This window comes from Fringilla coelebs, assembly GCF_963513975.1.
Source record: "Fringilla coelebs genome assembly, chromosome: Z".
Classification (NCBI taxonomy): Eukaryota; Metazoa; Chordata; class Aves; order Passeriformes; family Fringillidae; genus Fringilla; species Fringilla coelebs.
Genome location: NC_140031.1, coordinates 4,696,076 through 4,840,254, shown reverse-complemented (window position 1 = coordinate 4,840,254; position 144,179 = coordinate 4,696,076). Strand labels below are relative to the sequence as shown.

Here is a 144,179-nt window from a genome sequence, read left to right as displayed (position 1 = left end):
GTGAAAGTCATTTTGGGGTGGATATGAAGTGTAGGAATATCCTTCAACAGTGAAAAATAGAAGGAGGAGTGTTATGAGACAAGAAGAATGAATGCAACAGAACAGCTGCTAAATGTCTGAGCTAGGGGTGTACATACTGGAATTCATCTCATCTCATCTCTTTTCTATTTGATGGAGAGACCATGACCAGAGGGCTACCTGGTATCTCCACTATTGGTAGCCAAAATACTCATGGCATGTACCAGCATTTGTCATCAACTTTAGCAAAACCTTGATAGTTGCTGGGTGGCTTACTTTTTGTCAGCTTAAATGACATGAGATAGATTCTGCACCAGATATTTCCTGTGGAGGAAAATTCTATTTATTTAAATGTTGAGTTGAGAACACGACACAGTCCTCCAAAAATTCTTCTGAGCTAATGGCTCAGGAAGTCTAAAGCCTGGAAAAAGAATATTAGCTCACCTAGTATAACCACTTGGATATCATCAGCTATTTACTGCCACACAACTATAACTGCACTAAACCCAGTCAATGCTTTTGCTTAAACTTAATCTGTACTTGGCTGCATTTACTATCAGGCTTGGACTGAAGACATCAAAAGCAAGAGAATTTCCCTCATCTCTGTAGTTTGTTCTGAGAGTTAATTCCCTTCTCCACTATAAATGTGCACCTTTTTTCCCCATTTGAATTTGCCTGGCTTCCAGCCACAGACTCTTGTTAAGACTTTATCTTGAAGATTCAAGATCCTTTTACAACCCAGCATATTTCCCTTAGGAGGCAACTTACACATGGTCACAGAGGAAATATATAACAGAGCAAGGAACCAAACCTTACACTCTGAAGTCTCAGGATAATGCCGAGATCATCATCTCATCCATGCTGCTGACAGCACTTTGGAGAATGGGGATGGATAATGGTTATTAATGCAGCATGCAGAAAGGGTTTTTACAAGTGAGACTGTGAGAAAGGACAGTGTTACCTCTGTCTTGTCCAGTAATACACACTGCATGTGGCAGCTGGGACACCACAGAAGAGACCTGGTTATACAGGACACAAAGGTCTCAGGAAGTCAGCAATGTATGGCTCTGGCCTCTCATGAGACAGACTGTTTCCCACATTTCTGCTTCAACCTGTTTCTCACCTAATAACAAATGTCTGCCTTGACTGTACTCTGACTTTCATGAACCAGACAATGCTCTCTGCAACACTGCAAGTAGCAGGTGCCCCTGAGCCTGACATCCCTCATCCTCTTCCTCCAGCTTCCCCTCCTGGCAACCTGAGGTTATTGTGGCCAAGACACATGAAAGGACACATGAAGAGTTTTATGGGAATTGGCAAAATTCATATATGAGAAAGCACCTTCTCCCTGCCTGGAGCTTCACCTTGATGTTGTGAACTGAAGCTCTGCTCACTGTCTGCTCCAGCCCCATATAAAAAGAAAATTGTTTCTCATAAATTACTTCAGAAATGCGCATTGCATGTTAATTGTAAAATAAACAGTTTAAATTCATTTCATTGAGCACAACATCAGAAGGAAAATGAGCCAACTGCAGTAGATTATTTTTGTTGGATAGGTTTCAATCATCTTTACTGATGCCCTTCATTCTTCTCCTGATTACCATCACTAAAAACCCCCATAGCAAATTTCATCTGAGTATCTAAAAATAGAGATATTTATAACTTAGCTGTTTTTGTGTCACAGTTCTCCTCCTCCTTTCCTCCTTGCATTTCTGATCAGACTTATTTCAGAAATATGTAAAACATCCGTGCAACAACTATGTACGGAGAGGAATCTGGAAACATCAGCACTTTCTTTTTTATCTGTACCATAGCTGGCCAAAGCGGTAGGTTCAGTTTATTCCCATTTGCTCTGCCCAGTGTTGTCCCTTGAGAATTTTTTCTTTCAGCTGCTTATATGAACAGTGCCTATTGACATTTAGATCCAGCCAGGTTAGCAAAGAGTTCCTAATTAGACTGGTTAAACAAACCTAGTTTGCTTTTCACAAAAAAAAAAAAAAAAAAAAAAAAAAAAAAAAAAAAAAAAAAAAAAAAAAAAAAAAAGAGTGAAGCAGACAACACAAATAGAACACAAATAGTCCATTCCTCAGGCCAGCAAAGAGAATAGCTATCTTCCTCAGCGAGTTGCAGTAGATGAGTGATCAAGGCAATAGTGCAAATTCCCATTCGGAATGAAAGAGCCAAAGCCCTACTTAGTTCACACCAAGGAGAAGTCAGCTGATAAGCTGGATGCTAAACCAGCAAGTTCCACAAGTCTCAGAGATGGGTGTATGCCACCCCTCTGTGTTTGATCTTTTGTTTGACATCTCAAAAATTAAGCAATTCATATTGAAGTCAGAAGTCTACATGCTGAGCCTACATGATCACTCTGTAGGTTGCAAGTCATACCTTAAGGCACAAGATAACTTGAAACTTAGCCCAGCCTTGTTTAAAATTCAGCTCAGGTTCACAGAACTACAAACCTCAGTTAACCCTGTGAACTTGGCTCAGTTTTAGGGTTTGAACAGTCTAGGTCTAAATACATTTAAAATACTTTTTCTTTTTTTCAAAAGCAGCCTGGGCAACAACTGAAAGCCTTGGGAAAAGTTCCTGTGCATAGGAAAATAGCTAATGCATCAAGTTATGGTTTCTTAATGGCATTCAATTAACACATCACCGTTGTTAGTTGATTAAAAATTAACTGTGAATACACATTTAACATTTAGTACTTACAAATGTTCCTTGATTTATTAAAATTGTCAGGAGTTAAGGAGTCTTGGGATAAGCAGAGAATATTTTCTTTGCCTATTTTGGTAACTCTGTAATGAAGCAAGCAGCTTTTAATAGAGAATTCAGACTTGTTGAAAACTTTTCTGTAAAGCACCTTATAAATCATTCTTCGGTTATTAAACAGTCACTTTGCTCAATTCATGCTGTTTGTGTAAGTGTGTATTGACTAGCTGCTGTTGCACTGGAAGAAACCCTCTACTTTAGAATTGCAAAAGAAGGGGCTGTTTTTGGGAAAAGTGCAGATGAGTTTCCTCTCATCTTGTGTCTGCCCATGAGAAATCTCCATGATCACTTTTTGGGTTGTAGTATGGGAACAAATGCCACTGTATCCCAGTGCCGCTGCTACATCAACAAGGCAAGAGGTGACATTCCCAGCCAGGAATGGTGGTTAGGAGCAAGCAGATGGAAAGCCCTGCTCAGAAGAAGCACAGCCAACGCTGGACATGATGTGCATCCTCCACACAGAGGGTTTCCAGCAACTGCCAATCCCACCCCACCTCTGATGTGACTTACAGGACCACTTCTGGCAGACCAATGATGCAGCCAGCCTGTGTTCCCTGTCACCTCACACCAGTGTAGCTCCTCCTATGTGGGATCTCCCTAAATTTGGACATGTCAATACTGATAATGTATACTGGGCTGGCTCTGACTGCATGTGCAGTTACTGCAATCACATGTTCAAATAGATGTTTAAGCCTCTGAAGAAATATTTGTACTCTCAGATGTGTCTAATGTGTTTATTGAACCAAGTCCAGGCAATGACAGGCATGAGGACACTGCGGAAATAGAAACAGTCCAACCAAAAAGCAGCAACAGTAGTGCAAAGAGCTCAAAATTTCTGCTAAAAAAATCAGGGAAAAGAGGGCTTTCCTCCTACCTGAGCACTGACATTTCAGGTCTGCCTGCTTTAGTCCATGACCATGCCACTCTGATAAAGTGACATATGGATGCAGATCATGAAAACAAGACCCCTACAATGTCAGCATTTGGTAACCCTGCTAGTGAGATGCTAACAAAAATCTCTTAAACACAGAAGCTTACTTCAAGCACTAATTTTCTGTCTTTGCTCTTCCACATTGATGTACTCCCAGTATAAAACAAATGAGGGGAAAAAAAAAAAGAAAATAAAGAAACAGAAAAAAAATGAAAAAAGCAAGCTTTGCAGCACTTTTTATCACATTCCCCTCTGACTTGCTCCCGGGGAACACAGCAGTGTTTTTCCCTAGTTCTGAACCTAATGAAACTCTGTCATGACGCAGGGATTAATCTGATTATTTATTATTTGCATTAGGATGATACCATCTGCCCTTTCTTACTCTCTCTTCTCTTCCTCCCAGAATGATTAGGGATCTGTGGTGTTGAGCAAGATGGGCATTGTGTGAAGAAAAGGCAGTTAAGCCTGTTTCAAGGAAGGGAAGTGAGGTGGGGAGAATTTAGTGATTTAACTGGGGTTTGCTGAAGCGAAGTCAAAAGCATCCTATCCATTTCTGTGGGCTGTGTATCAGGCCCTAAGCACAAGCCTGCTCTGCACAGAACATCACTGTGAGACAGAGATTTAAATTGGCTCCAAAATAGTCGAATGTCTGCACTGCAGCGTCACCACCTGAGGAGAGGCTAGTTCTGGCTGCTCAAGAAGACTGGTCATCCATCCCAGCTTGGTGCTGGTAAACTGAGGTCCTGCAGCCTCCTCACTCAGAGCTGACTCAATGTACAACACTCCAGGCTGTATCAAACACAACACTAGCACAGGAAGCAGTAATATGAGAAAATAATGTTTGCAATCATATTAAGTACTTTACCACCATCTTGTATCAAAGTGTATCTGCCATGCTGACAAAGCAGGGTTCAGGATGAATGGTAAATAGGAACATTGTTTTCAGACTTTTCTGCTCTCAAGTATTCTGCTATACTTATTGAATCACTTACCAGGTCTAAAATTCTAGTTTATGAGAGACACTTGAGAGGGGACCTCATCAATGCCTTTCAGTGTCTGGAGGGAGGTGTCAGAGGATGGACCAGGCTTTGCTCAGTGGAGTTCAGTCTCAGGACAAGGAACAATGGGGACAAACTGATGCACAAGTAGTTACACTTTAACATAAGGAAGATCTTTAATATAAGCATACTTGAAAACATGTGTCTTGTGTGCACTTAAAAATGAAGTGTCTGTGCATATCTGACACCCTTAACTGTTGAAGTTACTTCTTGGGGTATTACTTATAGATATTGATGCTCCAGGAAAAATCTAGCACTAATAACAACTCTTTTTGCCCAGTGGGGTTGCTGACTTTCACATGGAATGAACATAGAAATGCATGAGACTAGTCTCCACAGACACACCCTACTCTACTTAGTAGACTGGTCTTGTTTTGCCACTTGCTTACATGAACCACATTCTGCTATTACCAGCATTTACTGCTTGAGCCTGACATTCTTCAAGGAAATAAAGGGAAAGGGCTTACTCACCCCAATGCTCTTCATGTAACAAGTATGACAGCACTTATATGCCTCAAAGACAAAGAAGGATCTACCCAGGCAACAAGAAAATTCTGTCAGAAAGCAGGTATTTGTCAGCCTGTGAAAAAAAAGGCTAATCTCCACACACACAGAGAAGCCCAGAGCATAATAATGGTGAAGGAAGGGCACCCAAACAGCTTCAGGGAAGAAATGAGCCTCTGTCATGTCCATAAGGAGCATCACCCCACCCTGGTGAATCACAGGAGCTGCTCTTTGGAGCACCTCAGGGACAGAGAAAGGTCAGTACCCAAAGCACATTATGAGGTGCACCAAAAGAGGGTTTTGGAAAAGGATGGAGTTCATTGAAAATTTGGGAGAAGTAAAAAAAATAAAAACACGGGATATGGGAGATCAAAGTGGTTTGAGACAGCCAAATATGGGGAAACTGAAGGAAAAGGGAATAATCCAGTCAGCTGTGTGTAAATAGTTATGCAGCATAACTACAGCTAGTGCTCTTGTCTGGATGCTCTGGGGGGCCAGGGGTGTTTGTGATGGTTTGTGCAAGGTCTGTATCACCCTGGCCTGCAGCCTCCTATGTCCAGGTACCAGACACATGAGGGAGATTGGGATTCACAGGTAGCTATTGGTCAGACTGGGTGTCTGAGCCCAGCTACTGGTGGATCCACATTATATCCATGTGTGTATATTTTGCACAGACTTTCACCCTGACCAGCCAGAGAATGACAGAATTTGGCTGCTGACTGTGTGTGCGCAGAGGGTCTTTGAGGAATGTGGGTCTGGATGCATCTCTATATAAATACATCCATGTTTGCATGCCTGTGTGTCTGCAGGGAATACACACTGTCTCCATACTCATTGGGACCTCTGGTGTGGATCTGTAGCAGTCTCAGCTCTCCCAGGCTGCTCCATTTGGTGTTTCCCTAGCAATATTTTAAGCCACTAGAAATGTAGATGTGCCCTATGCAACAAATTCAGCTATCTCAGTATTCGGAGTCAGACTTTGGGGGCTTGGAGAGGCTACTATATCGTAATGCTCTGTTTGATAAGCTTTGCCAGCCAGATCTGAGGAAAGAAAGGAGAAAAGGAGGTACCTTTGGATAGTCCTGCCAGGCAGATGGACAGGGGAGCTTTTCTTTTCAGCTGAATGATCCCAAGCACAATTGCAGGGAACAGTTTATGGTGCAAAAGGAAAGATAATAAGAATATAATGTGGAGGAAATTTTCAGATTAACAACTGTCTTCTCACTCTCTCCACAGGCTGATATTGCTTGGTGCTTTCATTTTCTGTTACACTTTACATCCAAGCAGACTGTGATCTCTCTTGATGAAGGCACTGAGACAAAGAGCAGTTGGGTGCCTAAATATCTCTGAATATCTCTATGGACATAGCTCTGAAGACCCTGAGCATTCAAAATTCAAAATGGGGTTAGATTCCTCCAGCTGCAGAACAATAACTTTTATAGCCCTTTTCCCCAGACAGTCTCAAAGCCTAGAGTTTGAGACTATAATGAGAAGTTTAGAGCAATTGAAGTCTCTTATTTCATATTCATCTGAATGAGGACAGCCTGGAACCTAGGATATCTCACTTTTTCGTTTAAATAGCTAGACCTTTTTTATCTATGAAAGGGGCCTTGAGTAAAGTAAGGCCTTGTGCTGAACTTGAAGACATCAGGGATGGCTCAAGTTATACCTATCAGATTCAGAGCCTTAACTTTGCCTAATTCCTGGATCTCACTGGGGTTTTGGTAGGAGTTAGCCAGCCCACTGCTCAAATTTAGGGTGCCCAGGGTATGTTTCCAGGGTAAAAGCATAGAGACCAAGAGACTTATTATTCCCATGCATTAAACAGCTGAAAGGTGGTATGGTTTAGATGATAATTTGAGTACATCTTTGGCATCAAATTCCTTGTTTAAGAATATTCCTGAAATGAATTTATGAGCAACAAAGCAATGGGCTTTGCAGCCAATGTTTGCAATTGGAAAATGTTTCATCTCACCTAGCTTTTCCCATCCCATCAGGTAGTACTGAACCGGGGGTCCTCCCAGTGACATAGGTAAGCAGAAGGGACTCCGTCTTCTGCAAGGTATGCAGCATGAATTAGCTTCTTCATGGATCTGTCTCTCCCTTTCTTGTACAATAAGGAAATTGGGTATTCATTTTAAAATAAGAAGAGGAAAGAAAAGATGGACCTTTCCTGGGATCACACTCTTTCTTCCCAAAGCTCTGTCCTAACTGTCACTGAGTCCAAATCATAGAAAACTCTGGGAAATGACCAGTCATTCCAAAATCTTAGTCAATAATTGGAAGATGTTCACTAACATGATGCAGCTTGTTAATTATGAAGCATTAAACATACCAGGCCAGATTTTGACATCTTGACAATTACGGCAATCTTGTATACAAATAGTCCTGCTGTAATAAATTGGACCATTTGTGTAATGGGATCTACCCAAGGCTACAAGTGACTCTGTGAATCCAAACCTGACACCTAATATTTATAACAGGGGGTTAGATGACTCAGGGCTTCGTAACAAAACAGAGTTTTTCAGCCTCCGGCTACCTGCTTTAATCTCACCGCTGTCAACCGTGACAAAAAGTCAGCACCACATGACAGCTGTTCAGAGACATCCTAATGAGCGGGTGATGTTGGAGGTCCCGGCGGACATCACCCCGGGAAGCAGAGCTGCGCCCCGGCCCCAGCGCTGGCAGCTGCAGCGGAGGAGCGCCAGCCTCTGGGTCAGGGTCGGAGCATGTCGGGTGGCACAAAGAAACTGGCGCTGCCGCCATCCTGCAGCATCTGCTCCAGGAGAAAGGCATGTCTCGGAACTCCAGGCAGGGTGAGGACGCAGCACCCCATCAGCATGCAGACCAAAAATAATCCCTCCCCCGCCCCCCCCGACAACTTTGGCTCACCAGTGAGGCCTAAACCATGTATTCTTCAGGGAGTGCAGCAAACCCGGAGACCATAATTAAAATATGTTAATCTACACTGGGCACTTACCCATGGATAAACACTTCCATTTGGCACAGTTTCCTGCAATCTTCTGAGATTTGTGACTGATCTCAGAACCCCACTCCTTTCCTTCTTGGCATTTTTTGTCTCACTTTTGAGCCAGAATTAAAGAAATAAATAAAAATAAATAAAATTTGAAGTGAAAGCGAGGTGGGGGGGGGAAATGACACTTTTTTCCTCATAAGCTTTGTAATTCCAGTTTGTTTTTACTGGGGGTGGGGGAATGCTGTCACTAAGCTATGTGTTCATTACAGCCAGGGGAAAAAATGAGGTTGGCTCCCAGTTTTGCTTATGTTGTTAAAAAGAGCCTCTGAAGCTGCAGTTCTGGAACAGGTCTCCTCTTTCTTTGAAAGCATGCTGTTTGATAGACTGTCATTTGTCCCCTCCTTTCAGAAGAGCCAGCTGGCAGCTAAGTGCTAAAGCCAGTGACTTGCATGTGTTTTTCTGACATTTAACAAATGGGAACAGCTTGCAAATCTGCATTAACTCACTCTGTCTCACAAATAATCATCGGCTACGCGGCGTAGACATTCGAACATTAGCACAAACACAAAAGGGAGCAGGAGTCTGTGGGAAAAACAAGTTGGCAAATAAAAGATGTTGCACTAAGGGACAGAAAAAGCTTTTTGGTTCAGATGGAGGGTTTGGGTATAGTTCCTGAAGATGGGGGGTGGGTGGAGGTATGAGAAGAGCGTGGTGAAGGGAACTAATCCTCTCCCTAGATCCACAGGGTTAGTTATCGGATTTGCACCTGGAATTATAGTGCCTTTCCCCACCATTCATAAGTGTTTAACACTGGAGCATTTTCATTCTGCAGTCTGAGGAAAATACAGAAAGTGTACCCAAAGCCAAGTTGTTTCCTCATCAGTGTTTCTGTGTGGGAGCTTATGGATGCCCCCAGTTGTTTCTCTTTGTAAATTAACATAAGAGTCTGCTACTAGCATAAGAAATGTTATTGGATTGTTCATGTAACACAGGTACTGGATTGTTCATGTAACAGAGGATAAACTCAAAACATGATCAGTTCTGAGGCTAAAATATAACAAGCAAAACATTTACTTTCCAGGCTTATGTCAGAGATTTGGACTTTTCACTTGAAAAAGAAATACATATGGGTAATTCCTATTGCCTCTCTGAAAACTATAGCCTCAGCTTTCAGGGAGTGAAAGACAAATCCAAGTGTTACTTCATCTTAACCTCTCTTTATTTCCCCCTTCTGAAGGCTGAATAGGCTTCATGCCCAAGTAACAAAGTGGGCATTTTCCACTGGTGTAAGAATACCCTTTCTCTTTGTTGGTAAACACTCTTACAGAGCAAGAGTGGGGACAAATGAAGCTCATGAGTATTTATGGGAGAACCTCACATACAGACCATATGAGTTTGTGGTGATCATCTTCCTTTGAAATAACACTCAAGCCAGGACTCCAGCATTTAGACCAAAACGCCTCTCTTACTTAATCTAAGTCCTGTTCCTGCGAGTCATCACAGAACCGTGGCACCTGCAGGTACATGTCTCAAGGCTGTGAGTAGTGAGTTGCACTGCAGAATTGATTCCCTTCTTGGGTAAAAGAAAATCCCCACAGCAATGGCTCAGTTATGATTCCCAGAAACTACCTGATATTTTTTAATACAATTATAAATTGTTTTCACAGTGGAGTCAAAATAATTTGCATTACTGGTAGCTGGGAAGGAAACATGCCTTGGATGCCTCATCTTAAAAAGGGTGACTGCACCTGTATTTCTGAAATAATTTAACCAAGATGATATAAACTATATACTGTACTACTTTTTCCCTGAATTCTCCTACCTCACCCTAGCTGCAATTTAAAATATAGTTTATAGACAAATCTTTTACTAATCTAAATAATGCCAAGAAAAAGAAGCCCAGGATCAAATGTTGTGCCAGCTTTTCCACTAGGCAAAAGTCAGGCCTGTGAGACCCTGTGAGGACACAGCCCTTCTGGAACCTGCCTCGTCTGTAGGTAAAGCCTTAGTGTACTCAGGACATTGTAGACAACTGAACCCCTCTTCCACTGGGAGCAAAAGCAGCTCCACACTTTTCTGGGTGTGCAAAGCCTCTTCCAGAAAGAGCAGGTTCTGAGTCAAAGGTTCTGGATGGCTGTATCTCCTCCCACCTGAACATGTGCAGGCAAGTTTTCTGGCGAGTTAAAGATTCAGGTTTCATTAAATCAGCAACCAGATCTAGTGGGTAGCATCCTTGTTTATGACAGGGAATTGAGACTAGACACTCTCTGAGGTCCTTTCCAACCCAAATCATTCTATGAGTCTAGGCAAATAAAGAGTCATTATTTAGCTATGTTCCTCCTTTTCCCCCCATCCCCCACAAATATATGGTCTACTAGTAAGAAATCATCTGGTCATTACAATCAGCTACAGGAAGTCAAGACTGTGACTGATAAATTATATGCACCATCTCTAATTATTCTGTCATCTGTTTTCTCTCAAGAACTGGGCAATTTCACTGAAGCCTTAAGTAGGGAAATCAAGTCATACTTCCTTGTCACAGATGCAATGTATTTTGTTTGCCTCTCTGAAATATAACCACTGCTATTTTTCCTGTAGCATCCATATTTCTTTTCACTACTTCCCTCTACATCCTTCTTTCTCTTGTTCCTTCTTTCTCTCACAACACTTGGCAAGTTTATTGCTGAAAAAATGTCCATCTGTAAAAAATAAGCAGAACAATAACACCTTGTAGGCATGATGTAAGTGTTGCTTGGGTTTTATTTTTATACTGATATTACATATTTAATTAAAGACAGTCCTGGCAGCTTTGTAATTGCTTAAGAGTATTCTAACAAAAGCTTAACTGCTGAAGTGAGCAGAATTACATATTCCTTCATTTTTCTTGCTCTCCTTTAGTGCCTTCTGTGCAGTGCAGCAGTGAGTTTATGATTTACTATTGTCCTAGAACAATCTCTGCAAAACCTTACTTCTGATTCCCCTCCCAGCTTCTGCCTGTTCATACACACATCTACACATTTTCTCTCTGGAGTGGTCCCAAGGGAAGATCTGATTCACCTTGTACAACTACATGAAGTCAGTGAAGTTTCACCATCACGGATGAGTTTGGCCCCTTCAAGCAAAGCTCTGTAGTGGTTGCAAAATATATATGAAACAATCCAAAAGGTATTCTCTTCCAGATTATGAAGCAGCAGATCAGGCAGACAGATGGAGCAGGCAGACAGGAACAGATAGTATTTTTTCTCAGAAAAAGAAATGGCAAATACTTCCATGGCTGAGCTCAGAGCAGTGTAGCTTTCGAACAAATATTTGAAAGGAATTTCAGGGGCTTGGAAGCAAGTTGCAACTACAAAAAACAGATGTTGCCAACTGCAAGAAATAGGAAAAGTGTTCTTAGGGATTCTTGTGCCAGGTTCAGCTCCTTGACCCTTTTGATGCTATAGGGCACAACTAGCCAAGAGATACAACCACTGTGTGACTTCTAAAGATGCTGGGGTATATCTTTATAAAACACCACAGAACAAAATAAAAACTAACCAGAAGTTTACCTCTGAGCAACCTTCATCCTAGAAAATAATAGGATGGACAAAATCAGGAATTGTAGAGTAAAGCTCACATTTTACACATGGTCTCATTACCAAAGTCAAACCTTTCAAAGCTATTATGAAAGAGCAAATCTCAGTGATGAGATCAATTCTAGAGTTGCTCCGTAAACTCTGTTTTAGCGAAGAATGCTCCTGCTCACAGAAGCTGCTATGAAACTAATGAATGGACTTTGTCCTCCAGGAGAACTTTTCCTGTGCTCAAGGTGTTTTAGATCAGGCTCAAAGCTGTTGGTTTTCTGTGATGAAGCTTGCCATGGAAAAGCAAAGAAATATGAAGCAGCAGAGACTGACCTTTCCTATAGAAAAGTTAGGCCTAGGTAACAAAGTCATTTTGTACTAACTCTCTGGATCATTTAACACTTTATAACATTTTTAGATGTACATTTCCAACCTTAATGTCATTCATAGTTGTTTGTATAAAGATATCACAGGAGTGCTTGGGTTTGCTTTTGTTGTTGTTGAGATGCGGGTTTTTTTGTTTGTTTGGTATGGTTTTTGTTTTTGTTGTTGTATAATCAGAGACACCAAACAAATATTTGGAGGGTTTAGAGCTCAATGACACAGAATACCTTAGAAACAAATAATTTTAGTTACTTTTAAAAGAAACCTAGTAGCATCTTTTTTTTTTTTTTAGAGAATAAGAATCAGCCTAACCTTTTCATGTACATTGAGCAACAGTATTGATCCACAAACCTCCAGGGACAGCTTATAGGCAGAAGAGGTCAGGAAGAAATGCTCCCTGTTGCACAGCAGGGTGTTCATCGGGAGGAACCACCGAGAGACATTTGTTATTCACAATTTCCTGGAAAATCTCACTGACCTCTCCTGTGCTACTCTTTGCTGTAAAAAATTTATGTGGGGAATGAAGCCAAACCAAAGCAGCAGATTAAACTACTGAGCCTGGGTCCAAATGGGAGAGGTTACTCAAAACAAATAGAACAACGGGTTTGAGTTGATGCTAAAAAGCCAGACTGAAAGTCCAAAATCTGCAACCAAGTGCATCCTTAAATTTCCAGGTAGCCCCTGCAATATCATTCTTATAATTGGAAATTCCTCTAGCTGTTACTTTTGGAAATAGACTGCTGTTTCTGGAAACTAGAATGGGGAAAAGAGAGCGGCTGCAATTGAGCTGTCGCTTCCTTAGAACTGCTCCCTATCTCTTCCAGCCTTTCCTCCAGAAAACAGAAAAATTGCGGGGGAAAAAAAAAGAAAAATCAAAAAGTAACATGCAGACATTTATGGCTGTGCAGGCATGTGTTTGCATGTATGTGAAAGAGACAGATGGGGAGAGGATTCCTGACCCAGAAGTGTGATTAAATCCAAAGCAGGTTGATAAAGGATCTACTGTAGTAGGGTGTATTAAAAAAGAGAGTTATTGTATCTTCTGAACTGATCAAGGTGATAAAGTAACTGATCACAGAGAAGAACTGCTGGAACTGCACCCAATTCTACTCTATGAGTAAACAGAGTCCTGTGGCTCATTCAAGAGGCTATAAATTTAAGCTTAGTATTTCAGGTCTATATCTAAAGAGTGACAGAACCTCATATCTCCTGATTCATCCAGAAAGAATGCATCATCTTTTTGTACCAATCTAATCAGAAACACTTTTGCCACGTCCATTTTTCTTTTTTAAGTCAAAAAAAGCACAGAAGAGATTTAGTTTTGGGTTTTCTTCCCCCCAGACCCCCCCCTCCCCTTCCTCCTGGATATGGAAAAAATAAAACCAACCTCGACTTTGCTAAGCCTCAGACACACATACCCTGACTACAATCTCACAACAGAGCAACTCATTCCAATCCTGTGCTTCAAGTACCATCTAGTGGTTACAAACATATTTGCATTTCTGTTGTTGAAGGGTCTTTGGATTCAGATTTCCGCATCTTTTAAGGGATTAACTAGCCTTATCATTTTCTGAAATAAAATAAAAAGAAACACTCTTCTATTTATTATTTCCCTTTTTTGAAAGAAAATCTTCATGTCTTTTTACTCACATCATTTCAGTTTCACTGCAATATTTAGCAACTTTGGAGAAAAGAGGGCTCAAGAAAAATGTAAATGTAGGTTTTTTTCTTTTACAGAGAGAAAATAAATGTCAACACATGATCCTGCATTATCTTTTTTTTTTAATGATTTTTCCATTAAGAGTTCAACACATATGTCTCTGAATATGCATTTGAGAACTGGTCTTCAATTTGAGCCATTTATTATTTTTGAAAGTACTGCTCCATCTATCTGCCTATCTTATATTAATATCTCTCTTTTTGTGCTCTCCTTTCCATATTGCCTGCCATCTGTTACATGATCATTGAGAGATAAGCCTGGTTCGCTTGTTTGATTAGTTATCTTGCTTTCTATGTCAGTGGACATTGGTAAAATGTACCCATTGTGTTGCTCTCCTGATATCAGCAAAGTTACACTGTAAACAGGGAGAGGTGACCTCTTCTTTTTTACCAAATCTACGTGATTCTCTTCTAGCACAAGGCTCCAAATGTCAGTTAAGTAATCACATTCAGTCCCCTTTAAACAATGGTTTGAAAGAAATTAGATTTTGTCTAATTCCAAAATAGACATTTATGACAGATTAAATGAAAATGTTTAAGACACCTGTCTTCCTCCTGATTACAAAGGCTGCTTATGGATACAGGTCAGGTTCTTTGCTGTTGACCTCTAGTGATAGTCAAGCTTCTCAAAACAGAGCCTTCAGGAGTCTCCTCTGCCCGACTGGCAGTCCAGGGCAGAAGGGTGCCACAGCAGCTCAAAAGGCCTGAAATCAGGAAGGATGAGCTGAGTCCACACATGCTTCATCTCTGCTGATGTGCTGTGGGAGCCATCAGTCAGTGCAGCTCATTCAGTGAGGGGATGATGCTGTTCCAGACTCCAGCACTGCTCCAACTGCTTCCCAGGAGCCACAGGTAGTACTGTAAGAGCAGCCTAAACACCAGCCTGGGCATAAACATCTATAGGTGTCTAAATTCAAGTGTTTTATTTACAGACAATATCCCACTCAATACTTCCGTCAGCTAAAATTTGGCAAGAAAACTCCACCACAGAAGGTTACTAATTTCACCTTGTAAGTCTAACTGGCAAGTGATGTGAGAAAAATAAAGATGATAAAACATTTATCATTCTCACACTGCCTCAGCACGGGTTATTACCCTCTCTGAGTTTGTCCCCACAAACATTCAATTTGGTGTTTGTCACAAGTGATGGAGCAGGATCCCATAAAGAAGGTCCTGCTGCTGATGGAAAATGTTTCTGTCCCTGGTTCTCAGTCCCAGTGGCTTATACCCTCTTCCCCACAACGTAGATTTCCAGGCATATTTGCATATAGCCATAGTTTAACTGGATCTACCTAGAATATGTGCACAGGGACAATTCTTATATGATAGTTTAAAAAGTCAGTTAAGTTCCTAACTGAGAAAAGCACCATTTAACTACTTTCCATTTGACAAAATTTAGAGATCCCCCCTTTTCCTGATAGAATACTGCTCATGCTGCTTGTATCATACATCATAAATTGCTGCCTAATGTTGAGCTGTGAATTTTCATCCTAGAAGTTCTGCTGGAGACATTTTGACATGAGCACAAGATTTATTCCTGGGCATCCAGTAGATCTGACATCTGTGATGACAGATATTCTTTTTTCAAATGAGTATAATGACACCGGAAAGAACAGGATCAAACTTAATGTCCCTGTAGTACTTTTCTGTGAGTTGCAGATTTCTGAGGAATCCCCATAAGAAACAGGAGCATCATGTAGGGTTATGGGAGAAAGAAGAATGTGCACGTTTGTTTCATCAGACAAATGCATTTTGCCTGCAGGGGTGGGGAGGGCAGGAGGATGGAATGTGTAGACCTGGACTGCAGCTAGTGGAGAAATCCTGCTTTTACAGGGGAAGATATGGCACATCTGTGGGCTACAGCACATTTCTGTTACATTATCCAGAGCGAATAGTTTATTACGTATCATTACCTCCGAACAACAGATAATCAATTTGGATGTGTCCTTATTTACCTGGACAAACACTGAAAGGCTTTGCAATTTAATGGCCTAACTGTTTGTTAGAACAAATAGACCTATTCAATTCTGAGATCACAGTCAATCTGACGGTTTATAGCTGGTTGGTTTCTGCTTTTGAACTGTGAAACCCTGATTTGTTTTCAAGGTGTAAAATTAGCAGTAACATTTTCACATGCTAACGGATAAGTCCCTTATTGAAACATATGACTGCACTTGCTCGCTGCAGAGTGAAAATAACCTTGCTCAAACACCCAGCACAAAGCCTGTGGCCTGCCTGTATTTCACACAAGCCCTGGAGTGATACCAGGTGTGAACCAGCCCAGACATCAGCTGTCTGCTCAAGAGTAAATTTCAACTATTAATTTACAGGTTGGAGCAGGAGGTTTCCCACTCATTATTAAATTATATTATTTGTATATGGTATTGTAGAGTAGCAGTGGAGTGCTTGAAGCAAGAAGGGGCATTTAAAACAGTGATTCTCTGAAAATATTAGCCTTGGTAAACACCCTGAAAAGGGATGTTAAATCATCTTCCATTGGTTTAGTAATACATTCCACCTTGTAATCACACTAGTGTAAATAAGTACAAGGTTAAAAAATTAAGGAACACGTGAATTCTAACATCTGCCTGGAGATCTTTGAAGCCAAAGAAGTGAGAACAGCATACAAGGAAAGTAAAAGCAGCAAGAGGCGAAAATGCATTTTACCATCTTAAAGCATCAGTTATTTCCTTCTGTTTAGTTGGGTAGGCCAAACTAAATTCTCCAAATCAGAGAGCCAATATAAATTTTGATAATACCAAATCAGACTTCAGTGAGAGAGCTGAAGATGGAGAAAGAAAAACTCTGGCAAATTAAACATCCTGTAAATCTGGCAAGTGTGGAATGAGTTGCTGTTTCCAGTACAAACACCATGTTATCCAGCAATATCTCAGCATTAATCTACTTGAGAGACCTGCTGGAGTTCAGACTTAAAAAACAGACATCTATTAGGATGCACTGAAAAATATACACAGAGTGTATGAGATAAAGTAGACCCTGTAAATACACAGTGATGCTCAAAGAGGATGCTTCAAAGTGGAAAGTGGGTGCTCCCAGCACTCTGTCCAGAGGACAACTGCACACAGATATACAACTTATCTGCACCTATCTGCATTTTTCATTGTTTTTCTTTGACTGGAATACCATTTGTTCCCCTTAGGAAAGGTAATTATACAGTATTAATATTACTCCCCCGTCTTGTTCTTGCCCCTTTTATTTTGAAGTCCAGTCTATTTTTAAAGTCTGCATAAAAAATAGGTTCTATATTCCCCTGTTAATTCTAATACTCCTTCTCTGTAACCATTCCATCTAGGATTTGTCTTTTTGTAACTATTAGTGTCTGTAAGTTCCTGTTGTAGTTTTTTTGGTACTTGCCTTTCCTCTAGTTGCATCACTGAAATGATTCAGAGACATCACACAACTTCTATGAATAATAACTGATTAGCTCTCTTTCTAAATCAGAAATGGCTAAGTTACAATGCCTCCTAAGCTCACAGATGATAGCACTGGTATCAACTGGTTCAAAAAGAATCCTACCAGCAACCTGAAGGAAAGTCCACATCAGATATGTTTTTATGAAGTCCATTTACATTTTGGCTATCTCACCCTTGGCCATGCTGAGATGGATTATTTTTTATTTAATAAATAGTCCCTTACATCCCATTTAAATCCTAGAAATTGCATATAACAATCTTCTGAATTGTGTGCTACTTCATCACCAACTTAAAAAGAGCAGATGCCTTATTAGATATACCACAAGCACCTCAAGGAGGTGAGGTCTGTGAAAAGTGAAACGATGCACAACACACAGAACACAGCTGCCCCAGTAGCTCTAACTCATAGGGGCTATCCACGGACACAGAGTGCTTCACTGCCATATTCAATTCTCAGTGATACCATTAACATCTATGTTTAAAAACTAGATCACCTAATAGTAAAGCTAACACAACCATCAGGTTTTCCCATCAAAGAGCTTCTAAAGCTTACATTTTTTTTGTTTCCAACTCTTCACATAAGTGGCATTTTTCCATATTTTACTGCATTGACAATTGAAGGTTCTCATTAAATGGAAGGAAAAAAAGACACCATGAATCCTTTTTCTTATTACCATTAACTCTAATATTATCATTGTTATTATCTTACACAAAAGTGAGTTCTTTAGCTTTTTACTAAGGCTTCTTGCCTCTGTATGTCTGTGAATGCCATAGGACAGGCTTTTACTGGACGTCTCGAATAAACTTAGAGAAACAATTTTGGACCAGGGTGCTAGGAGCATATATTCAGTGCTTTCTAGGAATCCATCCTTAAATTAACCGTGCCTTTACAGTACTAAAATTCTGCTTTTTCATTACTGACATTGCTTAATTGCTTTACAATCAGGGGAAAAAATTAGAAATAAGAAGAAGAAAGAAAAAAGAAAAGCAGAAAATACCTGCCTGACTTAACCACATTAAGCAGCATGGTGCAGAATATAACTTAACAGTCCAGTGAACTGTCAGTGGCAGAAGTAATTGGAAATTGGTGGGATAGTTCTCTATGTGATGGGGATACGAGTTTTTCATGCCTGTTTTTAATGGGCAAATAGCTCTCAGGGCAGCTTCATATTCTGTCATTAATTTGTAAAGATCCTTTATAACGTAGAAAAGTTAAGATAGCAAAAAAAAAAAAAAATCCAATTACATGTTTAATGACTTGGCATTTGTGGTAATGCTATCTAGCACTAATTCACCTGTTAGAAAACAGTCTATCTTTTAGTCCCTGGGGTAAATAGAGTGCAAAAGCCTAGTCTTATCTGAGGGGGTAGAAAAGTGAATAATTTTTTCCTACCAATAAGAAAGAAAGGCAACGACAAAATTGACTATGAATTTTCAACTTGCTTTTTTGAGCTTAGCACTTCTATTTATTATTAAATACTTTTAAAAAGAAAATAACAGGTTTCTAATTGCTGGTGTCTGTCTGACTGTTCCCCAGGATTTTTCAGAAGCACGTGGGACTTTTTTTCCCTTTATAGCCAACATGAGCAACCACTGGACTAAGGCTTATACCCATATCGTATCACAGGGCTGCAGAGGCGATGCTGCAGAGCCTGCCCTTGAGATCAAGGCCTGTTTCACTTCCACATAGAAATGGGATCCATAATAAATATGGTTTGATCATTCAATAGATGGGCAGAAGGATTTATCCTGGCCTCAGCTGCATGCTCATTACTACACTGAAATCAGCAGCGGATGCTTAAATGGGACTAAGAGCAGAACTTGTTCCACAGCAGAAAAGAAATACAGCTTATGCAAACATACATATTCATTTTCATGTCTCCCTTTATCCGTCACTGCTTTATTTGCATCTCACCCTGAATAAAAGGTTAGAGAAGGCATTTGTAATGAATGTTCCCATTTTAAAACATTTAAATAGTCTGCAGTATAAATTGAATATTCTAACTGACTGCTCTGGTGTGAATTTCTGAGTTCACTGAAAGGAAGAGAGGCAGCATTTTCTGTGTTTATGCAACAACTTCTTTGCTTAATACCAGATTTGTCTGTGTCACAGCTAAACCAGGATTAGCAGCAGAAATGCTAAATTATATTAGAATTCATACACTTTGTCTAGCCCATGTAAAACATGAAAATACTGTCATGTCAAACAAACAAACAAACAAACAAAAACCCCAATTGTCATTAGTCCAGTGTCTAAAACTAGTTTAAAGACAATTTCTGTCTAATGCTGGAACACAAGCCCTGAAATCAAAACTTATCACCCCTGTTCCTATCTCAGCTTGTGGTTCATCTGGCTGGAGATCACTAATGAAGGCTGAATACTGAGCATCCAGACTAATGAAATCCAGTGAATTCTGTAATGTGGGGTTTTCTGAGCAGGGATCCCCACAATTTATACCTGAACACATTAGGATCAATTATGGTTTTGTTCTTAATGTTGATTGGAGAAGAAAACCTTGAGCTTCATATTCCCAGCTCCTGAGCACCTTTCCTCTGCGGCACAGAAGATACAAAATCCAACACACCCTGCAAAATTTGCACAATGTCTGGTGCTTGGAGAATTAACACTTCCAGTGTGTCCTTTAGTGATGTGGAAGTTACAGAGAAAATACATAAACCTCAGCTAAAGGAAGGGATTCACCCCGTTTAATATTAGCTTATAAATACTGGGTTTAATACAAGTAGGTCATCTAGGCTCTCTTTACAAGCTCTCTGAGAAAAACAGGACTGCAAATAGTGGAACATCCTGACCTCACACAATTATTGAAGGTGAGCATGACTGTACTGCTCTTGAATATTATTGTCTCCTTCCTTGACTCTAATCCAAAGGGAGACTAGCCCAGACTAGGGAAAGCTATGTATCCCAACATAACAATTTAATTTTAAAGAAATAATAATCTTTTTTTTATGGCCTGAATCCTTATTTGGATTAGGATGCTATGAAAATGGGAGTCTTCTGCAACTGGATGCATGGATAGATGGATGGACTTAATTTTTCTTCACTGTGTGGTCAAAACCCATATTTGTGGGATTCTATGCTTGTTATTTTTTTAAGTTGTTATTATTGTTGCTTCTTATTTGGAACAACCTAAAAGAGATGTTCAGCTACTTTGGGGAAGCATGGGGTGCAGAGTCAAACTTGTTTTCCTTAAGTTAGTTGAAAGTGATGTGCTCTCATTCCCATGGCAAAGAACATTTCCTTTAGCAGCTGACAAGTTTTTCAAGGTGTTTCTGCACATCCTGTAGGGAAAGCAAATTGTCATCAAAATTGAAAATTCAGAATATGTTTGGTTTTTTTTTTTCCCTGAAGGTCCTTAGGGCTCTTGAAATGCTAAGTAGAAAACTGAGCTCAATGCATATGGAGGAGATTTTCATATTTTAAAAGTCAGACAGAGTGTCAGCCGGCAGATGCAGCAACTCCAAGAATCTTCAAAAAGGCAGAAGCAGAAAAGTTTACTGGTTGGTCGACGGACACATTATTTCAGCCTGTGTTCTGCAGATTGAGAGGCAGATTGCCTAGGGTCAGAGGGTGACCCTGCCCTGCAGCATGAGTATTATTCCTTCTTTTTTTTTTTTTTTTTTAAGTGCAAATATTTGTCTGCAACCTGCCTCCTTAATGATGGATCAGCCTTTTGTGCAGGTATAAGCTCTGATTGATGGGGCACGGGGATAGGAGAGGAGAAAACAAGTTTATAAATTTGACATAAGATTTGAATCGCAGCAGGAACTCTGCCAGTCTTCTTAGGCATAAAATTGGACTTGCTGGAGATATGTACTGCATGTGTGATGTTTCAGCACTTATTGCTTTCATTATATCTTTACTTACCCAGTTAACAGACTACTGAACTTGCAAAATCTAGCAGACTGGAGATTTTTTTGTATATAAATTTTATGATGGGGGTAGGGGAGAAAGAACTGAAAACCCTAAAATTATGTAACTACATGACAGGACTTGATCTGAGGTAACTGAATACAATTTACTTGATTTCACTGAACTTACCTTACACTGATTTTCTCTAGCTGATGACCTGACACAGTATTGTGGTTTGGGTTTAGCTTTTTTTTTCCCTCCTTCTGAATTGGCAGTGTTGACATTCCATGTTTCCTATTATTATTATTATTCCTTCCTCTTCCTTGTTTTGGGAATTAAATGGCTTATTGACTAAACAGCATTAGAAAACTAAAGTTAATAGGCCAAACTCTTCCCTAACGCAACTTAATATACTGAGTTTAAGTTGTATAGATATGAATGAGTTCAGGGACTCCTCCAAAGAGAGTTATTTCAGAGGCTTATTCTATAACAAAAGGGAAGTCCAGAGCTTTGCTGTCATTTCAATGGAAATTAAACATTTAAAGAAGTCCAGTGCTTCATATTCAGCTGATGTGATGAAACCTGAGGGTACTGAGAACAAAAAAGGTAAAATCATACCTTATTTTAATCAATTATAACAAATCAATTAAAATTCATCAAATGAATTCATCAAATGAATTATTAAATGAATCAAAAATTCATTTAATAATACTCTAGTTTATGTCTACCTATTTCCTGGAGAACTCAAATTGTAAGTGTAACTCACATGCCCATCTTCTCCATCATTTCATCATTTGTGGAGATATTTTAAAAGACATGGAGATGTGGTACATGGGGACATAAGTTAGGAGAAAGTTTGGCAGTGCTGGGTTCATGGTTGGACTTGATGATCTCAAAGGTCTTTTCCAGTCTGAATGATTCTGTGATTTTTAAATTCCATCAATGGCAACTGAGGACAGGGCTGACTTACCAGAATGACAAAAGTCTCGGGAGCAAGGTAAGACTGTGAGGATTGGGCTCCTAAAATTACCTAGAATGCACTAATCTGGATTGGGCTCAGAGAAAACAAACCCCTATGGCTGTGTCAAAATTAAAAAGGTTGTTTCTTACCTGGAACTAGCACACCCATCTTATGATCTTAGTGGAGCTTGTAAAGTGGAGCTAACTGAGACAGACTGAACAGCTGGTGCTGGTAACAGGAAAGGATGGGACTGAGTGGGTGAAGAGATAAAAGATGCTGGCCAGTCCTGGATTCATTTGAGCACAATAAATGATTTTGGACAGAAGGCTGGGGAAACAAGAGAATTTGTTTACTCATTGGGTCACTTAATGAGAATAGGCTGGGCATATTACTAGATAGTACTACTTAGCCATGGAATAATAGAAAAATATAAAATCAGGTGGAAAGTGAAACTTACTAGGTAAAATTTCACAAATGAAGGGAAGGCAAGGGGTGCTCTTTTCTAAAACTCCATTCTTTTCCATTTTTAAAGGAAATACAATGTGCTAACCACTCCTCCACTGTGGTTCTGAAAACCTGATCACCGCTGTGGTATCTGAATAGCAGAAACTCTCTCTGCTGTACAACCAGCATGTAAAGTCTTTCTCAGGATATTACTAGAGGGGAAGAAGGCAGCTGCCAAGTCAGTTTTGTTCCAGTTCATTAGTGAGCAAAAGTGATTATCATCTGACAGATGCACTAAGGGTTATGAATAGTTCCTAGAAGTCTCAGACCGGTTTTTAGCGGACAGATGTCCACATTCAGGAAAGATAAAACAAGTCTGACAACATAGCTACTTGCAACAACTTTGCTGAAAATCTTTACAAGCAATGTGGGGCATGGTTGGACATCTGATCAGTCCTCTTCCATATCATGGTAGTCCCACCAGCAGAAAATAGATGCTGTATGAGGAATCAGTGCTGTCCTCTGGAAGATGGCATATATTTCTTGCTGGGATTGAAAGGTTACGTATTTCTCTGTGGCTATCAGTCGAATGTGAACTGCAAGTGACACTTCTGCTTCAAAACAAGAAAAATAGCTCCATTCCCTCCAAAGAGAATTGTGTCAGCAGCAGACCTCTCTATTGCTCTCACTGTTTTCTCAATGTTTCACCTCATCAGACTTCTGGGAACTGACAAACTATCAGACTGAAAACCAGAACAGGGGTAGGGGAGATTCTAATGCATGAGCAGAGCAATGAAGAGCGTCAATCACATGCTTCTATATTTTTTCCAATGACAAGGATGGCATATCAGCAAGAAACTAAATCTAGGCCTAGCTAGCCACTTACTTAAAGTTTTCATGAGACAAAAATAGATTCCTCTTGGTGTACTTTTTTCTAAAGAAATTTTAAACACTTATATATGCTGAGTTAAATTGGTGTTTCAAGACCAAACATTCAAGTATATGTTAGAGCACTACAAGAATATGTTTCTGGGGTGTCCCGGGAAAGAAAGCCAGGGGCTTTCCCACTGCATCCACCAGAAAGAAGGAAAGACTTGCAGTGCTGCCAGAGCAGGTCCAGACTGCAGCATCAGGCATCTCTGTGGGGATGGGACATTAGTCTAAGAGTGGGAATTGGCTCAGTGAAGTCCATGGCTGGGTCAAGCAGGGCTGTGGTAGAGCAGGGGACTGATTTCTATGGCATTGCTTGGACACAGAACTCCCTGAAATGGGGTTGTGGGACATAAGCAGGAGGGACTGGCCACCAGTAACTCCCAACAGTCCCTCGTGTCATTCTCAACTTCACCCCAGGATCCTTTTTCTGTTGGTACAATGAAGGTCAGACTTTGCTTCACAATGCACTTGGAGCATCAGGAATCTTAACACTGGTTTGCTTCCAGAATGTGTTCCTGCTATCAACATATATGTAGTTGCATACTAGTTCACTCCTGAGCTCTGTTATGGCATATATTTATTAGTCTCCTTAAGGAAAAAAACCCAAGAAGAGTTGCCAGGAGAGTTTGCTTATGGGTGTGCTGCAGATCAGCAAGAGGAGAAAAGATGTGCTTCATTTGAAATGCAACACTTGGAATAATCCTGCCCTACTTCAGGAGGCCAAAACCAGAAACATGCAACCACCACAAAGTGCTCTCATGATGTGCCCTAGGTGTCACACCACAAAACCTTCTCACAGGCAATCCTTGAATCATAGAACCACAGAATGGTTTGGATTGGAGGGGATCTTGAGGATCCTGTAGCTCCAACCTCCTCCTCTGCCATGGGCACGGACACCTTCCACCACACCAGGTTGCTTCAAGCTCCATCCAACCTCACCTTGAATATTTCCAGGGATAGGGCAACCAAGACTTCTCTGGGAAACCTGAGCCAGCACAGTCTGCTACTAAATCCAGCACTTAGAGCTGGAAAACACACACATAAGGAATTGTACCTTTTGGCCATGGGAGTGGTCACTGAAGCTTAGAAAATAGCAGAGATCGACCACTTGGGACATGGATAGATCACTCTGCAGGGGCCAGATCAAGAGAGAGTAGCTGTGAGTCATATGAACTACCTGACTTGGGGCAAGAGCCCATGGGGGATGCTTTTATCATTTAGCACAAATGTTGCCACAAATGGCAAGTGAAGGACACACAGAAGTGGCAGCAGAGAGTAAAACAGGAAAATGTCCTTTTCCAGCTCTGTGTCTGCTCCACAGGGAAAGGCCCCATTCAGCTTTACTGGCTGCAGGTGTGTTGCAGTACAGATGCCGATCACCTCCAGCCAGAACTGCATCAGAACACAAGCAATGGCCCTGGATGTTCATCACTGCCTCTTCCAAGTGCTTCAGGACCCTTCAAGGTGAAAAATACTCTTCCTATCTGCTCTGTGGCAGTATATGAGAACCTAGAAATGTAAGGTTATTAATATAAGAAAGTGGTATAAAGTGACATTTCTGATTGAAATAGCATCTTTCTTCAATTTTATTGTCAAAAATGTCTCTCCTAAACATTTTTCTCTTCTTTTGCCTCACCTAATTTAGCTATCTAGTTAGACATACTGGAACCTGAAAAAAAACTTTTATTAATGCCTTTTTCAGAGGCCTTCTGTAATTTTTTCCTTTAGCTTTTTCCTCTTCTTTTTTCTCTTTAAACAAATCATCAATAACTATCTTAAAATGCCTATAGTGGTGCAATAGAGTATGAGATTATTAAACCGATACCACTAATTTCATTAATTGAAAAATAATCTGATTTTTCCTGACAAAAAAATCATACCAAAACAGCTACACACATATGAATGTACTTATTGCTTGTGCACAGAGACATGCATTGCTTAGCTTTGAAACAGTGAGACTTATTTGTCTTTTAATTTTTTTGCAGGTTTATGTTTTATTTTTCTTCACACTCAAGAAGAAAAATATGTTTGTTTATTCCTGTTACGGAAAGCAGAGATTTTACATTAAAAAACAGGAATGAAACCAAAGTAACAAACAAACAGAAGTCATCAAAAATTATGAGGCAGGCAACAAATGAATAGCAGCTGCCAGGACTGCTGAAACCATAAATGCGACCAGAAAGTGAAGAATTAAGATAGAAAAAAAAGATTAAAAAATCATCTTTACTGTGCAGAGAAATTTGGTATTTTAATTATACTTATGTTTTGCACTCATGATACATGTCAGTGTGGTAGTAGTGGAAAGCAAAGACTTCATTTTAGTGATACAGGTTCTGGGCTATGGACTTCTCTAGTTTCCTATTTGTTTTAGAGAAACAGGAATGAAAGACCTTCTGGTCACAGCACCCGAGGGAAGAAAAAATATGTTGAGGTGAAAAAGTCCTTCACTTAAAAGAAGGATTGCTCCTCTGCTTTGGTCTCTTCCCTCATAGCTGCTGACTTGCAGAAGAGGACTAGCTGAGACGTCTTTCTACATCCACCTGTAAACCCTGTCCTGCTGTGAAAATGGAAAACACTGTTTCCAGCTGACAATCATATTTATTTTTTTTTTTAGTCTGAGCTGTGCTGTGAGAGAGCACCTCTCAGGATTCTTCCTCAGGACCGAAAGTGTTTTAAGTACAGTGAGATAGAGCAAAACAGCACTTTTTATACTTTTGTTCAGCAGTCCTGAGAAGTTCAGCAGTTGTGGTGTATCATAAAACAAAAAACTTCCATTTGCCAGTGCTGGCTGCTTTGCCTACATAGAGAGAATAAGTGTAGGATAATAATGACTATATGCATAGTATCTGTATTTGTCACTTAAAGGTGCTCAGAATCTGTATTAATTCTCAAAACATGGGGGTTTTTTTAATCATACATCCATTTATCATATTTTAGTTGTAGTTTCTGTAGTTTTTTGTAGATTGCTTCTGGCTGCCTGTGCCAGATGCAGAATCCTTGTGTGACGCCAGCCCTGGTGAAGACCCTTTCCTTGAGCTGAGATTAAACTTGTATGAAAACTACTCAATTAATCATAATAGAGGGGCTTTACTGGAAAAGTTATTTACTCTGAACTCCTATGTATAAATAATGGCATAGTTGAGTGGAGCTCTGAGCTCCGGAGGGAGCCCTGGTCTAGAGGAAAGAGGCCCTGGTCTAGAGGAAGGCGTCCCCGCCCATGGCAGGAGGTTGGAAATAAAGGAGCTTTAAGTTCCCTTCCAAGCCAAACTATTCTATAAGGGTCAAAAGGAGGCCAGGAGGGTGGTGAAAGGTCTGGAATTGAAGCCTTAAAGAGCTCACTCGGTTTGTTAGACCTGGAGGAGACAGAGGGGACACCTCGTTGTGGTTTTCGAGATCCTCCTGAGGGGAAGAGGAGGGGCGGATACCGATCTCTTCATTCTTGCCACAGCAATGGGATCTGAAGGAACGGCCTGACGCTGTCAGGGAAGTTTAGGTTGGATTTCAGGAAAAGGTTTTTCTCCCAGAGGGTGGCTGGGCACTGGAACAGGCTGCCCAGGGATGTGGTCACAACACCAAGCCTGAGTTTAGGAAGCATTTGGGCACTGCTCTCAGACACATGGCGCCTACCATGTAGTTGGGGCATTCTGTGCGGGGCTAGGAGCTAGACTCGATGATCCTTCTGGGTCCCTTCAAACTCAGGACACTCCGTGATGCTGTTGCGAGGCTCCATCCCTCTCCGCCCTCAGGCGGCACAGGAGCCACCCCGCAGGCGGCCGGGCCCGCAGCCATCTCGCCGCGGCGCCCTGCCGCCGCCATGTCGCGCGGCGCGCACCCAGGCGCTGGAGGGAGGCGGGGGAGGGGGAGCGGGGGGCGGCCGCGGGCCGGCGGCCATTTTGGTCAAGGGCCGGCACCGCTCCTTCCTCCCTTACTCAAGATGGCGGCGTCGGCGCATGCTCGGAGCGCGGCCGGAGAGGCCGGCGCTGCTGCCCGCGGGCGCTGAGGGGGCGGGCAGGGAGCAGCGGCGGCGGCGGCCATGGGTGAGACCGAGAGGCTTTATTATGTGTACAGCTGCGACCTGGACATCAACGTGCAGCTGAAGATGTGAGTGAGCGGCGTCGGGGCTCAGAGGGGAGCGGTCGCTGCCGCCCTGGGAGGGGGTACCGGGCCGGCCGCCCCTCGGCGGGGTGCGCTGGTGCCGCAGCCCGGCGGTGCCCGGAGACAGGCGGTGCTGGCTCAGCTCCGGTGCCGCGGCCCGGCCCGCGGGGAGGCAGCGGGGGCCGGGCTGGAGCTGTGCTGCGAACGCACGTCAGGTGTGCCGTGTCCTCAGGGGCTCCAAGGCGGCGATTGTCAGGGCAGGCTCCCATAGCCTCTCACCTGTCACAGAGTCACAGATTGGTTTGCGTTACAAAGACCTTTAAAGCCCATCCTGTTACACCCCCTGCCGCAGACAGGGACACGTTCCACTATCCCAGGCTGGTCCCAGCTCCGTCCAGCCTGGCCTCTCAGGGATGGGGCAGCCTCTGCTTCCTGAGCAGCCTGTGCCAGGGCATCACCACCCTCACAGTAAAGAATTCTTTCCTAATTAATCTAAACCTACTCTGAAGCCATCCCCCCCTCCCCTGTCACTACATGTTTCTGTAAATAGTCTCTCCTGTTCTTTCCTGTAAGTTCCCTTCAGGAATTGGAGGGCCGCTACTGTGTCACAGCTCACTCCTGAGTGTTAAGGGAAGGAGATAAACTGGTGACACTCTTCATGCTTGTTTCCACGCTCCTGTGAAAGCCTGGTGGTCTTAGTGGGGTGTTTTACTGTAGCAAGATCCAGGTGCTGCAGCCTGTAAATATATTCCTAAGCATGTGGAAGCAGTTTTGTGGGAGCTGGAGTTACCCTACAATGATGTAATTTTTGGTTTGTTTTTTAAGTTACTTTACTTCATCACAGCAATGAGAAGTTTGAGAAGTAGGAGGGATGTGGCTGACTCTGTAATGTCGTGTACCCACCAAATGATGGTACATTAAGTATCTTGCACTTTTCTGGCAAACAAACTTGGAGAAGCTTGTTAAGGGTTGTTTAATTTCTTAACAGGTGATGGTGGTGGAAGGTGGTCCCGCTTATGACAAGGGTTAGAACTGGATATTCTTTAAGGTCCCTGCCAGCCCACACTGTTCTGTGCCATCAGGAGTCAGATTCATGTGACCTCTTTGACAGTTCATTCCACCAAACAAAATTAAAACTATTTTGTTGTTGTTGTTGTTTTAGCACATAGAAGTGTATGTAATCCTTCGAGTGTATCGTGTTAGTTCCGTGCAAGTAACTTGTTAATTTACTCTGAAATGGTTTTGTGGAAACAAATAGATTTTTGTTTGGTGGAGGATTATCTTACATATTTTCTCATCACCATTGCCTCAATTTTTTTTTGTGTGTGTGTTCTTTTTGTGTGTTTATTTTTTGTTGTTGTTTTTTTTTGTTTGTTTTGACTTGATCATCCACAGACAGGTATCTAATGTGCGTGTCTCTTTTCATTGTGGTATACCTGAAGCCTGAGAAATTCCTTCAATTTCTCTTAACAGTAACATTGTGCAAAGTGCTGCAAGGCTTTAACCAAATTTTATTTGAACAATCTGCTTAAGTGAACTTTGTTTTGTTGTGGATTTGAGAGATGGTTGACTTCCAAAACCAGTCATACATTGCATAGATCTTAAAAATTTACTTAGAATAGTAGTTTTGGGTTTTTTTTTTTTCCAAATAGTATTTGGAGCACTGTAATCTGATGTTTGTTTTGTCTATTTTAATAAGAGCAGCCTATGTCTTCTCATTTATTGTTGCCCTACTTGAGGTCTGTCTGAGAAGCCACAGGTTGTTCTAGAAAAAGTTACCTTCATTTAAAAGACAAACAAATAATTCTTGCCTCCCCTTCTCTTCCCCTCACCCCCGCCTAAATCAGTACAGCAATACATTCCATGTTTGCTCGGCATTTCACATCCTGAGTTCCTCTCTGGTGTTTGGATTTCGTTACAAGCAGTAGTGCAAAGTGAGAATAGCCTGAGTTCTGGGTACTCTAAGTATAAGCTATGGAAATGCAGTAGGATTTCTACTATGGATAGAATAAATTCTGGCTTACTTATGTTTTCTTCTCTTCCTCCTCCCCTGCCCTCTCCCCCATAGAGGAAGTCTGGAAGGGAAAAGAGAACAGAAAAGCTACAAAGCTCTCTTAGAAGATCCGATGCTGAAGTTCTCAGGACTGTACCAAGAGACTTGCTCTGACTTGTATGTAACTTGTCAGGTGTTTGCAGAGGGGAAGCCGCTTGCTCTTCCAGTTAGAACTTCCTACAAGGCTTTTAGCACCAGATGGAAGTAAGTGGCTTGCCTTTTATTTCTTATTCCTCATAGTTAGTGGAGCACCAAGTATTTGTTTCTGTCAGAAAGATTTGTTTTCTGTTGTCTTCTATAAAATGGCTTATGCTTCTTCAAGTGTCCGTATTGTTAGTGTTATCCAGCCAGCACAAAACCAATCTTTTTGTGTAAAGGGTAAGTGACAAGATTTGCTACTTGTGTGCTTGGGCGAGTTGTGCTCCTTTAAGTAACTTCTGGGGCCAGAGGTGATACATTTTCATGCTGTTCACTGACAGCCTGATCTTTGCTACTCAGTCATCAAGCCAGAATATTTTTCTTTTTGTGTGTAGCCTTTAGTCATGATGTTTGAATGGTTAAAGCCCACAGGAAAATAGTTCATTTGCCCTAAGAAATTTTTATTCTGAGGAGAATCTGTGTTCTATAAACTAACTTGAATTGCAAAGCTTTGTTACTAATAAATAGTGTTTCTCTGCAGCTGGAACGAATGGCTGAAACTGCCTGTGAAGTATCCAGACTTGCCTCGAAATGCTCAGGTGGCTCTGACCATCTGGGATGTGTATGGACCTGGTAAAGCTGTTCCTGTGGGAGGAACAACGGTCTCACTCTTTGGAAAATATGGGTATACTGCTTTTTCTTCTCTGGTGCACATTTAAAGCTCATCTGTGAATAGTAATGGAGCATGGGTTATGAGACATAAGTTTTTTAATATTTTCTAAATTAGGTTAACAGCTCCATGTTTGAAAAAATCAGATTCATAGGTGATTTGCTCCTGATTATTCTTGAGTGTAATTTCACACTTGCTGAAATGTTGTATAAAAGAAGTAGTCTGTTTTCTCTTTTTTTTTTTGGTGATCTACAAGCTTGGAGTTTAAGATGGAGAGTCCTGAAGTCACTTCACATCTACAACCTTGTGCTGCATAGATGCCAGTACTGATTACTTTTAAAAAACTGTTTAATTAATTGCAATTAGGCTGTGAATGCACTATTATTTATAGGGGGTGAAATGTCACTCAGTAAATCAGTACTTTTCAAAGTTAATATGCTATGATCCAATAGAGGGTGTGTTCAGTAAATCTGTGGATGATAATACTAAGGTGGAAAGGATTACAGTAATAATCTGTGAGGTGAACAATACCTTGAAAGAACCTTAGCTAAGTTGCAAAGGAGACTGAAAAAACAGGTTGTGGTCTAAGGAAGATTGAAAGACACAGGTACTTTTTTGCAGTTGATTGTTATCATATATAGAGTGGGGAGCAGCTGCCCAGGAAAAGAGAGGAGCAGACTTGCAGTTTAGAGTGAATCTTAAATTTTGTGTGGTTCAGCATCATGGTACTCTTGTAAAATGTGCGAACAACATTGACTATGTGAATGGTTTACAAGTGTGTGCATCAGAGACACTTCCTGTATGCTTTTCTTTTCCTATTCTTTCCTTCTCCACTTAGCTTGGGTGTATTCTGTTCTTTCTAACCAACTTCAGTCCAATTTCAGACTACTAGGAGTCTGTATCATTGAATGTCTAGCAAGTAGGTGTGATGGAGGAAGTGTTATGCCTAGTCAGGGTGAAAAAAAAATGTAGGAACATTTTTCTAGTATTTATATACTGCTGGAAAATGGGGAGAAATAGCCTGTTTTGTCTTGCCAGTAGATGAGACGTAATAAGGTTAAACTGAAGTACAGGAAAAGTTTAGATTATCATTAGGAAAGCTATTCTAGTGATGCTTGAATGGAAAAAGTGACTGTAGAGAAAGGTTATATCTCTCTCATTGAGGATACTGCTTGAATAAAAAAGGATGACATTGCCTTAAGGCAAAAAATTGAACCTGATCAATTGGACTATGCCCCAAAGACTGCTGGTAGCTGTTAAAGCATTAAAACACAGTACCTGGAAAAAGATAAAAATAAACTTCATTCATAAGTCATACTTCCAGCATGTGGAACTTGGATGAAGTAGATGGAGAAAAACCAACAAAAATTTTGGAATTTTTTAGTTTTTAGAAGAAAACCCTTGTAGTAATACTGTATGAAGTGATGTATAAATTAAAGGTCAGATGGTCTTTCTAATTTTATTTCTCATTTTTAATGGTTCGCTTTTTAAAATGTTCCTGTCAGTTGTATTTACTTGAAGTTTTTAGAGTCACATGATCAGCTCTTATTGGCAAAGGTAATGAATGCACTTGATTTCTTGGGGCATCTTTTATGGGTGAATCAGCATAAATGTGCAAGGTAAGCAGGGTTTTGCAGCGATAAGATGTGGTCAGTTACCCTGCAAAGTTCTGTTCACTGCACACTTTCAATTATCAATTCAATTTCAAGCATTGGTGGAGAAAGCGGTGTGTGGAGAGTTTTGGCTTTTTTTTTTCTTGTTATGGTTTTATATTATTATTATTTGGCAGCTCACAAGGCTGTTTTATGGCTGTTGACCTTCAGATGCAACTTAGGTAGCTTTTTAGTTGATTTTTTTCGTATTGGCAGAGCTAGGGTTACTGTTACAATTTGCAAGTCAAGAGGAATACTTTCTGCTTCTTTACAAATAATAAAACTATGAAGGTCGAGCTGTCTCCTCAGTTTGTGTTTGTACCACCCCACTGGCTTTGGGAATTATCCATTTTTCTTCTACTTGCCGAATAAGTTATCTCTGACCTCTCACAATTTTCTTCTAAACTCCATGTGCCAGTAAAGTAAAGGTTGTAGAGAACACAAGGTGCAAGGCACTTAGGCAGTAGAGTTCAATTATGCAATTTTGTAGTTTTGACAAAGGAAGCAACTTCATTTTCTTGCGGACGCTGCTCGACTTTGATTCCTGACAGCTATATTATTTTGAGTTTACTGAAGTGATTCTGCATTTTCCCCTGCAGTATGTTTCGACAAGGAATGCATGACTTGAAAGTCTGGCCCAATGTAGAAGCTGATGGCTCCGAGCCCACCAAAACTCCTGGGAGAACCAGCAGTACAGTCTCTGAAGATCAAATGAGCCGCTTGGCAAAGGTAATGGAATAGCAAGTAACCTTTAAAATGTATGTGACAAGCATGTACTTCACTGGAGAGAAATGAAGACATCTTCCAGTGCTGTTTTCTCATGTGATAGCTCTCTTTCTTAGGTTATTTAAGTGTTTCACAGGATTTATACTGAGGAGTAAAGCAGATCATATTTATTTGTTTCTGAAGTGGTTTTAAAAAAAGCTTTCTATTGCACGTAGCAGTTTGTTGGAACAACTTAAGATCTAAATTCTTTGTAAAGAATTAAAACATGAATATGCCTTGAAGATGGCTTAATTCCATTAGATTTAATAAGAACTTCTGACAGTGACTTGTGAGGACAGTTGAGTTTCTTTCAGAGACCATCCATTGTCTTTCAGACTGTGTGGCATAGTGTTCAGAAGTGGTGTCATACTGTATATTAGAAAGAACTTGAGTAGAACTGCAAAAATTAACCCAAGTTTCATTCATTTAAGCTCATGAATATGTATATTAGTATTTTTGCCTCCAAGCTTTTGTGGGCAGAGTATATTCTTGCCATCAAAACTACTGAAATTGGTCTGAGTGTGTTAGTTACTGGGCTGTTTTACTAGCTGATCTCTGATTATTCAGGTAAGCTTACCCTAAGCTTTCCAAACTGCTGTCTGCCTATTCAGTGAGCTTTCTTCTTAATCTTGGTCTCCCAGATTTTATGCTGACCTTTTTGGGATTCCCAAGGAAAGATAGAACCATTTTCTCATCTAGAGATTTATGACAGGGATAAACTAACTTTCATTTAAGGGTCTCTGTTTTATTAGTGTAGTTTACGCTGAATTTATAATGGAAGGCTCATTAAAGCCAGTGGTGCCCCATTTCTTGATCATGGTAGAATAAATGCCCTCTGGCCTAAGGAGTCCTTGTAAAAAGACACTAAGTATCAAGTCTCATTTCCACTTCATCACATGGTTATGTGATGGATGCTGTGGATTTCTGAGAAAGGCTTTGGAAGTGTAGGCCCTGCCTTTCATGTTAGTTCTGTTACTCTGTCACTACCACTCACTCTCTCTAGCTCAAAAAGCACAGATAAAATAGAGTCCTTCAATCTTAAAATAGCTCATTCTGTTTTAGCTTGTTTTGGCATTTGGAAGATGATGGCCCAAGGCCTCTGAGGAATAGGAGGGAATTTTTTCACATCCTATTTGAGAGTTGTAGTTAATGGCTAATAGAAAGCTAATAACATCACTGCCCCCATTCTTTTCTTCTGAAAGCTGTTTTGGGAGATGCTAATTTCTGAAAGAGGGGTGTTTTCACTGATATTTTGTTGTGGTCCTTTTTATAAAACCATTTTACCATGCTAGGGAAATTAGGGTTTCTGGATAGTGTGTCTATGGGAGCTTTCATTTGCACAGCTGTTTACATAGCAGAGGAGGTTCTTGAGATGTGTCACTCCTAAATAGCCATTGTTTGAACACAATCAGCTTCAGTTCTTCTGTGACTTATTTATTATTCTGAATGCCTTCTCATGCTGCTCTGTGTGAAGGTATATTTAAATATAGGTAAAAGGACTAGGATTTAGGTACATACATGGGAAGTTTGTGTGGGCTTTGTTGTTCTTGGTTTGTTTTTTTTTTCTCTTTATTGAACAGACCTGTCCAGTTGTTCTATTGATTGATTGTTCTGTTGATATTCTAGTTGTGCTATTGATTGATATCGGTACCAGAGCCCAAACTAGAGTCTTCCAGATAATGGCTAACTTTGGAGGAGAGCTTGGGAAGTATATTTTCTCCATGTGAGAGACAACTCCTTTTTTGACATGCTTCTGAGTTTATGTCTGTATGTGTTTTTTATTTTTACATGGAATTTGTATAAAACCAGTGAGTAGATGATCAAAGAGTTTTACCTTACCTTAAATAATTGATACTGTGGCAAGTCTCCCCTTTCATGTTGAGGTGCCATATTGTGCTCTCACAAAACACATGAATGTTGCTAGTAAAACTGCTACTGATGAAAAAACCATGGCTTTGCATTCTGGAGGTGCTGTGAATGCAGATTTTTTGTGTACTAAGGAATATTAATGGGAAGAGTATTTTAGCATTCTCAAACATGAATGACATTAGGAGGTTTCTCCCATGAGTGGTGTGTTAATTTATTCTACTTAAACTGAAAGCATTCTTAAATTCTTTTTGATCCATTCATTTCCGTCATACCTTCTGCTGGCTGAATTAAATTAGGTAATAATAATTTTGAGATACTATCTAAACGGATGCATCTTACTTAGTAGCAAATGATGAATGCTTCTTTCCCTGAAAGGCATACTAGCTTCTCTCTTATTTTTAAACTGTAAATATTAATTCAAGACAACAGTTCTTCATGTGTATCTATATGCTCATAGATCTTTCAGTTCTTGTATGAAGACCTAATTAATTGCTGTATTACAACTTTTTTCCTCTATAAGGGAGGTTTAAAGGTTTAAAATATTAATAATTTTCTTCTGAAACACACAAAATAAATTTCATTTTCTTTATTCTCTAGTGCAGTGAAAAAGAAAATGAACTAAGAATTTGTGACCAAGTTTTTTTCTCCAAGACTTTGATTACACAAACTTTAGCCCAACATACTGTTAAGACAGCAGTTTAGTGAGGATTTGAGAGCGAATAATGAAAAAGTAAAATTGGTGCAAACTCTTCAATTTCCTATCTTCATAATGACTTTTATTTTTAGTATGCCTCTATAGTGTTGAGCTATGGAAGGTCTAGTGCACTTATCTGACAGATTGTGCAATCTGGACATCTCCCAGTGTATCCCAAGTCTTAAATCTTCTGTGTTGTTTTTTTATACTAATACCATCTCCAGTTCTATGTGGAAGCAGCAGGCTGGCATTGTGTTCTCCTGCATCCAGAACCTTCATTCCTGCTGTCCTGGGTCTCTGTGTTGCCTGTTCCTTAGCTGGGCAAGAAGTGGTGGTCAGTGTGGCCTGTTCACATTCAGATGCTCATGGGTGGGCAGGCTGATCACAGAAAAAAGTTAATGAAATAATGGTTGTAACCTTTCCCCTAATAAGAATAATTTTGAGGGGTCTCTTTTCTAGCCATTTTCTAGACAGATACTAATTTCTCTGAGAGATGAAGGAACTCCATGCTTCTAGTCCCTCTGCATCTCTTGCATACTACAATAATTACTGATTTTTTTTTGAAGAATACCTGTCATTTCTTAGCAGCCAAAAAGGCGATCTTCATATTTGTGTGGTCTTCTGCTGGATAAAAAATTATCATTAAAAATTTCATTAAAAATTCTGTTAGTGTATCTGAAGCTACAAGTAGTATGCTCTCATCTTGTCTTCCATTCTTAATGAGTCCTTTAAACAACTTTCTTGCTATTGCTACAGCAATTTGTAAGCATAGGAATAAAACTTGGGCTACTAATCAGATGACTAAAGGAGAAAGCAAGCTGTCTATGACTCGGTCTAAGATCTTCAGTTGGCCCAGTTACAGTCCCAGTCTGGAAACAACCTTTCCTGTTTAGGAAAGGCTGACACAGGCAGAAATATTCAGTATAGATAGTTTATGAAATACTTCATTTTTGTTTGGCTTGGTGAGTTTTACTATATGAAACATAGTAATACAAAAATGGGATGTCTTTTTTTACGTGACTTTAGTTAAGAAAATGGTTTTGCTATGTTAAAAATGCACAGGTGATGTGCATGGATAATTATTATGGTCTTTGCTGGGATTGGTATTTTAGATGTAGACTTATTTTTATGGCATGGTTTGGCTGTTTATAAGGTGTGTACTTTGTCACTATGTGTCTGCTATGCAAGGTGAGTACAGTTTTTTCAGTTCCTTTATTTTTTTGTCTGATTTCATATTAGTATCTCTGTTATAACTTTGGTGCTCTTTTTCTTGCTCTGAGCAATTAAAATGTTATCATTATGGTTTTTTTTCATGCAGCTCACCAAGTCTCATCGGCAAGGTCACATGGTGAAAGTGGATTGGCTGGACAGACTCACCTTTAGAGAAATAGAAATGATCAATGAGGTAAGTCATTGTAGGGTCAGGTTTGGAATTTTGGGGGCTTTTATCATGCTAATATGAACCTTCACTTCTTTAGGAGACTTAACTCTTGGTTAAGTCTTAACTGCTTGGTTTTATTTCCTTCAACTGCCACCACAAATGGTGAAGGAAAAAGTCATTCTTTGGAAGCTTAAAATTGATTTTACTTTAGTAATAATGAGAATCACAGAATAGATTGGTTTGGAAGGGACCTTTAAAGGCCATCTAGTCCAACCCCTCTGCAATGAGCAGGGACATCTCCAGTTGGATCAGGATACTCTGGGCCCTGACCAGGCTGTCCTTGAATGTTTTTAGGGATGAGGTTTCTACCATCTCTCTGGACAACCTGTTCCAGGGCCTCAGCCCTCTCACTCCATGCCCTTGTCTAAAATGCCTCTCCAGCTCTTCTGCAGGTCACCTGTAGGCCCTGGAGCCTCCTCTTCTCCAGGCTGAACAACCCCAGTTCTCCCAGCTTGTCTCAAAAGCAAAGGTACTCCAGCCCTTGGGGTATCTTAGTGGCCTCCTGCACTCCTTCCGTCAGGTCCACATCTTTTTTGTGTTGAGGTCCCAGAGGTGGATGCAGCTCTGCAGGTGGGCTCTCACTGTGACCTGCTGCCCACCCTGCTGAGGAGCAGCTCAGCGTAGCTGGTTTTGGGGCAGCCAGTGCACATGGCCGTCTTATGTCCAGCATTTCATCCACCGTGTACACAGCTGTCTTAGCTGTTTTCAGCTTCAAGTGAACTTGATCATGGAACATAGACTTTATTAATAATTTGGAACAGCTTGGAGCAAACAGTGTTATTATCTCTAGTATTTTAGGTTATGTTGGGGAGCTTTTTAGTCATTTGACCTGTTCCTTGGCTTCAGAACTGTTCAACTTTATTTTTTTAACTTTGGGTGCAGAGAAAAGACATACGTAGTTTTGAACAAATATTTTTTTTAAATAAAATTATCTAGTAGTTTAATTCCTAAATGAGGTTTTAATCCTCATTGATCAAAATCAGCTCAAACTGTTTAATTTCTTATACTCATCTTGCACCAGAGAATTCTGGTTTTTCCTGTGCAATGAGATCTTTGTTGTCTTATTGATAACTGGAGGTTCAGAAGTCGGATTCTTTTTTTAACTAAAATCTGTGGTTTTATGAGCCTCTATAAATATTTTGATGTTTTTTAGAAAGTAGCCTATCATATTTTTTATGCCATTTTTTTCCTTTAGCTTTCTCTTCTTCAGTGACAGTAAAAATACAGGAAATAAAATTTTTAGACCTGTGCTTTAAACAGACAGCCACTTTGTCCATGGTGGAAAGTCAAGTCATTGTGAATGCACTTAATGAAGTGAAATTACATTACTCATTGTTAAACTTCCTACTTGTTTCTCACCCAGATTTTAAAGTTCTAGGCAGTTTTTCTAGGTGGAGCATTTAAAAAAATTCATATGAATAAATCTTTCTCTGAAGATGAATAGCTGCAAATCTAATCTTGTAGTCCAAGTTTATTCTGTCTCTTTTATGATGTTCATTTAAAAAAATGATTTTTTTTTTCTATATCTTCTGGTTTTTACTTTGATGTGCATAATTATAGGTAATAATTTAGACAAAAAAAGCAAACACCAATTACCCACTGGTCATCTGATTATTCTGCATTGCATTTTTTTTTATACCTTTAGCCCACAGCTGGAAGTTGCTGATGAAAACAGGTTTTCATCTGTTAAGTGTGAATATGTATCAGGAAGTGGGAATGTGAAGTAGTAAGAATGTCAGGAAGGAGGTGATATGGTCTCAAGTAGTTCTATGAAATTATTAACTAAATAATTGCTGCAGCAGCTGATAGCCTAATTAATCAGTTACAGCACAAAGGAAGTAGGGTAATTGCTGTACTGAGAATGCTGAAGACTGATGCCCTGCAAAAAATGATACACATCTGTTGTGGCTCTTTCCTCAGAGGGAAAAACGAAGCTCCAATTTTATGTACCTGATGATTGAATTCCGTTGTGTCAAGTGCGATGATAAAGAATATGGAATAGTTTACTACGAAAAGGTATGTGCCCTGCAGGTTTTATGGTTGTCTTTAAAAAGCAGCATATGCACCTAAAATGAATGGGTTTTTCTGCTGAGATGAAATATTCTGCTGCAGTAGAGCAGCAGACAGCTGTCAGTGGCAACTGTTTATGTACATACAAATCAGATAGTATAGATGCAACATGATTGCAGATGTCAGTCATTTGTGTAATGGAGTTCAAGATTACAGGATTTAACAAGTGTGAGTGATTAAAAACTTTCTGATTTATAGTTCCTTCAGTCACCCAGCAGTACTTTACAAGTAGCTGTATGTAAAATTATGACTTAGATCTGGAGGATATGTACCTGTGTTGAGTGGCAACTTTATAGAAGATGAATTATTAAAACTTTGCACAGGAGCTCTGCTGGTGAACATTTTCTGTAAAATTAACAAATATAGAAGTTTAGTCTTTTGTACTGAAAATGCTGTGGAGTAATTAAGTAAAGACTTCTAGGTTGGAATGTCTCACATCTTTCCTTGCTGTTTATGAAACAGATCTGCAAAGCACCACCTTCAGTAATTTTCTAAAGTTAAAATTTAATGGGATGAAGGATTGACAGTCAGCTTAACAGACATCAGTATGGTATAGGAAGGCATTATCACTCTATGTTTTGTGGAAAGACCCACTGAGATGGAAAAAGCAGTGTATCTATAATCTGGTTTCAAATAAAATTGTTTCTTAGATATTTCAGCATGTTTAGATTCATAAGAAGTCAAAAAGTTACTGACTAATACAGCTTTATCGGAAAGACATAGAAGGTAGGAAAAGAAACTGGAATGCTCTTGAGACCAGAGGCACTAACTTTAAGCAGCATTTATTCTGAGATTTTTAAAAAGCTTAATTCGTTACACAAAATGTTAACATAATGCAAAATGGATTATGAGTATTTCTGTGTATATGGCTATTACTGGTTGGCCTGGCCCAAAAGAGCTGTGATCTAACTCAAAATTTTTGAAGAAGGCAGTGAAAAATACAGTAATAGCAAAAAGCAGGATTAAAATAATAAAAAATGGGTCAGAATCTGCTTCAACTATTTGATATATTGCAAGACTTGGAGGCTTTTGTCTTTCAGGAGTGTTTTCTGAGGTCAGGTTTGGTTAGAGCTTTTTGGTCAGTTTTGTGAGGGGGACAGTTGATTTTTTTTTTTTTTTTTTGTGACTTTGTTTTTCTTTTAATTTAGTTTCTTGGTGAATTTTGGTAATATGGATGAAAGTGGGTCTTATGCAGCTGTCTAGGTTAGCTGTTTAGGATTTCTTTTTGGGGATTGTAGTTGACAGTGAGACCTCTCCACACATTTCAGATTTTTTTGCCTTTAGAATGGCTTTTTTTGCTGTGCATCTGTACACTTATCCTAGAACTAGCAATTATAGAGGACTGCTGTTGCAAAACTATCTTGTGTTACAAATCACAACAAAACCTACAATGTGTCAGATTTCCCCATGAACAAAATAATATTATTTACTTCTGTGGAAATAAAGGAAATACTTGTCTGGAGAGCATAACAGAATATGATGAAAATATTGAAACTTTTTACTAACAGCTAGCTCTTTACATGAGAACATGCTATACCTTGCACAGGTGCAAACATAAGTGGCTTTGTGTCCTCTTGGCTCTTTTTTTTTTTATTAATGAACATGGCATTCCTAAAAATGACTTCTCTCCATTGCCTCCAGCAACCTGCCATTATAGATGAATTATTCCTAATTTACACATATGACTTCTTTTTCTTCCATCATTGTGGTTGTATAGATGTGTATGATACAGGGAAGAAGATTCAGACTCCAAGCATGCATCTTTCTTTTAACAGATGTTTCTGAAGCATATTAAAAGTGCATGGAGCAGAATAACTATGAATTGGCTGCTCTTGCAGAAATGAAGTAATTGAAAGTGTAATAGTACATGTTAGAGCTGTAACTAACTGCAGTTTGAAGGATTTGTTGTTATGAAGTAGCTTTCCAGCAAGTTCTTGACCCTTTTCTGACAGCAGTAGGAAATGGTACATAAATTAGTGCCTGTTTTCTCAGTTTTGTCATGCTTCCAATTACAGTCTGCAGTCTATGTATTCGGCCATCGCCAATCCAGTGCACTGAGCATAATGAAAGAAGATTCCTTTGTCACCTGCTTGTGACCGATAGTCAAAGTGGAGATTGCTTGTCACAGTTTTGTTGATATATTTGTTTTCAAGTGTTTAGGAAGAACTAGCCTGTTAAACAGCAACTGATAGGATTTGGGGCTCTGACTCGACATTCAATTTCAATGAAGTGAGGTGGCAGTGTCTCTTTCCATGTTCTGTGTTAACTTCATTTAAATACAGTGTTCAAGGTGTGAGGGATAGGGTCTGCTAGTAATGACAGCATCACTTTTGATTCTCCGTTTAAGCAGAAATTCTATGTGACTTAGCAAGTACAAATAACACCAGCATTTATCACTAATGTATTTTTGTGCAGGTTCAAATGAAACATGTCTTTGTGTAAATAATTACACTGCTGCATCCAGTTCATTAAAAAAGATAAATAAATTAGATTATCAGAGATCTTTCATGGATTTAAAGGTAGAAGTATTGTCTACAACAGTGGTTGTCTGCCCTTTTTTTTTGTGGGGGAGATGTTGGTTTGCAGTGGTGTTACTTTAAATGGTGTTTTGGTTAAAAAATTAGATAAATAGAACCTCCTTATTTATTTGTGCTCTGAAACTGATTTTCAGGCAAGTACAGAGGAATGTTGCTGGTTTGGAAAGTTCTGCAAATTTTGTGGGCTGTCTTAAATGAACTCTGATATTTGTATAAAGTCACCCACACTGACCTTATTGTAGCGAAATATCTGCAGAGCACTGTAACGCAGCAGTTTAAAGCAAGTTAGTGCTGTTTAGTATTGATGTTGCATTTGTTTCCTGGTGGCAGAATAGCAGGTAATCTCAGGTCATCTCTGCCTGTGCTAGGAAGTGTTGCAGCCAAGAGGAGCAGATTCACTGAGGGAAGAGGCTGCTGAAGGCCCAGTGTCTGCACCATGTTCTTGTGCTCTGGTCTGTCTTTCATCACATCCCATGGGGTTGTTGGCAGTTAGAGGATGTCAGGGATTTCTGAGATTTCCATGACGTGAGCTAAAGCTGTCTATATGGGCATGATCAGGAAAGACACTTCAAAAGTATGCACTTGGCCAAATTCAAGTGCTAATTTAGGCACTGGTTTGGTTTAGTAAGTTTGTATGGTCAGGGTTGTGGTGCCGCACATGTTGCTCTCAAGGTATAATGGAGAATTACAGAAGGGTAGTTAAACAGCTGACATCCTTCACAGGACAGCTAATGTCATTCTGCCTTCTTGAGTATTTCATTAAGCAGTCTGTTTCAAAATATTTGCTCCTGACAGTGTAACTCGTCCCATGAATGCTTGGAGAAACTTGATTTCATGGCAAGTTTTGGTTGAGCTTAAGGCTTTGTTCTGTCATCCAGTGAAACAACTGGGAGTGGTTTTCCTGGTGCTTGAACTGAATAGCTACAACTTGTCAGCTTCACTCTACAGCATGATCTGTCTACATTCAAAGAGTTTAAAATAAACAGTCATTATCATGATTCTTTCGAAAGGTTCAAAAAGGAGTTGCCAGCAATGTGTACAAATAATTCTTTTATAATTGGTCTTGGGGAAAAAACTCCTTAACCTTCATTGTTTAAACATTTTGACATGACACACTGGAAGGCTTATGTTATTGCTGTTGTTGTTTGGTAAGTAAGCAAAATTTAGACAATAGTGCTATTTTCATTCTCATCCTGGGGAGTTTTGAATTTTTAGTGTCTGCCAGAGACTTCTAATTGTGGGGTAAATGGTCCACTTTACCAGTCTGAAACCTTTCATTTTTCAGTTAATATATCTGATTTTATCGTTTTTTCACTGAGGGAAAAATACAGCAATGGGTGTTACTACTGCTTATCCCTAGAGAATCATCATGGTACCTGGATACTCTGAAGAGTTTGAATGCTTGTTAGTAGCAGGTTAGTAGCTTGTTGCTACTGAATCCTCTCCAGTGTCAAGTTTTTCATACAGGGTTTTTGTGTGAAGGTTCTAAAGAGAGTGGAGACTTGTCACTGGGAGATTGGAATCTTGTGTTTCTATAAAGGCAAAGTCAGATTGCAGCCTTAGAGTTTGGAATTGGAAGATAAGGTATTGGTATATAGAAATCAGTCTGTCATCAAATGTGTTTATGAGAAGGATTCCTCCCACCTGCAACAATTTCATTGTTTTTTATACAATTTGACTTTATAAAACTACTGTGACATGGTCTGAGCATTCTGCCTGGTGAGATGGCAGAGGCCTAGTTCAGTGTGAATGCTGATCTGTCACTGTGACTCCAGCCAGTTCAGTTTACTGTTTGTGATGCAGCATATTTTATTATGGAAATACTTTGATGCTGTTGTTTCTAACAGAGCTAAGTTCATTATTTAGGCAATATGCTTTTAGAGCAGAGATACTGTAAGCAAATGTCATCTTTGACTCTTCAGTGTTTGTGTGCATGCTTTTTTTAAAAAAGACTAATGAGAAAAGCAACCTGCTCGTATTCTGGACCATCATCAGCTACAGGAAGACTGTGCGTTCCCTTAACTACCAAGGATATGTGTATTCTTATTTTGACTTTTGTCAAAGTTTTTACTTCAGAAAGGCATAGGACACTAGTAAATGCAAGTAAAAGTGTCTTTCTATAGAAGCATTTTAATAATAAGAGATATTTTACTGTAGCCAGCAACACAAAATGTATGTAGTAGAAAAAAAAAATGTTTCTCCTGGGTGGTTAATGGCAATTTTAAATTCATGTATCTTGTTAGTGACAAATTATTCTCCCCCTTGAAACAACCTCTCCTTTGAAAGTTACCTCTGAAAAGTATAAAAGTAAAGCTATCCCAAAGGGCATATGTGATTGGAAAAGTAGGGAAAAAAAGAGGATGGGGGCAGAAAGAAACCTGAGCAAGTTACCTCAAAACTTAGTTACTGTGGGAAATGTTGGTATGCCAAAAATTTTTATTCTGATCTCAAATTTACAGCAAAATAAATGAAAACAGACTCAGTATAAATATGGCAGAGCACATGTTATGAGTTTCTTTTGTTCTGAGTTTTACTGTTTTGTTCTGTATTTTAAATGAAATGTCTTTTCATAGCTTTTATTAATGTTAGTTACCCTCCAGAAACCCTTCTATTATGAAGTACAAAACCACATTTGCTGTGTGTCTGGAAGATAGAGTTGCTACTCTTGTAATGCAGTGGCAGGCTTTTAATTTTTTTCTTTGTGTCTGGATCAAACAGGAATCTTGTAGCTTCACCCTTCCTTATTTAGACAGCGTACATTAGACTCTAAGCATGTGGAACCCCTGATAGATAAGGTTACATACATCTTTCTGTTGAACTTTTAAAGTGTTGAACTTTTAGGAGATACTTTCTGCAACGCAGTGTTTTTTTCTAGAAAACTGTGTGGGTTTGGTGGAAGTTCAGAGCCTGGTTTTGTTTCTCTTCATGCTTCCAGAGGACACGTGACAATGGTGGCAAATTTCTCCACTCACCTGTGTGGCATTATAGTAGTGAGCTGTCAAGCTGTGTCTCCTCTGGTAAACTTCATCTTGTCATCTGGGAAAAAGACAAGAAAAATAATCTGGTTATTATTTAATTTTTCCCTTAAAGCTGTCAGCAGTTGAATCATTCTTGTACTGTAGTAGAGTTCACAATGCATTAATATGATACATTTTCTCCCTAAAACTTGAAATGTTTAATATGCCTTCAACTTTTTGTCATTCAGGATGGTGATGAGTCATCTCCAATTTTAACAAGTCCCGAAATTGTTAAGATTCCAGATCCCCAGATGTCTGTGGTAAGCATGCTACATGTGGTGCCATCTGTATTACAGAGTTACTGTTGAGCTTTTCATAAATGTACATGGAAGCGGGCCATCTTAAATATTTTAAAATTCCAGTGGCAAGATATATTTAACCAGTTGAGAAATATCAGTGGGTTTGAATTTTGTATTTTTTTTCTATTTCTGCTGCTGCTAGATTAAAATACAAGGATTGATTTAATGCTTATGTTCACCTCGTTTCCATGCATAATGTGCTTGCTTCTGAGGTGTAAGAAAGCAGAGAAGAGGTATTGTTGTCAAAAGAGGTTAGAGGGTGGGAAGATAAGAGGGAGCTGAAGAAGAGGAATGTAGAATTTAGAGACTGGTGCAATAACTCTTGGTCACTTCCTCTGTTAAAATATTTTCTCCCTACACTCTCTTGTATGTTGTCTTTCATGTAGACAGTGCCTAAGTACAGTTCTAGAAAAGATTTCCATTATTGTGGATGCCAATTCAGTGGGACTGGTATTGGCAGCTTTGGGAACCTTAATGTAAGTGGGCTTGTACTGGCAACACTGTTTGAGCACCGTGTAATCTAACACTGCAATAGCAAGTCTGACAATGCTGGAAACTGCCTTGGCTGCTGAAAACTCGTTGGCACTGTGGCTCCTATTGTGGCTCCTACTGTTGCTAACATGGTATTAACAGTGGGACAAGTTTTTGAGATGGTTTTTCTTGCATACAAAGCTTTATGCTGCAAACATCATCCTAAAGAAAATGTTTATGAAGTGTTCAGCACGTTTGAGTGCTGTCAATCAAGGATGTATTGACTGAAATGCTTACATTTTGCAGCAATTCACCAAAAGGCAAGGTGGGGTTTGTTAATGCTAAGTCAGAAACTGAAACAGACTCTCAAAACTCCCAACAACCCTCCAGGTATTATTAAAGGAGTTTTTATGTAAAACAAACAAACAAAAAAAGCCAGAAGATGCTGTACTTTCAGGTTTGAATTTTCATTTTCATTCATTTTTCAAGAGACTGGTGAGTCTTCTCTAGATGGTTTTGCTTCAATAGTAATTTTCTCTGAAATTTAGTATTTATAAATATTGACTTACCCTCTGCGTTTAGGAGAACTTAGTAGAAAGCAAACATCACAAACTTGCTCGAAGTTTAAGAAGTGGACCTTCTGATCATGACCTGAAGCCTAATGCAACTACACGAGACCAGCTTAATGTAAGTCAGTCATATGATGGCTAAGTTCAATTTTATTAGGTAGGTTGGTAATAATATATAGTGACAGTTTAAGGAAAATACAGTTAATTTCAGTTCACAGAAAATCATGAGTGAAATGTTTCAGAGTGCTTAGATAGAAGAGTCCAACTCAGAAAGGAACACAAGGTGCTTGTTCATTTTTTTTTAAACCACTTAGGGGGGCTGAGAATGTGTATTTTGTGCATGTCGTGTAGGTGTGAGTGGTACACTTAAAGCAACTGTTTGCCTGCACTGTCAATTCAATCAGCCATGTAACTGAGAAGCATCACCAGGGTACCATAGCTTTGTGTTGTTGGAAAGCTCTTTTTTTTTCCCTAGCTATCTTTGTCTTGTCAGTGTTGTGCTTTCTCACAGTATACTTTGTTAACTTGTTGATTTTGCCTCTTCGCGTTTTTAAACTCACTTTCTGACTGTGTATCAAATAGATCATAGTGAGTTATCCACCAACAAAGCAACTAACGTATGAGGAACAGGATTTGGTGTGGAAATTCAGATATTACCTTACTCATCAGGAGAAGGTAAGTTGAGTTGTTAAATGGTTTGGGCTGGAAGGGACCTTGTCCCTTATCAGTAAGCTTTTCCAGGTCTGTGCTTATGTAAATATAATCTGAATCTAGTTCTACCTTTGTGTGAGACATTAGTTTTTGAAATAATTTCCTCTGGCTAGCTTTCTACTGATGAATTGTCCACTCTCCTGTTTAGGCCTTGACAAAGTTCCTGAAATGTGTCAACTGGGATCTGCCACAAGAGGCAAAGCAAGCACTGGAGCTGCTGGGCAAGTGGAAGCCCATGGATGTGGAAGACTCTCTGGAGCTTCTGTCATCTCACTTCACCAACCCAACGGTGCGGCGCTATGCTGTCGCCAGGCTTCAGCAGGCTGATGATGAGGTATTCGCTGTCTGTTGGTACATGGAAAAGTCAGCTGGTCTCAGGATTTTTGATCTCATTCAGTCCTTGAAATGTTTGCTACTTTTCACAACATTTTCATGAATATTGGTAAAGGAAAACAAAAGATGATTCACTGTGTTGCTATTTACTGTAACGTTTTTGGGGAGCAGTCTTTACATAATTAAGTGTCACATATTGATAGTTGTCTTAGCACGAACTACCAAGTAGTAGCTAGTTTTGTTAAACAAGGTAAAACAGCTCTCCCCAAAAACCAGTGATAAATTTTGGGTGTTAACCTGCGGAAGTGCTCTGAACTTAAATAGTAAATGGAAGGATTTTCAGTAGATCCATCTGGTGAATTCAGTATATCATCACACTCTTTTGCTAAAGAAAATGAGTAGAAGATTATCTGTGGAAATGAGGTCTTTCTAATTGTATACTGATTAGAATGTGATGAGCTGTGATTATGAATAGAGCCCACTTAATAGAATCTAATATGTTAAATATCAATGATTAATATATTTTATTTTGACACTTAAAAAAACAAGCAAACCCAGGTTTGAATGTATTACCATAACTCTTGAATCTTTGGCAATCAATGGAGTTTAAAATAGGGAGCATAAATATATCATAATTTTTCAAGCCTTCTTCAATAGCCTAGGTCATAGTGCTGTGGCATTAAAAATGTACCTTTTACTAAGTACTGAAAGGTAGGTAAACAGAAGAAGTTGAACAATAAAGGCAGCAAGCTGATTTTAGACAGCAAGTGGTTAAAAATCTTTTCTTTAATCTAAAACAGATTAGATATGTGTTTTTTCTTTTAGATTCCCAGCTACACAAAGGATAAAAAATAGTCCATAAGAGAAGAGAGAAGTTCCAATCTTGATACCATAGTCCAATTTATGCTTGAATTTTCAGTTTTCTTCTTTTGAGACACCAATTGAAAGCTTTATTCTGTGGATGCTGGAAGCAATTAAGGCAGCTTAACTAAAGAGAATTTTAACATAGTAATTGCACCTGAATATTCACTAAATTAGTACTTACTGTCTTTGAGTAACAAAGAATAATAGAATGATAATGCAGTATCTTTTGGGAGTCAGACTGCATCCAGCACCAGTGTTGCTATGGTACATTGCTTGTTTAGGGAGACTTCCATTTCTGTGTTAGTAGAGGTCACTAAATCCTGACTTAAGTTTATCTGTAAATTATAATTTTGTAAACAGAAGGAGTTCTTGTTTTCTTTGACTGACACCCTTATTTTACTTGAATTTTTTTCTTCCCTAAGGATTTGCTGATGTACCTGCTGCAGTTAGTCCAAGCATTGAAATATGAAAATTTTGATGACATAAAGAATGGCCTGGAGCCTAGCAAGAGGGACAGTCAAGGTTCCATGGCAGAAACTATGACAACATCTGGATCTAATGCTTCAGAAATAGATAGGTAAGAAGCTTAGACTTCCAGCAGAAAGGCAGAAACATGTAATATTCTAAGACATCAAATTGTTTCTTCTTTTTAGGGGGGCTTTTATATTCAACACGTTATTTTGTAATCTGAACATGTATAAAAACCCAAGAATAAAATCAAACCTAACAAATCCTGAACATTCATGAAATGTGTTTCCTGATTATACCTAGTTTACTGAACAAACAGTGTTAAAGTTGTGGCCTTTGCTCTTACTACACAAAAGGAAGAAAATTTCTGTAGAGCAGGAAAACCACTGCTCTTGCTTCCTTCTGTATTTGCAAAATTTAAGATGTCTTCACTGAAGTTATATGAGGTTCCACTCCCCGCATTCATCACAGAATGTGGATGGGGTTTAGGAGGGGTAGGTCATGTCTAACCAACCTGATCACCTTTTATGACCAGGTAACCCGCCTAGTGGATGCAGGTAAGGCTGTAGATGTTGTTTATTTGGATTTCAGCAAGGCTTTGGCAGTCTCCCACAGCATACTCCTAGATAAGCTGGCAGCCCGTGGCTTGGACAGGAGCACTCTGTGCTGGGTCAGGAACTGGCTGCATGGCCGGCCCAGAGAGTGGTAGTAAATGGTGCTGCATCCAGCTGGCAGCCAGTCGCCAGTGGTGTCCCTCAGGGGTCTGTGCTGGGGCCAGTTCTGTTTATTATTTTTATTGATGACATGGATGAGGGTTTAGAGTCTTTCATTAGTAAATTTGCAGATAACACTAAGTCCAAGTGCTGAGTCCTGCACTTTGGCCACAGTAACCCCCTGCAACGTTATAGGCTGGGGACGGTGTGGCTGGACAGTGCTCAGGTGGAAAGGGACCTGGGGGTGCTAGTTGACAGACGGCTGAACATGAGCCAGCAGTGTGCCCAGGTGGCCAAGAAGGCCAATGGCATCCTGGCCAGTATCAGGAATGGTGTGGCCAGCAGGAGCAGGGAGGTCATTCTTCCCCTGTACTCGGCGCTGGTGAGGCCACACCTTGAGTATTGTGTCCAGTTGTGGGCCCCTCAGTTTAAGAGGGACGTTGAGATGCTTGAGCATGTCCAAAGGAGAGCAACGAGGTTGATGAGGGGCTTGGAACACAAGCCATATGAGGAACGACTGAGAGAGCTGGGGCTGTTTAGCCTGGGGAAAAGGAGACTCAGAGGTGACCTTATCACTCTCTTCAACTTCCTGATGGGTGGCTGTGGTGAGCTGGGGGTCAGTCTCTTTCTCCGGGCAACAACAGATAGAACAAGGGGACACAGTCTCAAGCTGCGCCAAGGGAGATACAGGCTAGAATTAAGGAGGAAGTTTTTCACAGAAAGAGTGGTCAAATACTGGAATCAACTGCCCAGGGAGGTGGTGGATTCACCATCTCTGGATGTGTTTAAAAAAAGACTGGATGTGGCACTTGGTGCCATGATCTAGTTGAGGTGTTAGAACATGGGTTGGACTTGATGATCTTAAAGGTCTCTTCCAACCTAAAAATTCTGTGATTCTGTGAAATTCTGTGGATCTAAAAGTCCAATCAATTTGAAGTGAAAAGAAATTTCATTCTGCTTCTGCAAAAGAAGTTGTAGGGGAAGACTTGTAGAAGTGTACTTCTTATACTTGCAGGAATCCAAAAGAAAGACTGAGGTAGCTAATCAAGTATTAAGCAAAGTGCAAATAAACTCGGTAACCAAAGTCTTCTGTGAATATTTGTTACAGATTTTTAGGATTTTCAGTCTTAAGCTTCTAATGACTTGTAACATGAGGGTGTATTTTTTGTGTTACGGTTCTACAGCTTTTCATTGATCATTCTGCAAAACCGTAAAAGTGGGTGTTGTAGAAAGGGTGGTGTATTTTGAGGCTCAAATGATACTTAGATCTTAGGAGAGCTATTTAATTACTTCTTTTCAGGTAAATTTACCATGTGAAAACTTTGCCTTGCAAATAAGCATTTGTCTGCTCTGTGTAGTTTCATTCCAAAGACTAGTGCTTGCAGGTGTTGTGTATTAGCAGTTTCATCTTAGAACATTTGAGAAAGCTCCTGAAAATGCAGATTTGTTGAATTCCTATCTATGTCTGCTTATTTTGAATGGAAGTAATAAAATGCGAAGTTTGTTGAAGTGAATGTCCTTCACAGGCATAAACTGTATAGCTCTCCAGATTTTTGCTGTTTTCAGGAACTGCAGCTGTCAAAGTTGCTGTTCATGCAGGTTGTTCTGAAACAGCACTGGGATGCTACCTTCAAAGAAAGGTAGCAAAGAAACTCTTCCAGTTTTCTGAATTTATTATGCTGTGGAAGTGAAATTCATTGTGATTGCCATGCATGCTCCCTGGCCCCTAAGCAAGAACCTTGAATCTTACCAATTACGTGCTTTCCTTTGTGTAGTTCCCAGATTATGAGTCCTATTCCACCTGTTTCCTCTCCACCTCTTACTTCTAAGACAAAAGAGCTTGCAGAAAATGAAAACCTTGATGTAAGTCACATGATTTACTTTGTATTTATTGTACTTTTCTAGTGACCTGATACTGTTTCTTGCTTTTGTGTGTGAATATTTGAATTCCTTGGGTAAATCTCACTGAATATTTAAAGTGCCCAAAGAATATAGATTTAAAGTAAATGTTAAGAAAATAGCAATAGCTTAACTGAATTTTTTTTCAGGGTGTCTCTTTATGCCCATGATCACAGTATCCAAAGCTGAGGGACTGGAAATTGAAAGTAAAGTATTGTTCTGTAAAGGAGAAAATGATTATGTGATGGCAAAGGCTATCACATACTGATTAGAGACTGATAACTGCATGTGTTCAGGGTGTTCTAAAACAGTCTTTTAATAGAAAACAGTTATCCAGATATTTCAGTCTCAACACTCTGTTCTTTTGTATTCTTTGACATGTCGTCTTTTTTGAACCTGAGACACTGTCTTGATTTACTTCTGCAAAGGACTGTACTCAGTTTATGCCAGAAGTAGACAAGTGATACGCATGGGATTGGAGTAAGGGAAAGATAGAAGGTTAAGACATTTTGAAGGAGTCTGATTTTAATCTGATATGCGGATTAATTGGTCTTTGAACTAATGATCAAATTGCAAATTGTCCTATTTGAGTCTTAATACTGCATAGAAAATAAACCTCAAATTGAGTGTATCAGTAAAGATACATAGATTTCTTGCTACCTGGACTATTAAACCTGAAAGAAGCAGCTAAATGCCGTGTATCCTATACAAATTTGTTTTCTTGAAATGTAGAACATATTCAAGATTGTTAGATGGTTTGAATACAAAACTGAGTGGGAAATCTCTTTGAGAGTTGAATGGTATTTGGTATTTGGAGTGGTATTTACAGCAAGATGCAATTGCATAGGACGAAAGAATAACATATTATAAGTGGAAATTACATTAAAGGTTTCTTTTTGGAGAACATGATGTCCTTTTTATATGTTGGTAAATACATTACTGGAGTAGCAGACCTTCTACTTTTAGTAGTGTTGCTGGATTTAAAGGAATATTTAAATTATTTTGATTTAAATATTAGGTAGAATTGGATTCAGATTTTAGAAGGAAATATATCTCTCACAACTCTTATATTTACTTGGTGTTTTTCCTCAACTTTTTCTCTCTCTTAGATGCTTAGATTTGTTTGTAATTTAATCTTTTTTTTTTTTTTTCCCCTTCTTAAATCCCTTCCAGCAAGACCTTTGCACTTTCTTGATATCACGGGCATGCAAAAATTCCACGTTGGCAAACTACTTGTACTGGTATGTTAGAAATGGTTTATTTATAGTGTATCAAGATGTAATTGAAATCAAAGCTATAATGCCCAGAAGGATGCTCATCAAAAGATGACCTGTCTTGAGAGCTTCAGAATCTCAGTTTTTCTCAGGGTAAAGTACTAGATTTAAACCGATATGCATTTAAACATAGTATTTTATAAATGGAGGCTAATAAAATGTAGAAATATGCATTACTGTTAGACTAAAGAAGGTGATGTCTAGAACATTACATACAATGTCACAAAAAGCAGCCTAACTATGTTAAAAGTTTCATTCAAGTTATTTATGATGTTGGAGAGGAGATTAAGTTCACCTTTGCTCTGCTTCGCTGTCTGTGTGGTTGTAATTTTTGTGCTTATAATGTTTGACAGTGTTGGCTAGAATACTGAAGTTGCGCACTTAAATATTAATCAAAAGTGTATGTTAGGAAGGTTCATACAGCAGGTTTTTTTTTGTTGTAACCTAATTTTAATTTTATTCCATTTATAATTATGAGCACAAACAAAATGTCATTGCAGATACGTGCAATCTTAAGGGGGAAATTCAATTGTAAAAATTAGTTCGTCTATACTGTAGAGAGGTAGGATTGTTCTGTTTACACTTGTCTCAGCTCAATGTATTGAGTAAAATTATATGTCTAAGTAATCTACAAGCCTTTTGAACAAGTATTTGCCTGTAGGAATTTTCTCATTTGAAGCAAGCTGAGATGAATAGAGCTGTACTGTGTAGAAACGTGACTCTATGTGTGTATCAGCGTACAAACATCTGCGTATGCACAACACTCACAGCTATTTACTTGCATATACTCATGTATTTTAAAAGGAAGACCTAGGTGCATTCTCATTTGTAACCTTTGTAGATGCATCAAATAACTAAAAATACTAATGCATTTGAACATGTTTTAGTGTGGTAACAGCATTAACCACAGATAAGTTGTGAATTGGGAACTGTGATATGTGTTGCAAAACATAACCAACAGGTTTTATAAAATTCTTTCAAGAAACCTGTAAACTATGCTGAGAGATTCCATTTATAACTTTCTAAGTTTTATTCTGTAATTATTTTTAGTAGGTTGAATTTTAAGATACTTAACCAAATGACTTATGTACCTTTGCAAGCAATAGTTATTTCTGTTGCAGTGGCCAAAGATAATGTTCAGCTTTATTAAAAATTACTATTAAATATAAATTATTAAAATAATTGCAGTCTCAATTGGTGTGAGTAGAAACCAAGTGCTTGACTGAATCAAATATTCTTCATTAAGATGTTGGTAGCTTAACTTACTTCTATCAGCTTGATAGACAATGTTCTCTTACATTTCAGCAACATCTCAGACACTCCATCTACACAAAGTTCAAATGTCTATAACCCTGTGGAGTTTTTTGACTTAGGACTTAAAAAAAATAAATTCAACAAAACGAGTAAGAAAAGTACACCAAACCAAAAACCCTAGTCAATTTATTCTTTGTTTTCTTTCCAGACGTCTCCATTTCTCAGTGACAAAATACAAATGTTGCAGCCACTGTATGAGCTGACGTAGCCATAAATCCTCATGGTTACTGATCAATTGTATGTTTCAACTATCCAGACACAGCATGCTACTAAAATAATCAATGGAAAAAGTACAATAACCCTTGAAAATGAAACCTTCTGCTCAGTCACTTGTCATTGTAGAGCTAACCTGTCCTTTAACCGTGGCCTCAGAAGTCAGTGTTTCTGCTTTTTCTGTCTACTTTTTGGACATACGAGACACCTACCCAAGTATGAAGCATTACTCTTTACTCCTTCCTTCAAGATAGCTTTGAGAAACTGTCTAGGGCTTTTTTAACAAATGAAGATGAAAATGGGACGTTTCAATTAATTACTTCTCCTTTTCTTTCAAGTTTACGTGCAGACTTTGGACTTAGTTTTATACAAACATTTGTGAGAGAACAGTCTATAATGCTGCATTATCAAGGCCCTAGGAGGAATCTTTAGTTACAGATTTTTTTGGGGTTGTACACATAGAGTAAGTTACATATGCCTTATTCTAGTGGATGTAATATGTTGTGTATTTATAAATAAGACTACGTTAAATCTGATCAGTCTTATTTATAAATAAGACTACTCAAATCTGATCAGATCTGATCAAATGACAGAGCTCTAGTCTTGTCTCACAATTATTCTGTCAGAACAGATTCTGCACAAGTACATAAGGAAGGTGTGATTCTTACTGACGTGTAATGTCCAGGAGACTGTTTGAATTAGTCACTTTTGAATCCAAATGCAGTGTTTGAAAATTTACTGGGATGCTAATTTCTTTCTTTTTTTTAATAGTATTTATTATATGTTTTTACTCAACTATATTTTTATTGAATGCTTTTGCTGGGTAGTACTAGGAGATACATTGACCAACAAAAAGAAGATTTGTACGTAGCTTTCAATTAATAGCTACTTTTTGCTTGTCTGTGCTGCAAGTAGAAATTTAGACAAAAGCATTCCAAATGACTGCTTAACATCAAAATAAATTTTCAGTGTTGGTGTTCCAGATTGTACTTTTAAGTTTTGTATCCAATTCATAATTTAGAAATGGAAACTCTGGCATGTAGACTCTGCAGAGCTGCTTTAGGACCAATACTTCTTCTTCCACCATTTCTAATGGTAAAACAGGGAGCAGGTAGGGTGAGATTCTCCTTGGATTGTAGGTGCTCTTGAATACCAAGTTTGCAGGCACAAAATTATGTAGCAGGTAGTATCACAGTGGAAAACATGCTCAGTTGTACTTCTTGGCTGGAGTGTTCATATGATTTGGACTTCAGGTGTGTCCTCTTTGAGTCATGACATTTCACTGTAAGTGAAAAACTACAGACACTTTGATAGACTCTCCTGATCCAGATGGAATTAGGCACTATGCAATTTTAAGAGTTCACCTGTTGTTTGAGCTAAAGATCTCTAAGATCATCTTCATGTTTAGTTCCAGATCTGTAATACAGGGTTACTGTGTTTCACTCAAATTGTGTAGCTCCAAGAGGAAGGTATAACTCCAGTTGTTTTTATTCTGCAGGTATGTAATAGTGGAGTGTGAAGACCAAGATACTCAGCAGAGGGACCCAAAGACTCACGAAATGTACTTAAACGTGATGAGAAGATTCAGTCAGGCTTTGCTGAAGGTAGTGCTTCTGTGTGAAGAAGTCTGCAATGGTTTGGGATAGTTCTTCCTTAAAAAGGTTCAGGCATCTAAGAGGATGACTTGGGTTTTTTTGTATATGTATGTCACATGCATTGAAATTTTATAAAAGCTTCCACTCCTGCTTGAATTTTGAATTTGTAGGCTGAAGAAACTGCCAGAGAGGAAAAGAACAAATATTGTGAACTCTTTCTTCTCTTTTCTTGCTTGTTCCTGTTAGTAACATATTGGTTCTAAAATGCTCTGCCTTACACTGGGTCTAAAACATTCTGAAAGCCTTGTGTAATCAGTGCTATTTATGTACTATTTCTTTATTGGTAACTCTTGTCCTTGAGGCACAAGTGGAGAGACTCATCTGGAACTCAGGCACAGCACTTGCTGTTCTGTGTGTTCGCAGCAGAGGGTGCTGGAGCAGCAGGGAAAAAAAAAAACCAAAACAGCCGAAAAAATTCTTGTGAATTGGATGTTTTACTGTATAGCACATATGCAGTCTTTACGTATTTTCATGTATCTCACACTTAATATTATTTCCAATTTTAGGGGGGTTACTTGAATCTGATCTTGTGCTTCATAAGAATATTTCGCAGTTATCCATAGTAACTTACTTTGGCTGTGTGAATTGGTTTGTCATGCATGACTGTTCACCACTGAAATTGTTGAAGCAAATTGAAGTGCACTGTTAGGTCAGATAATTGATTGCCAGCTACAGTGACTGTGATTGTGTTTTACAGAAAATACCTTTTGAATTGACGGGAAATTGATCATTATTCACTTAACCTCTTAAAAGCCCAAAGGTCTAAGAACAAAGGAACGATTTCTAGATAAAATAATTACAGAATGAGGAATTAATTCTGTTACTTTTCATTCTCTTAGGGTGATAAGTCTGTCAGAGTTATGCGCTCGCTTTTGGCAGCCCAGCAGACATTTGTAGATCGGCTGGTTCATGTAATGAAGGCAGTGCAGCGTGAAAGTGGGAATCGTAAGAAAAAGGTAACTAAAGGATTGGAAAGCCTGTCTGTGGCCTGAATTTGACAATGGGTAGGAATGTTAGCCTTTCATTGAAGTTCCTTAGCACTGAGATCTGTAACAGATGTCCATCCTTCTGTAATAATTTTGGTTAACTGTGAACAAACTTTAGAATGGTTCTCATAGTTCAAAGTTACAAAGGTTGTTCGAAGTTTGTAGATAGGAAACAGAAGAGGCTCTTATGAGCACTCATGGGGTGTTTTGGCCAAAGAAAGATGAGAGAATAATTAAATAGTTGATGATGTAACTGAACATTTTGTGGGGATGTGGGAGACTATCAGGTTATTGTCATGTGAGTGATATGCCAGGACAGATAGTGAAAATCAGTTGCCAGCAAGGTTTCCTTTGTTCCAAGAGCAACAAAACGGTTCTTCTATAAGGTATGTGTTTAACAGAATTCTGCTTTCTGTTGGGTCTTGAGGAAAAGACTTTCTATTATATGTTTCAAGAAGCATGTCCTTCTTAGCTAAAATGTTTTAAGTGCACCTGACAGGTTTGTCTGGGAAAGAAAGTGGAAATGGCAGAGGGAGTTCTCTTTGGGTGTAACCTTTTCCTTTGACACACATTGGTATTTTTAAACATGGGTTTTTCAGTGTGATGGTTTCTTTAAATGTGTAGGGTATATTTATGCAGAAAAATAAAGCACTTATTAACAAAAAGTGAGCCAACTTGCTCTGTGTGTCAGTAACAAAGGCTAAAAGAATAGGAGAATTTTTCAGTTTGTAAGATTCTTTCCTGCTTGTGCATTGGTAGTGTTCAGTTGTATATTGTCTGAAGAAATTTTTGTAAAACTAAGAAATACATGGCTTTTACTTTTAGATTGCAGTCTAGCTAGCAGCAATTAAGCACTAGAACTATTCCTAACAGTTGTGGGCCTGTTTGTGTCTGTTATATTCAGCAAGGGAAAAGGCTAGAGACTTTATTGTATTCGACCTTTAGTATGTAGGACACCAAGTGTAAAATACTCAAAAATTGATGAGTTTGTGTTTCTGAAAACTACAGATGTATGAATGTCAGACAAGTCTGGAAATCAGATCAGTGCAAGCTATTGGCCATTTGGTTCCTACTTGGTGGTAGAAGTTCCTTGGTGGAATTGAGGGATATAAAGTTTCTGAGTTGGATTTTAATCAATTTCTGAAATATAACTAATGTTTAATTTTGGTATGAAAAACAAATCATCCTGTGCTTTGTGCAGGCAGTTTAGAAGTAAGTTTTTTTGAGACTGTCATATCTGGAACTTAGAAAATTTCTTGACTATACTAACACTAAGTGGAATATCTTCTTTGTTATTCAAATGACTGCAAATAGAAAGTTTTTATTTTCCTGAATTATATTAGTGAAACCTTGATTCTTTGTAAAGATAAAGAATTGAACTAACTGAATATTTGTTTCTAATGCATCATTTGTTTATGGGCTTCATATATACCTAATATGTGTTTTATGTTTTATGGGGTTTTTTTCTTAAACAAATTTTCATTCTTTTAGAATGAGAGGCTTCAAGCATTGTTAGCTGATAATGAAAAGATGAATTTAGCAGATATGGAACTTATTCCACTTCCTCTGGAACCTCAGGTGAAAATTAAAGGAATAATCCCTGAAAAAGCCACACTCTTCAAGGTAAGTGAGAGCTTCTGAATAGCTGAAACACAAACAAGTCTTGTGAATCATAAGCTTAGAAATATCAGTTGAAAGATTTAAAGGGACAGATATAGTCAAAATGCAATTGTGGCATGCTCTTTTAAGTGGTTAAACAATTCCGTATTTTCTTTTGTTTTCAATTTAAATTTTTAAATTTTAATCAGCATTTATAAGAGTGATACAGATGATGAAGTTCAGAATTTCCCAGAATTTTGTTTGTGTGTTCAACACTTAGTAGTACCACTTAAAGATCAAAATCAAGTAAATGAAAGCAGGTGTGCTGTGTGTCATTTAGATCTGTGAGTCTATTCCATTGCTTAATAAAGCTTTAGTTCATAGAGAGTGGAAAGCACTGTGGTGGCCCTTTCATGTGGCTGCAGTCAGCTGACAGGTAAATCCTATATCCCTGTGTTTGGTAATTCCTTAAGCCAAACTGTAGCTGCTGCTTGTGACTGTAAAACAGCCAATGTACTGTTGAAAGGGCTGGGGTTATTTCGTTTATGTTACTGCTTGAAATGTAAGTTAATTTTTGCAGTGTAAGTTGTTACCTGTGCTCAGTGGTGTTGGACCATTTTATAAATTTGCATTCATCTCCTGTAGCTGACTGCAATCTAATTTTTGGATGACCAAAATTTCCTGTACAATTTGGGCCTATATCCCAGAGGCTTTTGATTGCCAGTTAAAGAATTCATGAGGCTACTATGACAGCCAGTGTTAAATCTGTCATCTCTGATAGGTCCTAGATTTATTATTAACAGTAGTTTCATCAGAGTCCTTGTTGACTGTGTTGTAATTTGTTTGCTTAAAATAAGAGATATTGTGCATGGTTTTCTACCAGTTCTAGCTTGCTTCTTTCTATATCAAGTTAGTTCCTTTGAAGCATAGGCTTCTGCAGTTGCATGCTCTTGCACCTTTGGTTGCAGGCAACGTTGAAAGATTTTGTTAGGAAAGCAAACTTTTGAAAATACTCATTTTGTGTGAGTATGATTTAAGAGTTAGGGAAAGAATGTGGAGAAACAGATTGCTGGAACAGCAGCCAAATGTTTCCTATCAGTAATAATCTCTCAAGGCATTCTTTTACATATTGGTCTTCTGTAGCTGTGCAAAAAATGTAGAACCAAAAATGTGAGGTGTAACTTGTTTCAAAATCAGAGATTTTTGGTGCCCTTGGACATCACATTAGCTTTTAATTTTGCCTTTACATGTGGAATTTAATAATTTTGTGGTATTAATTTAAAAATGTAATCTTACTGCTCAAGGTTAAACTCTGTACCTCGATTATTTTCGGTTTGCTGTGGAGGGAAGTGACTTGGTCAGTTGCAATAGATTGTAACATTCATGTAGATAATTGATCCCCTTTGACCCATTTTACGTGGAAAAATTGCAAACAATTAAATGGGCTTTCTCAAACAATACTATAAAAAGGCACTTTTGCTTTTGCTAAATAGATTAAGGAAGCAATTGATTGTTTAAGATGACTTGCCCCTAGGAGTTCTTTCTTGCTTATCCTATAATTGTGTCATTTTTTGATCTGATCTCTTTAAATTTGTTTTGATGTGACCTTTTGCATAGTGCTTCCTTGTTGATTGGAATTACATGCACACATTAAAAAATTGAATACTTCTGTCCTTTCCTCTTCTGCTGCTATGGGATGCAGGGAGGGAAAATATATCCTTGATAAAAAAGGAAGGAAAACATTAAGGTTTTTTTCTTACTAAAATACAGTTTACACTTTGGTAATTGGAAGTGGTACACTATAAACTATTGAAGCAATGCAAATACAATGCTAAGATTTTATTTCTGAGCTCCATTGTAGCAATGTGTTAATATGAGCACTGCTGTGAACCAGCTTAGTAGTATATTTCCTTTTGCAGAGTGCCTTAATGCCTGCTCAGTTATTCTTCAAGACAGAAGATGGAGGCAAATATCCTGTAATTTTTAAGCATGGTGATGATTTACGTCAAGATCAACTTATTCTTCAGATTATTTCACTCATGGATAAGGTGAAAATTATTAATCTATATCCTTGTCTTTCTGTTTCCTTGATTTTCCTCGTCAAAAGCAAGACTGTTAAACACTGTTAATACAGCTTATATTGCTGATAATTCCAGAATTCTCAGATCTCTAGGTGGCCTTTTTTTCTGTTCTGTATAGATGTGCAATTACCCTGTGTAGATTAAGGACAAAAAAAAATACAGAATTGCCAAAGAGGCTCTCACTCATTATCAGTTTCAGTGAAGAACAGTGGAGATCAATGTCTAATACACGTCCTTTTATTAATAGAATCTGCCTTTCTGTTGCATTAATCTTTGCTTTTGTATATTGTTTTTTTCCAGCTGTTAAGAAAAGAGAATCTGGATTTGAAGCTGACACCCTATAAAGTGCTGGCAACTAGTACAAAACATGGTATGAATACACTTATTTCCTAAAAATACAGTATGGAGAAGAATCTCCTTCCTGTGTTCTTAGTGTGTAAGAAAGTCTTGTTAGAGTTTAGGCCATGGAAGTAAACAATCTGGGTCACCACAGTGTTTCATAGGTGACTCAAATATCTTCATAAAAGGAGCCTGGTCTGGATTTAGGAATAGATGACAATCAGCACTTACCAGTCTTTGCTGCTGGCTTGCAGTGTGATCATGAATAAATAACCTTACACTTCTATTTAGAGATCGTTCCATGAAATGGAGGAGAAAAACAAAAAATCAAACTTGACTACTTTTTAAATATATTCTGGATAAATATTTAGAAAGCCATCAACATACTTTCTCTCATCTTGAAAACTTGTGAAGACACACCTTTTGCAAGTTAATTTGGTGTTAATGGCAAGTTGTTTTAAAAGTACTGAAAGCAGGAGATTAGAAAATGGGACCAAAAAAAAGTGGGGTTTTTTTCCTATGAGAAGCAGTTGAATGATTGTGTATTAGTTCTGTCCATTCATAAACATGTATTACAGAGTAGTTTGAAAGTTCTGTGTATTGGAGATTTTCTCTTTGGGCTGTTTTCTGTCATAGGATTCATGCAGTTTATTCCATCAGTACCAGTTGCAGAAGTTCTTGCTACTGAGGAAACTATACAGGTACGTGATGGGGGAGTTGTAAATTGTCTTCTGATCAAAGGGTGTCAGCTGAAGGCGTAGATCTTGTGCAAATTTCTTAGTCTCTCAGCTGATTTTTTGATCTGTTAGAAGACAAACATTTGGGGTTTGTTTAAAAAGATATACATAAATGACCACTTGAGTATCTCATGTTCTAAAAATAACACTATTTAAATAAATTAGAGTGGAGTTTAGTTATGATATTGAAATCCCAGCTTTGCTGTAATGACGAATGGCAGATATCTGGCACTTTTTGCTGCGTGTTTTGTTTCAGAGTGTTTGTCTTTCATTCATTTTACCTTGTCAGTCAATGCTTTGATTAGTTCTTTTCTTTTTTCAATGCAACAACTAAATAATTTATTCATATAAATTCTGTTTCCCCTCAGTAGTGGATGTATAGGTACTGTAGCTTGGTTTTGTTAGCAGATTTTCTTAATTCTCATGGATTTGAGTAGAGACACACAACTGAGTAGTGGCACACAAAACTCATACTGGTTTCAATCCCAGCACACAAGCTGGATAGCAGAACTCAGCTGGTTGAGATAAATATAGCTGGATAAAAGCATACTAAATTGCTATATGAGGTGAGCAGCTAATAGATTTATTAATGAAAATAGGGCATATTTATTTGGATTTGATTTTTCATAATGCTTTTTTTCTTTTGTGTAGATGATACTGAAGTTTGCATTTTTTTGTAGCTCAGTAACTGAGCCAAAGCAAGCTAGCTCTCAGCTCCTGTAAACTACCTGTGTTAAAAATATGAAGATCTACATTGTTTATAATTTTTCATTATCATTTGCTTAATAAATAAGCTTACCAAATACTAATCAGTGATCAGCATCAAGTTACATAAGTTTGGGGTTTTTTTAGCTTTCCGTTCCATATAGGTTGTGAAAAGATACATCTGCACAGCTAATAATTTTACAGATTATACAGTGCTTTCTTGACAATCCTTTGTAATCTTGGAAGTGTACTATCCATGGTTCATTCCATTATATGTTTTTATAAATGTGTTAAGAAATGCCTGTGAAACTGTTATTTTTCAATTCCTTACAACATCATGTGACTGGAAATAGGTGCCCTGTTGTTCCAGTTGCTATGCAGACGTAAGAAGCAATTATTCCTGTGAAGAATTTTTAATCTAAATAGACAGTGCACCAAAAGAGTAATTTTTCCTGTGCTGAAACATGATAAAATACCTGGGCATCATAGGTTAAGGAAATGAAAAGCAATTGAACACTTTCAGGTATTGTGGAATTTTAGTTTACTCTTTTTGGAAGTACTCATTTTGGATTTCACAGCAGTTTTAGTAAAGATGAGCACTCTATATAACTACTGTATTAGTTATTGAAAAGATTGAAAGCCAGTAAACCAGTGCTGCCTGGTGAAATGCAGATCTGCAGGAGAGAAAAGGTGTTTTGGTGTTTCAGTGTTACTTGCCTTCTATCAACAACCTTAAAATTGCAGTTTGTGTTTTCGATGTTCATTTACATGAGTGTCTTATTTTTCATTAGTATTTCAGTAACTTACAAGCTGTCCAGGGGACTACTACACTCTTCTTACAGTGCTTCCTTAGATTGTACTTACTGGAAGAAACTTTGCTTAGGCTTGGATATAACTGAGTTTTGTCTTACTCAAGAAGGTTAAGAGGATTGTTTGGCCCTGTCCACATTTCACAGGAAATTGAGATTTTTCCATTTGATGACTTAGGTTCATTTTCATTTTAAACTCAATAGCAGTTGGTTTTATTGAGGAACAGGGAGATATATAAGGATGCTAAACCATGTGAGTGCATGCTCCCCAAATGTAGTTAGAAAGCAGGACTGTTAATCTTGTTTTAGTTTTTGTTAATATGACCTAAACAGTTTGCCTTGGAAGTATTGTCACTCATTGTTACTGATTAGTAACATTTGAATGCATAGTCAATTTTCTGAAACATTTAATAAAGGACACTGCTTTTCAATTTCTGTATTGAGTATAAGAATATGATGATTGAGACAGGATATAAATAAAGTGATATTAAACTAGTGTTTTGGGGGTGGTTGTTAGTTTAACAGGTTGCAATAATGGCCATGTGTGGTCTTGATTTAAATTGTTTTTTTTCCTAAAGACCCAGTTTCATATTATGTGGAATAACTAAATATTTTCATGGCATTTTCTCCAGAACTTCTTCAGAAAACATGCACCTAGTGAGACTGGCCCTTATGGAATCAGTGCAGAGGTGATGGACACATATGTTAAGAGCTGTGGTGAGTTACAGTCTAACAGCTGGTAACTTCTCAGGTGAAATCTGAAGGGTATGGTGGATGAGGTTTTAAGTTATTTCAGTTAGGGTGGCTGCAAACAGGGCACTGTGCATGTACTTGCTGTCAGAAATGCAGTGAAAAGAATTTTAATAAAGCCTGGCATGTCACACACAAGACCGCTTTTGGTAGTTCTTAAAGGAGAGTATGAGTTAAATACTCTTTACTTTCCAGCAGCAATCTTTTCTCTGCCCTCTCTGTATTGTGAGTTAGTGTCTTCATAGTGCAGGGACATGTAAAGCATTTATGTAATGATAAATCATCTGTATCAAAATTCTAATTGGCTTTGAACACATTAGACATTTTGGGGTCTGTGGTTACATTTATATGAAAAGAAAAAGTGGTAGTGTAGTTCATGCTCAGTAAGCTAATGACCATGTTAAAATATCACATTTGCTGTGCATAAAATTAAAAAAAAAAAAACCAAAAAAACAAAAGGAAGAAAAGAGCATTCAGGTATGACTCCACAGTATGATTCCACAGGTATGACTCCTTTGCCCTTCTCTTTCTGATGGTGCAGTCTTTAGAACTGCTTCAAACTGTTCTGGTTAGTGGGTGAAAGCAGCAATTGAAACAGTTTGCTTTTTATCACTTCTGATCTTATGAATGCTGCTGACATGGATATCCAGGCTCATATCCATGCCTAATACTTGTTTACAGTAGCCTTAAAATAGCTTCAGTTCAAAACATGTACATTCACTTTGTTCAAAATATTTCAGCTTCTTTTGAAGTACCTTTATCCCAGTATTGAACTAATTTAGTCTTTAAGGGTTAGGCATGTAATTGTATCATAAGAAATTAAAATCCTGACAGTACTGAATAAGTTCTAGAGTTTTAGTACTTCAAACATTCTTCATAATGCTGACATTGATTATTCTTCACCAGCTCCACTCCTGCCCCAAGTCTCTGTGGTATATTTATTGTTAGTGAACTAGAGCTAAAATAATGTAATATGCTGTTGTTAATTGTGTGGAACTTGTTTCTCTCCAGGAAAGGTACTCATACTGATGTTTCCAATTTACTTTTTATAGCTGGTTATTGTGTGATTACTTACATCCTTGGAGTTGGAGATAGACATCTGGATAATCTGTTGCTAACAAAAACAGGTAATTCTTTTTAGCAGTATAATTTTATAGCAACAGTTGTATAATTTCTAATGTGTTGGTACTTCTTCATTGCATTTTTCTTGTGAATATAACCCACTGAGTATTGCAGACTAGATGATATTTTAAAATTTTAGTTATATTGTCTCATTTAAGGTAATATTTGCTCCAGTGTGTAATAAGATGATTTCTTAACTAGAGGAAATGAAGGATTTGAAAATACAACTACTTCAACTATTATAATCACTGCTGTGGGATAGAGGGAATTTTTGTTGTTTTCATTGAAAGTGTGTTCATGTGTAGCTGCATGTGCTTGACAAAGTTTTCACAAATAACATTTCTTATAGGGGAACATCTTTTTGAATTGTTGTTTGGCTTATTTTTACTTGCTTGCTTACTTTTGAACTACAGCTTCCCTAGGAGTTCTGATTGCTTGAATACCTTCATTTCATAGTGGTGGAGAATTAAGAGTTGTGGTTAAGTGTTTATTATGAAGTGAAACATTTATTGAATGAGAAACGTTTAAATAAAAAATGTTATTTGGAAAAAGAGACTCATCCACGTGGAAGGCTTGTTAGTTACAGGTAAGGCTGAAGCATATACTGCTTTTAACGATGATAGTCTGAAAGAGTAGAAAATTAACAACTGGTCTTGATTAGGGTAAAAGGTCTTGCTCTAAGCTTATGGGGGAACAACTAAAGCAAGTGTATTTTACCTTATCTGTTTGAAAATATACAAATAATTATGTAAAGATCTGTCTTGAGAGGTCTCTTGTTTAAGTATGATGGTGGGTATGAATCTTTCCATAGCAGGCTCTGCTCGCATGCCGAGTAGTAATAGTTTAGTGTTCTGATTTGGGATAAAGTGTATCTTACCTGTCTGTGTGACATAACAGCATGGTGGCTTTACTGGAAGAATTTGGGCAGTACAGCAGATGGCAGTGCACATCCATCGTACATTCCATGTCTGAAAACCCACGGTCTGTCACAAACAGCGCTTTTGTGAGCTGTGAAGAGAAATCTTTATGTTCCACATGTTCCAAGTACAACGACTTGCTATCCAGGCTTGTGTCTTGCTACTGTGAATCCCTTAGCCTTAAGTTCGAAGAAGCTAATTTCATTCTTCTCCTGAAGAATGCATGCTCCAAGTACCTTCTTCGAAATCATACGACTCTGGATGCATCCTTTCTTGATGATATTCATGTAATGAATTTAAGTTTCCCAGTAAAGAATACTGGGTACCAGCTGTGGGTTCATATATTTCTTACATATCATTACCCTTTTTTTGGCCCAGCCTTTCAGTTTGATGAATGCAGCCACATCTGTTAGACTCTATCCAATAGAATTGGTGCATCATCTTGTAACATACAAACGTCCATGCTTATAATAGATACAGTATAATTTAAATATTAAGCACTAGATACAGACGTTCATAAAAACATGTTTTCTACACATGAGAAATGTGGTTTTTTGCATGAGATGTCAGTTACCTAACAAAATAATTTCTGTTGTCTTTCATGATTCTTTTATGCCTATAATTCTAGAAATGGAGTGGCTTTTTTGTGGTAGTAGTCTTGAAAAAGACATCTGGATTTTCACATTTTTTGGTACTCTATCATTATACTTCAGGGACTACTCTGGAAGTGTGTTTGGAAGGAGATCTGGGGAACCTTCAGTCGAAACATCCTTATCTGTCAGTAATGTTAAAAGTTACAAAAAGACTTTCATCAGTTTTATAAATGTGTCTTGACTGGTAACCCAAAGGTCATTAAATACTCAGTATTCCATGACAAGGATATTTATTTTCTCTGAAAACTTTGAACTTCTTACTTCTCATGGAGACAAAATGCATTTTCAATTGGTCTGTGTTTTAAAATCTGGTTTCTAAAGCCGTAGCAGATAGTACTGTGGTTTGTGGATAACAAGACGCTTTTTCAGCTTTATGCCCAGGATTAGGCAACATCAGGGCCTCCTTTAAGGATTACAAACTGATTTATATATTGAAGTTGGCATCTGATTTAACAGCTAACATTCCTTTTGTTGCTGTGGAAGGAAGATCTGGGTGGTTGTGAAGCTGGATTGTGATATACAAGGTATATAGCATGTTCAGTTAACTTCCATGGAAATTGCACTTGGCTATTACGTTGTAATCACACCATGCCTTCCCCTGAGAACATTTTGTTCTGCATCTCTTACACTCACTGATTTGATTGTAGAGTCAGGATCTAGATACTAATAAAATAACCATATATGGATGTCTTCATATTTGCAAGGCAGTTAGTACATTCATAAGGAGACTTAGAAAGTATTTCAGCTTTCATAGACAAGTGAAGTCTCCTGTCCCTTTAGAGGTATCTTAGTAATTTCAGCTTGCTTTATAGACATGCAGAGATTTCACAAAGGTCCAGGCTATGTGTAGATATTGTAGAATATTCTAGACATTCTTGATAGCTTTCTTGATAGCATTGTGTATGTGTGCTTCTGACCAACTTACTCTCACCCTAGTGATGACCACCTTATCTTTCAGTAACCTCTGGGCACCTTGCATGAAAATGCAAGTTCCCAGTATCAGTTCCCAAAGTACAGGGGCTTTGACCTGAGCCATACGCTTGACATTGCTCTGTAGCAGGAGGGAAAATTGCTATGTGGATAAAATTATGTTATTAATATCTAAGATCAGGTCAAAGACTTGGTGCTCAGAACTTGAAAGCCACATTTGCTTTTGGCATCACGAGTAAATAGATGAAAGCACTGGGCTGTGTTCTCATTTAATGCTTAGAGGTAGAACTGTGGTCACCAACTGACAGCACATTTATTCTTCAGTCTCGGTTAGAAAGGGTGGCCAGGAAAGAGAACAAGGACCTGAATAGATTGATATATGAAATGACACCATGTGTTTGTACTTCCTGTGCTTTTTAGTCAAAAAATCTGTCCCAGAGCAGGTCTGAGATGGTAGAAATGGAAAACATGCAAGATTCAAACATTCACTCTCTATCAGTACTTAGACAACTACATTGTTAAATACGTTTATTAATGTTGCAAAATACTGTAGTATGTAAAATACAAATTTTAACTATGTTTTTAAATGTTACTGGTCTTGATGGAGGACATTCTTAGTTTTAAAAAAATAAAAACCAATGCATACTTTTGTCCTTTAGATTTCTCTCTGGAATTCCATTTTCTGTGGTGCTTATTATTAAAAAGAACATAACCTTTTAGCTTTTGATCTGTTAAAACACTTTTTTTTCTAGGTACCTTGAACAACATTTGTCATCTAGTTATAAATCTTAGACCTGTTTTTTTTTTCTTATAATATGCCTGAATAGAATGTATTTTGAGAATGGACAGCTTGGGGGAGGGAGATGAGTTATAATGCTTAAGACAAGCTGGGTTCTTACCAGTTACATGGGTGACAATGTTAAGCTTTACCTCCATCTGTTCCTGCATACTGACTTCAAAACCTGTATCCTGAATAAGTTCTTAAAAATTCACTTTTCATTACTTTCATTGTTGTGTAGTCTTAGAAAAGTCGTAAGATGCTGCTTATAAAAGTAAATTAGGCATTCCGATTTTTTCATCATGCCACTGGTCTGTTAACAAAAGAGAAATTTTGACAGTAGCATTAGAATTTGCTGGGAAAGCCAGAAAAGCACCCCATCCATCTAGTAAATTTCATCAAGAACTTTTCATCCTATTGCTTGAAATCTAAAATAGGAATTTAGTTAAAATAATAACTAAATTGTATATTTTTTTAATATGGGCCAAGTTAAAATAATAATGGTGCTTGAGGGTTACAAAGAAGTAATGAAATTTTTGTTTTGGTTTACAAATTGTGTTTTGGTATAGTGGTTTTTTTGTTCTTCCCCAGCAACGTGAACAGAGTAGTTTGAAATGATTTGCTTTTTTTACTGTTAAAAGACAATTGCCATCAGACTTACTTTATTTCAGTAATTGCATCTAATTTGCTCTGTCCTCTGCAGTTTAAGGTTTTTAGAGTTCTTTCTAGTTTTCAGTGTTTTTTCCTAGCAAAATTAAACAATCTTCTGTGCTGCTTTATAGGCACTTTCTCCTGTATTAAAATCTAGGTATTAACAGTGAAAGTAAAGGACAGATCACCCCCTCCTGCTGCAGTCAGGTGTAACTGGCTATTGCAAGGACCAGGTATGAATTTTTGTTCTCTGCAGGTCCATGCTTCACTTAATCAAAGATCCCTGAAAGAAAGTCAGATGGACTTTGAAATCCCTGACACCTTGACTGGCAGTCTTGTAGTCCATGTTTTGTGTCATATCCTTGAAGTCTCCAGTGGCCTTTCCTCTTTATTCCATATGTTAGAAAACGAGGTGTTGAGTGGAAAACGGTAGTCAAAGTCATAGAATAAAATAATTAAAAAAAACAAAAGCTCAAAAGTACCCAATAGTATCAACTCTTAGATTCTAAATTAAATAATTTTATATATGCATACTGCTTACTCCTGGAAGCTTCTCATCTTCTTCCAGTCAGTAAATACCTTGTGTCTTTCTTTTTCTACAGTAAAATAAATGAGAAGGGCCGGGTGATTTCTAGTGCATTAGTTTTAAAGATGAGATCTGTTTCACATATTGTCTTAAGTAACTCCAGGTTGTAGTTTAAATCATGACTGAAACAAACGAAAAAATCCTTCACCTTTATGATTTAGCACTCATTTGGAAACAGTAGTAAACCAAAGTAGGGGTCCAATTTTGTCTGTAATTTATCAGTATAACTAAAGAGTAGGAGCCCTTTAAATTAAGACACAATAAATCAAAAGAAGTTGGATCATTGTAAAACATGATGGTCTAAGAAATAGAAGGGTATGTGTTATGACGCTCACACTGTATATTGAATGAAGGATGTGTAATTGTTTGTAAAACCATGTTTTACAAGCAATTACATACTTCAGAAAAAGTGGTGTTACACAGAGAATAACATGCTATAGAATATGCATAACAAAGCATAATGTACTTTAGAAAAAGTAGTGTTGCACAAAGTTCACATGAAGGCTGGATTACTGGGAGGATAGGTAGCTACTGTGTATAAATACTGTGATTTGAGTATAAGCTGTTACAGGGATGTGGCTGATAGAAGTTGTAGAGAGACCATCCCTGGGGATACTCAGAAGCTGTCTGGATATGGCCCTGGCTAAGGCACCAGGCTCTGGGTGTCTCTGCTCAACCAAGGTGTTGGACCAGATGTCCTCCAGAGGTCCCCTTATTCTTGCAATTGTTGTTGTGCTGAGTGAAAATTGTCACATTCATTAATGTAATGAAAGTGGAATTGTCAGTGTAACGCCCTGGTACAAATGGCACTTGGGATGATCACGTGAGAGACTTGCAACCTTTTTATCTTGGTCTTAAAGATTTGAAATAATTGATTTTATTAACTTGATAAATTTATTATATATTAACATAAATAAGAATATAAATATCACCTATTTTCAGTATTAAATACATGGCAAATTTAATTTGTCCAAAGCAGGCTTGTTCTTCACTTACTCAGTTGTTAAGTCCTGGAGAATAACACGAGTCAGCTTACACTGTAGAAATCTCTAGACCTTCAGTGCTCCCTCAGGCTGCTCCTAATGTAGCAGCTTTGTGCCAGCAGCAGGGAGAGCTTTTTGTCCATGTTCTGAAGCATGGTGTGCTTATTTAATTCATCTTGCAGGAGCTGAATTAAAATTAATCAAGTCTGTATTTAGTAGACAGGTTTGAAAGGTTTTAAATATACTTATTTAAATATGAGCTTATACATACATTTTAAGTCAGCTTAAAAAACAACTGAATTTTGAAGTACAGCTAGGAAACGTATAATGTTAATGTAGGATGGCCTCATCTCACTTTTTAAGTGTCTATCACTCAATTATTGAAATATTTTTGAATGTTTTAGATGTCTTTGTTACCAGTGTAAATTATTAATTATCATCTCTTATTCCTTATTTCCAGAGCAAACTGAAAAAAATATTTTCTGCTACAAGGGTTACTGTTTTATTCAAAATGTTGTCTCTTGACTCTTCAAGGTGACAGGTTTGAATAACTGAATAGAAAGCAAGTCCCCAAAACTTTTCAGTTAAACATTTTTTCTAGCTTAATGATGAAAGCTTCTGTATGTGGTTGCTTCAAAAATTTGGTGTACAAAAATGCGCTCTAAAAGAATCTCCTTTACCAACCCAGAAAGAATATATTGAAGGAATGGGTTTTTTTATAGCACAATTAGTTATGCAAAATGTAATGGTTGTGGCATTTATCAGTCAGCAAATACTTTACCTCTTGTTGAGTATACTTGTGATCTCTCTTTGAAATTGGGCTGTCATGGAATTTGTTTCTTGAATTGAAGAAGAATGCTTATGACAGATCTTAAAAAGCCTTTTCTATTGATACTACATTATTATTCAGTGAAATAGTCAAAGACAGGTGATTAACTGAAAAATATGACTGCTCCATTTTTTTTTTCCAAGAGTGGTGAGAACCTAATCTTATGAAATCTTAAAATGAATACACAAGCTGCAGGTTAAAATACCCCAAAGCAAATACACCCCTGTCTGTAATGCTGCTCAGTTTCATAATTCTGAAACAAGTCTCTATCTTCTGTGCTGTGTTTGTCTAGATAAAAATCATGCTAATAATTTTCTGCCTTCTTGTTTTAAAGATCTTCTATCTCGTATCTGCATGCATATCTGCAGTCTCACCATCTTTTTGTAATATGGCTGTAGTATGGCTCAAGTTGATGCTTAAATTACGCATTCCAAACTGAAAATACATTTGCTGAACACATTAAGAGACATTTTTCTGCTTAACATGGGACAGTATTTAACTGAGTCAAGATTATTCCTAAAACAATGGCTGCCTAAGAATTATGAATTGTTTTACTTTTATTTCTATTAACACAATTTTTGTGTATTTATGAAACATTTATTCTTCAGTTAATCTATATTTTTAGGTTTTTTGAAGTTGCTGGTAAACTGAAGTTTACCAAGGGAAGTTCAGTTGTTCATTTTGCCACCAATAACATCTCTCATGTAGTTCAGTAATATTGGAAGGGAGCACTCTGCATTGTCCCCAGTTAATGTGTGAGCATTATGGTGAGCAGCATGGCAGACTGTTGATAGGAAGGTCAGTTCCCCTATGCATTTGAAGAGAGGAGGCATATACAAGTTTTTGTTACTGCTGCAGAAGTGTTCTAAATGCAATCACTTGAACTGAGAATGGAAACACAGTGATCAAGTGAGGCAATTCATTTTAGTACTGAAAAAGGGTATGAAAGACTTTTTGGTGGATTTGAAATCCAGTTTCAAATTTGAAGTTGTAGTGATGTTTCTTCAGTGTATTTCAAAACCATTGGTAATTTTTGACCCTACTAGAACAACTCAGAAGACTTTTGAAACAGCATTGAACTCATCTTTGGTGTTCAGTGGTTTTGAAAGGTTGTTTATAGGATTATGAGTCTTACCTTCTCTTTGTTATATTAGTTGTATGTTAAATTTACCATATTTCATGCCACAGCAACCAAATGCAAAATACACATTGCACTGCTTTAAGTATTAATATTTAAATTTGCTAACAAATTATAAGGAAGGTGTTAAGAATTAGTAGTATCTATTATATAAACTGTGCATTTAATATCTATTGACCAGTTTCAGTACTGGTACAGTCTTTGTGAGTATACTTCATATGTTTAAAAATCAAAAAAGCTTGAATTTTAAATCAGTTAACTTGAAGTTTAAATCAGTTAATTTCCAGTTAACACTGAAGAGAAAAAATATACTGTTATAAACCGTACAGAAAGCTTTCTGGGAGCTGCTTGCTATCTTCTTAATAATTATATTTTTTTAAGATTTGCACCAAGAATTTTTATTATGCACAGTGTTTGCCTTTCCTTCTTCAGGTAAACTGTTCCACATTGACTTTGGTTATATTTTGGGCCGGGACCCCAAGCCCCTTCCTCCCCCGATGAAGCTGAACAAAGAGATGGTGGAAGGCATGGGAGGCACCCAGAGTGAGCAGTACCAGGAGTTCCGTAAGCAGTGCTACACAGCCTTTCTCCACCTCCGCAGGTAACAGCCCTGGGTTTATGCCAGAACTCATGAGAGCCACTCTAAAGCAGGAGAGCCAGTAAATGAATTGCTGAAATGTTTCTGTTGAAAATTCAGAGCTTGTTGAAACGAGAACACAAGAATTTGTATGAAACAAAGGAATGAAAACATCACAGTGTTGGTGTAATGTGGAGGTTGAATGTAATTGTACAAGTTAAAGCCCTCAGTTTTGCTTGTTTAATAACTTAAATAGCTTCATTTCATAACTCAAGTGGGATATTAAATTATATTTCTTTTTGGATATGTTTATGCCCTTTAGCTTCTTTTCCTCTGATTATTGATGATCAAGGAACTGTCATTTTAATTTAAGTCATTACTCATTTGCTGCTTGATTCTCCTCCAGTTTAAATTAGTGATGATCAAATTCTTTGGCTTGAAGATGACACACACATATGCTTAGTTCAGTTCAGCTCCTGTGGGACAAAAATTAGCAACTTGTAGTGACAATCAAGCATGTTAGAAATTTCTTTAAATACCCAGGATTGTGGCAGCTAAAATCTCTTTAGACTCTGGTGTCTATGAACCAACAGATCTTTCTTTTACATTTAGAATCAGCTTCATTTTTTTGCAGTGACTGTATTACTTACCCATTAACTTTCTGAGCCAAGTAGTTAATTTTTTGTTTGAACAGAGGACAGGTAAGCTCTCCTGGTCTCTCCAGGGATTTGATTTAGCATGTCTTCAATGAAAAGGGAAGATTTTTATTTTAATATCAAAGATTACCTAATGGAAACTTTCAAGTATTTGTAAGAAATTGGTAATATGGTAAGCATATGTGAAAAGTACCTGGAATATGGAAAGCAGCCAGTGTTACACAAAAAAATGCTGCATGTAGTTCTTCAGTTGATAAAAGGAGGAAGACTAAGAAGTTGGTCTAGGAACTGAAGTTATTAATGGGTTAAAAAGCCATCCAGCAATTTGAAAAAATAGTGACATGCTGTCAGCAAGCAATATTTGTGGCTTCAGAGAAAAGTCCAACTTCTGAACTTTGCTTAAAGTTTGTTTTATAATGCTGTATTTATTTGTCATATACTTGAGTTGTTTTTGTTTAAACCTAGCTCTTTTAGTGGAAAGGTCTGTTGTGTCAATGAAGAATTATTAATTGACTCAATTTATGTAATGATTTGCTACAAGGATCATCATTAAATGTGTAGTATAATGGTAATTTGGGTATACAACTAAACTGTAAATCATGATGGTTTTATTTTTAATGTCTGGAATTGTAGTTGTAATTGTAGTATCGCCAATATTTGCTCACTTTATTGGAAAATATTTTTACATTGTTCTAGATAAATACCCTTAAGGCTTTCAACAACAATACTGTATGATAATATTAAAATTACTGTAACTATTACTTTAAGCAGCTAGAACTAAAAATAATTAAGATTACTTGTTAAAAAAGAAAAATTGGTTGTGGAACACTTTAGTTCTAACAGTTCTGCATATTGACAGAAACCCACTCACAGACACATTTTCTGGCCAAGTAATGTGAAATCATAACCTCTGATAGCTAAGACAAAATGTAAACTCTGTCGTCTCCATTAGATTGTGCTTTATTTTAGTTCTTTATTTCCCTGAGATTCTCTGCACATTTCAAGTACTGTATCTTGATGTATCAGGATTCCTGGTGGAATGGATGTTGCTTAGTGAAAAAAAAAAGGAATTTTAAAGTTACAAGTGAAAGAATAGTTTTGTCCATTGTTTCTGGTTGTAAGCAGTTTGGCATATGATCCTTATTGTACGTTCTTTAGTTAGTTTGGGGGATTTTCTTAGGGAGTAGGAATAAGGAGATGCTTTCTACTTTCTTAGTAATAGTGTAATCAGTCAAGTGTCTTTGTCAGCAGTGCTGTAGTGAAGGAGCAGCTGCTGTGTTGTGAATGTGTTGCAGGGCAAATTGTGGCTGTCAGCAGGACTTGGGCTGTAGCAGCCTCTTATGCTTTCGTTATACATCTTGAGCCTGTTTAAAGATGTTTAAATCCTGCTACTTGTCAGCATTTCCTTTCCATCAAGAATTTCCTGCTTACACATCTTCAGCAGGTTCCATAGTATCACAAAATGGTTCTTTAGTCCCACCACCTTTCTCATGGAGGGTCATCCCAGAGAACATGGCACAGAGTTATGTTCTGAATGTTCTGGAATATCTCCACTGTGGGAGACTCTGCACTCTCTCTGGGCAATTTGTGACAGCAAAGTATCAGTCAGAGCATTTCGGATTTTTTTTTCCAGAGTAAAAATTGCTCTACATTGTTTTGTTCCTTCCAAGTAAGGGTTTCCCCTGCGTTAGTCCTGTGAGAAGCTTGCTGTTCAGTTTGAGTTACTGGGCACAGGTAAGGGCAGAGAAGTAGGAGGTAAGTTGGAGTAGGGACAGAAGCTGTAGTATGGGGTGAGATTTCTTTCTCTGTGTGGGTGGGGTTGTCTAGTTGGCTGGAGTAGTTTTTCCCCAGTCTGTTCTCAGTTTAGTGACTGAGGCTGCAGTCCAGATCTGAATGGAAACACTGCAATAAGTGGAAAGCTGTGATGGCCCTTGGGAAGTGCTGCTCCTTTGGAAATATTGTAGTGCAATCTCTGGATATTGTTCTAAAAGCTGGGATTAGATGGTGAAGAGAGAAGAACAGAAGTGAACCTGAGTAGGATCAAGTCCATATTCACTGAGTTTGGACTGCAAGGAAATGCTTTGGGAAGAATAAATGCCATAATTTATTATAGCTTACTGTGACTTGACAATGATTAGGGAGTATTCATGCTCTTGAGAAGACAGTGTTGTCATGGGGAGTCCCATGTTCCACTGAAAGAAAGGTAGTATCCTTAAGGCATTTTAAACTTAGGAATTTTGACTTAAACCCTGTCAGCAGGTCCCTAGTTTGGGACTGCAGGTAACTATATACCTTCCTGTAGTTGTCTTTATAGTGGATGTCTGTAGCTTCATACTTGGTAGAGTATAGCAAAGCCAACACTCTTGATTGGTTTAGGACATCTATATGCAAAGGATATGGTAAATAGTTAAAAAAAATAAATAAAGGAATGCTTAGGATCAAGCAGATGTTTGAGATATTAACTACTTTAAAACAGAAGTTGCTGTTCTCAGAAAACACAGTAATGAGAATTTGACATTTTGTCTGATGTGGGTTCATTTCTTGATATATGAGACCTGTGTAGAATTTTCATGTTACATTTCTTTAACAGTACTTCGTGTTTAAATCAGAAGTTAATCAACCTACAGTACAGCTGAATCCTCATTGATTTTGTTAGTTAATTTGTACTGAGTTTGAAGAAAGCAAAGAGTAATGTGAGAAGGATTTAGGTTTTAGTTTAGGTACTTTCTTAAACCTCCTTGAAACTAGGAAAACCTGGCTCAGATTTTGTTCTGGCTGTGGATGGGTGTCAGCCATTCCAGACGCCTTTGTAATGTAGATGTCAAAGATGAGTGATATACCTTGCTTGATAATAGTGTTTGGTTTTTAACAAGTCAGGCTCCTAACTCAGGTGATTCAGCAAAATCTCTCCTCTCAGATGAGTTTGGGCTGTCAATTCCTCAGCTGTAAACCTCATGGCATGTTTGCCAAAGATGTTGCCTGTGAGAAGGATTGCAGTTAATTGCTGAGTTTTCGAAATGTTGGGGTGAGGGGAAGAGGACAGATCTGCAGATAGTACAGTGAAAAATTCTTCCTTAATTTTTAGGGTTATTTCCACTCCATACTTCCTCCCCAGATTACCTTTTCTTGATTCCACACACCCCACCCCCCCATATAAGTATCTTCAGGTGCTCTCCTTCCTCAAGAATCAGAATTTCTTTGTAGTTCATTGTATGGAACAGAACTGTCTCTTAACTGGCATCTCACAATGATCCCTAGACCTTTAAAATCTTTTTTTACAAGACTCCATCACATAAATAGCTCCAATAACCTGTAGTGCTTATAAGCTGTTATCCTCTATGCAGTTGGAAGAGCAAAAGGGACTCTGAGACTTTGGATTCTGTGTCAGTTTGAAGGGAAAACTGCTGACAGAAGGTACCCGTAATCTAGGAGGAGACTTCATAGCATGTACCTGTAACATTTAAGCATGTTTAAAGGGAAATTTTGCTAGTTTCAGGCAAGTAGAAGAAAAATTGATTAAAATCTGTGGTGTCTGTTCCTAGCAGCAGAGCTACCTGACTGCCATATTTCTTAGCCAGACCTGAAACAAAATGATAGCTAACTTTCCTTCTTTTTTTTTTTAATTTTTAAAAGTAATTTTCCTGACTCCAGCTCCCTGCCCTTGGGGAAGTGAAGTAAAACTTCTGAAAGAAATAAGGCACTGAGGATTTCTAGTCAAACAGTTGATTTTAATGCTTTTCTTATAATGTCTTAAAACTTATATTGGAATGTGTTAGGTAGTGTTAGTTCCAGATAATAATAAGGCGTCAGGAGGTTTTGTTGGAACTAAGTTTTTCTAGAGATGTCTTTTTTGAGCAGTATTTACTTTGTAAAATACAGCTATGAAGCACATGTTTTGTTTAGCTGAAATACTTTGCGCTCCTTGCAATTGTCAGCTAAAATATATTCAGCAGCTTCCTAATAAACAAGTTTTGCTGATAAGAATTTGTTTTCTCTCAACTGTGAAGCTCCTGGTTCTCTTAGCAAAGCAATATTTCAAATGGTGAAGTCAGTAACATATTTTGTATCTTAAAGGGAACTAAATCTTTTTGCAGAGAAAGGGGAGTTCCAGTTTGTGTTGAACAGCTTGAAAGTTATCCTCTGAAAAAGAAACTGACAGCTAATTTTCTGGAAGGGCAAAATGGTGTTTTTTAAAAAAATAGTCAGAAGTGTTTCCAACACCATTTTAAAGCTGAAAACTGTTCTTTGATTTGTCTTTTAATGGTTATAGATGACTTTTGTACTTCCTAAGTGTACTGTGCTGCTGCTGTTACTGGAGCTTAACTGAGGAACTGAAGACTTGGATCTGGTTAAATATTTAACTCATTATGTCAAAAGCCCTTGCAGTGATTGGAAAAATAATTTTTTGTACTTATGAAGACTTCATCTGTTTGAATATAGATCATGCTGCTGTATCACTTTGTAATAAAAAATAACCTTTGTATCAAAATAACCTTTATATCAGTATTCTAGCATATGTTTGTCCTAATAGAGGTAGAAAATGGCATTATAACTTAAAATACATGAAATCATAGGTTATATTTCATGTCTCTGAGTAAATGTACTGACGATTTTAGAAAACTGTAACAAAATCAGAGCACTTTATTCAATTTTGGCAGTTTAAGAGATTTTGAAGGTTAAACTTTGATAGTGTATGTCAGTATCTTGTGTTCTTTAACATAAATACTTTCAATTTGTATTAAAAATGAATCTCTGAAGCATTAACAGTTCTTTGTTACGTGATGATGAGTTCTTAAATTGTTCACAAAATGTCTTTTATGCAGTTTACAACATGTTTTACCTAATTTGCTCTTCTGCTTAGGTATTCCAATTTGATATTGAATTTATTTTCCCTCATGGTGGATGCCAACATTCCAGATATTGCTCTCGAACCTGACAAGACTGTAAAAAAGGTAATTGTGAAGCTTTCATTGTCTTTCAGTGACCTAGGGCATCTCATTACAAAATTTTCAGTCATTTGTGATGATGACTTATTTGTATCTCACCTGAAAATACTTGCTCTTCTTTTATAAGCTTTGAGCAATTTCTTTCTTCATTGAAGTTAAAGATAAGAGAGTGTACTTGGAGAGCACTTAGCACATGTGCCTATGAATACAGAATACCTTTACATCACCCATGTAATATGCTGCACACTCTGCTCTAGCACTCTGTTCCAATGGGTACTTTAGCTAAAAACAGTGTTTCCACCTTATCAAACTTAGAAGTGAAGCAGTCAACATCGACTGTATCATGAAAGATTGTCCCATCTAGTCTAGAAACCTTTAAGACATGGATGGTTTTATAAAAGCAGTCTTCTTCTAGTCATAAAACCAGTGTACTGAAGATCTATAACCAGCAGGCTGGTATATCTTCATGAACAAGAAATTTTTGTTTATTGGGACGGCAGACTTGTGTCCCGTAATTCTAACTTTGTCCTTTATACCAGCTCAAGTCATTCTTCTCCATTTGGTGTTGGAGCAATAGTTGACATGAAAAATACAGGATACATCTCCATCTAGATTTCATTACACTTACATTAAAAGAAATGTTGGGGTTTTTATAATCTAATTTATGGTGAAGGGCTATCTGTTTTAATTCTCCAAAAGACTTTGTGGAGCCTGTGTGTCCAATGGAAATTAGTCCACTGTAATTTTTATTCAAGCTGTGGATTGTCTCTCAGATAGGCTGTCCTTCACTGTTTTCAAGAAGCTATGATAGCAGAGATTCAGAATCTTCAAATAAATATTTCATGTAGTAATACAATTTCCTTAAAGAAAACAAAATTGTGACTTGCACAGATTTTTCCTTTTCTCTTCAAGGATCCAGGCATTTCTATTTAGAGTTTCTTGGTATCAAATCAATACAAAGAGTTCTTTCAGCTGTTCAAGTTTCATATCCAGGAAACTAAGCTAATCACAAGTGCTGTGTTTTGTGATAAAGATGACAATCTTCCCTCCACTCAGCTGTTTTCCTGAGAAAATGACAGCAAATTATTTCTTCTTATCAATACTTGAACCTCATCTTTGTCCCTAAATGCCCTACAGATTGAGTAGATTATTTAGAACATGAGAGATAAACACCTAAAGTAGGCAACTGCAATGTTATTGAACCATTCCAAGTTCTGAAAATAACTACACTTTTGTAGAGACATCTTCTTTTCAAGGAAGAGACCTTCCCAACAGTATGCAATGTGGGAACCCACAAAATCAGAAGGTTTTGGGAAAGCTGCAAAAGGCAGGCCTCAGAAACAGCAGAACTGTGATTAGAGCTAAGCAGTAGCCATGAGATTGGTCAGCAGAAAAATTATTTAAAAAGTAGAAAAGCAAGGACAAATAGAACAATGGTCTGTGTATTAACGCTTGTCTAGGATAACTCCCTAAGCTGTAGAAAAGTTTATCTAGCATGATATTAGGAAGTTTGAAGCTTAATAATGGAGCTCTGTGCATTGTGTTTTAAGGCTTACAAGCAGGTGTTGTATTTGAAATAAGCAAGCATTGTTTTAACCAAAGGTGCGTGTGCTTATAGCAGTTGGATGGAACTACTGTCAGTGTGCTTCTGCTTTGTGTGATTGGTCAAAAAACTTACAAAGTTATAACATTAAGTTCTTTGTCTGCTGCCTGGGATGTGAGCTGCTGGCATCTTCCCAATGTCATAACCATGTAATGAGTCTGATGCTGAAAAATAAAACAGTTCAAGGCACGTCCACAGCAATCATGTCCCATTTGTGATTTGTACGTAGCCCCTCGGCTGGCGATATGCAAGTCCTGTCTTAAGAATTTCATCTTTATAAAGAAGGCACATTTGGCTCTGCCTACCCATTGGAAACATGAGTGATACAATAAGGACGGGGAACATCTTTTAGATTGCAAAGTCTACTAAAAAATGTACTATAGATCTAGTAAAATTTGAAGTATGCATCAGAAAGTAGAATAGGGCTATTTTGGGGTAAGTTTCTGCTTGACTGAAACTGTCATCGGGAGCTCAAACCAGTGGCTTCATTCAGCTTCAGAAGTGCTGGCTCTTTAATGTTTGCACCTCTAAGTTTGAGACTCATTTTAATCTTACTCGTTACTGGTCTAGGGTTCCCTGTCATTTGATCACCGAATCACAGAAGGGCTTGGGCTGTAAGAGATTTTAAAGATGATCTCATTCCATCCCCCTGCCATGGGCCACTTCCACTAGGACACTGCTTGTGTGACAGTGTTGTTCATCCTTGCCTTGAATCAGTTCTTGTGAGCTCTGATATTTTTTACTAAGAGTCTTCTTATACTTGGTGCTAATCATCATGCAATATCCTTGTTTCTTAATAGCATCTTAGTGTTGCATTTTTGGTGGAAAACTGTCTAGAAATGCTGTCCAAGGGTATATGCTTTCAGTAATTAATGATAATATAATGTTGGGTTCTGTGAAATACTTGTAAAGAATGATTTTAATCTAGCAATAGTTGAGTATTTCAGAGTCTTCTAAAACTCTTTTACTCACTGTGAATTTCCAATAAAATATAATTTTATTTACTTATCAAATCAAGGTACAGAATTGAAAGCCAGAAAGTCTTTTCTACAGCTGAGAAGTATGTTGCAGTTCAGTTACGTATAGTAATTAAAAATCAAGATTATGTAAAGCATAACAGTATTGCATATATCTGGAGATCATACAAGGCAGCAAAATCTAAAAGGAAATGCAGAATCACAGAGTATTCTGGGTTGAAAAGGACCCACAGGGATTATCAAGTCCAGATGTTAAGTGAATGGTCCATGTGGGATCAACCCCACAACTGTGGCATTATCAGCGCACACTCTGACCACCTAAGCTCTGAATTAGATCCATGTGGTTACTTCTAAATTCCATTACAAAGTAGAAATAACAGTGCTTTCATTTCATGAAAAGAACACGAGCTTAATTGTTACGTGACAGATCACTGTTAGATTAAATGCAGCAATCAGTTATTAGGGTCCTAAGCTCTGACAGCGGTGCAGCTCGGTGAACTGTGACTTTTACCCTTATGGGAGATTGCAGGCTGTCCATTGACAGAGGCTTTAAAATGTGAAAGCAGATAGAACTGAAGCAGTAAAGCAGATGTTTCTGATAAGGAATGCAAATCACTTTGAGAAGGAAAGATTCTACTTCCCTGGGTTCTTTGAAGTTATTTTACAGTGTGCTTCTTCCTTTAAAAAAAAAACAAAACAAAAAAAAGCCACACAGTAAGTTATTGTCAGGAGGATAGCCAAAGTGTTCAGCTCTCTCAAGTTTTGTTATCTTATATAAACTTTTGGGGTTTTCTGACAGCTCAGCTGTTTCTGAATCCTGTTGACAGTTTGGTCTTTTTGGTTCAAAGTTATGCTTTAAATACACTCCTTAAATTTGTGCAAAAATAATACAACCTCCCAGGATCCATAAAGAGTGGGTAAACAGAGGAGCCTTCCATGAAGCAGTTGTTTGTTATTATGATCTACTGGATGCTTATGACAATGTTCAAAACTCCTGGGAAAGTAATTTTTTCTTTAGTTCTCGATTTTTCATTTTTCTATTTTACTTTAAAAAGGTAAACCAGAAAATAACTTTAAATGGCCTAGGATTAGAATCATCTTAACCTGTTGTATAACAGTGAATAGGTCGTTGTTTGGGTTTTTTTTTAAATAATGTGCTAGAAAACTTGTTTGGGATATTAAATACCCATTAGCCCATCTGAAATCAGTGTTATAAGCTTTGTTAGACTAATAAAAAAAGGAACAATATGCTTTGCTTCTCTTGGGGTGAGTGGCAAGTTGATTCAGTCATTTAACAAGGTAATACTGTACCTTGTTGTAGAAAAATTGAATAAATGCTTTCAGCATCTCAATTGATTTTTATTTTTTTCCTTAAAGCTTTAACAAAAAATCTATATATATTTCAACAGACTCAAATTAGGTGAAGATCCATCTTGGACTGACCTGCAAAATTAAATTACCTTTGATGTGTGAGCCAAGTCAATAGCCATTTCAACCAGGGTATCATTTTCACAGAAGACAAAGTTGGAGATTTACAAATGTTTCTGTTTTTAAGAAGGTGTCCTGGTGAAGAGTAGAGGTGAAGTTCACAGCCAGCATTTTCCTCATTGGTGCTGTAGTGGCAGCACTCATGCTCACTTTTCTGTAGAACCCTTCTTTTGCATTAGGGGCCTGGAGCCAGTCAGGCTCTGGGCTTACAGGTAACAAGGTAGGTTACCTGTATTTCAGTTTGGATTAATCTAAATACTACTTTGATGATTAAACTGCAAGGAGAGTAACTTCCTTTTTTGTAACACAAAGGAATGCTTACTGAAGTAGTATATATATTGTATATCTTATAATACCTATTGAAATATTACACTGCAATTATTTTGTCAGACAATTTGTTTGGCATAAAGATCTTTGATACTGGAACTTTTCAGTAGGTGTAGCTATACTGCAGTTTTGAAGTAGGCATGAATCATTCTAAAGGTTATTGCTAAAGAAAGACTTTTCTTTAATGGCCACAATTTTGCTTCCTCAAAGTGAAAGCATTGCAATGTTAGATGGTAGCTGAACTTCCAGTCTAATCTTTGTCTTTGTCTGTCACAAAGGGACATCCTGTCCCACCAGTACACAGGAAGGTGCTTTGCAGGAAGTGTCTGCCTGCTGGTTACAAAAGGGTGTAAAAACTGCATTCAGAAATAATTTTTGTGTTCTCCTTTTCTAAACTTTCAGCAGATAATCTATGTGGTCTTAGAGCCAGAATGAAGGTTTGATTTTAGTAATCATGCACATATTCTAAATAAAACTAAAATTTGCACCTGCCATACGGTAGTGATGGCTAGAATAAAATAAATTTAAATAAAATGAAGAACACTACTTTTATTTTCCATGTCTTGATTTGTTCTATTGTCTCTTGTCATTTCCTGTAGTGCATAGGTGTTTGATAATGGGATGCTCATTAGTGAGAGTAGTTAAGTGATGTTGGAAAGACTTTCTTACTTTTAGTCATAGAAGGAAACCAAGTAAGATTATAAGGAAACTTCAGTGAAACATGTCCTCTTCTGTGAGACCTTGGATTATTTGAGTTATGATTACTTTTTTTTTTTTAAGAATTTCATACTGATATGTTGAATGAGACTTTCTAGAAAAATCTGAGTGTGGAAAATATTCCTAAAGATTATAACTACTAACCTGAGGAACAAAGGCAGACTGTTTTGGGGTTTTTTTTTTCCAAAATATCCTCTACCATCTAATAACAGTGAGGCATCCCAGAGAGCTCACTGACAGAATGCACTTGTATAATCAAGCTTAAAATCTAACAGAAGGTATATTGTCCAAGTGTTGTTTCTGTCCAAAAGTTATGAGAAAGACAGATTGAGTGAAGGCAAAATTGGAACAGTAGCTTATGTCATATACAACATTCTGTAAAATAAGTATAGACTGCCCCTCATTTACATGGTTTATTGGCACAGGATGATGTAAGCACATCTGGGTGCTCTGTTCCTGTCCTCCCTGAAGGAACTCTAGCAATCTTCTTGTACAAAAGAGAGCAAACTACACAAACGCATTTACTTACCAGAGAAAGATGGCAATGGGGATAATTTTTTCCTGCTAGCCTGAAAAGAAATAGAAACTCCTTATGGCTTCACCTGAATATACAGATTTAGAGCACATCAGAATTTGGCAGTCCGTTCTTACTTGCTTTGCATAGCATTTGTTTTCAGAAATTAAATCAGTGCTGACCTTAATCATGCATTCTCACAGTTAAAATTGGACTGAAAAAAAGTGAGTCAGCATTGACCTGAAAACAAACAAAACTGTTTGAAGTTTTGCAACTATTCTTGACAAGCATATGGGAAATTGGTTTGTGAACCAGTGCCTGCTTGCAGTGTGTATACACAGTATCACTCAGTGAGTTTACCAGGTATTTATAGAAAAATAGGTTAGGACTTCCCAGTTGGTAGAAAAGCTTGTTGTACTGACTCACTTCCCTCACTCCAGTATTGATCACTACTTTCCCCATAGGAAAACAGCAATTAACAACTGCACAAAATTTGTCTCCACCCTCAAACGTGGAGAAACTCTTTTCAGATTCTTGGTGTTTAGATTTTTTGTAAAAATCTTGTAAGTTTTGACCAAAAAAAAGTAACTGCAAAGTTTAAAATTAGTTGTCTGTTTGATCCTTTCATCTCCTTTTGTCCTCTTCATGCTATTTATAATGAAAGCTGTCAGTATAGTGTGCTTCATCTCATGGTTCATGACACCATCTCCTACTGCCACTCTCTGATGTAGGCTTTTCTGAAAACCTGGCTCAAAAATGTCACAAAATTGAATTAAATTGAAAAGTTGCAGAGGATTCTCTTCAGTTTGTGTCTCCCTTTCTTTGGTCTCTGAGATAATTGCCTTTAAATTTTCCACTCTTCACATATGCTTCTCCATTTCTCAGATTTCAGGAAAAAGACTGGGCTGAAATCATTATATTGACTTGTCAATGCAAAACTAATAATACAATGAAGATATTACTACACTCACTTTTTTCCCTGCCGTTGCTCCTTGCTTTTCCATTTTCAGCACAGCTGCAGTGCTAATTGCTAATTGTTGGGCATTGTAAAATTAGCCAGTGCTATAAATTCTAAGTAGTAATGACTAAAATCTGGAGTCAATTATGTAGCCAGTTTAGCGTAAGGAAGAGGTGCACCATCACTCTTCAGATGTAGCTAATGGATTCAGCATTGTCACCTCCTAACAAAAAAAGCTTTTTATTTTTCTACTGGAAAGCCAGATGGTTTCTATCTGTCTTTCATAGCAGATTTGACCTTTAAATGAGAAATCATCAGGGACCAATGATTCATTGGCAGACAAAGGACTCAGCAGGCATTAAAGGACAGTGTCTAATTGACTGAGCTCTGTTTCAGATGTCCATTGATTAAAGAAGGTGCTGCAAAGATGCTGTGTTATAGGCGAGGTTATTGTGAGCACAGAAAGCACAAATACCTGGCTCCCATAAGCAGGAACTTAACTGTTTTTTGTGAAAGTAGCCCCATTCATTTCAGTACCACCTTTGGATAGAAACAAAAAAAGGATAAAATCATAAGAGAGGAAAGTTGTCTGTCTGTGGGCTGTAATACTGAGAGCACCCTGCACTGATGGGGGCTCACCCTCCTTGATAAGAAAATGATCAGTCTAATTTTTTTGGAAACTAGCAAAAAGAGAGAGCAGACATGTTTTTTCCTTTAACATTAAATATGTCAAAGTAAATTATCTTTATTCTATAGGTATAAGTGCTGAAGCAGAGATGTGACTGGAGGTACAGAAAGTTTCTGACCTACCTTGTTTCTAAGCCTGAGCTAATTGTTCAGTTTTTTTCATCTGGCTTGTAGTGAAACTAACACTGCTTTCCCCCTCCCCTGTGCTCCCCAGTCAGCCAAAGGATAATTGAGAGTTAGTTCCCAAGTTAGTGAAATTGAAGGAACTTTCTAAGTTGAAGCTTAATAAGCCTTTTTAGGCAGTGGATATCAAAACCAGCAGTATTTGTTAAAAGGTAGACTAGGAAATCTTCCTGAGGTTTTTTAATGCAGTAGGAAATTTACAGGAGTATAGTCATTTTTGCTTCATTAGAGTCTGTTTGTTTCAATAGTATTTTCTTGCTGCTCCACGGAGGTTTATGCTTTGTAAAAGTGTCACATTGCCACTGAGCTTATTTTGTTTCGGCAGACATTCCTCTCTCTGTCCATTTGGGTAATGACACTGCAGCTGCACACACAGCTTTTTTGTTTTTAGGCTGTTGATTTTTCATGCATATTAATTAATTTTAAAATATTGAAAAAAATACAGAAGTTGGAGTAAACACAAAACATGAACCAAGTGTGAGAATACTCTTATGCTCTTGTTGCTTTATATCAGTTTCAAGTTGATTATTAGTTTTTGGCCAGTATGATGAAATTCTGAGCTGGAACAGTATCATCTTTGAGTACCATTGTGGCTGAAACCCCAGTTCTCACAGAAGTGCAATTTAGAGGTGTTCACTAAGATCTTTGTTATCTTCTATTAAAAAAAAAAAAAAAATTAGAGAAGCCTACATAGGCTTATTTAGAAACCACATTTTGTTCAAATTCAACCTATGGAAACACTGTTGTCAGAATAGTCTCTCAAATGAAGTTTTTCATGCAAATAAAGCACCTGAATAGTTTGTGGTATTAGATGTTTGGGCTGTAAGCAACAGGAATAGCAGGAAAGTATTACTGAAAAAGATGAAATGTGGTAAGGATTAAACCAAGCACTTAGTGCCAATTTCTGCCACATGAATATTGGATGCAGACCACTGTAATAATTACAAAGCAAAACAGTAAAAATATTTTTTTAAAATACACTTTTTTCTTTTCTTTTTTCTTTTTTTTTTTCCTGTTAATTGTTCTTTGTCTCATTTTAGTAGTGCTGTGAGGTGCTAGAAAAGGACACTGAACTTTCTCTTTAAAACAGCTGAAGCTGCAATGAGCAATCCCATAGTAGTTTGATGAAATTTTATAAAACAATAAGCAGTGTTGTTAATGTTGCTGGAAGAATAAATACTAAAGCACCCACCAGTCTTCAGATTGTCTGATTTATAATTTGTCTGAAAACTAAACAGGATTAACAACGGGTTCTCAAATGTACATCTATATGTCACCTTAAAATACATATCTACCACCAGTAATTCTGAAAACAGAGCTATTAGTATCCATGATATATAGATTTGTGAGCTGCCCTGAAGATTAAAAAAGCTTCCACAGAATTTCCAAAGTTTTTCTTAACCTTGAGTGTTAAGTACCTAATCCATTTCTGGTAATGTTTTACGAGTGAGAAGATGCTTGCTAGTGAAAAATTCCCGAGTTTAATATGTTAACTGTGGTGTCTGATTTGAGGACAAAAAAAGTCCTTACAAGAATCTGCTCTTTGGTGGAAGGGAGCGGGCAGTCTTGTGCTTTGAGAACAAAAGGTGAAAGTGCAAGTGAAAGTTTTGGAATTCTGCAGGGAAGTTCACTTACCACAGTAGTACTGCTCCCAACTGTGTTTTTGTATGATTTCTCAATCCTAAGCCCATCACACTTCCAAACACAAAATAGCCAAAGACAGAAGGTTAAACTTGGAGATTCGTTCAACTGAATGAAGACCCTGGCCTGCCCATTTTCTCAGATCTTTAACTACCATTCTTAATAAGATGATTCGTGTTTTCTTGAATATTTAATCTGTTCTTTTTGTCATCCTTTTTCTTCTACTGTATGCAGCTTTGTGAGGCTTACTGTGAGTTTTCTAAGTTTTCTGTGAAATCAGCCTCATAGGACATCTTTGATGCCATTTTCTAAACAATACTCATTTTAGTTCTCCTTGAAGACACTTCAAGGAAAAGAACGGAGTCTGAGTTTACAATCAGTTAACATTGCCTGTTAGTCTGGCACATGTTGTGCTATTTCCCCTGTGAGTTAGATTTTGGGATAATCATGGTGTGAAGTAGTGTTTCTTTCTTTTTGTTCCTGTAAAATATTTTTTCCCCAGCTTTTACTTGTTAGCTTGCTAAGTTCCCATCTTCTGTGTGATTCTGCTGCAAGTGATGATCCCTTTCTTTTTTCATTATCATCAGTTAAGCCCCAAGTAAATTAGACTTAAATGCTTGTCCCCTCACCCCCCCCATATTTTATTCTGAACTGTCCTTGATATTCTTTTCCCCTTTTAATTTTTGTCATTTCAAAAACAGAAGCAGTATTAAGGTAACTGACAGAATTTCCTTACAAACTTCAGTCCTCTTGTTGTGGACTTTGATACTAAACTATCCTCTGTTCAGGGGAATAGGAAGTGGACAACTTTAATTTAGTTTCAAGTTGAAAGTCAGTATCTTGATAGACTATTCTTACTTATTCAGCCTCTTCATCCTTGGAACAATCAAGTTCTCCTCTTGAGATTCAATGTTTCAAAAGAGTATTTGTATATCAAATGCAATTTAATGTTTCCTTTTCTGGAAACAAAGCAAAAGTTCAACTAGATTAATCAAGCTTCTTTTTCTCTGTTTTACAAATCCTGAACTATAACAATGCACTTGATTTAAGTACCAAAGCAGGAGCTCTAATTCTTCAGGTGGGACGTCTTTGAGGCATTCATGGTAGTCATAATTGATAAGTGTTTAGAATGAGATAATTGTATATCTCATCAGAATTTCACCCCCCAAATTCACCTCTGTTTTTAAGAGTAAGCAAAAATCTCTTCCCATTGACCTGGTCTGTGAGAAACTGTCAGCTTTTAGAACTCATCCCACATTGGAACTCAAGAGATTTCAAATAAGAATTACTGTTCCTTTTCTACAGGAGCTGTAAGTCAGTGTGTATTAATCTTGTTGCTGCTGTTGCAGCTCAAGAGGTAAATTGTAATTTTGCCTTGTTTCTTCTCATCTAGGTTTCAGCAATCAGTTTTAATGCAGGGCTGAAAAACTATAAAGACAATACTGGGTATCATTTAATCCTTCTGTTAATTGCAAACTGATTGCAAGATCTAACCATGGGTGAATTTCTTTGCACGTATATCAGTGTGCCCAGTGTGTTTTGTAGGAGGTGGATTTGATTAGTCATTCATTCTATAGAATGAAATTGCATCTTAATATAACTAACTGCAAAAATTCTGAGAAGGTTTTCTGTGAACAAATTAGAAGATTGCCAAAGTATTTGATTACTAAAGTTGGGTAAAAGAGTTTTACAGTGATGGATTTTTTTTCTTTTTCTTTTTTTTTTTTTTTTTTTTTGAAAATTGAGCTAGTGATTTTGATGAATTCTCATTAACATCACCTTTTTTGTGAGCACCAAACTAGATCTGAAAGAAATCTCTGCTGTAATTTGGGGAATGTATTTAAGCTTTTGCATAATTGCAAGCATGTGAGTAGTCCATTAAATTCCGTTGGATTCTACTGTGTGCGTCATTCACTGTCTAAAACTTCTGATGTGGGAGTTAATAAACTTCCTTCTCCTCTTGTTTGTTATGAAGATGAAAGTTCTTCATAACAAGAACTTCTTAGAAATAATCTGCTGAATCTCTTGCTGGTAACATGCTTAATTGAAAGTTTGAACTTTTTTGGCTTAATCCATTCTTTCATATTGATCAAACATTTTTTTGAGAGGAAGTTGAGGAAAAACTACTTTATACTTACTTCAAACATATCAGCAACAGAGTTATAACGGTTATTTTGAATGAAGAAACTTTATGTTTATAGAACTCTTCTCCAACCTAAAGGATTCTAAAATTCTATAATTTTTCCGTACTGTGCTGGCTAGCTTAGGCTTTTGATTACAGTACTGAAGGGCACTATTTTGGAATATATTACTTTTCAAAGGAACACAGAGTTACGCTAAACTGAAATCAGTTAACATTCAACTGAAATCTTGGAGCATTTTTGCTGTCATAAAGAGGGTTGTTGAGTATGTGGGATCCTTGTTGCATAAAAAGCATACAAATTAGGACATGAAGGTAGTATCACCTCACAAATTCAACCTTATTGTGAAAATTGTTGAAATAATTTGGCTCACATTTTTGTCAATGGCTAAAAAATAGTTAATTCAGGGAAAATGTTCAGGAAAGACTTGACTCTGTCTTACAGTCACAGCCATGAGAAGATTAAGAAACAACCTAAATCATTTGATATTTGCCTACATGAGAGATTTCTGATTGAGAGCTTTTTAATATAAAAAGTTTTAATGAGATCAACTGTTTGAGATGGAAATTGGACAAATTCAGATAGCAAATGAGTCACAGTTGTTAAACAGGACAATTAATCATTGAAACAATTTACCTAGGATGTGAAACATTCTTACTTGGCATAAAGATAGGGTAAAAGAGATTGTTTGATACCATTTTACCTAGTTCATTATGCAGGAGCCTGAAATACTTGAGTATGATGGTCTCCACAAGAGCTTGAATAGTTTGAGATTTATCTTTATGAGAATAAAGCATATGACTACATGGTAGCAATAAATCTTCCACAACTAATGTGAATTTGCTGGACAATTTACATTCTGTTACCAGCGCTACTTTGCAAAGTAACAGTACTTTGAATGATGGCCATAGTGTTGCTTAGGAAGTGCTTAGGCAGGATCTAGGCTCATCAGAAGAGATTTCAAGGAAGAAGAGGATAAAGACAGGCTCAGTGGAGTTAGGGCTGGGCTCCAGTATGTTAGGGGAATTTGGATCAGTTCTGAACTATTTTCTTGGAATTAGTTGGAAGTCACAGAAAAACATCTATTGCCCCTTCATAGATGTTCTTGGCATTGCCAAGATGGAAACTAGAAAATATAGGTACTGCTGTATTCTTAATTATTGTGCGTTCAGAGCATTCAGATTTTAACTCATGTACAAGTTGCAAGTACTAAGCAGAATGTGTTACTGGTACAATGTTATTGTCAGAAGAAAAAAACCATGTAAGGGGTAGCAGTGTCTCCAACCAAGTGTTCATGGCCAGTGGATACAGTTAATGAGATTCTCACTTACCATACAAAGGTCAGTTTTGACAGAGTTGATTTGCTCATACTTTCCTCCCATTCGGTATTCTTTACTTAACTCTACTTAGAGTTTTTTAAAGACAAACATTACCTGAAAGTAGGTTTAGAGTAACAAAGTCTTACATCCTTTCTAAAATTATTAGGATCATCCAGACTCTTCCAGATTTTCATTTCATATATGAAGTTCTGTGTTTTTTCTCAAGCAGCATTTCATTCTCTAGTAAATGTTGAATGTTACCTCTTTTTCTCATAGTATTTCAGTCCTGCTTAAACTTGTATTTCCAAGTGCTTCTCTTGACTTTTTGACCTTGAGCTTTGAAATTACTAGTTTGAATAGGGGATTGTTTCTAGCTTATTTCAACACCATTTTTTATTCAAGGACCCTAAATAGCTATTTTAAATAACATTGTACATTTCCAAAAATCTGCTGTAGCTTAGAAGAGAGAGATTACAGCCAAAATCACTGTCTGCTTCTGTATACATTGGTAGAATAATGCATGTTTTTAACCATTGAACTAATTTTAGCCATTTCTGGTCCCATTCCAGGTGCAGGACAAGTTTCGTTTGGACCTGTCTGATGAAGAAGCCGTCCATTATATGCAAAGTCTAATTGATGAGAGTGTCCATGCCCTCTTTGCAGCTGTCGTGGAGCAGATACACAAGTTTGCACAGGTGAGGTATTTTCTTCTCAGCTGCTGATCTCTGTGGTAGCTGAGTAAGGCGAGAGGTTGTGAGTGGTAGGTTCATCACTGTGAGATGTTTTAGTTCATTTTAGTACAAGATGAAACTGTTTTAGTTTTAAAGACTGGAGAACAAGCTTGAAGAAGTCCTATTAAATATTTTGAAGCACCTTAGCAATCATGCAAGGTCTGGCAAGGTCTGGGACAAGGCAACTTCTGGTGCCCATCCAGGCTGGGGAGGGAACAGCCGCAGAGCAGCCCTGCCCAGAAGGACTCGGGGGTGCTGTGGGTGAGAGGCTGCACATGCCCTGCCATGGCACTCACAGCCCAGAGAGCCAAACGTGTCCTGGGCTGCATCCAGAGCCCTGTGGGCAGCAGGGCAGGGAGGGGATTCTGCCCCTCTGCTCTGCTCTGCTGACACCCACCTGGAGCACTGCATCCAGAGCTGGGCTCCCAGCACGGGAGGGACAGGGACCTGCTGGAGAAGCCCACAGCACTTCAAAAGTTATCAGAGGGCTGGAGCGCCTCTGTTAGGGAGACAGTCTGAGAGAGCTGGGATTGTTGAGACTGGAGAAGAGAAGGCTCCAAGGAAGACCTTACAGCAGCCTTCTTGCTGATGATCTGGGTTGACAATAGATTATTGCCTCTGGTATTTTTGTTATTACAATATACCATCTATGAAGAATGAAGTGTTTAACCTAACATCTTATACTCTATGCTGTATTACTACAATACACACTAAGACAATAAAATACTTGATTCCCATGTTAAATAAAACAGTGTTTACAAAAGCATTTCTGCTTTGAATTTCCAATTCTTTTTTTTTCCTTAAAACCATCTGACATTTAGTTTGTGTTTATCAGGGATTTAAGATATTACACTGTTTTCCTTAAATATTTGACAATGACAAGAAATGGAATTAGGAGAAAAAATTAAACTGCTCTGAAAAGCCAGTCATTATCCTGGCTTTTAAATTGATTCTTTCTTCAAAAACCTAGTCAAATTCTGATATGAAATGGGGAAAACTATTCTTATGGCTATCCATTTTGCTAAAAAGCATCTGTTCTTTTCTTCAAACTTAGTTTTTATTTTGAAGAATTGCACTGTAGTGCAGGATGAGAAGAAATAATGTAATTTCCATTTACGTATATATTTGATTAAGATGATGTTTTATGAGATGTGAAAGAAGGAAGTGTAATTATATGGAAATGATGCAAAATTTGTTGTCACTCACTATGAATTACTTTGAACTTTGGATGGAGGATGGTAATTTCATCAGACAGAGTGGAAAATGCCTGGCATCTGCCTTACGGTTCAAATGAAAAAAAAAAAGCTATTAGAAATATTCAAGATTGAAGTTTTAAGTTTCTCCAGTATGTGTGTAGACTTTTCTTTTCATTACATACTGACAGTCACTTTTTTTTAAGACATGCCTTTTTACTTCATTGGCCTTAGGTGACTGCCACACTCTCCCAGATAATTGTTACTGCATTTGTGAAAGTGTATTACAGGTTTGATTTGGGTGACCTTTTCTTTTTCCATTCAGGCTTGTTTTTGCTTGATCTTTCTTCAGTTCTTACCCCTGCTTTTTAAATCACAGGACAGATTTGTTCAGAATATTTAAAAGTATCCAAGAATGTTATTCCAGATTTCTGTGGGATGGGGCTCTGAGCAACCTGGTCTAGTGGAGGGTGTCCCTGCCTATAGAAGAGGGGCTGGGATTAGCTGATCTTTAAGGTCCCTTCTAACCAAACCATTCTGTGATTCTGGCTCCCAGAAATGGTGTTCTAAGCAAAAAGCTGATACACATTCCAGCAGGCACTGACTGCATCTTCCATTCATATTTTTGGGTGTTAATATGCAAGCTCGCTGGTGTACTATACTTTGGATACCAAATAAGCAGATGTGACACCCACTAATGTAGTCCTGATACAGTTATCTTTTTTTGTGGTTTTTACCTCTCCAGCTGGCCCATGCTGAATTTCATCACAGACATATTTTCCTGAGGCTCTGTGCAATCTTTGTGCACTGCTGCAGAGTGTGCAACCTATGTGCTTTTAGCTTTCCTTTCTGCTTTGGGCATCTGGTGCCTAGAATGGAAAACAAGTGTCTTGATTTGTAAGTGCTAAAGGCATCTGAAAACTCCATGTGATGCTAGTTTTGGAGTTCCAGTTACTGCCTTTATTTGCACTCTAACAAATTTAGGCTTGCAGGCTTTCTCCTGCAAAGATACTGGATTGCAAGTGTGAGGAGGATGCAAAAAGAATAGACAAAGATTAATCAGCAATTGACAAGTCTTAAGAATCTGTGGTTTATTAATGTATTTTTTTAAATACTTCAAAAAAACCCAGTGAAAGCTAAGTGTAATTAATGACTGTTCTCTATGTTATGGGTAAAATGGGATGCTTCTTAGCAATATTTATTACTTCATCAGTCAAAATCATTATCTTTCCTTTTTGTCTGAGGCAGTCTTAAGCATTTGCTGCTGTAGTCTTCATGGAGTCTGCAAAATCGTTAAACAAATGAATAATTAATGGGTCGTGAATTTGCCGTAAAGGGGTCATCTTACTCAATGGCCAATTGAAGCTTTCAGTTCCTTTATCTGTAATTCTGCATTGAATTGCCAGTGGCCTTGTTCTTCATAGTATTATAAGTTGTCTGGGAAAAAACCCCAGCGCCACACAGGTGTTATAACACAAGTGTAAACAGCAGATCTGGCCTAATGCCACACAATATTTCACTTCAAATGCTGTTCAACACATTTTTTTGTTTATCGGTAGATATTTATTTTTTTACTGCCTTCAGAACAGGCCTGTGAGGAATCTGTGCAGTCTACTGCAGCACTTAAGAGCTTTTTAACAAGGCTGGTTATTATAGTAATCATGGTGTTTCAGTGTTCTATATGTCACTCTGCATTAAGTAAAGCTCTTGCATAAAGCAATCTGGATGTTTTGGAATCAGCTCAGTATTGTTCTTTTATAACAATATTCTAAATTGCGTTCAGTTTACCACTGTGTTATAAAGCCTTTCGTTTAATTTCTAATGAATCTCTGATCTGTTATTTTATCAGATATTTTACAGACCTTTTCATGCACTGCCTGTCTCCTTAATGGTTATAAGAAAAAGTTGTCTCAAAAGTAAATAAATTCAGCATTTAAAATAAGCTAATGGTGTTGTACAGTAGTCCTCAAGAGGAGGAAAAGGTACATACTAATTTTAGTCGATACTAATGAAGACTGGGTAGCCATTTCTCCCTGGAGAGTCATTTTCATTTTAGCAGCATTATTTATTTCTGCAGAGGAAGGAAACAATCTACAGTTGAAGTGTCTAGTTTCACATTTTATTTCCCTTGTAAATTTACAAATCAAGTCAGTTGTATTCAGGGCTGAAATAGTAAGCAGTGATTAGAAAAGTGAAAGCTTGTGGGATTCAGGGTGTCTCACCTAAACTGTAACTGTACAGCTTTGGAGTTTATTAATGCTTGGCTGGTATCTGTTTAGAAGCAAACTCAGTTTCAGCTGTAGAAGTTGCATGGATTTAGAATATCCCCAGGACATAACCCCAGTGCTTCTGTGTCAGAGAATGCAGGCACCTCAGTGCAGGGTCTCTGTTTTTCTTCCTACTGGATGTTAAAATAAGAGAGGGAATATCTACCAGCTGGATTGTGTATTGGATAAAATAATTTGTCAAGGGGTATTTGGAGTTAGCTTCTGCTTTTTCCCTTTAAAGGTTGTGAAAATCATCTACCCTTACACATTTCACCATGTTTTTAAACACAGAGTTCAATTTGTGCATAGCATTTATTCTTTGAAAGTAAAGCAGATTGAGTAATCTCTGTGCTGTTGTGTTTTTTTCTTTTCTTTCAGTATTGGAGAAAATAAGCTTTTTGCCTGCTCGTGGTGGAAACAAGCAAATGCTCAAAACAGAGACTTTCTCAAGCCCTTGTGGACTTAACCAAACAGTTTTGGAAAGCAAAAGCTGCAGATTTAATAGTGTGAAGAACTGAGAACTCAGAAGATGGAGAAGCTTTTTGAATCTTTTTGTTCATTAAAGGTTCAAAACCAACCATTTTTTAAAGGAAGATGATTGTTTGTACCATCCTTGGGAGCCTCAAAGGTTGAAGTAAGCAACTTCCTCTCAAGCCAAAGATAACTGGAAGAGGTTGGATTTAATGATGAATTCTTGTATGTGTTAATATATTTTCTTATTTAAAAATAGAAGTAGATACAAAGCTAAAGCAGGGAGGCTACAGTTTCTTGGTGCAGAAAAACCCCTCACAAAACTATGGTAATCCTCTCTCGTCCCTCCCCATCCACTTGGTTCCTTGAATAAATTTTAAATGTAATTCATATGATCCCTTATTTCCTGCCTTAGGCAATGTTATCATTTAGAATGGACAGTCATTTTTTGCCTGCTTACAAAAGTGTTTTTAAGTGCTGATAAGTTACCCCAGCTGTAGGCAGCCAATTAAATGATTGCTAACAGGCTCAGCAATGGGAATGCACAGTGAGCAGTTCAGTATTTCATGCTTTAACTCTAAATGTTTTCTATACAGTGATTATATATTCTTCACTCTAATAAAAACCTTTGTTGTTGCAGTCTTGAGGTGTTCTGTTTTGTCTTTTTAATCTTACTTGCTGAGACATGGCACACTAGAGGATTATGTTTGTAACTAGTGTCTTTTTGCAAGGATTTTCACTTCTCAGTTTACTTGATGCTGGAATAACACCACTCATAAAAGTACTTTTGTGCCACATGTTGAGTTCATAATGAATCTGGTTTGTATGATCAATAATGTAATTAGCTCTTCATAAATGTGTGGCTCTCTTCAAAGGATGTTCTAATAGTCCTGTATTTTTTAAAATAACATTTTAAGTCAGGAGGAAACCCTTCCCAATTATAAAGATAAGAGGGACTGATTTGAATGTGAATCTGACTGGTATTTGCAAATCAATTTTGCTTTGTACTTTTGTCCCTTTTTTCCCCTCTATGACTTAGAAACTGCATTACCCTAGTTGCTTGGTGCTCATGTTGTCTAGGAACACACAGTGCCACAGAAGAGCCACAGTATCTTTAGCCCCTCTTATCTTTAGCTCAGTCTTCTTTGGAGAAGTAGTAATGATCATTGTCTTGCAGTTTGTTTGGGTTTTTTTCTGTCAGACTTATATATTCCTCTGTTTCACATGAACTTGTTCTATGTACAGTGCTTTGTGGCACCTTCCAAGTATAATTCTGAGAGCCTGGACCTCTCAGATGTTCAGAGAGAATTCTGCAAAAAAACAAGGTCTTTTTCGTTCTTTTAATACATTTCAAATGTACATCCTACGTGCTGAGACAATTTCTGATCTTTATGAAGCAGCCACACTTCATTTGACTTGAATTCTTGTCTCCGACCCCAGCCCTTTCAACTGTACATATTGTAGGATTTTTCATCCATTTCTTTTGAAGAAAACTTCCTGTTCTTCCTGCTCAAGTCTAATTATGAAGGATATGGGTATGACCCAGTCTGTACCAGTTGACCAGACAGGCCGAGGTTGTCTCCTTATTAAAACCCAAAAGACATCATCAACTCAATCCTAGAAATCATTTTACTTTGCAGAGATGTTTATAAACTGTTAAATATTGACCTTTATAAATGCATGGTTGTTCACTGTGTCTTGTGTTTTAGAATTAGCCTGTTCATACACTGGACTGTGCAACAGCCTATTAAAACTGTACTCTTAAGTTATAAATGTCAGCATGTGAACCCAAGTGGAATGTGATTACAGTAGGTAAGGCTTAGGAAGAGCCAGGCTTCGCTGTCCATTTTTTAAATGGAGAATATCAGGCACAGAAGCAGAAAAGCTTTGCCTGAATCAGTGGAAAATAGTACAACCAGTGTGTTCATCTGTGTTTCTGCATGTGGAGTGACTCTGCATATATTTTCAGTGCATTTTCCAAAGAATTTTGTAAAACAATGAGCACTGACAAACCAACTGGATACGTCTGTCATCCAGCTAGTGGCTTTTTTTAGGCTGATATGCCTGTTCTGTTCCTAGCTCTTCAGAACCCGTATAGAATGAAAAACAGGACAGCACTGAGGCTGCTACAACATACTGGATGCAAGTAGATTTATACTTTAACCCTCATCTTCTAAATACCAAGTATTGTTGAAAATTGAAAAACATCAATAGGTTTATTTTTTTTATAGTCTTATACAAAGTTCTGACTTTGTTTTGTAAAATCTGTTGGCTCTTAGCACCTCATGTGGCATAATTTATTTAAAGTAAAACAGACAGTTGAAAAGAAAAAAACCAAACAAGCTGGGTTGCTGAGGGGAAATAAGTTACTTTGTTTTAAATGAAAGATTTTTTTGATATGTTACCAAAATCTTTGACTTACTGGAGTATAATAGGTTATCTATCATGGCTTGATATCACTGTATAATACCATATGTATGATGTGTCTGTTGTCTCTAATAAATTCCGAATCCCTTGAATAACTACATAAAATGCTGTCTTGAGGAGTACAATTCTTAAAGGTGAAATCCTTGTATCTTTCACAAAGGTAGAACCCCAGTCAGGTGAAGGTACTCATGTGAATGTCAGACAGGAGTTTTACCCTGCACTCTTATTTGTGTGAGCACATAAACAGGGTAAACACACAACACACAGCTCTGCATGGAGTGAGGCAGTGAGCTCCATCATGTGTACTGGAGCATGGAAACCAGGCTGTACCAGGTGTGTCACAGAGTAACTTGTCAAAAAGTCACCCTCTTAAGTCTCTCCAGGAGGCATTACAGAGCAAAAGAAATAAAAAAATCAGGAATTTTGCCATGGACTTATTTTGACCAGCAGTTGTATTTTATATAACTTGAGATAAAAAGTACAATAAAATTACCCTTGTGGGTTCTTTATTTGCCTTTCAGCATTCATCTTGGTCTCATACTGATCTTTTTTCTCACAGAATCTGTAGTGGTTCTTTGGGATTGAGGGTGGGAGAAGCAATGAAATAATTTCATTTTTCCTTCCCTACTGTAGATTGTCCTTGGTTGTTTTCAACTGTCAGTGAATCAGGAGAAGAAAGTGCCACAGTAGGCTTTTCTTTTGGGGGTAAAGAAGCAGTGATTGCCAAAGTAGGATTTTTGGGGAAGGCAGGGTAAGGGAATAAGAAAGATGTGAATGTGCTCTGTGCTTTTAATACAAAAGACCTCTACTTTTAGCAAGAAACATCCTTGTTCTTACAGACAGTTACCTGGTTTTGTTGTTCTTGTGTACAATTTAAAATAAAAAGTGCTTTTGCAAGGCTTTATAGAAATAATGTCTTTGGAAAAGGGAGGAAAGAACAGCGAATGGGAATTATAACACCCCTTTGCAAAGTGAGGATAGCAGAAAGAGAGCCAGTCTAAATGGCCTGCCTTTTGTAGTCAGGAGAGGTTTTACTCACAAGACCTGGTATCATCAGCAGATGGTAAAATACTGTGGTTATTATGAAGTATCTGAAGCGCCTTACATTTCAGGAGTCTTAAGGGAGTCATTTAAAAAAGATTGCAGGTGGATTGTGTTAAAATAGATTTTTGTAACCTCTTCAGCTGATGTGATGATTCTTTGTAATAGTGAGGCTACTCAAAGTGTGATATTGGTGCCCTCCTGTCCTTCTGTCATTTAGATTGGACCCTTCAAGGGTGAAAGAAATTTCATTTTGGAGGATAAAATGCCCAAGCCCTGTTGCTTCCTGAGTATTAACAGTGAAGTGGTTCACCTGCCTGGGTTCAAACCTGAAACAGAGAGAACACTGTTTGGGGAAGAATCCGTAGCTCATCTACACAGGGGCATTAATCACTTTGGCTGTATGTGGGACAGTCCTTTCCAAAGGGAATTAAGCTATACCCTGAGGAAGTACTTAAATTCCAGATAAAACACCTCTGCAGTTACAAGCTGTGCAAAACTTAACCATTTGGAATTCCTCCCCTTGATAGAAGAGTGTCCTCTTCAGTGGTGGGGGCTCAGATTGTGGCAGTTTACAAGGATCAGTGTTCATAACTTGCAGTGTAGAAAAAGTGATGTGAAGGTGTGGCTGAACCACTGTGGGTAGCTTTGGAATCCTTTCTTCCATGGTCAGGCAATTCACTTTAGTCCAGCTTGTTGTCCTCACAGTGACAGTCAGATAATTCCACTTTCTTTCTCTTGCTCTGTATTTAGATATTGATTGGATTATGTAACAGGTAAATCGTAAAGATACACATCCCAAAGTGGCAAACTGCTTTGTCTCTATTTCATCTCTTAAGTGGGAAGATAAAATTTGCCTTTTTTTGGTGTGTCTTCTTTCACAGGGCATCAGAATATAAAGATAATTGTAACCAAAAGGTTTTCTCTCTCATATCTAATTTAACATCTCTCACTGATTACAGACTGAAAAAACTCACATTACAAAAAAATAAAAAGGTTTTATTTTTTTTTTTTAAAGTAAGTTTATTTTCTTGTATAGACATGTATGAACAGTTTTCTAGCTGAGAAGATAGGAAGTAATTAGGTGGAATCTCTGCTTTTAACAAAGCATCTGCAAACTACTTCTCTTTGAACTTCAGGTGGAGTAAGTGCAATAAGTTCAATATCTGCGTGCATGTATAGAGAGAGATGGCAGCGCATCTTGCCTGCCCAATGGTGTAGCATCTTGTCCTGTGTCCTCAAGGCAGGGACAGAGCTTTTTTCTTTTCCAATAAACGCTGGATTAGTTTTGGTTTTTTTCCCTTAACTGATGATGTCAGTTGGACTTACTCAGTGCTTTCAGCTGTCCTGTCATTTTTCTCATGCTGTATTTTCATTAACTGACATACAAGAGATTTCTGATGGAAACACAGCTGGTCTAGTAGCAGTGTCTATTCCCTGAAGTGGGCAGCTTCCATTTCAGCTTAAATTTGGAATTTTTCTGTCCTTTTCTGTCCCTGCTGCGAGCCATTCTTATGTAGATAAAGTCCCTGATCCTGCAGTGAGACTCAGATGCTGAGTTTTCTGACCCCAGGGCAGTGAAGGGGAGACAGTGATGCAGTAATGGTTGTCTGAGTCATTCACCAACCTCAGGGATGAGGACATCCCTGGCATGGCAAGAAGCTCTTTCTTTAAAGGGAAATTCAGCTGAGGTCTCTGGTCAGGTTCTCTTTTTCCAAGGGAAAGCACAGCTGCAAACCTTGGGACAGTGAATGAGGTTGTCTTAAAAAGCAAACTACATGGCAGAGACCTGGCTGTGGAGACCTGTAAGACCTGTGCTTGTTGAAATCCTGAATATGGGGAAAAAATGTGTTTATATAGTTTAGAGATGTTTTGCATAGTTAATCAACAAAATTTGCTAAAACCTGTAGGTGGTGCATTTTCAACAATATTGGGCCATATTGCATTTATCTTTTCCAAGGTGCAATGTGCCAGTAACAAGGTGCTGTGTGGCATCTCACTCCAAACGAGGAGATGACAGGTGTCAGCTCCTGTTCTGCTTCTAACTTGACAAATGCTACTTTTGAAACGAGAACTGAGAGGCTCTGTGCCACAATCATGGCATGTTGTCCATTGGCCTTGAAGATTTTTCTCTTCTTCAGCTTGCATTTCCCTCCCAGCTCTGTAAACTCAGTGGTGCAGAACCCATTTTTAACTTGTCTCACACAAAAAGTACCACAGCTTGGGGCTTTAATTTGAGATGGATCTGGGAAGTGCCATTACAACTTGCCAAATAGCAGTGTGTTTTGATTGCACTTTGTGTTCAGACTTGGTTCATTGGCTTTTGTTTGTTCCATACCTTAAAGCTCAAAGGTGCCTGAAGAAATGTGTTTGCTGGAGCCCCTGTTCCTGTCGAACAGTGTTCTAGCAGTTCCCTCCACCCTTCTCTCTTAGAAAGCTCTAGTAAAAATAGGGAAAATTATTATGTTTCTGTGCTTTCATTAATTAATTAATCCTACAGTTCAGTACATACACAAGTATAACTGAACTGAAATACAGCAGTTTTTCAGCTTAAGCAAGGAATAGCCACAAGACACATTGTCAGGCCTTTTTATCAGTGTCCATGTTTCCTGCATCCGTGTTGTCCAGCTTAGTGTGTACCTGATCCTGATTTAATATGCTGTAAGAGATAAATTATTTCATTCAGTGAAGAGATACAGCCAGAAGGATAGCTAAAAGCTGTATGAGTTTTTTCTCATTTATCACCACATGGAATGCAAATGGGGCTGTACAAGAACAACTGAGAATTATGAGTCCCAAAGATTATTCTCTTGTTTACAGTTTCAGACATATAAATGAGCAAGAATAACTCATTTAAAACTTGGAAATCAGCATAAATCAGGATGGCTACAGTTCAGTCATACATCTCTATTATGCGTGTATACAAAAGGCTTGCTTAGCATATGCTTTTCCACTATTTCATTATTTGGTTGTCCATGTTTATGTCCCTGGTCATGTACCTACTTATGTTCCTCAATAGTTTTAGTGCTGAGCCTTCTGCTCAGTCATACAAGTTGTTGGTTTTGTTGCTCATACTGAGTTCTCTTGTAGCCATTGCCATTTTTCAGTCCTGAGGTTGGTACTGGGGCAAAGGCAGGCACAGCTCTGGGGGTCAGGTTACCAGCTGTCCTGAGTTTTGTGACTGCAGTGTCAGTCTTGAATTAGACTCTCTCTGAAGATACAGTCACTGAATGCTTGCATTCAGTTGCACAAAATACTGTAATGCAGGAACATTAAGGAGGAATTGGAGGCCATTGCAGTTGCTACCACATTGACACAGATTATTTTAATTATGCTAGATTAAAGCTGCCAGCTGCATGCATGTTTTGATCCTGTATGTTTCAGTACCTACAGGATCCTGTTCAATTCTTCACTAGCTGCTCAAGAATCTCTTCTTCCCATTTGCCTTTCCAGACTAGCAGGTAAGGATCACCATCCTTAGCTTTTTATTTGGATCATGGATTAGGATTTCTAAAGGAGAATTGTTCAGGATAGGTCCTGCATTTAAGCACCATCCTACTTGGACTCTACTTGTTGCTCTATGGGAGCATGGATATACCCATGTTTTCCGTGTTGTCTTTGTCACCCTGCCATGACAGTCTTGGCTACCTCAGGCCATTTCAAATGGCACTGTGTGCTTCATCAGAGCCAAACTGGATCAAGGCCCATATGCCTGCTGTAGTACAGGCTGATTCTGAAATTACTGAATTCCACTGACAATGCTGAATAGATTTCCATAGACCATGCTGGGAACTTGATGCAGGTATTTGTATGAAGCTGAAACACATGTGACAAATCTGCTTTCCTGTCAGTATTGGCATGTTCCTTGCAGGAACTAAACAGAGGGTATTCCTAACTGGATGTCCCAGCCATGGGAGGTTTCAACAATTTTAAGAGTCAGGTCCTCCTAGCTGTCAGAGAGGCTCAAGGCATTTGGCCATCTCCATCTCCATCTCTAAAGGAGGTCATAGCCCTGGGCATGCAGACTCTGAGCAGTGGAATTGACTGTGAGGTATGGATTAAATTTGCATCCAGGCTTTAATTTGTTTGACTCTGTAGTCATACACATGCTTTCCAAGAGGAGTCATAGGTACAGGAATGTTCTGGGAAAGGGTTAATCCTATCACATTTTCATCTAGCTTGTTCCCTTGGTTTCCACGGGTCTATCTTCACCAGAAACTGAGACCTTCACATACAATAAAGTATAAGGAGTACAAGCCCCATCACTGAGCACTGTGATACCTTTCCTATACTCAAATGCCCATGGATGGGGCTTGGAGCAACCTGGGCTAGTGAAAGATGTCCCTGCCCATAGCAGGGGGTTGAAAAGAGATGGTCTTCAGGGTTCCTTCCAACCCAAACCATTTGTGATTCTGTGAGAGCTATAATGAGCAGTCTCTCCCCAGAACCATAGGAGATGGTGGTGTCCCAAGAAGACAGACTGCTTTTCCCTAAATTTATTAAAGGATGATGCAGCAGAGAGCACCATGTTCTAGAAATGCCAACCTCACAGAAACTGGAGCAGAGTCCAGCGTACTTCACACAACTGGGCACATAAACCAAGCTTAAATCACAGAGGAGATAATTACAGGGCCCCAGAAAATCAAGTAGCTGTGCTGTTCTCTTACACCCAGCTTGGGCTCTGAATCTTCCCATAGCATCCAGTTGCCACGATAGGTAGGCTTCAGATGTGCTTTCTCTGATCTCTCTTATTTACCTGCTTTCAGGTGTTTTGTGAAGCTTAAAATAGCAAATGTGTTCAGTTCCTGGTAGTGGAAAGATGCCAGACGAGGCCTAAATTATTAACTTTTCTAAGGCAGAGATTTGCATGAATTGCATCAAATTATACTCATACTGCAGTTTTCAAAGGTCTCTGGAGGATTTCATTGGTTATTCCCTTCATATTTTCTTTAATACTATAAAATCCAGCATGACTGAGGATGAGAAGGAGGATTTTTTTTCTTACTAATATTTATTTGAATAATTGAAGAAATGAGGTTTACTTGAATTTTAAATAATTACAGCAAATTCCTGCTGGTACAAGAAAGGACAGACTTCATCCCAGTGCTCCATAGCTATCATACCAGCTGTTTTCCCTTTCACATATATGAAGAGTTTTGCCAGTCTCCTTTAAAATCCTATATATCTGGCATCAGGTATCAAGTATCCAAGTGGTTCTTATTTCATCTGTTGCATCCATCTGTGTTGTCTTCTCTTGACCTTTTAAATCTGAAAGCTCTTCTGAGCAAGGATCATGTCATTACATTTGCATAGTGTCTATTGCCAAAGGTCTGGAATCAATGAGGGCTCCTATAATATAAATAATTATGGAAGAAACTAGCAATCCAAGCCCAAAAGACAAGGCATTTGAAAATAACATAGATAGATCTTGATAGTTAAATTAAATGTAAAATCAGAAGCAACACTGGATAGCTGCACAAAAGCCTGTTAAGAAAATGTGTACTTGCACATTTTCATTATGATCATCCTGAAAATACCAGAAAACAGAAATTAAATACTTAAAGAAATTAAAATAATTAAAACCAAGAAATTAAAATAATTAAAACCAAATAAATTTGTTTTCCACCAGATCAGGTTGCTCAGAGCCCCATCCAACCTGGCCTGGGACACTCCCAGGGATGGAGCAGCCACAGCTGCTCTGGCTGACCTATGCCAGGGCCTGACCACTCTCATTGTAAAAAATTTCTTCCTAATATCTAGTCTAAATTTACCTCCTTTTAGCCTAAAAGTACTACCCTTTTCCTATTGCTAGAGGTCTAATAAAAAAGTCTGTCCCCATCTTTCTTATAAGCACTCTGAGTTTTGAAACTTGGCTCAGTGGAGCACCACCATCACCATACGGAAAAACTGGCTTTTTGCAGGTCCAATTGCTGGAATGCTTATTCAGGTAAGAGATTTCAGAGTTCTAATACCCAGAATATTTTAAGGAAAAATCTTTTCATGCTCAGTAGCAGTCACAGAGCAGTTGGACATTAGGATTTGTCAGAATTAGAGAATGTACAGAGAAAGAACATCCTCATGCTGCTGCACATGTGCATGTGCATCCACACACTGAATGCAAGGAAAGAAAAATGGGTGTCCCATTCCAAAATGGATTCCAAAATGGAATAGGAAGATGAGTAAAAAGCATAAGTAAGGGAAGAAAATGCCTCCTAACACAGGACCAACAGCTGGACCAGGAAGCTTCAGTCTAGGAAGGAGACGAATGAAGAAGGATGTGAAAGAATTCTTTAAAATCTGCAGCGCCCGTGTCCAGTTCTGGGCTACCCAGTACAAGAAGATAAAAACTTGCTGAGGAAGAGACTTTACTGTAAGGAGAGGCTGAGAGAGCTGGGGCTGCTCAGCCTAGAGAAGAGAAGGCACAGGGCTATCTTATCCGAGTGTATAAACAGCCAGCAGGAAGGAACGAAGAGGAGGGTCAGACCGTCCTCCACAGTGACCAGTGGCATGACAAGAGGTATGGAAGTGGTCAAATCTGGGGACAGGCTGCCCAGGGAAGCGTTGAAATCTCCATCAGTGGATGTGCACAACGCCCAGCTGGACATCTGCTCCAAGTGGCTCTGTTCGAGCAAAAGTGTTGGACCAGGTGGTCTCAACAGGGTCGCTCTATCATAAGCTATTCTGAAAATCCTGAGTTGCAAGGAAAAAAAAAAAAGCAGTAAAGAAGAAATTACTGTACTTTTCTTAGTGAACAGATGGTATCAAAAGGAAATTAACATGACAAAGGTAGGAAGCAAATAAAAGAGCTTTTTACACGGTGCATAAGTGAACTATGGAGCTCTTTATCATAGTGTTTGTAGATGTTAAATAGCAATTAGATAAATGCATGGAAGAAACATTCATCAAGGTCAGTTAAATACAGTATTACCCACAATTCATGGATTTCCTTAATCTACAAGTCATTGGAAACCGAGAGAACAGACAGAAAAATATTCATATATTCTTACCAATGTGGTCTCTTATTTTGACTTTTGTTACTTGTCACAGTTGAGGACATGACATGACAGCTGACCTTGCATAGCTGGTCCTATGTTTAGAAGTACAATGCATGTAGGTTTTGTAATCCATTTCACTGCAAATGCTCTGGGGGGAAAAAAAAAACTAAAAAAAATAGATAAACCAGAGTTTGTCTTAGAAGAAGAAAATGTGCCTTAAGAAGAGAAAGAAATTATTTGCATAGAGATCACCAAGACAGTTCCATCCTCATATCTGCTTTTGATGATTGCCAAGGCTATTTAAAAATTTGATATTTCATATATAATACAGGAAATTCCATACTGAAAACTATTCAAGCATAAGTGAATATTTAATATGCGTTTTGGAGGCTTGGTCTACTTCTAAAGTATAGAAGTTTAAATAAAATTACCTAAACAACTTAATGTCAGATGGGAATTAGGAAGTGTGATTTTTGCAAAACACAAGAGTATATTAGGAGACTGAAGATTTTCCTATTTAAAAAAAGCAAATCTTACAGTTTTAAGAAAATCTGAAGCATATGCTGAAGAAATATTTTATCATAATTAATTTTTAGGCAAAATAGGAAAGAACTTTATTTGCAAAAGCCAGAAGATTGGTTATCTCTGTAATGGACTACAATTGAGGAGACTGAACCCTAGGGTTTATCTTTAGCTTTGATTATGTCAAAAAAACAAATTATTAAGCAGCTACACCACCAGCAGTGCAGGGAAGAAAAAGTTTGGGTAAAAGTTTTCATATTTCCTTCCTGGCTGAAGACCTGTGTGCTCAAACAGAGAAGAATAAGTGGATGTGACAGCATTTTGTGCAAAGATTCTGAACAAGGTTGAAAATGTTGAGAAATTGGACAGTATGGGGATTAATTGAAGTCTGGGCAAGCCAGTTTTCTCTTGAAGATGAGAGCAGCTGAAGCTGCCTTTGAACTGATGTCAGTGGGACACTGTGATTAAATACATCTTGTTTTTAAAGCACTGCTGTTCCCTGTGGAGCAGTGATTATGAACCAGATCAATTATAGTTCAGTATTCGTTAAGGCTGCATTTTTTTCCTGCTGTTGCCTTCACTCCAAGTTTTTGGAATGAGATGATAGAAAAGGTGGAACTCCAGATTAGTAACTCGGGAAGGCTGATAGTTTTGTTTGGGCAGGAAGAATCCCATGGAATACCCTATCTCTCTCTTCCTCTAAATTCGTTTTGAATATTCCAGCTTTAGGTTTTGGGGTTTTGTTTTTGTTTTCTTTCTTTACTTCCCCGCCCCCATATCTGCCCTGGGTGAGTACTGACTTCTGTGGCCAGCACCTGAGCCTGATACATGCTGTGTCCTGAAGCTGTTGTGAGCTTCATCTGAAGAGCTGAAGACAGCTGTAACTGTTCCAAGTCCCTTTGTCTGCACTTTGATTGCTTTGATAATAGTCTTCAATTATGTGTGATGATAATTAAAAGAGCATTTAAAGCACTGTGCACAAAAGAAACATGTAACTGTGCTGGAAGTGGGATGAAAATTGTCTTTATTTAAATGCTGAGATAGTAGGGAAAGAAAAAGGAAGAACCCAAGGGCTTAAAACAATTTATAAGCAGAATGTGAGTGTCTGTGGTGCTGACTCCATCCACCGAGCCAGATCACTTTGACAAATCTCTCAGTCACTCTCTTTGACCCTAAAGTTTGTGCCTCAGGTTGAACATGATATTATTCCTGTTTTGCTGGGTTCAAACACCACCAGCACTTAAATCAACGCTCTGAGAGAAGGTGAGCCTCTCAGTTTGTGGCAGCCTCAATCTGATGGGTTTGATCTGAAGAAACATGAAACAAAGTCGAGAATCAGACACCACACAGACTTCTTTCACCAGCCACGTTACAACAGTTGTCAGCTACTGATGAAAGTTTTCCAGAAGAAGGAGAGCCAAAGGAGCCCCAGGAGTGTCCTTCCTGGGCCCCAGGCTGACATCATTTCCCTGAGCACTGCTTCTTCCCCATGGGCTGTGATTCCCCTGAGAAATCTCTGCACTGAGTGAAAATTCCACCCTGCTCCAGGGACTAGAGCAAGGACATGGCCAGAACTTCTCTGTGCAGCATAATTCCCCAAGCTGTTGGACTCCTCATTCATTAGAGCTCATAAAAGCAGCTAGTTTTGATGACTGATTGATGTTAATTACCTCTAGGATATAATCCCTCCTGTCCCTAACTATTTAAATACTCTTCTGAAAAGTCGAGTGAGAAAAAGAGGAAAAAATCCCTCTTGGAAACTGCTTCTGTAACCACTATTCTTAACCCATTGGCTGTTAATTATTCACTCTGTGTGAGCTCACATTGTACCTTGCAGAAAAGGCACCATGACAGATGTTATAGATAGCATTTATGACCACAAAGAGCTTTGTGAAAGCACATTTAGTCCATAGTAGTCAAGACAAGCCTACTACACTACAGTGAGTCTACTGCCTCTCAGATGATTTGGACAGACTTTTATAAAACTCGGCACACAGTGATTTTGTTCTCTTTAATCAATTTTCCACAGAGGGACCCACTATGAATGCAAACCCTGGCACTGCTGACAAACAGAACTGAGGGTATTGAGATTTTCTCCCTTTCCCAAAAGAAGTCTAAACTACAGATATATATTTTACATGCATATTTTGTTAAGGTTTGTTTTCAGCACAATGTCTTCAACTGGTGGAGCTGTTTGATTAGCTGAAATTTACTACAGCATATGGAAATTATATCTGCCACAGGAAAAGACCCAGAGTGACACAGCAGGACATTGAGAGGCTGCTCTGGAAGAAACAGCTTTCCCCTGAAGGCAGTAGAGCTCATTTTGGGATTCCATTTTAATCATGTGCTGTGGTCTCTCAGTATGTAAAAAAAGACCCCAATCAAAAGGGAATTACTGCCTGCAGATCACAGGGTCTGAGAGACATGAAAACCCATGAGCTGCTTCCGTGGGGAATGATTTACTGGCACAACACTGGTCCCTTAGAAAAAGGGCTTCTATAGTTTTGTTTCTTCTTAAAGGATGAGGAGAGGACACCTGTGCGGTGGCTCAGAATACCTATTTCAGATCTTTTTCATAGTGAGTTTCCACGGGAGATTGTCTCTAGTATCAAACACACTTCAGGACATCCTTTTCTCTCTATTGTCCCACGGCTCACTCTTGCCTCTGTAACACTGTGAGATTGTGAGATTGTGTGCGATGAAATCATACAAATTAACATAAAACACAGAGAAAAATATACAGGGTTCTCCTGAATGAAGAAATTGGATGAAAGAAGTTTAACTGAGAGAAGTGATCAATGTAGTTAAAGTACTTCCAGTTCAAAGGAAGATATGCCTTGTTAACACCTAAATCAAGATTAATCAGTTCCTGTGCACTGCTTAGAGCCCCCAAAAACTGTGCTGTGAGTGAAAAAAGTTCCCTACATGTTGAGGAATGCATGTACATGCTAGGCAGTACTATGGAAGGAAACAGACCACAGAGCTCCATCTTTCCCAGCCCTTGGAGAATATCTATATATTTTGGAAAGGCAGCTGAGCTTCCAGAATAAGTCCAGTTCTGTCTCCATGATCTCACTGCCCTCTAAGGGCTTCCTGTGAAGGGTTGAAATACTTTGGAAAAATTTCATTGTGGTCTGAGGGTAGTTTAGAAGTTTGGTGCCCATTCATCCTGATGTCTAGTCTTTAATAGTCAAATAATCTAGTGGGATAAATGAATGGCAGAGAAACATTTAATGAGATGGATTAAAATTCTTGGAAACAAGGGGTTTAATAGCCATTAAAAGTCGTCAAGCTTTTTTATTTGCCTCAGGCAGACCAGAAAAGTTATGGGAGATTGCTGTGGAGTTTGAATTAGGTGAACTGAAGCTGTCTTCTAGGAGACATGCACATGTGAGGGGCAATAAGCAAAACCAGAATCAGTGACAAAAGGAGAAAAAAAGACAGTGTTGGCTTTGCTTCCTTTTAGGTACAGATCAAATCCAAGGGAGAAAATTACTGCATTGGAACAACTGGTTCTTTGAACATTGGAAGTTTGAAGACTGGAAGAGACTGGTCTGCTATAGGGTGGTCACTCAGCTGAATTCTCAAATGGTGACAGTATTTCTTGTTTTAGTTTTGGGTTTTGTCTCCTGAAGCTAGGAGGATTATAAAAATTTCTGGTATTCGCTCTCTTTTTAATGATTCTTGCTGCAGACATCAGCTGTTCTAATCAGAAAAGAAATTAATACAGTCTCCTTTCTTGATTAAAGATTCATTTCCATGAAACATACATTCCCAAAATCTCTTTGTGACCTCCCCAGTCCAGCAGATACAGATGAAACCAACCAGCAGCTTCAGCAGTTATACTGTGAGGAAGCTCAGGTGGATGAAAGGTGGCAACATACACCTTCCAGCACTGAAAATGTTCTCCTTAGCTTTGATGTCTGTCAAATAAAATTATGCTAGCCAATTTCTCATCTACCAATCCCCAGAATACAGGATATTAAGAGCTTGAATTCTAAATGAAAAGAAAAAAAAATTCTAAACCCAACTTGGTGTCTTATTGAAAAATGCTGTTTTATCACCTTAGATCCAGAGGCAAAACCATCACCTTTGATAGAAAGCATTAGCTCCCACTTCTCATCACCTCTACAGAATAAAATCCTTTTTTAGACACTTTATTGCTACAGTTATATTTAAAACAATCCAAATTGTCAGTACTTCTATCTTCTGAGTATGCCCTTCCCATGGTCCTTCAGTCTCCTGTTGAAGACCAGGGAGCAAATTTGGGCAGCACTTTCACGAGTACAAATGGAAATTATCCATGATAAAGCCTGGACCTATCCCCTGCAAGATAATCCTTGTCCACATTTTATTGCAAGCAGCTTGAGCAGTCTGAGCCTGTTACAGTCCTGCCCTGTAGCCTGAAGAGCTCCTCAGCTTTACAGACAGCTCAAACAGGGCAAAGAGCTGCACTTGGCTGGGATTACACAAAGTTCAATCAAGGCACAGCAGCTGTAACAGCCTTGTGCAGCTCTGTGATTCAGGCTTCAACTTTCCCAATAAATTACTCTTTCTACAGCCTTGATGGTCTGCGATTTCACCTCCTCCCTTGCAGAGAAAGCATTTTTCCCAAGTTTCAACATCTGCAGAGAAGCTCGAGTGGCCGTAGGTAAGGCAAGGAGGCAGACGATGATCCCTCCAGATAAGGCAGTGATACAGTTAAGGGCACAGTAATCTTCCTCTCCTGGAAGTGATGGAAAAGCTCCATAATGGAGCAGGCATCTGAGCTGCACAGATGCCACATTAGTGCTACACCCAGGTGTGCAGTGGGAGCTAATTGAGGCGTCTGAGCGGGATTCGGGAGCGCCGCCGGAACTGCCAGCCCGGCGCGTGGGACCCAGGTGTGCCTCGGGTGCCAACTGCATCAGGGACCCAAGGCAAGAAGAGGCTCTGACAGGGGAGGCAGCAGGCCTGGGAGGGGGGAAAGACAAAAGAATAATTAAATCAAGGAGTTTGGTACAGCAAGGAGTGGGGGTAGTGCTGAAAATAAATGCACAGCATGCGGCTCAGCGCAGGGCTCAGAGGGCGCTCAGTAGGATTGGATGGAAACCCCCTGATGATGTGTGGGGAGGGCTGCTCCTTGCCCAGGCTCCCTGATGCTCCTGCTGCTGCTGCTGCTGATGATGATGATGGTGCTGCTTCAGCAGGTGCTCAGCTGCAGCATTTGCTTCTTTCCATGAGAGCCCAGCATACAGTCTGGGAGGGGAGGAACAGACTGGGGAGCTCCAGGGATGTGTACACTCCGCAATCTCCATCGCTGAATTACTGAAGTTGGAAAAGACTCTAAAATCATTGAGTCTGACCCAGCACTGAGCTGAAACCTTCCTTGAGCAGAGAGGATATGGGTGCTGCCTTTCCAATAGAGGCAGCTGTCTAAAGCGCTCTTTTCGTGCCAATTTTGAGGCCTTTTAATATTTCCTTCATTTTAGAGGCAGTCAGAAGGCTGCTCTGAGCTGCTGCAGGAGAACAGATCTGTCCTTCATCCAGGAGGATGTGGAGAGCTGGGCACAACAAGGGCTGGGCCCTTCCCATCTCTGATGCCAGCTTAAAATGAGCTACAACCCACCCAGGGAAAGTATCTCTTTCTAATCAAATAAATTTAACCCAAAAGCTTTTCTGGATCAGGCTCCTGTTGCTATAGGATGTTTCAACATCTGCCTGGAGATGTTTTTTTGGTCTGTGGAGTTACGAGCTATAATCTTTGAGGTGTCTTTAGACTGAGCAAATGCTCTGTGCATATTAAGCTGTTTTACTGCTTCTGTTTTCTGATGTAACCTAACAATGATGCGAAAACAGTGTCAGTTCTGAGTTTCCCATGGAATTTGGATTGTCTTGCCACCATCTGTCTGCATTACTGGCTTTCAAAACTGCAGGAGATAAAGACTGATAGTTTATCAAGCCACCTTTCTGATGTTCAGCTTTCTGGCAGACTGATGAAAACGTGTGTTGAATCTTGTCTCAGAAGCAGAGACTCAGCCCTAAAAAGTGAAGCTGAAACAGGGAAGGTTTAAATTGTATATTAGGGGAAAAAAAATCTCAAAAAAGGTGGTCAGCCACTGGAACAGGCTGCCCTGGGACCATGGTAGAATCACTGTCTTGGGAAATGTTCAAAAATTGTTTAGATGTGGCACCTGGGGAGGTGTTTTCACAGTGAACCTGCCAGTGGTGGGTTAATGGTTGGATTTGATGGTCTTAGAGGTCTTTCCAGCCTTAATGATTCTGTGTTTCTTAGTAATAACTACTCTGTAATGCCCTAGAAAAAGCTAATGAAGCGGTTCAGACCTCAGTGCACTGGGTTTTGTATGGCTCTTTATGTTCTTTAAAGGAGAAACTTCAAAACAAAATATACCCAAAAAGGCAGGGAGAGGAGGTTTTCAAGAAACAGTGATTTCTTGAAAAAAAAAAATGTTCTGTAGAGGATATGATGGCACTGTCTTTTTAAATTGAACCTCTTACATGATTTCCACCACCTAAATATCAAGAAATACATTCAGCTTCTCATTCATCATAGGCACCTATGGTGCTGGCTTGATTGCAGACATGTGAACTGCTCTGGCCTCCATATTTTAGTTTACACAAGACCCTGTAAAGGTGATTTTTGTGCAGTTTTATACAGGAGTGGACTTCAGAGGGTAGGATTTCTAGCCTGCCTTCTACTTTGTTGTCTGGGGAGGCACAAAAGTGTTTCCAGTAATAAACTGAGCATTTATCGAATTCACAGTAATTTTCATAGCACCTTGTCTTGGGTCTTTAAGTGACTCTTCAGATTTACAAATCACCTGTATAATTTATTCTTACTCTCATTCAGATTCTGCAAAGTCAAAATTAGGTTAGAGACTCTAGTTTTAAAAGACCATTTATGTACATTAACTCAGGGAAATAAAACCCCACCACACACCACTTTGGCACTAGCAAGGTCCTAATTGCCATGCAATCTCATTGAGCTGAATCTGTCCTAGAATTTGTTCTCCCCAGGCAGAATGGGCACAGCAAACCATTTTGTCTGAATGGCTCCCCTGGGAGTAGTTAGATCCTACATTTTTTTTTCTGCAGCACACGAAGTTCCCTGCCACCCCTTCAGCCCTGTTGATACAGCTGCAGTTTAAACCACGTCTGTGAAATTATTCAGGTTAAAACAAAGAGCAAAACCTTATTTACTGCATCATTTTTATGTTTTTGCCGTGTTCAATATCACTGTGGACTCTGCTGTGCTGGTACAGCAGATGGGAGGGGAAGGGAAGGGGAAAGGAAAGAGGAAAGGGAAAGGGAAGGGGAAAGGGAAAGGGAAGGGGAAAGGGAAAGGGAAAGGGAAAGGGAAAGGGAAAGGGAAAGGGAAAGGGAAAGGGAAAGGGAAAGGGAAAGGGAAAGGGAAAGGGAAAGGGAAAGGGAAAGGGAAAGGGAAAGGGAAAGGGAAGGGGAAAGGGAAGGGGAAAGGGAAGGGGAAAGGGAAAGGGAAGGGGAAGTTTTCTTTAGACACAGAAACTGAAGGAGCGTCTTTACCTCCATCCTTTTTTGCTGTGCTCTTTTCTTTCTTGACAGGCAAGAGTTTGAGCTCAGCAGATCAGTCATAGCCAGTTCCCCTTCAAAGGGAAAAAAAAAGTGACCCCCAAGTTAGGAAGGAAGCAGAGGAATGCTGTGTAGTGCATGCATTTTCCTGGCTCATAGGATAAATTTCTTTTTAATAACCCCAGCATTTTGTAATTTGAACTGCTGCCTGCTATTTGTTTTACTTTAATCTGTGTCATTTCTCTGTGTTTATTATCTTCCTTCCCACTGTCCCTCAAGTTCTGCCTTTCTATCCAGCCTCCCACGATATTAGCAAGCTTTTTCATGAAGGGAGGACTGTGTTTGTAGTGAGAGAAAACTTCAATAAATTACCCATGCAATTTGTAACTGTCAGAGTACAAAATACAAAGCACTTTAAAAAAATAAATAAAACAAATGTTTGCATTTACATTCCATACTGGGAACTTTTCTTTTCCACTAAAACTAAACCCTTTATCTGAACTGTCAATGTTATAGATGGTGCCTTTATATATTTAAAGATTTGCATAGTTTTTATCAAATTGATGCACTTAACTGATTTAACATTCCAGTCACTTATTTAGAAAGAGAGAAAAGATAATATTTTAAAAGAATATGAAAAATGGATTGCCTTTATTCAGGTCAGTTCATTAATCTGTCTTGCATTTGCTCACTTCAGACACAGCAGCTCTTTTTGGTGTTTATTCAGAATATAGTGTCTGAGAGATGCATTCTGGGATTGGTCATCCATCTTGGTTTTCAAACTCTATTTATACTCTGTTCTCATGTTCTCTTGTTCTTGTTCTCATGTTCTTTTGTTACCAGAAGTCCACACATGGTGCTGAAGGCCCTGACCAACACTGAAGATTAATTCAGGAATCTCTAGTTGAAGCAAGGAGGTTTGGGTTGGGTTGGTTTAGCTTGATTTGCTTTCTTGGAAGCCGTATGTTTAAGTTCAGGACTGCATTTTCAGATCCTGAGATCAGCTTTAACCTTACTGTGTGTTTTGTGACCATTCTGCACAGACGGTACAAATCTACCACAGTCCCCCAAAACTGCAAATTCCTCACAACCTGTCTGTCAGAACTGCTTTTCCCTGTCCCAGCGTGGGTAAGGCTTGTGCCTACAGAGCTCAGGCAGCAAGCCAACAAAATCCTGATCCATCATTTTTATAGTACTGGATTTCTTATGGCTGAACTCACTGAGCTGATTTACTCAGCAAGCTTGGGAACACCAGGGGTGGTACAGGTGGGACAGGGTATTTCTCTGTGGCAGTCCCAGTTCAATTTATCCTGCCATGGAGCAGAACCTTTGAACTACCTCATTCTGTTGATGCAGCAGATTTTTACACTGAAAGTGCCCACTTTGGTCCCTGGTGTCTGGAGTGTGATAGTTTAACAGTCTAAACCAGGGAAATTATATTAAAGAGTATTCAGTCTAGTGCACTAAAGCATAATAAAGTTGGGAAGCAGGAAAGTTAGGTCAAATAAATTCAAATGGGAAAGAATGAATTCAGTCAAGGTGTGTAAGCACTTTGTAAGCTTGGTAAAGAAGGTGGTAAATTCACAATGGAACATTTACACCAAGGCTAGATGTCTTACTTAATGATAAGCTATAGTTCAGCCACCAGCAAGTTCTTTGGCTTGATAGTGTTCAGTTAGGGAGAAAGAAAGAATAATTCCCTCCACCACAGTAGGTGAAATCCTACGGCCTGTGTTAAACAGAAGGTCATGCTTGCAAAGGGCTATGATCAATTCTTCTTCGAGATCTATGAATCTCTGATGGTAGGTGTTTTAGGTTCCCATTTGCTCTGTGTTTTACAGAATATGTGAAAGGAAGTCCCAGACATCTGTATGTGAAATTGGGTGCAGCTGTATTAATCTCTCAAGAGCTCTCTGGCCTTTGAAAACATACATCTCAATACAAACACTGTCAGACTGCAGTGTCATCTAGGCACTCCCAGGTTGCTGAAGCCCTAGAATATGTGTTACAATATTGAACGTTTAAATCCTGTTTCTGAGAAGGAAGTCGCAACTGGGCAGAGGCTCTTTCGAGTTTAGAGTTTTGTGCCCCGTCATCCGCATGAGTTTTGGACCCTCAGTACTGGGCAGCCTGGATGCACATCTGAGAGAATCCAATGACCCAGGAAATGCAGCAGAGAGCCCAGAGTAGGTGAGATGTGTCTGAAAGCAGTGGCCATGAATGTCCATGGAAAATCTAACTCTGAGATATTTTTTTTTTTTTTTAACTTCATGAAGTGAGTTTCTGTTCTTCTACCTGATACTCTGTGTTATGCCACCCAGGAATGGGAGTTCAATCACCACCTGGCTGAGCTGGTGGAGTTCATCCAGAGCACTAGGCATCAAAAAAATCTCTCAATATCCTGAGCTGGAAGAGACCCATAAGGACCATCGAGTCCAAATCTGGCCCTGCACAGGGCAGCCCAAGGATTCCATCACAGAATCATTCCATGCCTGAGCACATTGTCTTGAAGTCCACCATTCCCCTGGGAGCCTGTTCCAGTGTGAGAGGGACCAATCTGACTTTTGCTTATACTTCAGCATATGTTATATTCCTACAGGGGCTGTACATGTGCTTGCAGCACTGTCCCCAGGAAGAGTTCTCCTGGTAGGCACTCAGGGCAGACAAAGCCTCCATGGTCGGGCTGGGAGTGAACCCCGCCATTTGCGGGAGGAACAAAATGCCCGGATGCCCGCCAAAAATGCCCGCCAAAAATGCCCGCCAAAAATGCCCGCGAGGCGGGGCTGTGGGAGGAGCCTTAGCACATAAAACCAGCTGAGTGCGACCCGGGGACGCACATTTTGTCTGCGTGTCTAGGCGGGAGCTTGCCTGCAAGATCCGCTTTGGCACTTTTTTCAGCCCGCCCCCACCGCCATCCCCCGGTCCTGTTTCCTTGCTTCATCATTCCCGAAAACCGTCTCGTCATGGCCACCATCGCTCCGCTACCGTACCTGACGGGGCGGGCGGCGCTGCAGCCAGCCGCTGCAACCATCCACTGCAGGCAGCTGCTGCAAAATTCACTGCAGCCAGCCATGCAGCCAGCCATGCAGTCGGGCTTCCCGGGCCCCGCCGCCCGCCTGCATGCAGCCGAACCCGCTCGCACCGACACCAGCCTGCGGTAGCGACCAGCCTGTCGCCGGCGGCTGCAGGCGGTCCCCGGCCCCGGGAACTGGAGCTGCTCCGGGGCTACGCCCGTGGCCGCGGCAGCCCGTTCTCCGCCGAGGGAAGGGACACGCAGCCCGTTCCCCGCCGAGGGAAGGGACTCGCAGCCCGTTCTCCGCCGAGGGAAGGGACACGCAGCCCGTTCCCTGCCGAGGGAAGGGACTCGCAGCCTGTCTCCCGCCGACGGAAGGGACACGCAGCCCGTTCTCCGCCGACGGAAGGGACACGCAGCCCGTTCCCTGCCAATGGAAGGGACTCGCAGCCCGTTCCCCGCAGAGGGAAGGGACACGCAGCCCGTTCCCTGCCGACGGAAGGGACACGCAGCCCGTTCCCTGCCGACGGAAGGGACACGCAGCCTGCTGCTGTTCAGGAATCGCTCAGCCCGCCGCGGCAGCCGGGCGGGGACGCGCCGTGGTTCGCAGCACACGCGCTCTGCCTGCTAAGTTGATGAAGAACCTTTCCTGATACTCGACTCAAACCTCCCCTGACACAGCTTCAGGCCGTTCCCTGGGGTCTTCTCCCTGTCCCCACGGAGTAGAGTCAGTGCCTGCCCCACTTTCTTCACGGGAAGTTGTGGCTGAACTAAAGCTTCCCCCCACTCCCCTTAAACTTCTCCAGCTGAACAGACCCAGCGTCCTCAGCCACTTCTCACATGGCTTCCCTTCATGAACCTTCACCACCCTCCTTTGCACTGTCTAATGGTTTAATGTCCTTCTCATGTTGTAACACCCAAAACTGCCCCCAGGACTTGAGGTGATGCTGCTCCAGTACAGAGCAGAACAGGACAGTCCCCTCCTTGCCTGGCTGGCAGTGCTATACCCCCTGCCTCCTCCCTTCCCAAAAAATACTGCAGATGAAAGAAAGCCAAAAAAATGCCACAAACCTAGCCAATCAACCAAGCCAAAAAACACATACGTACAAAAAACCCCGCAAAGCCAACACACCCATGATCTCCATTTCAAAATTATCATTCCCTCTTATCTTCAGTCATTAGCAAAGTGAAGTTCCATATGAAGGTGAAGTCCAATATGGTCTTTTCCTGTTGTCCCAAGGTTTCACTGGTCTGTGAAAATACTAACCCAAGGACTCCATTCCACTTTCTTACTGCCATTTACCCACGAATATTAATGACACTGGAGTGGTGAGAGAAGTGTTATGAGCTCCCATGCCATTTGTATGTAAATCCTTGACACAGGGATTTAGCTAAGTCATGTAATGATCTTTGCTTTATTTTTTTAAAGATTAAAACTGCTCTTTCTCAAGTGCTAAGAATTCAGTTTCTACCTGAGAGGATACTAGAGGCTCCAAATTGCAACACATGGATTTTCTTTTTTAAATGTTACAATTACTAAACGTGATTTCCCTGGTTTTGGGATGGGAAAGGGCAGACCAGTACTGTTATCCAGCCTCCCTTAAATGACTCTACCTCCTGCTATTAAATGCTGTTTCAGAGAAAAGTGAGTTTCACTACTTGTCAAGATTATGTGGAGCCAATACAATGGCAATTACAATGTCTCATGGCAGCTCTGAGCACAGGGCTGCAGTTCTGATGTGGGCAAAATCCCCCACTGCTTTCTCTGCCACAGGAGCAAGCATCTCATCCATTTTCCTTGTTTCCTCTTTTCAATGTTCTTACTGAAAATAATCACTTGACAGCAGCAAAGGCTTGCAAGTGGTCTCCTGTGTCTTAGCTATCTGTCATGGATTTCATCTGATATAATAGCACAAAACTTCCTTGCATTCAGATAAGTTTTGATGTTTGCTTAGGAACTTCATAAGCTGTTATCTTGCTCCTGGCACCTGATGAAGCCAAGCAGATTTCAGGAATTGTGGGTTGGAATTGCCTGGTCACAGCTGTGTGGTGGCCATCCAAAGTGCTTGTTGCCTTTGGAATTAAACCAAGCTGGTCCTGCTCATTTCGCCCTTTTTATCTCCTGGTACAGATAAAAGGGAATCTCTTTGACAGGTTTGCACAGAGACTGTTAGACAAACCGGGGCTGTAGCAATTCTGTCATATGATGGATATTTAGGTCTGGGAATAGTTCCCTCCTCCACGTTTTTGCTAGGCTGTGGTTTTACTTCCGTGGAGAAAAACTCCTCTGGAATTTTGGAACCAGAGGCTGGTTCATGGAGCTGAGCTTGCTTCTTACAAAGGTGTTGAGTGGTAGGTTCAGGCACCACCTCCCTCGGGTGGCCCCTATTGATCCCCCTACCTGCCCATTTCCCTGATCACCCCCCACACCCTCCTGCATCCCCATTTGCAGGCGGGCAAAGCCCTCCCTGGTTTACCCTGTTTTGCGGAAAAGATCAAAAACTCTACCACTTGTGAGCACGTGCTTGGAGAGGCGCTGTGTCTTGGTTCTGAAAGACAGTTGCGTGCTAAAGGAGACAGGAGCCTCCCCTGAGATGGAGAATGTAAACCCTCCCCAACCCTCTGAATTGCTATGAATAAGGGGTTCTCAGGCAAAAAACATGGGAGCAGGAAATAACAGTTCTTTAATAGGGGAAAAAAAAAAAAAAGATAAAAAATACAACAATGCAGTACACCAGAACAACACTGTCAGAGTCAGAACACGACCTGACACCCTGTGGGTCAGGGTGTTGGTAGCAGTCCAGTTGGAAAAGGGGCTGCAGTCCCCTGGAGTGTCAGGCGTGGTTCTGTTAGAGCAGGGGAGTCCTGTAGGAAAGGGGTGACTTCTTCCTCCGCAGATCCGTGGAAGTAGCAACAGCTGCTGTTCCTCTGGGGAGTCCAGTGGAGAAAGAGCTCTGTCTATGTCAGAACCTTGCAGGTTATATCTGCATGGCACTGCTTGGCTCCTCCCTCTGGGCGGAGCATCCCACAATGGGATGCTATAGTTCTTATCAGTCATGTGGTGACATTCAATAGCCCCTTATCAGCAGATGCCCCCCTGCTGATTATGATCACTCAGGAAGAGAGATAAGGAGCATTGCCCACTTGACACCAGACAACTGCCATACAGATGGCAATAGAATACAGCTTGCCTTGCAATCTGGAACACACGGCGACAAATATTGAGGGAAACCAATATGTCATCTTGAAAAGGATGATTGTACTGTTCGAGAATGCGGGTCACGGTGGCCACAAAGTGGGCACTGCTGCGCCACAGCCCCTCCTGCACTGCTGTATTGCACTCGATGGTGTGGAGCCGCTCCTGCTGCCAGCCACTCCCGCCTCCAGCTGCCTTGCTCTGCACACAAATAAGACTCTTTATTCTACATGTGTGAATTTCATGTAAAGCTAGATACCAATGTTCAATTGCTCAAACACACGTGTTATGAATGAACGGTGTCTGGTTGGCTGTTTGTCTCTGCCCAGACATGCGTAGGATGGTTCTGTTGAAGGCTGGGCTTCAAAGGACGAGTCTGGACTCTTTGATTTTTGGTCTTCGAATTTGTTGAGCTTTACCAAGGCCTTCCTGGTGGCAGTGGGTGCAACAGCATGGGTGACACTGTGGCAGGACCCTGAGGTAAAGAGCTGAAGGAGGGGGAAATAAGTTATTGTGATGTAGTTAATGACTTAAGATCACACTTTGTTAAGGGTATATAAACTGGAGAACACACAGAATAAAAACTTATTTTTCCTTGGATCCTGGTCACGTGTGTATATCACATCCGGCCTAACGGTGACAGGATACTTCTTACCTTTTAACTAAAAGGAGGTGCTTAAGATCCCTACCATTGTAGAGGGTGGCTCACAGTTCATTTTAAGCACAGGTTCTCCCGACAGAACCCATCTTCCTGATTAGTTAAAAGGAGAGTGAAAGAAAAGAGAGAAAAAAAAAAGAAGAAGCTTTGCCTTCTTGAAAAATTGAAGGAAATCATTAGCTTATATCTTCAGAACATCAGTGGAAGAAGCAGCTAAGCCACTCATGTGGTGCTCTTGTGGAGTAAGGGATGATTGACTCAGAGAATTCTCGAAATAAAGGGGGGGTGTGGCTACAATGATAGACAGGGGAAGTGGGCAGCACCAGGAGGGAGGAAATAAACTTACAAGGGCGTAAAGGGAAGGATCAAGGGATTAGTCATCTTGAGGGAAGCCATTGGCAGGAAAACAAGGGGTAAACAACTTAGAGAGGAACCATTGTGAGGGGAGTACGTGGGGGGAACCGAGGACCAAACCGTATTTTTAACTTATAAAAAGGATAACCAACTTTACAATTGAACTCCTATAAACATTTTAAAAACACACAACACCACAGAGGGTGGCTCACAGTTCATCTTTAGCACAGGTTCTCCTGACGAAATCAGTCTCCCTGATTAATTAAAAAGAGAGCGAAAGAAAAGAGAGGAAAAAAGAAGAAGCTTTGCCTTCTTCTTGAAAATTAAAAGCAAATTATTAGCTAATATTTTCGGAACCTCCGTGGTAGAAGAGGCTAAGCCGCTCATGTGGTGCTCTCATGTTCGCATGGCTCCACACTGATGAATATTGCAGGACAGTCTTCACAGCTTGGTGCCCTGGCCAGCCTTGCCGGGGGCAGCTGCTCCCCCAGCACTCCTGAGTTGCCGTGGGCTGCAGCCTCGATCACAAGGGTCCTGCGAGAGTGCCGCCGGGAAGGGGGGCTTCTGTAAGCCATGTCTTCCGCTCCCTCAGCGCCAGGATTTGGCAAGACCTGCTGCGCTCCTCAACTAACTCATTGGGCGCTTTTAGCTTCTCATCAGGGAAGGGCCACTGCTCCACACACACTGGGTCGTGGGATTTCCAGGTGAGAGGTGGGGTGGTGTGCTCCGCAGCGGCCCAAGCTAAAAATCCCAACTGGCATTGGGAATGTCTAATCGGGCCCCCCACTGCGATAGAACGTCCGTGCCTAGTAAAGCAATGTGACAGGTTGTGACGAACGGTCTTACCGTGACAATCTGCCCCTCAGGACCCTCTGTGGTTACCAAGTATTTACTCCTGAGTGAGTTGACTGCTCCTCCAATGCCGGAAACTGTGCTGCAAGGGGACACCAACTCCCAGCCGTGGGGCCACTTTGCTCTTGGGATATGGTGACATCCGTTCCTGTGTCTGTCATCATCAAAAGGTCAAAACATTTCTCCTTCTAGGAGACGGTGGCGGAGATGTTAGGTCTTTCCCATCTTAAAGTGCGAGTAAGGAAATGCCATAGTTAGAGGAGTCATATTCTTGTCTGGGTAACTCGTACGTTTGTGCAAATGGGGAATGTTTACACAGAGCGTACGGGGGCATTGTGCAGGAGATTGTGATGGTGATTTCATTAAAAGGTTCCACGATGAGGACCTCAGGATGATGGTGATCTCATAAGGTGTGTGTTTGGTGTCCCCCAGGAGAAGAACTGCAATGGGCTGGTCATGGAAGGAAGGCCTCATGTAGCCCCCCGGGACTCTGACAAGATCTTCATCCAGTAGCAGGATGTGCATGGAACTGCAGAGGACCCGGCATAGGCTCTGGTCTAATTGTCCTGTCCGGCGATAGTACCGGAGACCGTCCTCATGGCTCTGAGCCTCGGAAATGATCTGTCCGGGAACTGGCTCCCCTGGATGGTAGGGAGCTGCTGCGGCCTGCCATTTGGCGTCATCATGTGGTGCCAGGGTGTGCTCTGCCATCCGTTTTCTGGACGATGAGGAGACTGCTGGAACCGAGGTGGGCGAGGAGAAGCAATGGAGGACAGTCTTGCAGAGGACATGGGTGCAGAAGATTGAAGCAGCAAGCTGGGATAAATTGTTGGAGAAGGATTGTCCTTTTCTGTCACCCGGCAAGCAGCCAGCACTGCTTGCAGTATGGGGGCACTGTCTGGAGTTGCACAACCCCAGACAGAGCTGAAGGAAGCTGCCCTATGTTATAATAGGCACGGCTCCTTCAGACAGACGACGCCTGCGGCTACAAACAGCAGAAGGGAAGAGAGCGGACTCCAGCTGAGGATGCAGTCGGGTTTATTGTGATCCCAAGGGAAAACCCAAAGCTGAAGACCTCGAATTACAGAGATGCAGTGGCTTTTAAGGGACAGGGGAGGAGTCCACCTCTGGGCAAATAGGAGTCCAGAGGAGAGTGGTACACAGACAACTGACATTGGGAATGAACCAATGGGAATACATGAAAGGGAGGGCCCTGGCCCCTGATCCAATCACACGATCTTCTGGGTAGAAGTTTCTGGAAAGAAAGGAGGGAGTGCCGAGTGATGAACAGGGTACCAGGGAGGGACTACAAACGAGGTACATGAGATTGCCATGGGAAAATGGGAGGAGTGAGGGTGACAGACAACTTAGAGGAGGGTAGAGTGAAACCAGGCCAAACCATTACAAACACAGGGGAGAACAGAACAACACAATACTATATCTCCCCCTTTTTTGTTTTAAAAAAATAAATTTTAAAAGGAGGTTTCAACTTGATTATATGAGTCAGAGCTTGAACAACTGTCCTAACACCAGGGGTGGTGCACGGGGGAAGGAACCCATTGTTCTTCACCTTCTTCTGGGCTCACCACCCAGTTGACATTGGGAGGAGAGATCATTCTGTTCAAAAAGTCTCTTACTCAATTTCCAAATAATAGAAGAAGGGATGAAAGCCATAATGAGGATTAAAACAACATAAAACACAGACTTCAAAAGACGCCATCCTGAGAAGATGTTCCTCAGCCAGTCTGATGTTTCTATCTTCATTTGGCGGACCATGCCCTGCATCTTCCGTACAGTAACTCTCGTGTTCTCGGCCCTAGATGACAAGTTGAGACAGCAGAGGCCCTCAAATTCATCACATTGATGGTGGTGCAAAAGGAGCAGGAAATCGAGGGCTGCCCTATTCTGCAAGGTCACCTTCCTTGTTATTTCCTTGTCAGATAGGAGGTTCAATAAAGTGGCTGAAGTAAGATTGGCTTGTTTAACTACCTAACACACTAGGTGGGCCAATTCACCTAGAGCTTTGGCTGCAGACACCCAGGGTAAAAACACGGTGATTGCAACTCCTTTGGGCTTGGACCAGTGGATAATTTCAGAATCACACTCAGGATCAAGATTTTTGAGGTCCCTTTTGGGACGGGCTGAATTGAGTGTGTCATTTTTCACAATCCAATCAAGAATTTGAGTTTTGTTGGGTGTAAACAGCGTCAGCCGTCCAAAAGTGCATAGGCCTTTGATCAGGCAAGAGGGGATGCCTGCCCATGCCCAGTCACCGCAAATTACAAACACTCCTTGGGGCAACATCAGGGGCTTATAATTAGAGGTAGAGGCCATTTCAACTTGGGCAACCACATCGCACCAACGATGGGCCGTGTATTCAGTTTTAAACTGACGAACGGCCTCAAATGATTTATCTGGGGGGTTCAGGGAAAACATAAACTGAATGCAAAGCATTGGTGGAGCTGAACAACTCAAATTCTAAAGGTTCGGAATCTAATGGGGCCAGCCCGCGGATTCCATCGCGCCAACCAATTTCAGGATCAAAACCAGGGCAGCAGGCAATCTTTTGAGGGACTAGGGGGCAAGAGAGGTATTGAGGGGAGAAGGAAATTCATTAACAGAGAGAGGGATCCCCACAAGGCAAGACGACATAGGGTCTTCTGCTGATGCGCTGTTTAGGCAAATGTGATCTTGGCCGAGGACTTGTGCGAGGGTCCGCCAGACGTTGGCCTTGGGAACAATCCATTGGTCCGTAGGTGGAGCGAGGGACCAGAGCATGGCCACTGGGATGATGAAAATGTTCAGGGATGGAGCCATCAGGTCAGGGGGGTCGCTGGAAAGAAACAGAAGCATATTAAAAGCTTTAAAAATGCCTGGTTCTCTCTAAAATGTTGAGATCTTGGTCAAAGGGCTTGCGCCTCCTCCTCCAACAAGCCTCTTCTACCTGTGCCACAACAGAAACTGACGGTGTCTTTTTTGGTAGAAAGGGCCTGACCTGCTTAGATGGAACCCACTTGGGCCCTGAAGGAGTGGACACGCATGTGTATCCCCTCCCCCAGCTGACCAGGTCAAATGGCCCTTCTTTCTTCCAGGTCTCCGGGTCCTTAACAAGGATCGGAGGCCTGGCTTTCAGGTGCAGCTGCTCATTTTGATTGAAGTGCCGGGTGATGGGGGGGTTTAAGTTATCAAATGAACAAGTCAAAAAGTTTATTGTGAACAAGGCTTTTGACAGTCAGACGTGGGGGGACTCTACCTTTACTGCTGTTTGCTGTTGTTCCAAGACCCTTTTCAGGGTCTGGTGAGTCCTCTCCACCATGGCTTGGCCTGTCGGGGAATAGGGGACGCCGGTCCTGTGCTCTATTCCCCATTGCTGCAGGAAGCCTTTGAGCTCCCTGGACTTGTATGCTGGGCCACTGTCTGTTTTGATGACCTTGGGCATGCTCAGCAGAGAGAAAGCCTGCACAAGATGTTTTTCTGTGTCAACAGCTTTCTCCCCTGTATGGGCGGAGGCATAAACTGCACCAGAGAAAGTGTCAACTGAAACATGGACATAATTTAATCTGGATGGTACATGGGTTACGTGGACTGGTGATGGCTGAGGAAGACCTACTCTATGATCAAGAGGGAATCTCTCGAGCCATGGTCCTTGCCCTTCGGGACCTCATCCCACTGAAAAATCATACCATGGAGTTGTGGCAGTTTTCCTAAAGTGATGAACTTAAATGGCAGACCCGGTTGGTATCTGTGGGCCTGCCTAGTGGAAATACAGCCTTGGATTTTCTCTATTGCTGTATGTGCCTCCTGGGTAAGAGACCTTGGAGAACGAAGCTCCTCTCCCCCTTTCAATAAATTGAAAAGTGGGGCTAGGTCTTCCGTTGGAATGCCCAGCCAAGGCTTTACCCAGTTCAAAGACCCACACAACTGATGGACATCTGCCACGGTCTCGATGTTAGTTTTAATCGCCAATTTTTGCGGAACAATGGTCCGCTTAGTAATATCCAGACCCAGATACTTCCAGGGTGGCATCCTTTGAATCTTTTCCTCTTGGAGCTCGAACCCTGCAGCAATCAATGCATTGATTGTCAGGTCAAGCGCGTGTGTAAGCATGTTGTCTGTTGGAGCACAAGCAAGGATATCGTCCATGTAGTGAAAAATGATTGTGTCCTTGGCTGCTGATAGGACTGGGGACAGCAAGGAAGCTACGTACCATTGGCAGATGACCAGACTGTTCTTCATCCCCCTGTGGGAGGACACGCCAATGGTAGTGCTTCCTTGGGGCTTCATGGTTGATGGTAGGAACCGGGAAGGCAAAACGTGGAGCATCATGAGGGTGTAGAGGATTTTGGAAGAAACAGTCTTTTATATCAACAACTGCCAAATTCCAATTTTGAGGGAGCATCCTTGGGGACGGCATCCCTGGCTGGAGGGGACCCATGTCTTTGATCACATTATTAATTTGTCGAAGGTCGTGGAGGAGTCATCACTTGTCTTTATTTGGCTTTTTGATGACAAACACTGGGGAGTTCCACTCAGACACGGTCTCCACCAGGTTGCCCTTAATGTAGCTGCTCCTCTACAAGCTCATTGAGAGTCTTTAATTTTTGTTTATTGAACGGCCACTGTTCTATCCACACTGGTTCATCAGTTTTCCAATTCAGCTTTTAGGTAGGGTTTTCTTCAGGGACCGCTGCCCGAAAAACCTGGGGAGCTGCTGGAAGGTCCATTTTGGCTCCCCATTGGGCAAGGAGGTCCCTCCACCACAGGGGTTCCATGTAGTCTAAAACGAATGGGCGCACAGACGCCAATTGCCCATCCGGCCCCTTAATTTGCACGACAGTGTTTGATTGGCGAGCCAATTGAATGCCCCCCACACCTTGAATGCGTCCATCCACGTCTTGCAATTCCCAATGTGACGGCCACTTACAGCCGATCTGCCTCCAGTTACCTGGGCACTCTGGGCACACTGTCACTAAATGGAAGTTGGAGTCTTTAATGTGGAGTGGCTCGGTCAGCTGCAACCTGAAAGGGACAGTGGTGGAAGCAGTGGTTAGTATCGGTCTAGGTTGAATGCAGTCTAGGCAAGACAAGTCCGGTTTTTCAAAGTGAAAGTCAGTTGTGGACACAGGCGGGCTAGGCCTGGGATTGTCTCCTCCCCTCCCCTCCCTGCAAGGTGAAACTTGTCCCGCCTCATTTGTATCTTGGCGCAGGTAGGGACTGTGCTTGGAAACTAGTTTTTTTGTTGATTGCCCTCCTGGGCCTTCTGTCCTCTCTGGAACTCTAAAAACTGTCGTCGTAGAGGACAGTCCGGCAACCAATGCCCAAGCTTTCCACAAAGGTGACAAGGAGCGGCTCTCCTCTGCGACGGTCCTGGGGTGCGGGGGTGAGGCTGTTGGTCAGCTGCTGGCAGGGCTGAATCCACAGACGAAACATCTGAAGAGTCAGTGACAGCAACTCTTCTGGGCGGCGACCGGGTCTTATGGTCAAGGTCTCCTGATGACATGATGACCTTGCGAGCGCACACTTCTAACATGTGCTGCAAGGTGGGAGGAGGATCCAGAGGCAAGCTGAAAATCGCAGCCTTACAGGCTGGGTTGGCATTTGCTGAAGCGACCTCCTTTAGGATTTCAACTATGGCTTCCTCGCTCTGCACCTGCAACTCGATAGCCTTTCGAAGGCGCTTGACAAAGGAGACAAATGGCTCATCTATTAATTGAAAGATTTTGGAGTAAGTTAAATGATGGGTCACCGGTTTCTTTCAAAACCTCAGGGGAAATGGCTCAGGCTTGAGAGAGCCCATCAGCCCAATTCCCCAACCTGCACAGGTGGTCACTGGATATTGTTTCCCCGTTAAAATCCAGGCCCATCCGAGGATTTTCCCACAGGGAGGGCAGCACTCCCACTATTTCCTTTTTCCATGCCACTTCCCATATTATGAACTCAGTTGGGCTCAGCAGGCATGAAAAAAGGCGCCGCAATTCAGCTGGGGTCACCTCTGACTCGAACAGTGTTGCCCCCAGGATTCCCCAGAAATATTCACTTTCCCGAGAGAAATTCTTTTGGGCTTTACACAGTTCTTTAATAACATGAGGTGGGAATGGTGTTCACTGGGCCTGAGCTCTCCCCTCCCTCTCAGGATGGTATGTGACCGGAGCTGCTGCAAGGATGGGAGTTGGCTATGGGTTCCGGGTCTCTACCCCCCTCTCCCAGGGCACCAAAGCGTGGGAACCAGAACTGAGGGAGGAGGAGGAGTGGTTAAGAAAATGGGCGGGGGTTACTGCTGAGGAGGGCTCTGCCTCAAGGGTGTGGTAAGAGGGCGGAGCTTGAGAGGAGGGAGGAGGAGATATGGGAGGGGCTGAGGGAAAAGCTGAGAGAGGAGCATCTGAAGGAAGTTGGGAGGAGTCAGGGGACAGGGAAGGATTTTTTGAGGGGCAAAAGGGATTGCTGGAAGAAGAACTGGGAAAGGCGGGAAAAGCCGTGTGGCATCCTCCATCTTGAGCTCCATGGGAGCCATCTTGGGGAGGAAGACAGAACCAAATGGAGGATTTTTGAACTGGGGCTTACGAGCGCAGAAAGAGGGAGAAGGAGAGGAGGAACCCCAAAGAGACTGGCCAGGACTCCTGGGGCAAGGGGCTGGGGAGCTTTGAGAGGAGCCAGGGGGGTGGTGGAAACCCTGCACTGTGCTGGGTGCAAGCTGCTCTTCTCAAAGTCCCACTTTTAGGGCAAGCAGATAAGGGAAAAGGGCTAGGACAAGAGGCACAGGGAGAAACGGGGACTAAACTTTGTGAGGATGGCTGTTTTTTCAATTTCGAGCCAGATTGTAACACACTTTTAATTTGGGACGCCCAAAATGTAATTTTGGCCAAAGAAGAATCTCCCGACCGGACTGAATCTTGTAATTTATTGCTAACAGTGTCCCAGAACTCAGGGTTATAAATTTGGTTGGGAGAAACTTCTGGAAAATTAGAAAACAGCCACCTCACTAACTTCTTTAAGTCTTTTTAACACAAACTCCCCCCCAGCAAGGATTCCCGCAACTTGGGTAAGGGCTCTCTCCTGAGTTGCAGAAAAGCGTGCACCCATTATAATGATCTTAAAAATCGCAACTCAGACCACCCACCACCCCAGAAAAATGTCAAAGAAAAGAAACGAGCCCTATGGCAGGCCCTGTCAGAAAAAGGAGGCTGTGCAGCAAAAAGGCCAGTAGCTGTAATAAAAGGGCAGGAGATCGTTCTCCTTTTGATGCCTTTATTAAAAGTGATCAGCTCAGAATGGGGGCACCCGGCAGGTCTGCAGCTCCTGTCGCTGTTCCCAGGGTGACTCAGAGGAGGAGGAACGTGCAGCAGCTTTGTCCCCTGAGGGGCAGAGCTGGGGGTCCCGTCCTCACGAGAGTGCTTGGGTATACCTGTCTCTATGCTGGCCAGTCCCGGGGTCCTCACTCGTGCTGTGGTCTTCTTCAGCTAGGGTGAGGTGCGACCGAGGCTTCCAGCATCCCTGCAGGCTCGGAACTCTGTTCTTGATATCCAGACCCTGCTCTACTCTTAATTTTGAGTTGGCTCGTTGCTTTTGGGGGTTTATTAGACGAGTTTGGGGGTTTTCACCCCCGTTGCACTTTGGGTCTGGGATTCATTTACATATGTCTTGATATTGCCCTCCCATCCCACCGAGAAACAGTCGTTTACTTCTCCCCGGCAAGGTGATACTGATACAATACAGCGTTAACAACCGTATTAGCATATCAATTTGTTGGGGTTCCAGCACTTGGGAGACAGTGGACTACGCCCAGCAGCTGTCCTTGCAGGGAAGGGACTCAGGGCTGGTCTCTCCCCACCCCCGGCCGGCTCAGGTGGGACCCGTGCCCCGTGGCGGGGGCAGCCTGCCGCTCCTGGGATGGGCCGGTCCCCGCTGACACCACCCACAGGGGCTCCCCCGGCCCCGCCAGGACCCATGCTGGGGAGGGGGTTGGGCCCCACCACTCCCGGGCTGCCCCGCAGTCACTGAGAACAGGCAGCCAAAAGTACATTGTTAACAGAACATTACAACAACTTGAAATTATAAACTCTCATAGTTAAGATTCCCACTTGGCAGTTCTGGGTTTTAGTTGTAAACTTTGCAATCTAAAAAAATGGATGTCATTCTTCTTGTTCATAACAGTAGGCGCTAGAAAAAAGGGGACCAAGCACAACGTTGGCCAAAAACAGACTAAAAAGGCAGGGCAAAAAGGAGCAGTACTTAGAAAATCCGGCGTGGGCCAAAGGAAACCTGGGGGTGGTGGTTCTGCTGGCGGAAAGGACTCCTTGGGTGTCCGGAGCTACCGTTCCCAGTCCTCCGGGAGCACCACCCACCAAAAAGGGGTCTGCTCAACCAGGAGGTAGTTTGACAGCCAGGGAGACCAAGGTGGTATCCAAAGGGAATAATCCAAAGGTCCACAGGTCTTGTCTGCGGAGTCTGGCGAAGCCTTCTGGGCCCCTCGTTGGGCACTAAACTGAAGCAGCAAGCTGGGATAAATGATTGGAGAAGGATTGTCCTTCTCTGTCACCCGGCAAGCAGCCAGCACTGCTTGCAGTATGGGGGCACTGTCTGGAGTTGCACGACCCCAGACAGAGCTGAAGGAAACCGCCCTATGTTATAATAGGCACGGCTTCTTCAGACAAACGAAGCCTGCGGCTACAAACAGCAGAAGGGAAGAGAGCGGACTCCAGCTGAGGATGCAGTCAGGTTTATTGTGGTCCCAAGGGAAACCCAAAGCTGAAGATCTCCAATTACAGAGATACAGTGGCTTTTAAGGGACAGGGGAGGAGTCCACCTCTGGGCAAATAGGAGTCCACAGGGGAGTGGTATACAGACAACTGACATTGGGAATGAACCAATGGGAATACATGAAAGGGAGGGCCCTGGCCCCTGATCCAATCACATGACCTTCTGGGTAGAAGTTTCTGGAAAGAAAGGAGGGAGTGCCGAGTGATGGACAGTGTACCAGGGAGGGACTACAAACGGGGTACACGAGATTGCCATGGGAAAATGGGAGGAGTGAGGGTGACAGACAATTTGGAGGAGGGTAGAGTGAAACCAGGCCAAACCATTACAAACACAGGGGAGAACAGAACAAACCAGCACAACACTACAGAAGATGTAATGTGCCTTTCAGACAGGGACAGTTGGCGTGAATGTGGCCACACTGCTTACAGTTGAAACACTGGATGTTATTTAAGGGGATCATCGCATCCCCCCCACCCTTACTCACAGCGACTGTGCCCATTTGCTTGATGGAAGTGGCTTTGGTGCAAGCTGTCAACCATCTGAGTGATGGACAGCTCAAGGTCTTGAGGAAGAGCGTGCTGCAGCCGGGTGTGCTGCAGACCTCATCCTCCCTGGAGGATGAGACCACTCAGGCTAGGGTGCAGGGTCTCCAACTGACTGGCGGGGCCTGGTGATTGGGACCCTGGCAGGCCAGGATAGCTGCCTTCCTGTCAGGCCCACTTCCAGTTCTGGTGTCGTGGGAACCGAAGGGGCAGGAGATGGAGGGGCGTGGCCTGATGGGAGGCGTGGCCTTCTCAGGGACAGGAACCGCCCACAGAAGACCCACCCAGCGGAGGACTGAGAGGGACGGAAAGGGTGGAACCCAACATGCATGACGAGCGGAACCTGAAGCAGAGGGAGGTGCCGATGGAAAGGCGGGAGGCCTATGGAGAGCGGAGAAGGTGCCATTTTCTGGTGCCATGTGGCTGGCACCACCTCAGGTATGCAATTTGCAATTGTATACACTGGGGTTACATAACTTGGGGTCTAAAATGGGGACAGGGGTTTTGGGATCAAGGGTGTGGGTAGGGTCTGGACTGGGGTGGCCAGTCCCAGGCCAGGAAAAGGATTGAGTGGGGCAGGAGGCAGGAAATAACAGTTCTTTAATAGGAGAAAAATAAAAAGGATAAAATAAAACAATGCAATACACTAGAACAACACTGACAGAGTCAGAACTCAACCTGACACCCTGTGGGTCAGGGTGTTGGTAGCAGTCCAGTTGGAAAAGGGCTGCAGCCCTCCTGGAGTGTCAGGCGTGGTTCTGTTGGAGTCGGGGGGGTCTTGTAGGAAAGGGGTGTATTCTTCCTCTGCAGATTCGTGGAAGCAGAAGCAGCTGCTGTTCCTCTGGGGAGTCCAGTGGAGAAGAGCTGTGCTGTTTTGTTAGAATCTTGCAGGTTATATCTGGGTAGGAATGCTTGTTTCCTCCCTCTGGGCAGAGCATCTCGCAATGGGATGTTATAGTTCTTATCAGTCATGTGGTGACATTCAATAGCTCCTTATCAGCAGATGACCCCTGTTGATTATGATCACTCAAGAAGAGAGACAAGGAGAATTGCCCACTTGACACCAGACAACTGCCATACAGATGGCAATAGAATACATCTTGCTTTGCAATCTTGAACACCTCTATACAACAATGTTCAAAATTCTCTTGCAGCGCCCCGTCTAAGAATTGAGCCAGGTTTTGAATGTTTGTAGTGGCTAATTCTAAATTCTCGATATTGGTTAATGTCAATTCCTATTTTAGCAACTTGCTGTCTGTGATCCATTGACTTGCCCTTTTGCTCAGTACAGTATTTAGATCATGGGGTGTACACACTTTGATGTTACTTCCAAACATTAATTTGTAGCTTTCTTCCACTAAAGCCACAGTAGAAGCCAGGGACTGCAGGCAGCAGAGTCCATTAATTGCACTTCTTCAGGGGAGAAAGGGTGCCGAAGATAGAATTTACCTCTTCCCACATATATACGTGCATGGACCTAGAAACTGACTAATTTCATCAGCTATCCCTATAGGATCTTCTAATAGAAGCTTGAGTTCTTTCTTAAAACTTTTTACTTCAGAGCCAGTGAAAGGCACATTTACAAAGCCAATTCCCCCTTTGGCATCTTCCATCAGAACTTCTCTTAAAGGTAACAACCTTTCTACTCCTTCTTCCTTTGGGAAGCACCTACCAGCTTGAGACCTAGTGTTATAATGGTGACTACCTGGGAGTACTGTGGCAGTTAGGGTCAGGCAATGCGGAAGATCACGCGATGTGACGGAAAGTGGCAGAAATTCCTTTCCCCCTAATCCTCTAAGATAAGGGATCACCCTAGGAATGTAACCCCCCCTAACCCCAGTAACTTTCCACTAACCCTAGTAACTTTCCACTCCTCACTAACCATAGAATGTACTGTAAGACCCCTGCTGACATAGTGTAGTCCCCCAACCTATATAACCCCATGAGATGAGACAATAAAGGCCTTTGACCGTCCACCATACTGGTGTCAGCGTCTGTCTTTGGCCCGAGCGACCCTGGAGAGTTTGGGTCGCCGTGCTGCTCCTTGGAACCAGGTCGCCTTGCCTTGTAACAGAAAGCAACAGACTACAACTTTTTCTTTTGGCCTTACTGCCATTGTACACTTGCAGGAATGCATTACTGCTTTAGTCAACCTATTTTGTCAGTAGTCTACTTTCCATTTCCTCTTTTCACTGTTTAATGGCACCCCTGAGAGAACTTGGGAACTTTCTGGGACAGGAGACACGAAAGAAGGTAGTGAAGGCACTGTATAATTTTGAACAAAATTACAGAGGGGAGGCAGAGGAAGGGTGGCAGGAGTGGGGAAGAGCATGGGAAGGGCATGGGCACTGAAGTAGAGGCTGTTGGAGAAGTTACACGGATAGGGTGTGGTGTGGGTTGGGTGGAAAGGGATGCTGGAGGGGTAGGATGGGACATGGGTTGGGCAGAGATACTGGAGGGACAGGGAGGAGTTCCGGTTAAATGGGAGAGGGGGCTGGGGGGAGTAGGAGGAGAGGGAAGACAGTCCAATGGGTCCTATTTTTGTATAAATCCTTCTTTTTCCTTTTTTAATACATTCTAATTTTTTTAACCAAGATCTCATTTTCTAGCCAGCAGGCTGCATATTTGATTTCCTCCTCATCTAAAACTTCTCTCAAATTTAAGGCTAGACATACCATGGCCAATTGACTGGTCCTTCTTGGATGTTCTTTTGTGGTCAAATTTCAATTCAATAATTTATCATTTTGATCTTATCCAATGCTTTTAAATTTTTATCCATATCCCAGTTCTCTAACATTTCCCCCAATGGACTGTCTGGTGGGATGTCTTTTAATTTCATTCTCTTAGCTCTTCCCTTACGGGAGTTCTTGCTTTTACACTGGCCCATAGTTGTAAAAGCAGTAACAAAATCAGTAAAATTTAATTATCTGGTAAGATAAAATCTAAATAACTACAAGGAAAGCCTAAATAAGTAACTGAATTTTTTTAATTACTATATAATAGCAAGTGAGTGCAACCTAAACTTGATTACATAACCCCTGAGAAACATAATATATAATGGAAACTAAAAAGAAACAAAATGGCCACTTTGCCGGATGTTTCCCAGGATCGTTCTGGTCCACTTTTCCAGTATCAACTCTCCCCTCCCTCCAAGAAGGGCTCCCCTCTCCTCTGAGAACAGCCAAGAGAAGAACTCCTCCTTGTTAAACCACACAGTTGCTTCCTTTAGATGTCTCCTTCTAACTTACTGTGACTTAAGACACAATAAGTACCCAAACAAACACAGGCTCCGACACAAACTAGGAAATTAATAGACACTAAGGGCAGCCTGCCCAGAACAATATGCACAATGATCAATTAAAACAAAAAAATCACGCTGAATACTATAGATAATACTGCAAAATACCAAATTGGTATTTTTTAATTGAAACATACAAAATAATATAATAACCTGCAGGAAAACTCTGGGCAGGTGCTGTTGGGGTGGTAACCCTCCCGAGAGCAATGTCCTCTTGGTCCGGAAGACCAACTCCCCCAGCCCACCACGCACTCAGGCCCGGATGTAGTAAAGCACCCGCGACCAGGAGCTGAAGGAGGGCTCTTGACACGGAGTAGATCCAGCAGGGTTTATTGAAGATAGGTCTGAGGGTCCAGATTGGGTAAGGGTATGGAGACGAACAGGGGCAGGCAGGAACACAACACCCTGCTGAAGGAGATCGGTGGCAGAGCTAAGAATGAGGGAGGGGCCAGGGTATATAACTAGGGGAAGGTAGGAGGGGTCAGGATACAACTTATCCAATGGGAAAGGGAGTCAGGGGAAGAGTTGAGGTGGTGTGACATGGGCAACACCAATGAGGGAGTGGAATGAGGGTGGTCTTTCAAGGAGAACCAAGGGGGGAACAGACGGTATAGAACCTACTGGAACAGGGAAATGAAAAACAGTCATTTGACAATAGAGCATTTGCATTGGCAGCCAAGGAATCATGGGAAGTTGTGCCAGTTTCCCACCCTGAATCAAATGGCAGTGTTCTCCCATGGCGTTCCAACCCTGTCTTCTCCATGGCTGCCCCCACAATAACCCAATAAATAATGCTATGTACTGCAATTGAATGAATAAACCAACTTGGTAACACCGACCATAAGACTCCGACCAAAACCAATTCACAGATACAATTCAAATACATATAAATAACTTAAAAAACGAAAAGGAGGTTATGTTGCTAACCGATAGATTCTAAAACCTCCCTCCTACCCCTAATGGGCAGGGGGACTTCTCCTAGCCAGTGACCTTTGCCCTCCCTGACCCATCTCACTGCACTATGAGGAGCAACCTGCTCCTGACAGCTCACTCCTCAATCCAGGAATCTCCCTTTGGACACCCAGGAACCTCCCCACACTTGCTCTTATAAGCCCTAGATACTATTGGAAGTCCCTCAACCCAGCCGGCCTCCTCCAGATGCCCCGGAACTTCCCTGTGCTCCCCCAGAGGACTCCTGAGTATTCTTGGTCTCCTGGCCAGGGGTCCTATTTCTCTCTGATTTAGCTCCTACTTCCTCCCCTCACAGCCTGAGGTATGTCAGGATTCTTTATTGGTATATAGGGCTTGACCCATTTCTTCAGGATCCATCTGACTCCTGAGGACGCGGACACGCAAGCGTACCTGCATCCCTAGGTGATAAGATGGACCAGACCCTGGATTTCTCCAGAGTCCGGGTCTCTAATAAGGACAGGTAGTTTCTCCTTGACTTCAATTTGTTGGTGCTGATCAAAGTGTCTCAGGACTGGTGGCTCTGGTCTGTCAAAAGAGCAATTTAAAAAACTGATGGTGAAAACTGCCTTGCAGAGCCTGAGATGTGGGGTCAGGACCTGGACTTTTCCCTGTTGGCGGATGAGAACTTGCTTTAACGTCTGATGTGTGCGCTCTATCACAGCTTGACCAGTGGTGGAGTGCGGAATACCCGTCTGATGTTGTACCCCCCATTCTTGCAAAAATTTGCCAAACACCTTGGAAATATAAGCTGGGCCATTTCCTGTGTTGATAATGGATGAGATCCCCAAAACCGCAAAGGCATGCATTAAATGTTTTTGGGCATCTGCAGTTCTTTCCCCAGCACGTGCCAAGGTGAAGACTGCCCCTGAGAAGGTGTCGACAGGTACATGAACATATCTGAGCCGTCCAAACTCAAGTAAGTGGGAGACATCAGTTTGCCGCATTTTGCAACTGCAGAGCCCCCTAGGGTTCACCCCGCAACCCACTGATGGTAAAGCGGACTCCTGGCACTGGGGACAAACATCTACAATCGCCCTGGCTTGGTCACGCCACAGGTGGAATTGGCGGACCAGCCCTGGGGTATTTTAGTGGAATTGTTGGTGGCTTAACTTGGCCTGCTGGAAGATGTTGGGTTGGTCTGCCAGCTGCAGAGGTGCAGCTAGGGCATCTGCTCTTGAAGCAGCAGGCTGGGGAAAAGCTTAGAGTGGAGGCTCACCTTTCTTCGTCGCTCGGTTAGCATCCAGTTCCGCTTCAGTGGGGGGGGAGGGGGGGGGCACTTTCCTGGGTCACGTCACCCTGGTCAGCGCCTAAGGAGTCTGCCCCACGCTATGGTGGGCACAGCTCCTTGTGGTGGACGAGGCCTGCAGCTACAATCAACAGAGAAATAGAGAGCGGACTCCAGCTGAAGGTGCAGTTGGTTTATTGAGTGCCAAGGAAACTTACAACTGGAGACCCCACCCTAAGGGTATAGCAGCTTTTAAAGGGTGAGGTACATAGGGGAGGAGACAAGGACGGACATTTGGGGTAGACCAATGGTAGGACACTGAGGGAGGGACCCCGGCCTCTGGACCAATCACCCGACGCTCCAGCTAGAAGTTTCCAGAGGGAAGGGAGGGAGCACCGGGTGACAGACAGGGCATCAGGGAGGGATTTTTAAAGGGATACATTCGCTGTCATAGGGATATGGGAGGAGTTGGGATTATAGACAGTTGGAAGGAGGGTGGAGTGAATCAAGCTTGAACCATTAGTAACAGAGAGGGGAAACAGAACAACCCAACACGGGGGGAAAACAGAGCAACCTAACACAACACAACATGTCCCCCTTTTTTGTTTAAAAAATAAAAAAAGAAGCTAGACAGAGGTAGATTCGAATTGGCTGGCAACTTCAGAGTCCGAGTAGCAGTCTCTGAACCAAGGGTGGTTAATCGGGGCAAGAGCCCACGGGTTTTCTTCAGCGGCAGGTTTTTCTGTTTACAGGCTCATCACTTGGTTGACGCTTGGAGGGGATATCACCTTGTTCAGCAGTCTTTTAACCAGTCTCCAAAGAATTGAGACAGCAATCAAAACAATGATAACAACTAAAATAACAAGGAACGAAGGTGATGAGGGCAGTTGGGAAAGGAGCCATCAGGTCTGGGTCACTGAAACAAAACAAAAATGAGTTAAGAAATTAAACTTAATACACTTCAGCTTGATTCACTCCAGAATATCAAGGTCTTGATCAAATGGCTTGTGCCTCCTTCTCCAGCAAGCCTCCTCCACCTGTGCTACAGCCTCAACTGCAGACGCCTTTTTGGGAAAGAAAGGCCTGACCTATTTTGATGGTACCCACTTGAGACTTGAGGGAGTGGACACGCACACGTATCCCCTTCCCCAGGTCACAAGGTCAAAAGGCCCTTCTGTCTTCCAGGTCTCCGGATCTTTCACGAGAACCGGAGGCCTGGCTTTCAGGTGCAGCTGCTCATGGTGACTAAAGTGCCTGACAATAGGTGGGTTGAGATTGTCAAAGGAACAGTTTAAAAAATTGATGGTAAACAATGCCTTGGACAGTCAGACTTGGGGGGACTCCACCTTTACTGCTGTACGCTGTTGTTCTAAAACCTTTTTTAGGCTCTGGTGGGTCCTCTCCACCACAGCTTGGCCTGTCGGGGAATAGGGGATGCCGGTCTTATGCTCTATTCCCCATTGCTGCAGGAAGCTCTTGAGTTCCTTAGATCTGTACGCTGGGCCATTGTCTGTTTTGATGACCTTGGGGATGCCTAGCACAGAGAAAGCCTGCACGAGATGTTTTTCCGTGTCTGCAGCATTCTCCCCTGTATGGGCGGAGGCATAAACTGCACCAGAGAAAGTATCAACTGAAACATGGACATATAACTCAGCCTGCTGAAAGACGGAACGTGAGTTACGTCCATCTGCTACACTTCACAACTGGACAACCCTCTGGGGTTGGCGCCAGAACCTATGGATGGCAATTGATGGGACTGACACTGGGGACATGTCGCCACGATCGCTTTGGCCTGTTCGCGCGTAAGCTGGAATTGGCGAACAAGGCCAGGGGCGTTCTGGTGGAACAGCTGGTGGCTGATCTTAGCTTGTGCGAACACGTCTGGGAGGGGGGCCATCTGTGCTGGAGCAGCGAGGGCATCAGCTCTCCGATTGCCCTCGGCGATGAACCCCGGCAGGTCGGCGTGTGACCTGACGTGCATCACATAAAAAGGTTGCTCTCGGTGGGAGACTAATGTGACTAATTTTGAGAGCAAATGAAACAATGGAACATTTGACACTTCCTGTAAAATGGCATTTTCTGCTCTGGACACTACACCAGCGACATAAGCCGAACCAGTAACTAAATTAAAAGGCTCAGAGAACCTCTCAAAAGCTCTGACGACTGCATCTAACTCAGCTACTGGAGGTGATGCCTCAACCTTAGTAATGTCAGCCTCCCACCGCTGAGTTTGAGGATCTTTCCAAGTCATCACTGACTTGTGAGATGCTCTAGACGCGTCAGTAAATACAGTCAAAGCTTTCAAAGGGGTTCAGCTCTGAACACTCTTTAATGATAATGTAAATTGAACATCCTGATTAAAAATTTTATGGGCCGGCCAATCAACAGCAATTTGGCCGGTGTAGCTGTCCAATGCGAATTGCAGCATTTCATTTTCGCGGAGCAGTTTGTTAAAAGTGTTTAATTTAAATTGGCCCGATTTCAATTGAATTTGGCTATGAATGCAGCCAAAATCACACCCTGCAAGCTCTCTGATCCGCGATCTTGCCTTGCGGATCAGTTCTGCCACCAGCTCTTGTGGCAATGTCATTCTTTTGGACCAATGGTGGCTGAGGAAGACCCACTCTATAATCAAGAGAGAATCTCTCGAGCCTTGGTCCTTGCTCTCAGAGGTATCGTCCCATTGAAAGATTAGTCCATGAAGATGTGGCAGCTTCCCTAAAATAATAAATTTGAATGGCAGACCCGGTTGATATCTGTGGGCCTGCCTGGTGGAAATAGCCTTTTGGATTTTCTCCAGTGCTGCCTGTGCCTCCTGGGTAAGAGACCTTGGAGAACTAAGCTCCTCTCCCCCTTTCAAAAAATCGAAGAGAGGGGCTAGGTCATCAGTTGGAATGCCTAGCCAAGGTCTTACCAAGTTCAAAGACCCACACAGCTGGTGGACATCTGCCAAGGTCTTGATGTTAGTTTTAATTGCTAATTTTTGCGGAACAATGGTCCGCTTAGTAATATCCAAACCCAGGTACTTCCAAGGTGGCATCCGCTGAATTTTGTCCTCTTGGAGCTCGAACCCTGCAGCAATCAATGCATTGATTGTCAGGTCAAGCGTGTGTGTAAGTATGTTGTCTGTTGGAGCACACACGAGAATATTGCCCATGTAATGCAGAATTATGGCATCCTTGGCTGTATCACAAACGGGGGACAGCAAGGAAGCTACATACCATTGGCAGATGACCGGGCTATTTTTCATCCCTTGCGGAAGGACTTTCCAATGGTAGTGCTTCCTTGGGGCTTCACGGTTGATGGTGGGAACCATGAACGCAAAACGCGCAGCATCATTAGGGTGTAGAGGAATTTGGAAGAAACAATTCTTGATGTCAATAACGGCCAAATTCCAATTTTGAGGGAGCATCGTTGGCGACGGCATCTCTGGCTGGAGGGGACCCATGTCGTGAATGACATTGTTAATTTGACGGAGGTCGTGGAGGAGCCGCCACTTATCTTTGTTTGGTTTTTTGATGACAAACACTGGGGAGTTCCACTCTGACATGGTCTCCACCATGTTGCCTTTTCGTAGCTGTTCCTCAACGAGCTCATTGAGCGCCTTCAATTTTTGCTTGTTGAGTGGCCACTCCTCTACCCACACTGGCTTATCAGTTTTCTAATTCAGTTTTTGGGTAGGGCGCTCTTCAGTGACCGCTGCCCGAAAAACCTGGGGAGCTGCTGGGAGGTCAATTCCGTCTCCCCATTGGGCAAGAAGGTCCCTTCCCCACAGGGGTTCCGCATAATCTAAAACAAATGGACATACTGATGCCAATTGCCCATCTGGCCCCTTTATTTGCACGACGCTCTTAGATTGTCGTGCCAATTGGATGCCTCCAACACCCTGTACGCGTCCAGCTATGTCTTGCAGTTCCCAGTGCGACGGCCATTCCTGAGAAGGAATGATCGTCATATCTGCTCGTGTGTCTAAAAGTCCCTGTAGAGTTTTGTGATCCCCATCCCTAGAAAGATGACACGTAAGGTCTCTGCCTAAAACTTGGGCCCAGGCAGCGGTATAAGTGTCTTGTGTGTAGGAACAGGACTGCTCTGGGTTCCAGGTCAGCGCAGGCACAGGAATGGCCTGAGCTAAAACCTGGTCTTTTGGCAGGAAAGCAGGGGGACAGACACAATACAACCCTAGTGAAAATTTCTTGGGGTCTGATGTTAAGAGACCCGGGACGATAATAATTTCTGGTGGTGTGAACTTGGTGTCTCTAACAACGACATACTCACAGCCGACTTCTGTCCAGGTACCTGGGCACTCAGGGGACACGGTCACCAGGTGGAAGTTGGTGTCTTTGATGTAAAGCGAGTCTGTCAGTTGTAACCCGAAAGGAAAGGTTTTGGAGACTGTTATTATAATGGGCTTGGGCTGAATGCAGTCTAAACAGGTCAAGTCCGGTAGAACAAAGTCTAAATTGGCTGTAGTCGGAGGCGGGCTAGGCTTGGCTCTTCCCTTTCCCTCCCCACCTAATGGTAAAGATCCTGCCTTATTTTTGTCTTTGCGCAGAGAGGGGCTGCGCTCAGAAACTAGTTTTTTTGTTGGGCATTTTCCTGCGCTCTCTGCCCTTTTCGAAATTCAAAAAACTGCAGTATCAAAGGGCAGTCAGGCATCCAGTGTCCAAGTTTCCCACACAAATGACAGGGAGCGGCTCTCTTCTGGGACGGTCGTGGGGGAAGAGGATGCAGCTGATGGTCAGCTGATGGACTGGTCCGGCGGGCAAGGCGTCTCCAGTGTCGGCGGTGGCAACCCTCCGAGGCGGCATCCGGGAGTTGGGGTTGATGTCCGAGGGATAAAACGGTGACTTTGCGAGTGCACACCTCAAGCATGTGATGCAGGGTTGGTGGCGGGTCCAAGGGCAGGCTGAGGATGGCCGCTCGACAAGCTGGATTAGCATTGGCGAATGCCACTTCTTTGAGGATCTCCGCCCTGGCCTCTTGACTCTGCACCTGGAGATCGATCGCCTTGCGGAGGCGCTCGACAAAGGCAACAAATTGTTCATCTGGTAATTGAAAAATCTTAAAATAGGTTAAATAGGGCGTTGATGGTTTAAGTCTAAGGAATGCTTTTTCTGCCGCCCTGACACTTTCCCTTAAAACCTCGGGAGGAATTGCGTGCACCTGTGATGGACCATCAGTCCAATTCCCCTGCCCACAATGGTGGTCGGTAGAAATTGTTTCCCCATCGAAATCATGTCCTGTTCGGGGACTGTCCCAAAGCGATGGCAAGATTTCTGTAATTTCCTTTTTCCATGCTGCCTCCCACATTACAAATTCTGTTGGGTTCAGCAGGCATGAAAAAAGGCGCCGCAAATCAAAGGGGGTTACATCTGAATCAGTTAAAGTGGCCCTCAGGATCCCCCGGAAGTACTCGCTGTCCCGGGAGAAATCCTTTTGGGCTTTGCATAATTCTTTTATAACATGGTGGGGAAATGGGGTCCACTGGGCTTGAGCTCTCCCCTCCCTCTCAGGATGGTAGGTGACTGGAGCAGCCATAGGGATGGAATTGGGCTCCAGGTTCCGGATCTCCTCCCCCCCATCCCCAGACACTGAGGCATGGGAACCAGAAGGGGGGGTGTGGGAACCAGAACTGTGAGGGGAGGAGGTGTGGCTGGGAAAATGGGCAGGAGTTTTCCCATGGGAGTGGTAAGAAGGTGGAGTTTGGGAGGAGGGAGGAGAAATGGGCGGAGTTTAAGAGGAGGGAGGAGAAATGGGCGGAGTTTGGGAGGAGGGAGGAGAAATGGGCGGTGTTTGGGAGGAGGGAGGAGAAATGGGAGGAGCTGGGGGTGGAGCTGAGGGAAGGACAGAAGGAGGGGCAACCAAGGGAAGTTGGGAGGAGTCCGGGGACAGGAAGGGGTTTTTTGAGGGGCGAAAGGGATTGTGGGAAGAAGAAGGAGAAAAGGCGGGAAAAGCCATGTGGCTTCCTCCATTTTGAGCTCCATGGGAGCCATCTTGGGGATGCAAGTAAAACCGAACTGAGGGTCTACGAACTGGGGATTTTTGAACTGGGAAAGAGGGAGTAGGAGAGGAACCCTGGAGAGTCTGGCCAGGACTCTTCGGGCGATGGGCTTGGGAGCTTTGAGGGGAGCCAGGGGAGTGATGGACACCCTGCGCCGAGCTGGAGCGAACTGCTCCTCTCAAAGTCCCACCTTTTGGGCAAACAGGGGAGGGAAGAGGGCTAGGACAAGGGGCACAGGGAGAACTGGGGACTAAACTTTGTGATGATGGTTGTTTTTGTGATTTGGGGCCAGATTGCAAGATAAATTTGATTTGGGAAGCCCAAAATGTGATTTTTATAAGAGAAGAATCTCCTGACTTGACTACATTCTGTAATTTATGGAGAACAGCTCCTCAGAAACCTGGGTCGCAAATTTTGTCAGGAGGGACTTCTGGAAACTGGGAAAACAACCATCTCACTACCTTTTTTAACTCCTTTTTTGGAACATGAACACCCCCCCCGCAAGGATTCCCGCAACTTAGATAAAAGCTGTCTTCTGAGTTGCTGATAAATGTGCACCCATGATAAAGATTTTATGATGTGCAACTCAGTCCACCCACCGTCCCAGAAGAACGTTAAAGAAAAAAAGCAAGAGCCCTGCACCAGGCCCTGTCAGGAAGAGAGAAAGCTGCAGCATGAGGACTGAACACAGTGCCAGTCAAAAATGACTAAAAAGGCAGGGCAAAAAAGCAATACTTACGAAAATCCGGTGCAGGCGAAAAGAAAAGCTGGGATCGGTGGCTCTGCTGGGGGAACGACTCCTCAGGTGCTAGGAGCTGCCGTTCCCAATCTTCCGGGAGCGCTACCCACCAAAAGGGGTCTGTGGCAACCGGGAGGTAGTTTGACGGCCAGGGAAACCCACGTGGTATCCAAAGGGAATAATCCAAAGGTCCACAGGTCTCATCCGCGGGGTCTGGGGAAGCCTTCCGGCCCCCATGTGGGTGCCAAACTGAAGCTGCAGGCTGGGGAAAAGCTTAGAGTGGAGGCTCACCCCTCCTCGTCGCCCGGTTAGCGTCCAGCTCCACTTCAGGGGGGGGGGCACTTTCCTGGGTCACGTCTGTTACCTTATGTTACATAAGGCAACGGCGACCTGGTTCTATGGAGCAGCACGGCGGTTTATTCTCCAAAACCGTCCGGGCCAGTGACACACATAACATCAATGTGATGGATGGTCAAAGGCGTTTATTGTCTCTTAACATGGGGTTATATAGGTTTGGGGGTCTAAATTACGTCACCTAAGGGTCCTATATTACCTTTTATGGTTAGTAAGGAGTGGAACTTTGCTAGAGTTAGTGGAAAGCTACTGGAATGGGGAGGGTCGCATTCTTTGGCTTATCTCTTATCTTAGGGGGTTGGGGGGAATGGGATTCCTGAGCTTTCTGTGACATCGCGTG

The 144,179-nt window shown here is 40.6% G+C and overlaps 1 protein-coding gene across 2 annotated transcripts; it reads left to right on the top strand.

Annotated features, from left to right (window-relative positions):
• The first annotated feature begins 27,523 nt into the window (after window positions 1-27,523).
• On the top strand, window positions 27,524-97,760 carry PIK3C3 (phosphatidylinositol 3-kinase catalytic subunit type 3). 2 transcript variants are annotated; one of them, XM_084225967.1, is made up of 26 exons: window positions 27,524-27,670; window positions 29,733-29,921; window positions 30,397-30,540; window positions 32,777-32,906; window positions 36,824-36,910; window positions 38,867-38,962; window positions 44,759-44,830; window positions 45,256-45,345; window positions 45,923-46,027; window positions 46,492-46,584; window positions 46,769-46,954; window positions 48,240-48,394; window positions 50,774-50,861; window positions 52,071-52,138; window positions 55,197-55,302; window positions 56,193-56,309; window positions 57,831-57,962; window positions 59,858-59,986; window positions 60,320-60,389; window positions 60,995-61,059; window positions 63,242-63,326; window positions 64,412-64,486; window positions 72,379-72,547; window positions 78,041-78,131; window positions 91,250-91,375; window positions 95,250-97,760. In XM_084225967.1, exons 1-26 carry the CDS (start codon window positions 27,603-27,605, stop codon window positions 95,262-95,264), a joined length of 2,751 nt encoding a protein of 916 aa, XP_084082093.1. In that variant the 5' UTR covers window positions 27,524-27,602; the 3' UTR covers window positions 95,265-97,760. The 2 variants fall into 2 exon arrangements, with proteins under 2 accessions (XP_084082093.1, XP_084082094.1); XM_084225968.1 differs by lacking the exon at window positions 45,256-45,345.
• The last annotated feature ends 46,419 nt before the right edge of the window (window positions 97,761-144,179 follow it).

What these genes read in the sequence shown, in the direction of transcription:
- PIK3C3 (XM_084225967.1), top strand. Translation starts at nt 27,603, where the DNA reads ATGGGTGAGACCGAGAGGCTTTATTATGTGTACAGCTGCGACCTGGAC. An exon ending in CAGATCCCCAGATGTCTGTG is followed by an intron (nt 44,831 to 45,255) that starts GTAAGCATGCTA and finishes TCTTTCATGTAG; the next exon opens with ACAGTGCCTAAGTACAGTTC. An exon ending in CTGACAAGACTGTAAAAAAG is followed by an intron (nt 78,132 to 91,249) that starts GTAATTGTGAAG and finishes GTCCCATTCCAG; the next exon opens with GTGCAGGACAAGTTTCGTTT.